Raw genomic sequence first — 140,980 nt, 5'->3', positions numbered from 1 at the left:
CTCTCTTTTAGCATTTTCCATTAGGATCAGCGGAGAGGATTTGAGCACTCATGGACACCTCTCTTTGGCAAGGAGCGGCAAAGTCAAATCCGCTGCTTTCCAAACCTGCTCCACAATGAAATGTTCCAACAGCCCCATTGCTTCTGAGCAGGGTTTTGTTTTCTGGGAGCTGCTGGCAGAGGGTATTAGCAGCAGACACGATTCAGAGCCGAGCCCTGTGACTGACAGTTCATTTCACAGCTTGCTGCAGCTCTGTGTGCACCAGGGAGGGGCAGGGCTGCAGGGTGGGTGCCAGCTCCCCACAGCACCCACACAGAGCTGAATTCCTGGGCTGGCACCGGCCCTGAAGGAGCCCCCGGAGCTGCCTGCAGCCCCCTCCTTCCCCAGGGCAGTTCCCACTGAAGGAACACCTGGGGCAGGTGTGCTCCCTGCTCTGGGGAGGAGCAGCAGCCCTGGGCTCAGCTCTGCTGTCCTGGGCTTTGTGTTTGCCACGGGCTGGACATCTGCTGCCCTTGATCCTTCAGCTTCTCTGGAGCCAGGCTGGGACACCTGGGGGGCTCACCTGGACAGGAGCAGCTCCAGGGAGAGCTCAGAGCCCCTGCCAGGGCCTGAAGGGGCTCCAGGAGAGCTGCAGAGGGACTGGGGACAAGGATGGAGGGACAGGAGCCAGGGAATGGCTCCCAGTGCCAGAGGGCAGGGCTGGATGGGAGATTGGGAATTGGGAATTGTTCCCTGGCAGGGTGGGCAGCCCTGGCACAGGTGCCCAGAGCAGCTGGGGCTGCCCCTGGATCCCTGGCAGTGCCCAAGGCCAGGCTGGACCCTGGGGCTGGGAGCCCCTGGGACAGTGGGAGGTGTCCCTGCCATGGCAGGGCTGGGATTTGGGGTCCCATCCCATGGAAGGGATCCCAGGGCCCCCCAGCCTGTGGCTCAGGGCTGTTTCCATCCCCAGCCCTTCCAGCCCGTGGCTCTTTGCCTGCCAGGCTCTGTGGTGACACAGCTGTGCCTCTTGGTTTCTCTGTTTAACACTTTCTGGTTCAACGTTCTCAGCTCTCATTAAGGAAATCTCCCACTCCTTCCTGCCTCGGCTGTGACAGAGCTGTGTGTGAGCAGCTGCTTTGGGCAGGGCTGCAGATGTGCAGTTTAAGAGGGGTGTCACTGCCTCAGCCCAAGTGATGTGAGGATGTGATTTTGCTTCTCTTCTACACCTTTCCTTGCCTGGTTATTTTGGCCAAGGGACCCCCCCTGCTCTGTTTTGGGTTTTTGCCCCCTGCCCTGTTTTGGGTTGTGTCCCCTGCTCTGTTTTGGGTTGTGTCCCCTGCCCTGTTTTGGGTTGTTGCCCCCCTGCCCTGTTTTGCGTTGTGTCCCCTGCTCTGTTTTGGGTTGTGTCCCCTGCTCTGTTTTGGGTTGTGTCCCCTGCCCTGTTTTGGGTTGTGTCCCCTGCTCTGTTTTGGGTTTTTGCCCCCTGCCCTGTTTTGGGTTGTTGTCCCCTGCCCTGTTTTGGGTTGTTGTCCCCTGCCCTGTTTTGGGTTGTTGTCCCCTGCCCTGTTTTGGGTTGTGTCCCCTGCTCTGTTTTGGGTTGTGTCCCCTGCCCTGTTTTGGGTTGTGTCCCCTGCTCTCTTTTGGGTTGTGCCCCCTGCCCTGTTTTGGGTTGTGTCCCCTGCCCTGTTTTGGGTTGTTGCCCCCTGCCCTGTTTTGGGTTGTGTCCCCTGCCCTGTTTTGGGTTGTTGGCTGCCCGTGGTGCTGCTGGGGAGCTGCTGCAGGGTCAGGCTTTGTCCCTGCTCCCTGGACAGCCCCGGGAGGCTCCGTGCCTCACCTGGGCACGGGCAGCCCTCAGCTGGCAGGCTCAGCACGGCTGCACGGGCTCAGTGCTCTCTCCTGCACGTCATTTAATCCAATTTCTCCTCTGGGTGTTTGAGAGGCAGTGACGGGAAGCCAAGAGCTGAAGATTGGAATAACTCAGAGGCATCAGAGTACGGGAGTGCGTGGGGAAGGTGGAGGACTTGCCCAGCTGTATTTTGCTGTCGTTTCTCTAATGATAACACTTAAAGGGGCCCATTATCCATTCTGAAATGCAATTGTGGCGATGTACAATTTCCTGCTCCGCGCTGAGCGAGGGACTTGACCTATTTAAATCTCAGAAGGAGAGAAAGAAAATGATGGAGTGTCGTCGTTCCCTGCACCTGGAACTTGCAGCCTTGCAGAAATTGCTCCTGGCTGGGGCTGCTCCCCCAGGGCTGGCACAGGGACCTGAGCTCCCCTTGTTCCTGCCACGGGAGCTCTGGGAGCCCAACACCTTCCCAAAGCCCTTGGGTTCTGCAGCTCCTCCATCTGCTGCCAGCTGGCTCAGGGGAAAAATCCTGGAGCGTTCCCGAGCTGAGTTTGGGTAGATTGGAGCTACAATGGGCTGGGGCATGGGATATTGGGATATTGATGGGATATTGGGAATTGTTCCCTGGCAGGGTGGGCAGCCCTGGCACAGGTGCCCAGAGCAGCTGGGGCTGCCCCTGCATCCCTGGCAGTGCCCAAGGCCAGGCTGGACCCTGGGGCTGGGAGCACCTGGGACAGTGGGAGGTGTCCCTGCCATGGCAGGGGGGGAATGGGGGGCTTTGGGATCCCTGCCACCCAAAGAATTTGGGATTCTGCAGCTGTGGGACATTCACTGGAGGATGCCCAAAGCAGTAGCTCTGTCCCAGGAGGGGAAGGGTCCTGCTGGATTGTGGGGGGGTTTGGAGGGACCCTCTCTTTTTGCCCACTTTTGGGAGTGTTCACAGAATCACAGCCTGGGCTGGGCTGGGGAGACCTTAAAGCCCTCCTAGATCCAGTGCCCCTTCCATGGGCAGTGACAGCAGAGCATAATCTGCATTTTCTGTTCATTTGGTAATGACTGAAACTGTATGGCAAAAAAAAAAAAAAAAAGTGAGTTTGTGGGGGAAATAAAGGAGGAAAAAGTGATTCTTAATGAAGATAGTATTTCATTATTAATTCTTGAGCTCCTGAGCAGAAAAGTCACATATTGCATAACTCTCTCTGGCTCCAGCTGTAACAGCAGCATGGGAAGGTGGCAAAGCTTTGATTTGTGTGTTCTGTGGCCTGGGTTCAACTTTAGCCTGTGTTCTAAGGGAGGATCATGCAGTGCCTGAGCACTCACCAGGAAACTTGTACGGGGAGTTGGGAAGATGCAAGTGAACATTTGTGTGGTGAGATAATCACATATGGGTGGGGACTCTGCTGCAGGATGACACGAGGGAGAATTTTGAAATCACATGTGTGTTAACAGATGGTCCAACCTGACACCAAATGTGGATTTCTTAGAGCAGAAACCAACAAGAACAATTTAAAAATAATGGGTGTGTGAAATAATGAGGAAAACGACCCCATCCTTTAATCCTTAAATTACCTAACTGGACAGAATTAGCCTCTTTTGGGGTGCTGTGACCCCCGCAGCTGCACAGATGGGGCCAGGCTGCTCCCAAGGGTGTCGGTGCCACTGCTGGGCAGGACAGCAGCCAGGAGGTGCCTGTGTGCCTGAAATGGCTTGAGCAGGGCTGTGTGAAATAACTGAGCTGGGCTGTGCCTGTGGGAGCAGGGAAAGCCCTGTCCCTGGGCTGGAGCACTGTCACTGCTGGGCATTGCTGGGCATTGCTGTCACTGCTGTCACTGCTGGGCATTGATGTCACTGCTGTCACTGCTGTCACTGCTGTCACTGCTGTCACCTCTGCCCACTGCTGTCACCAGCCAGGCTCAGCCTGGGGGAAAGGAAGGGGAGGCTCCCCTTTGGAATCCCAGGCTGTTTGCCTTGAAAAGGACCTCAGAGGCCATGGCAGGGACACCTTCTACAGCCCACAGTGCCACAGGAGCTTCCCCCAGCCCCAGCTCCCACCCCAGTTCAGCTGGGTCCCTCTGAGCCATGCTGGGTGTCACTGCCACAGCTCTGCCATGCCCCAGCTCCCTGGCTGGAACTGGCATCTCTGCCCTGCACCTGGCAGCGTTCCAGTGCCACAATTGGAATTTTAAAGTGGTTTTTTTTTTCCCCCCTATCCTGGAAGTACAAAGATGAGTGCATAACGTTCCTGGAGCACGGTGGCTTCTCCTGCTCTGGAAATGCAGAACAAACCTGCTTTAAACCCAGCAAACACCAGCTGAAGGCTCGCATGGTTACACAGCCTAATTATAAACATTCTGCACATTCCAAAAGCACAGCAGAGTAAATAAATGCATCACCCAGCTGAAGAATGCATCCCTCAGTGTCAGACAGCCAGCACTTTGGAAAGTAATTAAAAGCAAAGTATCCATTGGAGTTCTGCAATTTAGCAGAAGTTTAGATTTTACTTCAGAAACTGAGATGGAGTGGAGGGGAGCCCCCCCATGCAAACAATAGCCATGAATATTCATGTCTCTGGAGCTGGAAAATGAGTGGGTTCTGTGAGAAGAGAACAAAGTGAGGTTTGTTTTTTTTTTTTTTTTCTGGTTATCGTTGAATGGGAAAGGCTTGTGCACTATAGAAATCACCTGTGTTGGGTGATGGTGCTCACAGGGGTCTGAGGATGAGGGGAGAGACCAGGGTCTGACTCCATGTTTCAGAAGGCTGATTTATTATTTTATGATATATATTACATTAAAACTATACTAAAAGAATAGAAGAAAGGATTTCATCAGAAGGCTGGCTAAGAATAGAAAAGCAAGAATGATAACAAAGGTTTGTGTCTGGGACAGAGAGTCCGAGCCAGCTGACTGTGATTGGCCATGAATTAGAAACAACCCCATGAGCCCAGTCCCAGCTGCACCTGTTGCATCCCACAGCAGCAGATAACCATTGGGTACATTTTGTTCCTGAGGCCTCTCAGCTTCTCGGGAGCAAAAATCCTAAGGAAAGGATTTCCCATGAAATGTGTGTGTGACAGTGTTGTTGTGCTGTCACAGTTTATGGCTCGGGGCTGGGCTGCTCTCCCTGAATCTGGGCAGCTCTTGGATCCATCCATTCACTGCTGAAGAGCAGCGTGGCAGCTCCTGCTCTGCTCTCAGCACCGCCCGTCCCTCTTCCCTCTGAGTGGTCCTTGATGCTGCAGGTATTCCTGAAATAGCCCATGCTGTCCCTGGGAGACTGATAGGAGAGGGTAAAATCCATTTATTTACAGCCTCTCCAGCTCTCCTGTCAGTGCAGTGTGCTGCAGCACCAGGGCACCCACCTGGCTCTGCCCATCCCTGAGCTGCTGCTGGGAGTTACAGAGCGCTGCTGGCTCAGCAGAGTGAAACGTGGCACGTCCTGCCCCTCCTGGGGGTGTCACCGCACAGACAGGGGTGCCTCAGGTTTGGCTTTTCTATTTTCCCATTCTGTGCTGCTTTAGTGTGTGGGTCTGGGCTCACACCAGGGCATGCTGAGCTCTGTGCACAGAGCAGGGACACAAAACAATTCCTGCTCCAGCTGGGCACCAAGGACAAATGATCCAAATCTCAGCCCCAGAGCACAAACCCCGTGGGCTGGAGAGAGAAAAACAAGCAGGGTGGGACTGCAGGGGCTAAAGCTGGAATGGGACAATGAACTGCAAGGTGCAAATGGAGCAGAACTGATCCCAGGGACAGAGCCCATGCCCGGCCGTGCATTTTGGGGCCATTTTGGTTCATCTTGGGTGCAGCCCTGGCTGGGCTCTGGTGCTGCCCAAGGTGGATCCATGGAGGAGATGCTTTGAATGAATCCCTGCTTTATTCTGGAGCTCTGCCCAGCCTCTGCTCCAGGGCAGCCTCCCCAAGGCCCTGGCTCTGCCCTGTCCTGTGTGCTCTCTCTGCCAGGGCAGAGCATCCCCAGCCCAGCTGTGCCACAGCTGGGCCCAGCCAGAGCCCCAGCCAGGCTCCCTGTCCGTGCTCTGCCCAGGATAGGGTTTGGCTCTGCCAAAGAGGGTGTTTGGGATGGGAATAGCTTGTACCAGGATCCAGCAGAGCCCTTTTTGATGAAGGGATGGCAGTGGGTCATTGCTGGGTAGGGCATTGCCCTGCCTGGGCTCTGGCTCTGTGGGAAGGCTGAGGTGGCTCCTGGCCCTGCCCTGCTGTGGGGGCTCCTCCTGGCTTTGGAGGCACCACAAACCATGGGAGGGCTGCTGCTGGGGGAAACACATGAGGGGCAAGGCCTCCACCTGCCCCAGCCCTTGGCCAGCTCCCCTGGACCCCCGGGATGGGATGGGGATGGGGATGGGGATGGGGATGGGGATGGGGATGGGATGGGATGGGATGGGATAAGGGGATGGGGATGGGATGGGGATGGGGATGGGGATGGGATGGGATGGGATAAGGGGATGGGATGGGATGGGGATGGGATAAGGGGATGGGATGGGGATGGGATGGGGATGGGATGGGATAAGGGGATGGGATGGGGATGGGATGGGATAAGGGGATGGGAGAAGGGGATGGGCTGTGGCAGGGCTGGAGGTGCTGGTGCCCCTGGGGCTGAAGAGCCACGGGCTGTGTGCTCTGCTGCCCTGAGGGAATTCCATCCCAAGGGATGCCCTGGCACAGCAGACCATGCTGGTCACTGGCACAGGAGGTCAGTGCTGGCTCCCAGGTTCTCCCTGCCCGCTTTCTGTTCCTGCCAGCACTTCCCAGGGGCAGGGTTGGCATGGCAGCAAAACCACCCCAAATCTGCCTTTAACAGCACAGAAATACCAAGCACTGCATACAGGGATGAGCACTTAATTAAAATTACAGCCCAAAGCCACCCACCTCCAGACTCTGAGCTCTGCATGCTTCCATTTGTACCCAACTCCAGAACAGAACGCATTATTTCGTTCAAATGAAGCCTCCTGTCAAAGCAGCTCCTTACCTGCTCTGGGGGAGGCTCACGAGTTCCCCATCCCTGACCTTTCCTATTTCCCTTTGTTGCTAATATACTTCTAACAAGTAGATTTTAATTGTTGCTGTTCAAGGTTTGGATGAGATTTGTAGAGATAAAATTTGAAAGGCTGGGAAATGAGAAGACTTCTCAGAGGAGAAGTATCTCAAAGACGAGATGTAAGCATCAGACTGAGTTATTTATTTTCAAAACCATTTTCTGTCGTTGTCCAGCCCATTGCAGGTGAAGCCTCTCAGTGAATTGGCTCAGAGGGACTGGCAGGAGCTGGCCTGGCTGCTCCTGGTGGCTCCTGCCAGCTCAGGATGTGCCCTGGTTCCAGCACTGAGTGCCTGGGAAGCCAAAGCCCACGGGCAGGTGCTGTCCTGGGTGTGGCTGTTCCCATCCCAGCCTTCCCATGGCACACCCTGCTCCTGGCTCTGGGCTGCTCTGGGATCTCAGCCCTGGGGCTGCAGCATTGTCCTGAGGCCCCCCAGCCCTGAGAGCAGGACACAGTTCCCACATTGAATGTCCCAAATAATGCACAGGTTCCCTGACCTGGCTGTGAAAGTGTAGAAGAAATTGCAGTAATTACCTCAAAGTGCCACCTCCAACCATGCTGTGCCATGGATTTTCTTGAAGTCAATCTATATTTCACTTTACAAATACCTATGAATGTTTTAATTCTCCCCTTCTACAAAAGAGACGTGTGGGCTGACAGAAATTATTCACCATTTGGGACTTCTGTGGTGAGGCAAACTATTTAATTTTCCAAGTGTAGATTCGAGGTCTGACTTTGAGGAGCTGAAGTTTTAAATATTACATTATTTCTTTATTTTAAAAGTGCATGCAGGGACAGTACCACGCTGCTGGTGAAAGCCTTCAGGACTTTGTGTGGGGAAAGTCTGCACTTGGCTCCAGGTTATCTTGGAGAAATTAAAACTTCTGAGCTTTCTGCAGGAATCTGGATATGGAGATATTATATATAAATACATGTCTAAGTACTGAAGTATAGCTGTGTCCATCTGAGCTTCCATATCTAGCTGAACCAAGGGGGGCTCTGCAGGAAAACTCCTCCCAGTTGCCCTGGGCTGCCTTTCTCTGCCTTGCAATTCCATCAATCTAATGGAATATACCTGAGCAGTAATTTGGAATTTTTTTATGACCTTGGGTTTAATTTTTTTAAACCTTGGGTTTAAAAAACCTTTATGTGTTTTATGAGGAATTTTTTTCCCCATGGAAAGGGGGCTCAGGCCTTGGCAGGGGCTGCCCAGAGCTCTGGGCTGGGGACAGGGTGGGGATGGGGCACAGCTGGGACTCCATGGGCTGGGAGGGCTTTTCCAGCCTTCAAGGTTCTGGGATTCTGTGTTACAGTTCCATTTCTTTTTTCCTCCAACCCACGGGAATTCTGTAACTCTTAGACCTGCTGGCTGAATCCTGGTGAAATTATGCTTTTATTTTCGAGGAGTTTTGCATTCTGCATCTCATTTTATTGTGAGCATACATCAGCCATTACTGAGCATGACTCCAGAACTAATTTTTCTTCTATTTTCCCAGTTTTTCCTTGCCTTCACGCCGATTGTGTTTTACAGCGCACCTCTCTTGCTGCCCTTTCGTTATAATTTTAGGGGATTGTCACATATTTCACACTAACTTTTTGCAGGGTTGCTGGGGAAAGGTTAAGTGGGTTCTTGATTACTCCTGTAGTTCTGGGGTTTATGGCCCTGCTGAATTAAGTGCACATGATTTGTGGCATGGCTAGAGCACCAAATGCATACATTGAATTGTTTCTTTACATCTCATTGGAGCTGGCAGTATTCTAGAGGGTAAATATATATGCAAATTACCTATACTGAGAAAACTTCCTACACTTTCCGTTTACAGAAGATGGATTTATTCCTTTGGAAATATATCAGCAAAAAAGACCCAAACCTTTCCAGTTTTTAGAAACCCTTCCAGAGTGCCAGGGGAGAGGGGCAGCTTTACAGCCATGGCAGAAGGTGGTTTAATGTGTGAGTCATTTTTGTGCTGTCCTGAGCCCAAACACTCACACATGCTCTGATCCCTCTTCTCAGTTCATGTATTTATTAATTATTTATGACGTTCATTGTCACTGTGTGACTTTGTTCCTTGTCTTGCCTAATGTGCCTTGGCATGCCAGAGCTGTATTTTTATAAAAACCCCAAGATTCTAATCAGAAGATACTTAGTGTGCTGTGAAAATTCCGTTCCCAAGACAGAGGGAGTAGGGGGATGCTTTTTCTGGGCTCACAGGAGTTACAAAGCAGACTGGGTTGGCTCCTTAAGAATGCAAATGATTGCGTGTGAGCAAGATCCGATGGTACAAAAATAAAATATTCCACATCCTGCTTGGGAAATAATAATCCATATCCAAGCAACACGTAGTAGGTGGCTGAATGAGACCCTGGCCTGAACTTGCTGCAGAGCAGGAGGAGCTGTGGTATTTGGCAGTGATTAAAATCCAAGTGGCAGGGCCAGGGCTCCTTGCTGGGGTGGCTGTGCCCAGCTGCTCTGGCAGCTCCACATTCCAGGCATGTTTCCCTGGGAGCTTCCCAGAGCTGCTGTTTGAGCTGTGCCTCGAGAGGTGCTTGAGCTGTGCCTCACATGAAGCTGCTCCTGGTGTGTTTGATAATCTACCAATTCCTGATGTACAATAGAGGGGTTCTAGTTTAAGGCAAACTTGGATGCTTCTTTAGCTTGGGTAAGTGAAGGAATTGTTCCCTGGCAGGGTGGGCAGCCCTGGCACAGGTGCCCAGAGCAGCTGGGGCTGCCCCTGGATCCCTGGCAGTGCCCAAGGCCAGGCTGGACACTGGGGCTGGGAGCACCTGGGACAGTGGGAGGTGTCCCTGCCATGGCAGGGGTGGCACTGGGGGGGATTTGGGGTCCCTTCTCACCCGAATCAGTCTGAGATTCCCTAACTCTGGTTCCATAACTCTGTGGTTCCATGAATCTGATCCTAAGCCAGCAGAGCCAGACTTTATTCCCATGAGCTTTGAGTCCTAGAGAGTTCAATCCCAGTATTTTTTACCAGCTGGAGAAAGGTGATGACAGCAGAGGTGGTGAGCTCTGGGTGTCCCAGCCTTCATGCCAACACTCCTTGGGGTTTGTTGGTTCCGTTTTATTCCACTCAGCTCCCATAAATCCCACACCTCCAGGGTGGAGAGCTCTCAGAGAACTGTCCCTCCTGTGCCTGAGCCTGCCAGGGGAGTCTGCTGAGCCACTCTGAGCCCTGGGGCTGTCCCAGGGGCACTGTCCGGGGGATGGATGGATGGATGGATGGATGGATGGATGGATGGATGGACGGACGGACGGACGGACGGATGGATGGATGGATGGATGGATGGATGGATGGATGGATGGATGGACGGACGGACGGACGGACGGACGGATGGATGGATGGATGGATGGATGGAGGGATGGATGGAGGGATGGATGGATGGATGGATGGATGGATGGATGGATGGATGGATGGATGGATGGATGGACGGATGATGGATGGATGGATGGATGGATGGATGGATGATGGATGGATGGATGGATGGATGGATGGATGATGGATGGATGGATGATGGATGGATGGATGGATGATGGATGGATGGATGGATGGATGGATGGATGGATGGATGGATGGACGGACGGATGGATGATGGATGGGGTGGGACAGCTCGGAATTCCCAGGGACCTGCCGAGTCTGAGGACTCAGTCCCTCCCCAGTTCAGGAAGGGAAGTGCCAGTTCTGTGCATTGTTTTATAAATAAAGCCCTCACAGGAGTGCAGTGAGCCACTCCTTATGTGCTGTTCCTCACACATGGAGCACGGGGGGTTCATTACCATATCTTTGATGACTTGCCGTTGTTCTCTGTTTACTTTTGCCCAAAAATATGTCCTTGCTCTGCTGTAGCAATTTCCAGGTTCCCTAATTTGTTTTGCTTGAAGTGTATTTCTCACAGTCACACACTCCAGCATAACGCTGGCGTGGAGCTTGTTATTTAGCAACTCATTTAAATGAAAATAGACGTAATTTAAATAGACGGAAATGTCCTTTAATACTATTTTTAAAGACTAATGGAGGAGCTCTGCGGGCTGGCACGATGTGCTCCGGAATACAAAATAAACAGAGTTGTTCAGATGCATTTAGATGATCCTTCCAGCCCTTCATGGGGTTGTTTCAACTGCACAGTGGTAAGATTTATCAAAGGGATTGGGAATCACTTTGATACAAAAGAGATATTTATTTCTCTGCGAGCTGGCGTTTCCAGGAGGTGATGGAAGGCTTTTTCCTCTGGTTGAAGTATTGCTTCAGAAAATGCCAGTGGTGAGAATGCTTTCTGTGGCTGCAGCCTCCGCTCTTTCGTGTACAGTGCCCAAACAATGATGGATTGTTTTAATTGGGGACAGCGCTGGATTTCTCTTTGGGGTGGGTTAGGGGTGGGCACGGCCTCAAGCTGGGCCAGGAGAGGTCTGGGTTGGGTATTTGGAATTATTTCCCTGTGGGAAGGGCTGGGCTGGAGTTCCCATCCCTGGGGGATCTCACAGCCCTGTGGATGTGGCACCTGGGGACAGGGGCAGTGGTGGCCTTGGCCCTGCTGGGAATGGCTGGATTGGGTGGTTGGGAGGCCTTTTCCAGCCTCCCAGTGCCCTGATTCCATGGAGCACAGCAGCGGCCAAGGCACTGCCTGTGCTGGGGGGATGTTCCCCAGGTAACAGCACCTGGCAGCACCGGGGCAGCCTTAGGCTGGGTTAGGGTTCTAGGGGTCAGGATTGGTGTCTCCAAATGAAAACAGAGCTATTGTTTATAATATATATCTTTTATACAATAGTATAAAATATATTGTATAGAATATATATATTTTATACAATATATAATATATATATCTTATACAATTATATATATAAAATATTTTATTATATATAATATCTATCTTGTACAATTATATATATAAAATATTTTATTATATATAATTAAACAATAGCTCTGAAAACAGAGCTATTGTATAATTATATATAATTATATAATATATATCTTATACAATTATATATATAATATTTTATTATATATAATTAAACAATAGCTCTGAAAATAGAGCTATTGTATAGTTATATATAATCAAATATTTTATATATATAATTATATAATTATATGTATTTGTATTTCTTCCTTTTTTAATGTGAGAAATGCTTTTGTTGTTTCTGGATGTAAAGACTCTAACACAGTGCCTGAAGTTTCATGAGTGAGCAGCAGAGTGCTGATGGTGCCTTTATTTTCTTTTCCCTCCCTCTTTTAGCTCTCAGGAGCAAAATGTGGTAAATTGGGGCAAGGTTAAGGTTAAGCGAGGTTTGGGTAAAGTAGAGAAATGGCCTCATGGAGTCCAAGCCTTTTGTTTCCTCCTTTTTGGTGAAACCAGTGTGGCTGGGAGGGAGTTCAGGACCTCTGTGCTGAAAAGACCCTCTGAAAGGGACTTTGAAAAATAATTTTGGAACAATTTTAAGTGAATGTTTGCATTCCAAGGGGAGGTTTCAGTGCAGTGCCAGGGCAGGGACACCTCCCACTGTCCCAGGTGCTCCCAGCCCCAGTGTCCAGCCTGGCCTTGGGCACTGCCAGGGATCCAGGGGCAGCCACACCTCGTGCTCCCCTTTGCCTCTCCATGGGAAGGAAATCTGTCCCACTCTGCAGACATGCAGTTTTTAAACCATGGCAGCTGTATAAATTAATTTTTATGACCTGCAGTATTTAATCTTATTAAATAATGACTTTAGGAGCCTGTTCCCTGGTGTAAGAGGATTAGAGTGCTCACACTTTGTTTGTACTGCAGCATGGAATCAGCTTAACACAAGTTTTATTGAATTTTTTTCCAGCTTGTCTTAGGAGAAGTGGTTAAGCAGAACTCATTGCCAATTAATCTGCTGAGTTAGGGTGACACCGAGTGCTGCAGGTCTTTGTTGGTCCCCGGGGTGCTCAGGGCTCCCCTGGTCCCTGCTGTCCCTCTTGTCACAGTGAGCACCTGCAGAGGGGCAGAAAAGCAAGAGACTCTCAGAATGGTTTGGGGTTGGCAGGGACCCCAAACCCCCCCAGTGCCACCCCTGCCATGGCAGGGACACCTCCCACTGTCCCAGGGGCTCCCAGCCCCAGGGTCCAGCCTGGCCTTGGGCACTGCCAGGGATCCAGGGGCAGCCCCAGCTGCTCTGGGCACCTGTGCCAGGGCTGCCCACCCTGCCAGGGAACAATTCCCAATTCCCAATCTCCCATCCAGCCCTGCCCTGTGGCACTGGGAGCCATTCCCTGGCTCCTGTCCCTCCATCCTTGTCCCCAGTCCCTCTGCAGCTCTCCTGGAGCCCCTTCAGGCCCTGCCAGGGGCTCTGAGTTCTCCCTGGAGCTGCTCCTGTCCAGGTGAGCCCCCCAGGTGTCCCAGGCTGGCTCCAGAGGGGCTCCAGCCCTGCAGCAGCTCCGGGACTTTCTCTGGATCTCTCCAGCAGCTCCAGCTCCTCCTTGAGTCTGGGGATCCTGGGCTGGATGCAGAACCTGCAGAGATGCCCAGGTGGACACAGTCTTGTTAAAGCCTGAGCAGGTGGGAGCCCTGGATCCCCCCTGGATCGCCCCAGGTATGGCTGGAGCCCTGGATCCCCCCTGGATCCCTGCTCTCCAGGTGTGGCTCTGGGCTCTGGATCCCCCATGGATCCTCAGGTGAGGCTGGAGCCCTGGATCCCCATGGATGCCCCAGCCCTTTCCCAGTCCCTTTCCCAGTCCCTTTCCCAGCCCTTTCCCAGTCCCTTTCCCAGCCCTTTCCCAGCCCTTTCCCGGTCCCTTTCCCAGTCCCTTTCCCAGTCCCTTTCCCGGTCCCTTTCCCGGTCCCTGCCCTGCAGGCTCGGTGCTGGCTGCAGCAGGAGCAGGATCCCAGCCCCTGCTCACTCCTGGGTTTCCCTCCCTGCGCTCAGCTGCTCCCCCTGTGAAACACAAACCGCATCCACGAGGCGGCCCCAAGCTGGTAGGAAAAAAAGAGGTTTAAAAAAAAACCCGCAGGAAAATGGCATAAATTAAGAGACATTGAGAGCTTCCATTTCTTTATGCTCGTTGTTAATGTAATTTTTTGCACTTCTTTCTGCCTAAAAAGATTGAAATTTCTACCGGGATAGTATTGGCATAATACAATGAAATCAAACTCTTTCAACAAACTGTTGCTATAGAGAACTTGAAAGCAGAAAATTAATGTGCTTTGAAGTGTTGTAATTGTGGTTAATAGAGGGGTACGTGGAGGATTAAAAATATATATTTTACTTACTTACTTTTTCCTCACGTGAATTCAGTTGTGAGGCTAAAAGCACGACATTTAAAATTCTCTTAATGTCTCCAAATTCAACCGCTCCTCTTTGTATTTCTGGATCACACTCAAGTTTGCTTAATTAGGAATAGAAATAGGGCTGGAAAATGGAAGAGGAAGCAGCGTGAAAAAATTCACTTTCTGCAGGTTGCAGCAGTGCTGTTTGTTCTCCCTGAAGCTCAGGTTTTAGGAAGCCTGGGATATTTTAGAGATTGATAGCATGGAGAGCTTTGCTTGTCAAAGGTATGTTTGAATTGGATATTTAGAAAGATCAGGCTGTGTAAATAAATAAAAATCAAAATGCAGTTCCCTGGGTGGGACATCTCAGCTTGCCCAGGTGTGCTCAGAGCCTGGGCTCTGCTGTTCTTTGTGGAGGTTACAAAATCGCAGGGCTGTCCCAGGAGAGCCCAAACTGGGTGAGCCAGGCTGGGACACCCGGGGGGCTCACCTGGACAGGAGCAGCTCCAGGGAGAGCTCAGAGCCCCTGGCAGGGCCTGCAGGGGCTCCAGGAGAGCTGGAGAGGGACTGGGGACAAGGATGGAGGGACAGGAGCCAGGGAATGGCTGCCAGTGCCAGAGGGCAGGGCTGGATGGGAGACTGGGAATTGGGAATTGTTCCCTGGCAGGGTGGGCAGCCCTGGCACAGGTGCCCAGAGCAGCTGGGGCTGCCCCTGGATCCCTGGCAGTGCCCAAGGCCAGGCTGGACACTGGGGCTGGGAGCCCCTGGGACAGTGGGAGGTGTCCCTGCCATGGCAGGGGTGGAATGGGGGGATTTGGGGTCCCTTCCCACCCAAACCAGGCTGGGCTCTTGTGAGTTCTGATGCAGAATTAGGAAATGGCTGTTACAAGTGGTGCTTGCAGTGTTTTTACTGTGAATCCCCTCCCCTGCCTGTGCATGCTCTGGGTGCCCTGCACTGAGCTCTGGCACCAGGGCTCTGCCTCAGTCACACCTTACCCACAATAATGACTTTTGGGTTTTTTTAAAGGCAGAATGGAACTGTTTGATGTAAGAGGCAATTTCTCCGTGGCGTTTCTGCGGCTGGCACGGAGCACCTGGAGAGGAGCAGCGCTGGCTGTGAGCTCAGGGAGGAGCTCCCCTCCTCCTTCCATCCGTGGGGTGGCAGGTCCATGCTCAGCCCCAGGCCCTGCTGAGCTGGAGCCAGCCCTGCAGCCAAGGCAAGCCCAGCTCCTCTCTCAGGGGCAGCAGGGGCTGAACCCACCTGTGGGGAGCAGAGCAGGCAAGAGGCTCTGCTGGGCCATCTCCAGCCCTGGCACTCACTGAAACGTGCAGGGTCACAGCCTGGAGCAGTTCCAGTCAGACCTGGGAACATCCACGAGGATTTGCTTTGTTCCTTCCCTGCAGGGTGTGAGGCTGACATCCCCTCCAGTGCAGGAGCAGCACTGCCTGGAGAGAGCCCAGCTGGGGGAGAAAGTGTGGGGCATTCCCAGCTCAAAGTGTGGGGTATTCCCAGCTCAAAGTGTGGAATTATTCCAGTTCAAAGTGTGGAATTATTCCAGTCCAAAGTGTGGGGTATTCCCAGCTCAAAATGTGGAATAATTCCCAGCTCAAAATATGGGATAATTCCCAGCTCGAAGTGTGGAATTATTGCCAGCTCTCAAAGTGTGGAATTATTCCCAGCTCAAAGTGTGGAATATTCCCAGCTCAAGACATGAAATTATTCCCAGCTCAAAACATGGAATTCTTCCCGGCTCAAAGTGTGGAATTATTCCAGCTCAAAGTGTGGAATATTCCCAGCTCAAAATGTGGAATGTTCCCAGCTCGAAGTGTGGAATATTCCCAGCTCAAAATGTGGAATAATTCCCGGCTCAAAGTGTAGAATGTTCCTCGCTCAAGACGTGGAATTATTCCCAGCTCAAAACGTGCAATATTCCCAGCTCACAGTGTGGGATTATTCCCAGCTCACAGGGTGGGATTATTCCCAGCTCCAAACATGCGCTGTTCCCAGTGCAGGTGCCCAGGGGAGCAGCAGGCTGGGGCAGCTTTTGGAAGCAGCAGATCCGTGGGGCTGAGCTGAGCCTGGCGCCAGGGCAGGGCTGGGTGAGCCCAGGGACTGCAATGAGCACGGCTGCTGCTGCTCAGCCAGAGCCTGAGTGCATTAAACAGGAAATGGGAGATGGCAGGGAGCAGCCAGCTGCCCATTTTTTTAATGTTTCTCCCATCCTGTTTTGTAGATTTGTCAATTTATTGGCCATTCCATCCAGCCCCTGCTGGAGCACTTGCTGCTGAATCGATGTAAAGATAATTTTAGTTTGCTTGCATGTAAAATTTATTCAAATATTGATAGTTCTCCTCACAATATGGCCCACATAGATTTGTCAGGACAAGGCAGCCTATTTCTGAAAGCGACGGTTAAAATTAACTTCAGGATTTCAGAGCTGGACATGCATTACTTGGAATCATTTTAGCACTTCAGGTTTAGAATCAGTAGCCCTGCTTGTAACTTAAATAACATAGGAAGAATTAAGTCATAAGCACCAAAGTGCCTTGGCTGATGTTTGAGAGCTCTGTGTGTGTGTTCCCAAGGTGGGGGGAAGGAAGGATGATCATCAGAAGGAGGCAGAGTCCTCAGCTGTGTTTGCTGTCCTTGTGGTTTCCTCTCCTGTTGTCTCAGATCTGTTTTTCCCTCCATCCCACTTTTCTGTGGTCCATACCTGTTGCTGGGGGAGGTCCTTTCCCCAGGTTTGGTGTTCAGAGCCGTGGTGGGACAGCAGCACCCACAGAAGGCTGAGCCCACATTCCCACCTCGCTTTTCCTTCCAAACCAGGGAGGCTGAGCTGTCTCAGCGTCACTTGGGTGCTTTGTGAAGGAGAAAGAGTCAGAGCTCTGAGAGCTGCCCATGAGGAGCACCCAGCAGGTGTGAAACTCAGGTCTTACTCTGCCAGTGAGACAGAATTGGATGACCCCATGGGATAGGGTTTGGGTTTGGGATAATGGCTTTGCCAACACTGCAAATACAGCCCTCAGTCCTGCAGACACAACCAGGGTTATGTTTCAGGTAATTCCTAAGACTGACTAGACAGAACCAGGTTTTTTTCATTTCCATTTCCTTTTATATCTGGAACAAATTCAAATGCATGAGAGGGAAAGAGGCACCAATCAGTATTAGATGTCAGATTAGAAGCTTGGAATAGGCCTGGAGGGGAGGCAGGAGCACTTACACAACTCCTTTTCCTAGGAAATCTCCTGGGAAGAAGAGAGATCCTCACACAGCATTGCTCTGAAAGCAGAATTGCCTTTTTTAGATGGCCAATGAAAGCAGATGTGATGGCTAAAACATCCCTCTCCCCCTCTCTCCAATCTCAGTTAATAGCTGAGCACAGCTCATATGGAATGTCCCACCTTGCACAGACACCTCTTTGAACCTTTGAGCAAATGTGTTTTGCAGGGGATTTTTGACCAACACTTAAAATATGTTCTTACATGTTTTTCCCCCCAAGTCTTGGCTCATTAAAGTGAAAATAACAAAAAGAAATGCTTTGACTCCTCATCCCTTCAGGTGCCCTGTCCTGCACTGAGGGCACAGAGCTCCTGAGCTTCCTCAGAGCTGTTCATTTGTTTGGCAAAGATCAAAAGGTCAGGCACTTCCAGCTCGGTGAAGCTTCCAGTGAATTACATCATGCATAAGAATTTGCTATTTCCAAGCTACCCCAGCCCTCCTGTGAGGATATCTTGCTCGCCTGAGCAGAAAACAGGCTGTGTTAGCAGCTTTGGTGAGCGATGTTCTGTGCCAGCACAGGGCCCTGCACACACCCTCGCTGCAGTGCTGCCCTCAGGGGCCACCCACGGGCTTCTATTCCCATTTATTCTGGGAAATATATATATATATGTATGTATAATCCCAGGGAAATGAGCTCCTACCCAGGGTCAGGTGGGCCCAGTAAGGGCCTGTGCACACAAACAGGGTTTGAGTGCTTGCCTAAGTGCCCCAACCCCTCAGGAAAGGCTGGGCAGGCAGAGTCAGAGAATCATGGAAGTGTCAAGCTGGGGTAAGTCCTGTAAATCATCAAATTCAACCTTCAGTGCAGTCCCACCATGCCCACTAGCCTGTATCACCACATGCCAGCTCTGATGTTTTGGACACCTCCAGAGATGGGACCGGCAGCCCCTGCAAGGCCTGGCCACCCCTGCAGGGAGGAAATGTCCCTCATGTCCCACCCAAACCTGCCCTGGGGCACCTGAGGACATCTCTGCCTTCATTCCCTTCTCTCCTCTGCTGATGCCTTCAGTTCCAGCTCTGCTATTCCCGGGTTCTGCCCTGCCCCAGGGTGACCCTGTGTCACACACATCTTTTATGGAAAATCCTTTCCTTAGGATATTTCCTCCTGAGAAGCTGAGAGGCCTCAGGAACAAAATGTACCCAATGGTTATCTGCTGCTGTGGGATGCAACAGGTGCAGCTGGGATTGGGCTCATGGGGTTGTTTCTAATTCATGGCCAATCACAGCCCAGCTGGCTCAGACAGAGAGCCAAGACACAAACCTTTGTTATCTTTCCTTTTCTATTCTTATCCAGCCTTCTGATGAAACCTTTTCTTCTATTCTTTTAGTATAGTTTTAATGTAATATATATCATAAAATAATAAATGCGCCTTGTGAAACATGGAGTCAGATCCTGGTCTTTTCCCTCATCCCCAGACCCCTGTGAGCACCAACACAACCCTGCACCCCACACCCAGTGCCAGCAGCTCTCCCCACAGCTCAGGCACACACAACAATCCCTTTCCAGCCCCAGAACCAAGGGCAGCGCTGCAGCTTCAGCCCCAAGAGTGCCAAGAGCAGGGGATGGAGGAGAGCAGCCTGGGAGGGTGGGACTGCATCCCTGCAGCTGGGATTGGACCCTGGGCTTGTGATTCTGTGTCATATTGCAAAGCCCTCCTGGTTTTTGCAAAATCTATCCTGAATCTAGGAAATAATTCTAAATGAGTCGATTAAAAAAAATGAATTCTGGTCAATTTTAAAAGGAAAGAAAGATGAGACTTACTGTGAAAACATTTCAAGCCATAGCAACAGTATAAAAATTATTTTTGAGGGGGATCTTTTACAACTTTATTCTAGCCCTATTTTCTATTTTTAACCTTTAATCAAAGCTTCTGGCTTGTTGGGAAATACAATAAATCTTTATATCTCCAAAGCTTTTAAAGTGTTCACCGTGCCTGCTGTTCTCTTTCTGACAGGAGATTATCCTTTTGAGTTAGAAATTTTCTATTATTTGTGTCTGGAACGGTTGAAAGCTGAAGTGGGGCCTCAGGTCCCATGAGCAGCAGCCCTAATGAATGTGTGGGATGTGTGGAGGCAGGGACAAAGTCACACGTTTGTCCTACAGCTGCTTTTCTTTTTTTGCTCCAGGCCAGCCGTCCTCACTCAGCCCTGTCACGGGGGCTTGGCCACACCTGGGGCTGTTTTCTGCACCTGGCAGAGGTGCCCTCAGCCAGCTTTGAGCCTGCCCTGGTGTCCCTGGGCATGGGGACAGGCTCTGAGCCTGTCCTTGGCACCATCCCTGGCACACCTGAGCAGGGGGGGCCTCATAGAGCCACAGCCTCGCCAGGGTGGAGGAGACACCGCAGCTCATCATCCCAAACTGCACCCAAATCCCCCCTGCCCGATAAACCCCATCACAAAGCCCCCCCTCTGCTGGTTCTAGAAACTTCCAGGCATGGGGATGCCCTGGGCAGCTGTGCCAGGCCCTGAGCCCTTTTCCTTTCTCAGGGAAGGAATTTCCCCCAATATCCAGCCTGAGCCTCTCCTGGCACAACCTGAGGCCATTTCCTCTTCTCATTTGGCTAGATCTGGGAGAAGGGGCCAACAATGTCATTAACTTCTCCCTAGTTTATTATTGATAAAAATGTTGAAAGTCATTCTGAGTCATTAATTTTAAGGCATTGAGTCCCAGAATTTCCTGCCTGACTTTTGCTGCTTGTTTTATTTCCTATCTGCTCAAAAGTCGCTCCAGGACTTGGGTTCCTTCCTTTTTTCCTCTTCCCACTTTGAAATTAATCCCTTGTGTGTTTCAGCCTGTTGGATGCTCACAGGAGCACCAGGAAGGAGCACAAGCCCAGGTGGAGCTGCTGGAGCCAAGCCCTGGGATGGGGATTGGCATTTGGCAATGTGTGTGCTGCTCTGGGAAACTTCATCCAGGTAATCCCTTGTGTTGTTGCTTTTTTTCCTGAGAAACATTCCTTTTGGGATGGCTGGTTTTTATTTCTCTGGAGAGCCAGATGTGAATAATGCATTTATCGGGGCATTTCAAGGCATTTATTAGAGTATTTCAGTGCATTTTGGGATATTTTCAATGTATTTTTTAGGGTGTTTCAAGGCCAGGGCTGGGGCACTCCCTTGCTATCTCCAGATGATGGGAATCAGACCCAGCTATGAAAATCTAGGGAGGCTGCTGCAGCTAAAACAGGAGATTATAAGATTATAATCCTTGGGTGGCCAGAGCCATGGGGGCAGTGGGAGGACAGAAGGCCCTGGAGCTGCCCTCTTGAGCCACATTTATTAAATTTATTAAATTTATTAAATCACCTCCATAGCCTGGAAATTCCCATGGATGCTCCATGTTCCCTGATTTTGTTAATGCTGCCTTTAAATTTAGCTTTAAATTCTTGTAACTGTCAAGTTTGCTTACAGGTTTTGAGCGCATGTGAATTAATTTCAGGCAATTGCCTGAAAAGTAGGAAAACACAGTATTTGTGCAAGGCTTCTACAATATTTTGTTCTGAACTTAGATGTCTTACTGTTTCATACAAACCATCAACACTTGGCGTGAGTAATTCTCCTAAAAATAGCTCCTACCTGAGAGGAGAGTGACTCACCTTTTATGTGAGTCAGCCCTGGACTCCAGAGCCCCCAGGACTCCTTCCTGGCAGGGCTGGGACTGCATCACATTCCTGGGACAGGGGAACACAATCCCAGCCTGAGGTGGGCTGGAAGGGACCATGGAAAGGAGCTCTGGAAGTGTCCAAGGCCAAGCTGGACACTGGGGAAGGGCCCTGCCCATGGCACCGGGTGATCTCCAAGGCCCCTTCCAGCCCAAACTGTCGCAGACATCTTTTATGGAAAATCCTTTCCTTAGGACTTCTCCTCCTGAGAAGCTGAGAGGCCTCAGGAACAAAATGTACCCAATGGTTATCTGCTGCTGTGGGATGCAACAGGTGCATCTGGGATTGGGCTCATGTGCTTGTTTCTAATTCATGGCCAATCACAGCCCAGCTGGCTCGTGTTTTGTGGAGATAGCCTAAAACTCCACAATTTGTGGAAGTTGTAAAGCCAGTGTGTTTATTACAGCACCGGACGCATGTGGAGATTCTGATCTCCACACAACTTCCACGGAGTTGAGGAGGTTTTGGTTATCTCCACAAAACACTCAGACTCTCTGTCCCAGTCACAAACCTTTGTGATCATTCTTTCTTTCTCTATTCTTAGCCAGCTTTCTGATGAAATTCTTTCTTCTATTCTTTTAGTATAGTTTTAATGTAATTTATATCATAAAATAATAAATCAGCCTTGTGAAACATGGAGTCAGATCCTCGTCTCTTCCCTCATCCTGAGACCCCTGTGAACACAGTCACACAAACCAGGCTGGATTTTGGATTTTATCAAGTGCAGATGTCCAGACCCACAGCTCCCTTGGACAGCTCTGACACTGCCTCTCCTTCCATGGTGCTGCCCATCCCTGGAGGTGCCCCTGGGATGCCTGGGGGTGTCACTTGGTGCTCTGGGCTGGAGACAAGGTGGGGATCAGGCATAGCTGGGACTGGGTTATCTCAGAGATCCTTGATCCAGGAATTGTGTGACTGGATTCTTTTTGATCCAGGAATTCTGCGATTCCCTGCTCGTCCCAGCCTTGCTCTCCTGCCCTCACCACTGATGGCCCTTCATATTCCTTCGCTCTGCTTTCAGTCCATGAGGTCCCTTTGTGAATCCCTGAAATGCAGCTCCTGTTTCAGTGAAGCTCTTCCTCACAGTCCCTGCAGTGAGCAGCCCCCCAAACTCTGTTCCCCAGGATGAACCTGCTCTGTCCTTGGTGTTGGGGCAGCTGGGAGGGCTCTGTGCCCTCTGCTCAGGGCTGGGCCCAGCTCTGCTGACCAGGAGGGACCATCAGCACCCCAGAACCAAGTCCCTTTCCGTCAGGAGTGGCTTTGTGACACTGCCTCAAACTGCTGCTTCCCACAGCCCTGAGCTGCTTTTCATGCAGGACCCACGAGGCTCATGGAGATGTCCACGTGTCTGACCCTCTTGAGCTGAAACTCCATGGGAACAGAATTTCCTCACGATTTTCTGCTGTTCCATGCTCTCTGTGCTGATGGCAGATTGCCCTGGCAGAGCCTCCCTGCTGGGCTCAGGGGCCTGCCTGATCTGTGTCACTGCCCTGGTGTCCAGGGTGGGGAATGGACACCTGGGGAAAAGGGATTTGGGTTAACCAAATATCAACAGGGACTGACCCCTGCCCAGCCTGCCTGGAGCTGCTGCCAGGCTGGGCTGGGCTCTGCAGGCTGTGCCCTCCCTGCTGTCCTGCTGTTCCAGGACTGCTGGGCTGTCTCGGTTTGGAAAGCCAGGAGTCTGCTAAGGAAGGCAGGAGCCTCCCCTGAAACGGAGAATGTAAGCCCCCTTCCTACAAATTGCTATGAATTTTAAAATAAGGGGCTCTCAGGCAAAAGATATGGGAGCAGGAAATAACAGTTTTTTAATAGGGAATAAAATAAAAGGATAAAATAATCAATGCAGTAAACTAAACCAACACTGCCAGAGTCAGAACCCAGCCTGACACCCTGTGGGTCAGGGTGTTGGCAGCAGCCCCATTGGAATTGTGGCTCAGCCCTCCTGCAGTGTCAGGGCTGGTTCTGCTGGAGCAGGGATCCTGGAGAAAGGTGCAGTCTCTGCCTCTGCAGATCCAGGGCAAGAGGCAGCTGCTGTTCCTCTGGGCAATCCAGTGCAGAAGCTGTGCTGGTGTCTCCAAACCTCTGGATTATATCCAGGTAGGAATGCTTGGCTCCTCCCTCTGGGCTCACATCTCCCAATGGGATGCTGTAGTTCTTATCAGCCATGCAGGGACATTCCATGGCTGTTATCAGCAATGTCCCCTCCCGAGGGAGGAGTGATTGTGGTCACTCAGAGAGAGAGATAGGGCAAACTGCCCACTTGACAAAAGACAGCTGCCATCCAGATGGTAATGGAACACATCTTGCCTTGCAATCTGGAACGTGTGTCCTGCTCAGCAGTGACTGTCCAGCCTCAGGACAGCCTGGGGCTGCCTCTGCTCCTCTCCTGCTGCTGAGCCCCCAGCTCTGCAGTGGCACCACGGGGATTTTCCAGTTCTGCCCTCAGGCAGGCAGTGCCCAGCTGGGTCAGCACAGACTCCCTGGCTGCAGTTCTGGCTGTGATTGCTGACAGGAGATATTCCTCAGGACCCAAACTCACCACGGACCCACCACCTCCTCATAAACAGAACGGGTTTGTGGAAAAGAGCTGGCTTTCACCTCCTGGCCAAAAATCCCCATTTTTTTCCCCAGCTGCCTCCTGAGGTGTGCCCACACTGGTCCCAGTGATGGGGCTGCACGGCTTGCTCAAGGCTATTTTGTGTTGGGCAGTTCCAGATGGATTTAATGACACCTGAAGGGCTGTTCCTGCCTGGCTGAGCGCTCCAGCCCCACCGAGAATCAGAGAAACCTGACGTGTGACAAGTGGCATTTAAAGGAATTGTGATCCTGGGATTTGTTTGCCACGGATCAGTTTAATTAGGAATGGCACTGTGCTGATTGGGAGCCATGCTCTGAAGGACTTGCTTACTTTGGTTTGGATGTCAGAAATGCACAGAATTCCTCAGGCCCTGCATTTGGAATGAGCTGACCCTGCTGGTGTAACAAGAACTGCTGGGAACACCTGGAGCCCTGGCCTGGGAGGACTGTCCCCACTGAAACCCTTCCCAGGTTCTGTGGAGATGCAGCTGAACTCTCCTCCTGGCTCTCAGGGAAGGATTTCAGCGAGCTCACCCTGTTCAATGTTTAAGGTAGAAGTAGCAGGAGCTGACAGCTCATTAACAATGAACGGCATGGGCTAAGCTGACATTGCCCAACGGGCCATTAAACAAAACTGCTGCCAGCAGCTTGAAACTCTCCTGCCTTAAGTGACTTATCCAAACTAGGAGCTTAGATCTTGGGAATAAAGCAAGAATGCACTCCAAGAGTTGCAGATTTTTCCTGAAATGCAGATTTCCCCAGGGAGCTGCTCCTCAGCACAGCCACAGCAACGCTTCACAAAGCACAGTTCTGTGACAAGCCCCTAAAGTTCATTTTTTTATCCAAACAGCAACACTTTTTTGGGGTGTGGGTGGCTGCCCCTGGATCCCTGGCAGTGCCCAAGGCCAGGCTGGACATTGGGGCTGGGAGCACCTGGGACAGGGGAAGGTGTCCCTGCCATGGCAGGGGTGGCACTGGGTGATCTTTGGGGTGGGAATGGGTGATCTTTGGGGTGGGAATGGGTGATCTTTGAGGTCCCTTCCCACCCAAACCATCTGGGATTCCATGGTCCTAGGAAGGTGCTCCCTGGAGAACAGGAATTCTCCCCTGGCACCAAGTTCAGGGCTCAAGAGCTGCACCCCCAGGTGGGCGAGGAGAAGCTTCCCCTTCTCCCTCAGCTCCTGCTCAGCTGCAGGAGGAGCCAGGGACACTCTGGTGTCTGTCCAAACCCCCCTGCAGGGCATGGCACGTGTCAGCAGGCAGGGAGGGAAACCCTCATTGGAATGAGAGGGTTGGTGACGGAAATAATGAGATTGGAATTAAGAATTCCAGGTTTGAAATCCAGCATAGGACAGGAAGTTTGGCAGAAGCAGCAGGGCCAAAGCTGGGTTTGTGTCCTGCTCCCTGGGATGCGGAGAGGGGCTGGGGGGTTTGTGCTCACATTAACACAGGACGGGGTGGCTGGGGCAATTCCACCCTGTCCCCTGTGCCACAGGGAGGGCAGAGCCTCAGGAAAGGCATAAAGGAGCCCCATCCCTCGGTGGGGCTGAGGTTTGGAACATGTAACTCTGACCCCAGCTTCAAATTCAGCATTACAGCTCAACACTACAACAGCCCTTTAACAAAACAGGCAAACTCCAGTTTTTCCACTCTGAAGTCTGCAGAGCACACTTAGGACAGGCTTGGGGGGATTTGGGAGGGGCTGGAGTTTGCTTTTGGTTTGTGCTGGTGACAAAGCTGCTGAAGTTTTCAATGTCACTTGGAATACTTGAAACACAATTAATCAATGCCTTAATGGCAGCTGCCCCTTTGTGCCTGCCGAGGTAATTGGGTTGAAATTCCCCAGCTGGCTGGTGCAGGTGTCCTCCCAGAGCTGGGAAGGAGGAGGGAGAGGAGCAGCTGTGATTCCCCAGGGTGGGAATGGGGCACTGACTGGGAGATCTGTTCCCAAACAAGGCTGTTGTGCCAGGTGTGTCTGCCCACTTCTATGTAATGGAGTTTGTTCCTATGTCATGGAGGGACAGCACCCAGGGAATGGCTCCCACTGCCTGGGGCAGGGCTGGATGGGAGATTGGGAATTGGGAATTGTTCCCTGGCAGGGTGGGCAGGGGCTGGGATGGGATTCCCAGAGCAGCTGGGGCTGCCCCTGGGTCCCTGTGGGGGTTTCATGGTGCTGTGCAGGGCCAGGAGCCCCAGAGCTACCATGGGAAGAGTGATTTGATGGAAATCTTCCTTGGCTTCCTTGTGTGCCTCCAAAGCCGGAGCTCAGTAATCTAGGTGGCTTTAATTTGATATTTAATTTGTGCTGTTCGATATTGGTAATATCTGTTCATAGGGAGATTTTCCAGGAGCCAGAGCATTTGTTCCACACTCAGCCTAAGCCAGCACTGCAATTTTGTGTGGGGATTAGCTTGAGGCTCGAGCCACACAATATTTTCCAAAGCCCAGCTCTCCAGAGCGTTCACTGCCATTATCCTGATATTGATCATTATTTTTATTATTATTCTTATCCCCAGCCCCAGCACTGACCTGAGCTGGACATCACAGATCCTGGAGCCCAGCTCCTGCTTGGGTCAGCCCTGGGAGGCTGGGATGGACAGGGGGTCTGGGAGAGCCGGGATCAGGGATGGGAGAGCTGGGATCAGGAATGGGAGAGCCGGGATCAGGGATGGGAGAGCCGGGACTGGGAGAGCCGGGATCAGGAATGGGAGAGCCGGGATCAGGAATGGGAGAGCCGGGATCAGGGATGGGAGAGCTGGGATCAGGAATGGGAGAGCCGGGATCAGGGATGGGAGAGCTGGGATCAGGAATGGGAGAGCCGGGATCAGGGATGGGAGAGCCGGGATCAGGGACTGGGAGAGCCGGGATCAGGACCTTGGACAGCCGGGATCAGGACCTTGGAGAGCTTCTCGAGGATAGCGGGATCCCCGCTCCATCCTGGTGAAATCTGAGTGTCCCGGGCAGGTTTAACCCGCTCCATCCCGGTGCAATATTATCAGTATCCAGGGCAGGTTTAACCCGCTCCATCCCAATGCAATGTCAGTGTCCCCAAGCAGGTTTTCCCTGCTCCATCCTCACACACTCAGGGTTGGGCAGGGTCACTGCTCCCCATCCCAAAAACAGTGGCTCAGGCTGTGGAAACCACGCCAAAACTGAATTTCTCTGCCAAATAAATAGTTCTGCTGCACTGAATTGGGTGCTGAAATGTTTCAGCAGAGAAATGTCCTCTACGTAGAGGAATTTGGTTTTCAAGTAGGAAATTTGCTTCTCCTTGCCCTAAATTATAGAAAGGAAATATCAATGCCAAGGGATAAATTCAGGTAATGACACTTTTAAACCCCCAGAACTGAGGCAGTCAATAAGGTGAAGGAGGTCCTGGTTTTAGGTTATTTCCAGCCCAGGTGATCTGACAAAAAGCTGCTCTGCAAGTTATCCAACACCTTTTCTGGGAGGTCTTGCAGAAATTTTGTGCTTGGCTTAGTACTGACATTTAAAGCTGGTCTAGAGCAATTATTCCTGGGTTTCCTCTATAAAGTGAAATCCTTACTGTAGCAGTTCTGAAAAGAGTTTTATGTTATTTAATCCCGTGATGTCTGAGTGCAGTAACAGGGCTCCCTTGGGAGGCTTGGGGCACTAATTTTAGATGAACACCATTTGCTGCCAGTTCCCAATCACAGCGAGGAAAACTCATCACTGTGGTGCCACAAAGTCCTTAAAATGCACCAAGTTTGTGGGAACAAAGCTGGTTCTGGTGTGTCCAATTTCAGTGGTGTCTGTAAGGGGAACAATACCGGTAAAGCTTGGTCAGAGGTTGGTAAATGGTAGAACAGAAATGTGCAGGGCGAGTTTGCTGCTTGTAAAACCTCTAGAGGCCAGGAAAACACTTCTAGTGAGAGGAGAGGGCTGGAATGATGCTGGAATGATGCTGGAATGATGCTGGAATGATGCTCCCATGGGAACTGTGGGAGTTGCTCTCTGGGGCTGAGGCTGGACCAGCTGGCTCAGATCAATGAGTCATAAAAGCTTTAGCTGGGGGTCTGTCCAGCCCCCTCACATCCCAGTGCTCAAAGTTCATCCCGTTTGTTTCTGCAAACAGCAATTAGGATAATTACAGCACAGCCACACATCTCTGCTGCTGGCCGCCGACCATCCACGCTCATGCCATTCCCATTCAAATGAAGGTAATTTGAATTTGGCGTTCTGAGGCAGGTAAATAAAAGGAGCGCTGTGTTAGGTGGCAGCCCCTGCTGTTTCTAATGGCCTTGGCAATTACCGAGATGGATGGGCTGGGCACTCAGGGCTGGGGATGGGGGATGCTGAGGCCTGAGCCTCCTGCTCAGCTTCTGTCCTGCAGCCCCAGGGCACGGGAAACAAACCCAGAGCTCCCTCCTTCCAGGGAGATAAACCCAGAGCTCCCTCCTTCCAGGGGAAATAAACCCAGAGCTCCCTCCTTCCAGAGAGATAAACCCAGAGCTCCCTCCTTCCAGGGACACAAACCCAGAGCTCCCTCCTTCCAGAGAGATAAACCCAGAGCTCCCTCCTTCCAGGGACACAAACCCAGAGCTCCCTCCTTCCAGGGCAGATAAACCCAGAGCTCCCTCCTTCCAGGGACACAAACCCAGAGCTCCCTCCTTCCAGGGGAAACAAACCCAGAGCTCCCTCCTTCCAGGGACACAAACCCAGAGCTCCCTCCTTCCAGGGACACAAACCCAGAGCTCCCTCCTTCCAGGGACACAAACCCAGAGCTCCCTCCTTCCAGGGACACAAACCCAGAGCTCCCTCCTTCCAGGGACACAAACCCAGAGCTCCCTCCTTCCAGGGCAGATAAACCCAGAGCTCCCTCCTTCCAGGGAAACAAACCCAGAGCTCCCTCCTTCCAGGGCAGATAAACCCAGAGCTCCCTCCTTCCAGCCGGGCTCGGCTGCCCCTGCCCATGGGCTGCCCTGCCGGACAGGTTGTCACTGTCACCCGGCCTGCTCCATGTCCCATTCCTTGGACCCGGGGTGGTCCCATGACCACCCTGACCTGGCACAGGTGCCCAGAGCAGCTGGGGCTGCCCCTGGATCCCTGGCAGTGCCCAAGGCCAGGCTGGACACTGGGGCTGGGAGCACCTGGGACAGTGGGAGGTGTCCCTGCCAGGGCAGAGGTGGAATGGGGGGGATTTAAGTCCATTTTCCACCCAAACCTTTCCATGCTTCCCTGATTCTTTGTCCCCAGGCTTGCCCAGGCAGTGCATTCCAGCTCCATTCTGAACACCTGACCAGGTTTAGCAGGGCCAGGCCCCAGATCCAGGCTGCTGCCCTTTCCCAGAGCCAGGACACAGCTCAGGACCAGCATCTCCAGTCCCTTCCTGCCCTAAGTTCAACCAACCAGGCCATGTGGGGTAAGCCCCATCCCTCATCCCCGTGCTCTGCTGTTCCCTTAGTGCAGCTCCAGCCCAGTCTGGGTTTGGCCTCAGCAAATCTTGGCTGGGGGTGGTTAAACCCTGCCTAACTCTGAGAACTCAATTGGAGAGCAAAGAACTCTCACTTAGAGAGAGTTGGGTAAAAGTAAAATATTGTAGAGTGTGGGGATCTCACCTGTGCAGTTTGTGAGGCTGGGGAATCCATTTAAAGGATGAATTATTTAATATTAATGCCCCCCTCACCCTCTGAGCAGGAGAAGTGGGTAATGTATAGCCCAGGCACAGGCTCTGCCTTCCCCTGCAGCAGGATTGCCAGCGTTTATTTATTGCCAATATCATCAGCAACGTCCTGAGCCTGCTGAGGCTGCTGCTCACAAACCACTGGAATGTTTCTAGATGAAATACAAGATGGATAAAAAGGATCTTTATGCTGTCAGTTTGATGAATAATTACAGGATGGGAGAGACTGAAGAGCTGAGCTTGGTGCAGTTTCACCAGCAGAGTTAGGGCTGACAGAGAAATGGGGTTTTTTACTAGATTAACAAAGGCTGTGTTTACAATCTAAAAATTGACTGGATGGCCCCAGTCCTTTACAGGGGTATTAATGCACGTTTAATTCAAATATATGGCATTGATCTGGGTTGTGCTGAATGTAATGGAGCTTCCAGCATGATGGGCCTCTCCAAAAGCCTCAGCCTGTGAGTACTGGCTGGCTCCACACCTTCTGAGTCTGTTTTTCTGCAATTAATGACAATCCATGAACTTCCCTTGGCGCTGTCATTGGAAATCAGTGCCTGTGATGAAGCTGTGCCACACCAGCAGAGTCCCTTTGGGGCCACACCTCCAGCCCTGTGCTGTGTCTGTGTGTGTTCCTGTGGGAGACTGAACACTAATTTCCCAATTTGCATTCCTGGAGATCCTATCTATAAAATTAATCCTGGGAATGAGCTTGGAGCCCCTCAGTTCTGTAGGGAAGGGAGTAAAACCCCTTTGATTTATGCCTGGAGCCTGGGAGAGCACACAAGGGGATGGGATGAGGGGGGAACATCCTTGAGCTGAAGGAGGGTTCAGAGGCTGTACCAGGAAAATCCCTCCCTGTGAGGGTGCCCTGGCACAGAATGTCCAAGGCCAGGCTGGGCAGGGCTTGGAGCAGCCTGGGCCAGCGCAAGCCCCAGTTCGTGTTCCTGAGTGCTCTGACCCCTCAGCTCTTCGCTGAGCTCAGGACTTTGCTCTTGAGGACAAAACCTGCCATCATCAGATGAAGAATGTGGGCAGAATGCCCCCAGGGTGGGTGGGCTCCGTGTGATGTGCTGAGCACCTCCCGATTTCTGAACAACATCCAGTCTGGAATTTAGCCCAGAAAGTGCATCTGCCCCAGCAATTTACACCTCATTGGCTAAGCCTGAGGAGGGAGGAGATGAAGGTGATTAATTAAGGAAAAATAAATTAGTCTCACTTTGTGCGGACTGAGGCTGATTTGCCTTTGCACTGAAAAGCTGTCGGGGCTGGTTTGGCCTTGGATTCTGAACCACCAACAGGTGAGAGTGTGTGATGGACTGCCAGGGAGCAGCTCAGGGGAGCTGAGCAGCCTTTGGCTGGGGAGGGGAAAGTGCAATGCTGCTCAGAAGGGCTCTTCCCCCGTGCTGCCATTTGTCTTTCCATAAGGTTTTGTTCTCACTTCATTCTGTGCTAAGGTTGATGCTAAATTTGCTATTTTTGAGACGTAAGAGTCTAAAGGAAAGTTAATCGCCCCTGAGAGTGGATAAAACTTTCCTGAAAGTATATTTATTTGGGGGAAAAAAATCTTCTAATGGTGTTCAGGCTCTGGGTGGGATCCTTTCTTCATGCTGGTGTAAATCAGAAGCAGAACACGTCTGGTATTCCCTGGGGAGCTCCTGACGGGGGATGTTCCTCAGGGCTGTGCATGAACCCCCTCAGGCCATGCCAAAGAGGGTCCCTGTGCTGCCCAGGGCTCTGCTGCCCCTGCACTCCCATCCCAGGCCCCTGTGTGGGCTCTGACTCTGTTTGTGTGCCTGAGCAGCTCCCAGGGTAGCTCCTGATCCCCGGTGCCTGACTGCCCTCATCACCAGCCCCGACTCCTCAGAGCTGAGGGTGCTCTGTTCTTCAGAGAGCACTCGCAGGCTTCTCCTCTTCTTTTAGATTTTAATGGGGCTGGGTTCTGTTGGTGGTTGGTTATTCTGAGCCCCTCATCACAGGGAAAAGCTCCTTTGGAGAATGCATCCAGGCTCTCCTTTGTGGGACACCAAAGGTTTGAGTTCATTTTAATACGTCAGAGTCAGGGAAAAAAAGTAATGAAGATTAAAAGGCTTATGACCATCTCCTTTGGACTTTGCTCTCCCTTCAGCAGCAGCATCTTTGTTGGCTCCAGAAGCAGGAAAATATCCTCTGAGATAATGAGACTGGCAACTTAAATCTAAATAAGCTTTTGCTTGGAGCAGGGCAGTGCAAATGTTGGCAGCTTCATTCCCTGACCCTCAAATTCACCAGAGAAGACCTCAAGGTCACCCTGGGGTGAGAATGAGTAAGGGATGGAGGAGAGGAGGAAAACTGAAGCTGATCAAGCCTTTTGAAGTCAGTTTTGCTCCAGCTACACTGAAACTTGTTTAAAACTCAGTCAATTAAAGTAAGAGGCAGCACACTCTCGTGCTAGGGAGAGCCACAAATGAGCAGCACAAAAAGAGAAATGTTTCCTTCTCTGAAGCCACTTAGATGAGCCAGATCAATAACACATCTGTGCCAGGGGAAAACAGCCATCAGGCACTCAGAACTCCTGGGTTTGAACACATCTCCGGGCAGATGGGCACACACAGAAGTGCTGCTGCCAGGAGCTGTTGCAGTCCCGTCCCGTGGCCCCTGGAGCTGACAGTCCGGCCAGCCGCTCCTGGAGTGACCGCTGGAGAGCACGAATCCGGCCACTGCCGGGTCCTCTGCCAGAACCCCTGGGCAGGGGCTCCGTCTGCGGTGGGGTGGCGCAGGCGAGAGCAGGACTGCAAAGCACTGAGGGGAAGGAAAGAAAGAAGGGACACACGTATGGATGCCAAGGCACTTTATGGACTCAGGCAAGGCCAGTAACGGTGTCAGGGAAAAACCATTGGGGAGGCACTGATAAAGGGGAAGGGTGTAATGGAAGGAGCCACGAGGGAGCAATGAACGAAGCCCAGGGGAGGAGCGAGGGACACAGCTGAACCAATAGGAATGGCCCAGGGGAGGGAAAAGGCTCAGGGGACAAATCATATGTTAGGTAAGGGAAGATTGACATAGAAAGTTCTCGAAATGAAAGGGGGTTGGTTACAATGATGGACAGGTAACTGGCGGGAGGAACCAACCATTTTGAGGGAGAACATGGGGGGAACTGAGGGTCAAACCAAATCTTAACTTATAAAGAATAACCAACTTTACAATAAAACCCGGATAAACGACACAATGCTACAAGCTGTCCCTGACGGGGCAGAGTAAATGACCCCGGCTGCTGCCACAGCAAGGGAGGGGTGGGTGGGACATAGGCACAGGGACAGAGCCTGGAGGTGACATGGAGTGAAGGAGCTCGGGAACTGTGTGCTAGGCCATGGTGACAGCTCAGGAACCGTGTGCCAGGCCATGGTGACACAGAGTGAAGGAGCTCAGGAACTGTGTGCTAGGCCATGGTGACAGCTCAGAACTGTGTGCCAGGCCAGCTGTCACCATGGCCTGGCCCAGGGTTCGTGAGCTCTGTGACACCATGGCCTGGTGTAGGAGTGTTGGGGGGTAGCATGGTTGGGACAGACGGAGAGCAGAGATCTCTGCAGCCAGGTCGGGAACTTGTGGTTTATTGCAAAGGGCCTGGGTGCAGGGCCCTGCCGGGAGCTGCCAGGCACAGCTCAGAGCAGGCCTGAGAGAAGAGAGGGGTACAGAGGATGGGAGGGAAAGAGGCCATGGTGACACCATGCCAGGCCATGGTGACACAGAGCTCAGGAACCCTGGGCCAGGCCATGGATTTCACATCCAGCCTCACCTTGGGTGTGACACTGGGAAACTCCATCTCTCACCACAGCCAGCACTGCCATGGAGGGAACAGCAGCTCTGAAACTGCATCTCCAGCTGTCCTTCACCCTGGGCATGGCAGGGTGGAGGGGTCCCTTCCCCTTTAGGTGGAGGGGTCGTCATTGCTCTGACATTCCTGGGCCTGGGGGGTACTGAGGAGGGCATCTGGGGGCACTGGGATGGTGCCAGCAGCCCCAGTCTGGGGGCACTGGGATGGTGCCAGCAGCCCCAGTCTGGGGGCACTGGGATGGTGCCAGCAGCTGCCATTTGGGGGCACTGGGAGGGTGCAGCAGCCCCAGTCTGGGGGCACTGGGAGGGTGCCAGCAGCCCCAGCAGCAGCTCCATGATTCCCAAGCACAGCCATTTCCAGGCACAGCTTGGCCAGGTGCCTGCTGTTCCTTCCACACTTGCCAGCCAGCTGATGGGGATGTGGAGCTCGGAGCTGGCTCCTCTGGGGCTGCAGCAGCCCGTGCTCACAGCTCCCAGGGTTTTTCTGCTCCAGAACCCACGCTGGGAATGCTCAGGAGCCAGCAGGGGAGGACCACAGGCTGCAGGAGGGATGGCAAAGCACTCAGGGAAGCTGAGCTGGTGTTTTCTCCTCTGCTCTCCAGTTGTCCCCAGGATAACAAGAGCTGCTGTTTGCAAAACAAACAAGGGCTGGTTCAGGTGTGAGTTCCCTGTCCTGGGCTGTGCAGCTGCACTCGCAGTCAGGCTGCAGAGGAGCAGCTCCAGGGAGAGCTCAGAGCCCCTGGCAGGGCCTGAAGGGGCTCCAGGAGAGCTGCAGAGGGACTGGGGACAAGGATGGAGGGACAGGAAGGTTTCCCTGCCCATGGCAGGCAGTAGGTGACCTTAAAGGATCCTTACAGGATCTCTTCCAGCCCAAGCCATCCTCTGGCTCTGTTCCTTCTGCTCTGCAGCCCAGCCTGAGGAGATGCAGAATTTCTTCCATCTGACTTCTGCTAAATGAAATTTGATGGCAATACTGCATCAATAAGCTCGCAGGGTTTGTGCTGAAGACGCTTGGCAGAGCTGAATGATTCCTTGGGGGGATTGTTCGGCACTTTGCAGCCTCCTCCATGAATCTCTCTTGGGGCTTAGAAGGGAGGACAGCAAAGGGGAGGGTGGGATTCACCTATCAGCGACTTTATCAGTTACTTCCAAAGCCATACACAGAAAATGTTTTATGGGGGCTCTGTTATCTGCTACTCCATCTCCTTATTACAAGAAATTTCTTAGCAGGATGTTTTAATATCACTTTTTCTTTGCTTATCAGAAAGTCTAACGCTGAGCAAACAGGCCCCAGCTGCTTGGTGGGCTTTATCTGAGCTCAGAAATGCAGTGTAATAACAGATCTTTAATAATGCAGCACGGGGCTGTGCCTGCCTGATTGATGAACTCCATGGCTCCAGCAAGCCCCAGCTAACAGGGATTTACTGCTCCCCCTGCACCCAGCAGCGATGGGGAGGGGATGGGCTCTTTAAAGAGTCGCCATTTGTTTCAGCAGGGCTTGGGATAAATCTGTCCTGCCCTGACAGAGGCCTGAGCCTTGCCTGGGGGCCAGGCAGACCCGGAGACAAGGAATGAGCCACAGGGGTGGGAGGGGGAGATGCAGGTGGGGATGGGCAGGACAGGGCTGGCAGAGCAGCTCTGGGGTGTCTGCTCAGAGCTCAGCATCACACACATCTTTTATGGAAAATCCTTTCCTTAGGAGTTTTCCTCCTGAGAAGCTGAGAGGCCTCAGGAACAAAATGTACCCAATGGTTATCTGCTGCTGTGGGATGCAACAGGTGCAGCTGGGATTGGGCTCATGGGGTTGTTTCTAATTCATGGCCAATCACACTCAGCTGGCTCGGACTCTCTGTCCCAGACACAAACCTTTGTGATCATTCTTTCTTCTTCTATTCTTAGCTTAGCCAGCCTTCTGATGAAATCCTTTCTTCTATTCTTTTAGTATAGTTTTAATGTAATATATATCATGAAATAATGAATCAGCCTTGTGAAACATGGAGTCAGATCCTGGTCTCTTCCCTCATCCTCAGACCCCTGTGAACACCATCACAGCTCAGTGCCAGGAACTTCTCGTGTCCACCCTAAACCTTCTCCCTTTTTCATCCTAACACCTGACAGCTTGGTTCAGCAGAGGGACACAAGTGCCAGCACCCCTGGCTGAGGCAGGAGAGGCCATTTGGGTCCTCTGTGCCTTGTTGGCCTGGGCTGGACCACCCTTTGTGGCCCTTCCAGAGCCTGATCCCAGCTCAGAGTGCTGCCCCAGGCTGCCAGCCCAGCACTGACCCTCTCTGGGCAGAGCCTGGGCAGGGCAGGCTCTGGGAGTACAGAGCTTCCACCTCTGAGAACACCAGGACGGGGTTGGGAAGAGGCTTTGGAGCAGCTCTGGGCTGGGTCTGGGGGGATCTGAGTGGGACCCATCCCACTCCAGCCTTGTTCCCCATGGTTCCAGCTCCTCAGCATGGTTTTACAGACCCTGAGTGCTCTGAGTGTGTGCAGCCAGCTGGGCTTGCCATGGATAATCCATCATCCCTGTGACACTGCTCCTCACAGCCTGATAGCAGCTCCAGATGGCACTGGGGGAGCTCCTGCCCGTGGAGTGGCAAAAAATCTGAATATTGTCTTAGAACGTGCCACATCCAGTCCTTTCAAGAGAAGGGTCAGGGAGGTGAAGGGGTTAAATGTGATGCCAGTCTGGGACATCCCAAGATCTTGGGCCTTTTCCATGTGAAGAGGAAGGAAAGCTGCAATTGGAGATTCAGGACAAACAAGGATTTGGGGGTTTTCCTGTAAGGAGCTTTTAAAACACCTTGGATTATGTTGAAGCATTTGTACCAAGTGATGAGTGGGGAGGTTTGTCAACATCTTCAGTCTCAGCTGCCTTCAGAAACCCAAATGTCACAGCCAAGAAAAACACAGTGAGAATTGTCTGAAAACTTTGAACTTTTCGGGGGAAAGAAAGCAATGACAACATTATCTACAAATTCCCTCAGAAGAGCTGTTCCCAGTGCTCCCAGGGAAGGAGCAGAAAGGAGTTAACTGCTGAGGGGGTGAGCAGAGCTGTTGAACAGACTGGGATGAGAATTCTTCATCCTCCTCTTTCCATTCTTCAGCTGAACAAATGGCAGAAGCTGCACGTTGCTGCTCCCAGCCCATTATTGTGCTCGTTGTCAGGGCAGCTGCTGCTCGGTTACAGAGCAGGGAGAGGGCTGCGCTGCCTCGAAAGGGCATCCTTTCACTCCTCCTGCTCCTGCTGCCACTTGGAAGGCAGATAAGGAAAATGAGGTTCTATTTTTCCCCGTGAATACCTGTTTATCCTCGTTGTCATGTCTCTGCTCTGAACTCTGGAATGCGGTGGGAGGATTTCTCTCGCTCCTCCCGGGGCTGTTGCACAACTAAATCACAGCAGAAGGCAGAGGGTTCTGGCACAGCCTCCTCCTCCTGGGTGTCTCTGCGGGGAAAAATAGCATCCTGCAACTGGGGAGCTGGGAAAGGACCTCAGGGATCATCACACACGGGCAGGGTCCTGGGGAGGAGGGGTCAGCCTTGAATTCCTGCAGTCAGGGATGGGTTGGGTGGGAAGGACCCCAAATCCCCCCCAGTGCCACCCCTGCCATGGCAGGGACACCTCCCACTGTCCCAGGTGCTCCCAGCCCCAGTGCCCAGCCTGGCCTTGGGCACTGCCAGGGATCCAGGGGCAGCCCCAGCTGCTCTGGGAATCCCATCCCAGCCCTTCCCCACCCTGCCAGGGAACAATTCCCAACTCCCAGAATCCCATCTCAGTCCGATCTCTGGTCACTGCTCTTGCAGACACCTTGCTGGTGGCTCTGCCAGCCTTTCCTCAGGCACGTGCCTGCTCCTCTCCCTTCCCCAGCCCCAAACATCCCCCTGCTCCTTGAAAGGCATTTTTATGCCCTTGGTTCCAGCAGGAGGGCTCATTCCCCCTGCTAGGTTGGCTTTTCTCTCAAATACATGGTTGAGAGCTTTAATCTGCTGCAAGCAGGTGCCACTGCAGGTGAGCTCTGCTAAGAGCATATGTGTAATTATGCTGCTGAAGTCAGAAAAAGCTGTTATTTTAAAAAACTTCCTTTAATAGTCTGGGTAAGCGTTGGCAGCCAAACATTCTCAGCTGCAGATGTATTCAGCTTATTATTCCAAAACAAATTTTAGACTTGCAAAAATATTGAATTGAAGGAGCTTAAGTACAAAGGAAAAATGAGAGAGGTTTCATTCAGGGAGCTGTGGTCGGCTCCCAGCATCCCTCAATTCCCAGGAGCTGAAGTGAGCAGAGAAGCCTCAGCCCTAGGGGGAAATCTGGGATCAGAGGCTCTGGGTAAGTGGCTCTGAGAGATCAAAGAATGAAGGGGTGTGTGCTTGAAATCAAAGAACGCAGGGTTTCCATGTCCCACAGGCACAGGGTGGGGACTCCCTGGACAGGCTGTGCCAGTGCCTGGCCACCCTTCCAGGGCAGGAATTCCCCCATGTCCAGTGGCAGCCCCCGTGGCACAGCTCCAGCCTGTTCATGCTGTGCCCTGGGAGCAGAGCTGGCTGCACCCTCGGGTCAGGAGCTGCTCTGCCCGGGCACCACGGCTGCAGGGCTCAGGAGCTGCTGGGGCTGGGGCTCAGGACACCCCTCCATCCAAAACAACCACAATTGCCTGTGGCTTTCTGGGAAATAACGGCTCACACCTGACTCTCCCAGTGAAATGTGTGTCCGTGCTTCCCAGGCAGCCTTTGGAAGGGACAGAAACTTTTGGAAAGAGCAGGAAGGAGCCTTTGGAAGGGGCAGAAGCCTTTGGAAGGGGCAGGAAGGGGCCTTTGGAAGGGGCAGAAGCCTTTGGAAGGAGCAGAAGACTTTGGAAGGAGCCTTTGGAAGGAGCAGCAGCCCATGGTGTGAGTGCTCCAGCAGGATCCCGTCCTGGCTGCAGGGAAGGGAAGGGAAGGGAAGGGAAGGGAAGGGAAGGGAAGGGAAGGGAAGGGAAGGGAAGGGAAGGGAAGGGAAGGGAAGGGAAGGGAAGGGAAGGCTCTGCTGTGCACCACTGCAGGCTCAGAGACTTGAGGGCAATTTGATTTATGGGTAAATAATCCTCATCCCCCAGCTCCTGAGCATTCATCTCACAGCGAGGGCTTTGCCTCCACATTCCTGACCCTGTACAGTGAAGGCCAGGTCGGGTGCACTGCAGAGTGCAGCCACAGGCTGCAGCTGTGTGGGGCTGCTCTCTGCAGACACGGCTGCACGGCCAGAGCCCTCCCCAGGCACATTCCTGGGAGCTGAGCTGGCTGTGAGTTCAGGCCACAACAACCAGGTGGGAATCCCAGGCGATGCTCCAAGTGCCCGCTGTCCCACGGAATGTGAGCCCTCTAATGATGCAAGGCTAAATCCCTCCCGAGGGCTCCCTGAGCTTCAGAGCTGCTCTCAAGTGTTGAATCATCGCACCAGACAGCTCTGCTGGAGCACAGAAGGTGACTGTGCCTCTCTGGGTGTCAGGGACCTTGCTGCTCCCGGGCCACATGGATTGAATGTCTCCTGGGGTGCTGGGAAAGGACTTGGCAGTGGGGCTGAGAGGGGCTGGGAAGGTCCCTGGAGCTCAATGGGCACAGGAGGCAGTGCCAGCCCTTAGAGAGGGCTGGGGTCTCCTCCCGGGGACATTGCAGGGTCCCAGGAGCTCCCCGGGCACAGGAGGCAGTGCCAGCCCTTAGAGAGGGCTGGGGTCTCCTCCCAGGGACATTCCAGGGTCTCTGGAGCTCAATGGGCATGGGTGGCAGTGCCAGCCCTTAGAGAGGGCTGGGGTCTCCTCCCGGGGACATTGCAGGGTCCCAGGAGCTCCCCGGGCACAGGAGGCAGTGCCAGCCCTGAGCAGAGGCCAGAGAGGGCTGGGGTCTCATCCCAGGGACATTCCAGGGACACAGGGACACGCTGCTGTGCCCTGGGGTGGCCCTGCTGGAGCAGTGTCCCCCTGGGGTCCCTGCAGCCAGGCTGGGGTCCTGGTAAAGGAGCACTGCCAGCCTGCTCGGTGGGAATTCCCTGCAGGGTCACTGAAGTGCCCCTGAGTGAGCAAACGTCTCCATTGCCCTACTCTGCCCTCAGGGTTGCTCCTGGGTCAGGTCCTGCTGGGAAATGCCCTCATTTCCATTCCAAACCCCTCACTCAGGAGTGCCAACGCTTCTGGAGATCACGGAGTGAAAGTGGGCTCTGAACCTGCATTGAACTTCTGCTGAAACCTCTGAGTGCCCACTGAGGAGCAGTTCCATTGATTCCCAGCCCAAATCAGCAGGGCTGGGACAATCCCACCCTGGGATCCAGCCCCCACCAGCCACGGGAAGGTTTCACCTCCCGCAGACCCGGGGCTCGCTGCTCCCACACCCTCTCAGCCACCATCAGAGATTTACTGGGCATTAACCTGTCCCAAAAAGTCTTTGAACCAGAAATGTACTCGTTTACCTTTGTGGTGTGGTGTGACATTTGCTTGATCCTGGTGAAACAGGGAGGACTTCCAGAGCTGAATCGAGCCAGGGGTAAATTATGCACATGCAGCATCTGGAAATCTTTACATTGCTCTCCTGAATCGGAGGCACTGGGAAAGCTGGAGCCCTCAGCTAATCCCCTTCTAATAACGTGTCACCCTGGGCAGTTAGAGCTGGGCTTTGGCACCTTTCATACAATAACGTGTCACCCTGGGCAGCTAGAGCTCAGCTTTGGCACATTTCAGCACCTGGAGAGCGCTGCTGGACGGGAGGCTCTGTGCTCCAGAGGGAAAGCTCCTGGTGGAGATCGCAGGGCAGGGACACTGCAGGGCAGGAATATTGCAGAGCAGTGAATATTGCAGGGCAGGAATATTGCAGAGCAGTGAATATTGCAGAGCAGTGAATATTGCAGAGCAGTGAATATTGCGGGCTTTCATCCCAGAGCCAGCCTGGGAAAGGATTCCTGGAAGTGCAGCCTCACCTTCAGAGGGGGGAAAACCAATCCCTGTGAGGGGAAACAGCAGGAGCTCGGGGAGAGGCAGCAGGAGCTCGGGAAGGGCAGGAGGAGCTCAGGGAGCATCAGGAGGATGCCCCGGGCGGGGATGAGGGGCAGCCCCAGGGACAGAGGATCTGCCCCTCTGAGTTGGGGTCGCTCCCAGCCAGCTCCATGCAGCGCCCAGGGCAGTGCTCTGGCTGGCGCTGGCGCTGTCACCATCAGGGACTGCAGGCAGCGGCACCTCGGTGTCAAAGGGCATTTCTGGCTTTGGTGCTCCCTTTCTCTGCATTTCTCTCGCCCTTTCTACAGACGGGGGGGATCAGGGGCCGCACCCCTCGGGTGCAGAACGGACCCGGAGCTCGCTCGGGGCTGTGCCTCGCTGCTCCCCCGGGCCGGGCCGGGCCGGGCTGGGCTGGGCCGGGCTGGGCTGGGCCGGGCTGGGCCGGGCTGGGCTGGGCCGGGCCGGGCCGGGCCGGGCCGGGCTGTGCGGGGGTGGTTCCAGGGCCACGCTGTGCTCCGGGATCGGGGACACAGCCCCGTGTTCGTCACCGCACCCTGCTGCTCTCGGGCACACCCCGGGCTGGCTCCAGCCTGGCATGGGGGGCACAGGGGCGGCTTGGTGGGGTCACGATTCTTTGTGGAACCACAGAATCCCAAATGGTTTGGGTGGGAGGGATCCCAAATCCCCCCCAGTGCCAGCCCTGCCATGGCAGGGACACCTCCCACTGTCCCAGGTGCTCCCAGCCCCAGTGCCCAGCCTGGCCTTGGGCACTGCCAGGGATGCAGGGGCAGCCCCAGCTGCTCTGGGCACCTGTGCCAGGGCTGCCCACCCTGCCAGGGAACAATTCCCAATGCCCAGATCATGCTCCTGCAGTGCCTCAGGGGGAAAGGGCTCCGTGTGACCCCCGGTGTCCCCTCAGTGCCAGCAGTGGCTGGGAGCAGGCAGGGCTGGGCTGGGAGCAGCTGGAGCCTTTCAGCCCCAGCAATAATTCCTTTAAAGTCCAGCTCTCCCTCCAAGCCAGGAGAGCCGGAACCAGATGGAAGCTGACGAGGTAAACATGGAAATAAAAAGCTCAGAAATGGCTTTAATGTTTACTTTGAAGCAAAGTTATTTTAATGAATTCCAATTAACGTTAAAAAAAAAAAATCACTTTTGCTGGATGGTCCCTATGGTTAACAAGAGATGCAGATGTTTTCTGCACTAATTGTTCTAATCTAAGTGTTTCCCTACTTTGCATTCTGAGTGCACCAGCTCTCATTGCCCCATGGTATTTAAACAGGAGAAAGTGATTCCACGATGCTTTATTTCCCCAAAAAGCAGAAAAAACATCCTGCTATACTTTGCATTTCAACGTTATCTGTCAAATTTGATGACTTTCTAATAAAATAAAAAAAAAGGAGCTGGTATTTCAAAGATCTTTTGTAACACAGTAACCAAAATATTCCAATTTAGAATTCTGTTTACTGTCAAAATATTTATTTCACCAAACTCTTGTCCTGTACCCCAAAAACTCCTCACTGGAATCTCCTGTTCAGTGAGGTCATCAAAGAGATTTGATGCAAAGAAAAAGTGAACTGGAGGCCTGGGTCCTAAGTTGTTGAAAAGCCATTGTAGATGATAAAGAATTGGGTTGGCAGGGGTCTCACAGCCCATCCATGGCAGGGACACCTCCCACTGCCCCAGGCTGCTCCAAACCCTGTCCAGCCTGGCCTTGGGCACTGCCAGGGATCCAGCTTTCCTGGGGATTCCATCCCAGCCCCTCCCAGGGAACAATTCCTGCCCAAATCCCACCCAAACTGCTCCCTGTCCGTCTGAATCCCTGCCAGGGTTCCAGGGGCAGCCGCAGCTGTGCCAGGGCCTGCCTACCCTCACAGGGAACAGTTCCTAATTCCCAAAATGCCCCCTAAATCTGCTCTCTGTTTGACGTGGCACTGCAGTTTACTCCAAAGGCAGGGAATGTGCAGGGGGTGGATGTGTGTTCCTGCTCTCCCCACCCAGAAACACCCTCAGTGCATGAATGGCTGCCAAAACTCAGGAAAAGCCAAACCCAGCTTAGACCTTGCCTTCTGCTGAGCCAAACTCCTCCCAGAGCTCCAAAGGCCGGGCTGGATGGGGCTGGAGCAGCCTGGGCTGGTGCCAGGGGCTGGGTGGGGCTGGAGGTGCCTTGGCAGGCAGGCAGGCTGGGATTCCAAGGGTTCTTCCCTGGGATTCCAGGAGTTCCTGCGATTCCACGAATTCCATGTGATTCCATGGTTCTTCCCTGGGATTCCACGAATTCCATGTGATTCCATGGTTCTTCCCTGCGATTCCACGAATTCCATGTGATTCCATGGTTCTTCCCTGGGATTCCATGAATTCCATGTGATTCCATGGTTCTTCCCTGCGATTCCACGAATTCCATGTGATTCCATGGTTCTTCCCTGCGATTCCATGAATTCCATGTGATTCCATGGTTCTTCCCTGCAATTCCACGAATTCCATATGATTCCACAGGTTCTTCCCTGCGATTCCATGAATTCCATGTGATTCCAAGGGTTCTTCCCTGGGATTCCATGAATTCCGTGTGATTCCAAGGGTTCTTCCCTGGGATTCCATGAATTCCATGTGATTCCACAGGTTCTTCCCTGCGATTCCATGAATTCCATGTGATTCCAAGGGTTCTTCCCTGGGATTCCATGTGGATTCCCTGTGATTCTACAGGTTCTTCCCTGCGATTCCAGGAGTTCCTGTGATTCCACGAATTCCATGTGATTCCACAGGTTCTTCCCTGCGATTCCACGAATTCCCTGTGATTCTACAGGTTCTTCCCTGGGATTCCAGGAGTTCCTGTGATTCCACATTCCATGTGATTCCATGGGTTCTTCCCTGTGATTCCATGTGGATTCCCTGTGATTCCAGGGGTTCCCTGTGATTCCATGCGGATTCCCTGTGATTCCACGGGTTCTTCCCTGTGATTCCAGGAGCTGCAGGCAGGCTGCCAAGCCCGGAGCTGCAGCCACCAGGAGAACTCTCTGAGCTGCGGCTCATTAGCAGCGAGCAGCTGCTGGCTCATTGACAATTAACGGCGGCGATAATGAACACACCCGCTGCGGGGGGGACTGGAGCTGCTGGGACACCGGGCAGGACCCGAGGGTCACATCCAGGGGGAACTGGAGCTGCTGGCATTCCAGGCAGGACCCGGGGGTCACACCCAGGGCAGGACTTGGTGTCACATCCAGGGCAGGACCCGGGGGTCACACCCAGGGCAGGACCCGAGTGTCACATCCAGCTGGAGCTGCTGGCACTCCGGGCAGGACCCGGGGGTCACATCCAGGGCAGGACACGGGGGTCACACCCAGGGGGGACTGGAGCTGCTGGCATTCCAGGCAGGACTCGGGGGTCACATCCAGGGCAGGACCCAGGTGTCACATCCAGGGCAGGACTCAGGTGTCACATCCAGGGCAGGACCTGGGGGTCACCTCCAGGCCAGGACCCAGGTGTCACATCCAAGGCAGCATCCGGGTGTCACATCCAGGGGGGCTGCTGGGGACACTGGGTGGGACCCAGGTGTCACATCCAGGGCAGGACCCGGCTGTCACACCCAGCTGGGGCACACCCAGCCAGGCTGGGGCTCTGCAGGAGGCAGTGAGGGCAGAGGCAGGGGAATGTCCCTCCATGCTCTGACCCCTGTGCAGCTGGGAACTCACGCAGCAGAGAAAACATTGCTGGCATGGTTTCAAGTATGGAACCTCCAAGATAGAGATTTTTATATATATTTATATATATGATGCTGTTCATGCGTGAGGCAACCTGACTCTGCTGCTGCTGCATCAAAATTTTGCCCTGGAGAATATTTGAAAAAAAAAAACCCAAACCCAAACCCTCCTGAAATGAAACTCACTTCATTTGTTTTCCACTTCTGAAAATATAAGAGAAGAGTTTACAAATCCTTAACCATTTTGCTGCCTTTTAAGAATTCAGAAGGAAAGAGCAGAGCTGCAGCGAGGGTGTTCATTGTATTCCAAACCCAGAAAACATAAAAGCCAAGCAAAGCATTTGCTGGAGGAAATGTGTTTTTATACAAATTACCATGTCTGTACAAATTACAGCTTCCATCCAAATTACAGTTTTAATTCAAATAACAAATATTTAGCAGAGATTAACAGTGGTGGTGCTGCTGAAGGAAGGGAGGGCAGAAAATGAGAGCAGCAGCCCAGGGTGAATAGGAAAATGTGTGTACCCAGGGGTGGGATGGGGAAGGAAGGAGATGGAGCAGTGGCACAGGAGCCTGGGAGGGCTGTGCAGGCCTGGGGGGCTCCAGGGTTAATTCTGGGCCCAGGTTTAAATGTCTCAGCCCTGCAGAAGGATTCTGGTGAGATCAGGCCCCAAGAGGGAACCCCCCACTGCTGGGAGCCTCCGAGGGGCTCTGAGTTCAGGCTCAGAGATGTGGGGGCAGCTGCACTCACAAGCAGCAGCAAACAGCCGAGAAACCTTTAAATTCAAACTGCAAAGGGACCAAATGCAGCACACACAGCCCAGCCTGGTGCCACGCTGTGCCCTGCAGCACACGGTGACCAGTGCCACCATGGCAGCGTGCCACCAGTGCCACCGGTGTCACCAGAGTCACCATGAACCAGTGTCACCAGTGCCACCATGGCAGCGTGCCACCGGTGTCACCAGAGTCACCAGAGTCACCATGAAACCAGTGTCACCAGTGCCACCATGGCAGCGTGCCACTGGTGTCACCAGAGTCACCAGAGTCACCATGTAACCAGTGTCACCAGTGTCACCATGTAACCAGTGTCACCAGTGCCACCAGTGCCACCATGTCAGTGTGCCACCGGTGTCACCAGTGCCACCATGTAACCAGTGTAACCAGTGTCACCATGTCACCATGAAACCAGTGTCAGCAGTGCCACCAGTGCCACCATGTCAGTGTGCCACCGGTGTCACCAGTGCCACCATGTAACCAGGGTCAGCAGTGTCACCAGAGTCACCATGTAACCATTGTCAGCAGTGTCAGTGTGTCACCAGTGTAACCAGTGTCACCATGTAACCAGTGTAACCAGTGTCACCATGTCACCAGTGTCACCAGCATCACCGTGTCACTGTGTCACCAGAGTCACCATGTAACCAGTGTCACCAGTGTCACTGTGTCACCAGTGTCACCAGTGTCACCAGTGTCACCATGTAACCAGTGTCACCAGTGTCACCAGCACCACCGTGTCATTGTGTCACCAGTGTCACCAGTGCCACCAGCGCCACCGTGTCATTGTGTCACCAGTGTCACTGTGTGGTTTTGGCCACTCTTGGCTGCTGCTTGTGCTTTTCCTTGTGGGTGCAAGGCTCCCATGAGCTCATTAGCATCAGCCCCAGCCACATCTTCTATGCAAATGCTGGATCAGTTTATGAACTGCTCCTTGTTTTCAGTTTCAGGTGGGATAGTTATAAATACCCAGACAAAAATAGGCTCATTACAAAAGCTCTGGGCTCATTAGGAGATTCAAAGGTGAGTTGATTTCTCCTGTATTAACATATATTAACTTGTCTGGTTTCCAGAGTCCCCAGGGAATGATGTTATGGCTGGGCTGAGACTGGGGGTCACAAGTGATGGTGCCGGTGGAAAAAACCCAATTTTTTCTACATTGTTAATATGATAAGAAATTAGAGGCTAATTTGAGCATGCGATGGGTTTTTATTTTTGTTTTCTGTAGCTCTGTGCCTTTCCCTGACTCTCCAAACCTCTCTGGTTTTAGGAGAGGGGTGAGGTGAGGAGGGTCCTTTCTCAAGTTGGGTGTTGAACTTAATGGGGAAAAAAAGTCCTGAATGAGAATGAACTTTGCAGTGCTCCAGGTGAAGCACTGACCCCAATGCACCTGGTTTTCTATTAAAGAATGAAGATGTGCTGAAATTCCTTTTCTGCTGCGTGCTTGGGGAGGAGCAGGGCTGCAGGAGAACAGAGGGAAGGGCAGGATGAGCCAGGGGGGCTCCTGGCCTCACTTCTGGCCAGTACAAATGATGTTGTTTGTTGGGATGGTTGGGATTTTATTGGCACAAGGCTGGAGCTGCCCATGGCAGCCTGGACCTGGCAGAGTGGGGAGAAGCAGAAAAAGTCAAAACTCTGAAAAATTATCCCGAGTCTGTGCTCAAGGGTGCAGGAGATGAGCCCTGGATCGCTGGCAGTGCCCAAGGCCAGGCTGGACACTGGGGCTGGAGCACCTGGGACAGTGGGAGGTGTCCCTGCCATGGCAGGGCTGGCACTGGGGGGGATTTGGGGTCCCTGCAGCCCACAGCAGCGTGTGCAGGAAGGCAGCAGCAGCTCGGACCCTGCTTTATCCTTTACCTCTGCCCAGCCCTGCCCCAGGGAGCTCTCAGCACCACTGCCCCAGGTGTGTCCTGTGAGGGAATGATTTCCTTGGATTAAATCCTTGCTTTATCCTTTACCTCTGCCCCAGGGAGCTCTCAGCCACCCCATGGACAGCCAAGGCTCACCAGGAGTGTCCTGGTGCTGCTGGGCTGACCAAAGTCAGTGCCAGGCTTGGGCAAACAGCCCTGAGTGCCAAAGGAGCAGCAGTCTGGCATGTGTGAGGCAGTGACAGAGGTGTCCTGGTGAGGCTCCCAGACCCAGTTCCAGGAGCACAAATGGTATTTTTGGTCCTGTTTTAGCAGTTCCTGTGTCTCTCAGTGAGGGCATGGCTGCAGTGCGTGTTTGCACATGCCAGCTCCATGCCTGCTCCCCCTGCCCTCACACCCTGGTGTGTAGCCATGGTATTTCATGAAAAATCCTTTCCTTAGGATTTTTCCTCCTGAGAAGCTGAGAGGCCTCAGGAACAAAATGCAAACAATGATTATCTGCTGCTGTGGAATGCAACAGGTGCATCTGGGATTGGGCTCATGTGCTTGTTTCTAATTCATGGCCAATCACATCAACAAGCTTTTGTTATCATTCTTTCCTTTTCTATTCTTAGCCAGCCTTCTGATGAAATCCTATCTTCTATTCTTTTAGTATAGTTTTAATATAATATATACCATAAAATAATAAATCAGCCTTGTGACACATGGAGTCAGATCCTGGTCTCTTCCCTCATCCTGGGACCCCTGTGAACACCATCACACTGGTGGCTCCCAGTGATGGGGACAGGCTGTGGGGCTGGGGTTTCTTTATTTTCCCTGTGATTGCTGTGATCTGCTGCAATGTGAGGGGGTGGCCATCCTGCCTGGCATCTGCATTGGCTATATTTAGCAGCAGCACATAAATAACAGGTAGTGATGCATTAGTGCTGAGAGGGACTCCTCAGAACTCCTTCTTTAGGTGAGGGCAGCAGCCCCTGGGCTTGGGCAGGTGCTGGGATGGAGCCAGGCTGGGGTGGGCCCTGGACACAGGGACAGGTGGTGGCTCCTGTCCCTTTGTCACCCACGGCACACAGAGCTCTGTGTGTGTGTTAATCCCTTGGCTGTGCTGTGCTCCCTCCTCCCTGGGATCCCTGCTGGCTCTGCTGGGTGTCTGGCTGTGGGTTCAACCAGCAGAGAGGGATGACTTGTTAGTAGAGGTGAAAGGCCAGCCGAGCTGGGTGATAGCTGCTTGCCTGTGAAACGAATCTAAGTTCACTCTTAATTCTTCTCCAAGGAAAACCCCAACTGCAGGGAGCTGCAGCCCTGGGCATCCCAGCTGGGACCGTCCTGCTGCTTGTCCTGTGCCTTGCCCAGGATTTCTGTCCTGGAGACTGAGCAGAGGCGGGGGCTGCGCTGCCAGGGACCCTCTGGAAGCCAATTCCTGGCAGTAAATAACCAGAGGAAGGGAGGGAGCTCTGGGGAGCCTGGCAGGCTGTGCACCAACACTGGGAACCCATCTCTGGTCTCAGGAGTTTGGTTGTTGATTGCTGCCCCAGATGTGCAGGGTGTCTCTGCTCCGGCCCGCGCGGCTGCAGAACGAGTCTGGACTCTTCACTTTTCACTCTTGAGGTTGTTTATTAATTCTCATCTATACAATTTTCTCCTGCCCAGCCAAGATCTGCTCAGCAGGGCAGCCACAGGCACTGTGACCACCCCCAGGCTGGTGCTGTCCTTTTATACTGCAAACTACATAAAACATATTGACACTGAATTCCAATACCTATCACCTGTGTTAGACAGTGCACTTCTACTCTAAATATAACATATTGACACTGAATTCCAATACCTATCACCTGTGTTAGACAGTGCACTTCTACTCTAAATATAACATATTGACACTTAATTCCAATACCTATCACCTGTGTTAGACAGTGCACCTCTACTCTACATATAACATATTTACACTTAATTCCAATACCTATCACCCATGTTAGACAGTGCACTTGTACTCTAAACCAATCCCAAAGTGCCAACATCACTGCAGAAAATGGAGAAGAAGAAGAAGAAGAAGAAGAAGAAGAAGAAGAAGAAGAAGAAGAAGAAGAAGAAGAAGAAGAAGAAGAAGAAGAAGAAGAAAGGCTGGACATGCCCAAGTTCCTCCATCTTGTCCCCAAGACCCCCATTCCAAAAATCCCAAAATTGACCTTTTCACCCAGTGATCATTTTATTATTACACTATTTAAACTTCATGTCCTCATACAAAGCTGGTAACTCGCTCCAGGGCTCACAATCAAATCCCCAGGTGCTCTGGGCTGTGTGCCAGGGTCTCTGAGCCCCTGGTGGGGTCCCAGCAGCTCTGGACACCCAGAGGGATGCGCTGAGTGCCCCAGGAGCTGGCTCCAGTGGGGCTGTGCTATCAGCACTGATAAACTCCCTGCTCAGTGAGTGAACATCCCCCAGCCCAGGCACAGAGCAGGGCTCTGGTACCCCAGGAGCTGGCTCCAGTGGGGCTGTGCTATCAGCACTGATAAACTCCCTGCTCAGTGATGCACATCTCCTGCCCCTGCCTGGCCTGGGGAAGCAAAGGTGTGATTCCTTCCCCCAGACACCCCCTGAGCTCACTGCTGCTGATCCTGATTGCAATCAGCCCTGGCCACAGCTCCGAGGTGAGGGCTCTGTGCTCCTGCAAACAGAGATGGGAGCACACATTTCTGCCAGCTGCCCAATGAATATTAATCTGCTCAGAATAAACTGGCTCATAAATAATTCCAGCTTCACAAAGTGAGGGAGTTTAAGATACTGCAAAGTTAAATGAACCATTAGTGATGTGTCTCTTTGAACTTCCACCAGTCATTGGATGTTGTTTCAGAGTTTTCCATCATGTACTTTTATTCATTTATGAACATGTGACAAAGAGCCCTTAGCTTTTGTTCCTTATCTGTCTTCTTATTGTTTCTGTTAAGAGGTGAGATGGATTTATTTGGATTACAGTGGTTGGGGCCCATTTCTAAGAATGAAAAGGCTGCAATGCTACCTTTTCAGTAGCATTGAGGAATGGCAAAGGAGGTGGCAAAGCAGCTCCATGAAACGAGGGCTGAGGATGTCAGAGCTGAGAGCTTTGAATCTGAAATTCCCTGCCTTGGCCAGGACAACACCTGCAGCCATCCTGAGTCCCCCATATGATAAACCAAGGATGCCATTCCCTATTTTGTGGGAGAAATCCTTTCTTGATGAGAATTCCTGGGCGGACCTGCCCTTTCTGCACGAGTGTGGGAGAACTCGGGAGGAAGCTCTGTTGGCGTGATTTTGTTAATACCAAAAAATTGGCCAAGTTTAATCCAATTCAGCTTACATAAGTAAAAAATGAAATAAAAGCTAGAATGGTTTGTGTTAGAAGGGACCCTCAGGACCATCTCATCCACCCCTGCCATGGCAGGGTCTCCTCCCTCTGTCCCAGGCTGCTCCAAGCCCCAATGTCCAACCTTGGGCACCTCCAGGGATCCAGCCCTGCCCTGGGCAGCCCTTTCCATGAGGAACCTTTCCCTATTCTCCCCATGCTCCCATTGTTCTCTTATTTTGAAGTAGAACACATTGTTTAGGTGAGCGTCGGGTGGGTGAGATGAAGATTTGCCTTTGAAATCACAGAAATAGTCAAACCACATGAGCTTAATTATCAATCACTGAAACTGCAGAGAAAAATTTGTGGAACTGCCTCCTCCAAAATAAAAGGTCTAATAAACTGTGGAAGAAGCAATTTTAAGGGAAATGTTTATCGTAGTGAGATGATTTATTCCCTGGGAACCACTCTCAGCTTGACTTTTCTGAATCTCTCAGTACTGAACAATAAATTGCCACTTTGAGCCATGAAAAATTTGGAAGTAGACAAAGTCACAGTGACAGTGGCCAACTTTATTCTGCCATTTGGAGCTAATTAAAAGCTCCCCTGTTTGTGGGTGTATGTTGGAATGCTGTTGGCATGTCTGGTTGTAGGAATGCCTCCAGGGCTGCTGGGATCTCCCCTCTGCCGTGTGGGGAAGGAAAGGCTCTGGGTTCTGTTTGCAGCTCTGCCCCTGGCGCTGGGAGAGTGAGCAGGAGCAGGGAGGTGCTGTGCCAGAGCCTGGCTCTGCTCTCTCACACCTGCAGGGCTGATGCTGTGGAGGGTTCACCCAACCAGCAGCTGAAAGCCTGTCCCGATGGGGAGGCAGCTGCACGGTGGCCATCAATCCATTCCCTCTGGGAAACCAGGTGAGACACAGAGCGCTGGGCTCCCAAACTGAGAGTGGTTAAGGAATGCAGTTATTTATAAAAACATGCAAGCTGTACTGAGGGAGATAAGCCTTGCTTATGAATAACATTAGCCTAAAGTGCTCAGCTGAGCTCTCAGCCCTTCCCTGCCACTGCTCTCTCTGCAGATTGGAGGGGGGATAAGGGCCATCTGTGAGCCATGGGGAAGGGCTGCTGTAAGCTATTCCCCCATTCCAGCTCGGCTTTTCTCTTCCCACGTGGTGTTGCTTTGGACCTGGCCTCTTCCATCACTCCTGGTGAGGTGCCCAGCTCTTGGTGCCACCTGCCCAGGAGCCTGGGGGTGCTACACCTGGGGGTGCCACACCTCGGGGTGCCACGTGTCCAGGGGTGACCCCTGGGGAACCTGGGCAGGAGCAGCAGGGTCAGGGACAGTCCCTGTGTCCAGAGGATTGGAACTTTATCCCCATTATTCCTCCCTGGCACAGGTGCCCAGAGCAGCTGGGGCTGCCCCTGCATCCCTGGCAGTGCCCAAGGCCAGGCTGGACACTGGGGCTGGGAGCCCCTGGGACAGTGGGAGGTGTCCCTGCCGTGGCAGGGCTGGCACTGGGGGGATTTGGGGTCCCTTCCCACCCAAACCATTCCAAGACTGAGCTTGGATGGTGCTGGTGCTGGGCCTGGAGAAAGAACAGGTCACAGTTCCACAGACTCTGCCCAAACCCAGCCCCTGGAGCCCAGCCCTGGCACGTGCCCTGCCCTGGGCTGTCTGTCCATCCTCCCTGCCAGCCATGGCAATGTGGGGCAGCAGCAGCAAAGATGGAGCTGGTTTCTGGAGGTGATTTTTCAGCTTTATTCTCTCACAGAAAATTAATTAGGCCATTATCAGGGCTCAGCAGCAGCAGGTTGCCATGTGGCTCTCGGGTGTGTGGGTGGAGTCCTGGAGGTTTTCTGAGTCTTTTAATTACCAGCCATGAGTGTGGCAGAGCTGGAGGAGCCGTGTGCCCGTGGAGGGAAGCATTAACTCTGTCTGCACGGGGGGCTCTGGGAATGTCTCAGTGCCCACAGCCAAACCTGCTCCAAACAGGCCTGGGGAGAAATGAACCCAGAAAGAACAATTCCAGGCCTTTGAATCATCGGGGCAGAGGCAGTGGGGATGTGTACATTCTGTTTTAATTTTAACAATCCTATCAAATCTGCCTTCCACACAGGGGGTTCGCGGGGCCTTTAGCATTGCCAATATTTCTTCTCCACTAAAAGCAAACTTTTATGTGTTCCCTCCTGGAAAACAAACCCAAACCCTTCCTGTTTTCACTTGGCTCATCTGATTTCTTGTAGAGATTTCTAAAGTTTATTGCTTAAAAACAGACACCCCTCAGCCACACACAAGGTGGGTGTCATTCCTCAGCTGTCCCTGGCAAAGGAAAACCTTTTAATTCCTGTTTCCATGGGAGGATGCTGCACCCACCACCCAGGGCAGACTGGGAGACTCCTCAGCAGTTGGGAGTGAGGTCTGGGACAGGGTGAGAAATGAAGGGTCTGGTCCATAACCTAAATATTTTTATTTATATATTTATATATTTATATATTTATATATTTATAGATATTTATATATTTATAGATATTTATATATAAATATATAAATATATTTATATATGTTTATATTTATATATTAGTATTTTCTATAATTTTATATATTTATATTTATAGGGTCATATATTATTTATTTATTTATTCATATATATCTCTGTACGTACAATATATACACATTTCTACGTAATATATAACTATTTAATACATACATTTATATATTTATATACTTGATTATCTCTATATTTCTATATAAAATAAGCCCCCCCAAACCCAAGCAGATTTCATAGGTGGCTTCCTGGGGCACAGATCCATTGGGTGGGCAAATGCAGCATCTCCTGGACCTTGGGACAACAAAGAATCCTGCATGTAAAGGCTTGGGGCTTCTCTTTCTCTAATAACCTGGCTGTCTGAGCAGTGAGATGTTGCTGCTGCCCAGGAGCCCCACGCTGTCATTTCAGACTGCCCAAAGCTGATTGTGCACAGCACAGGGGAGGGAGAGGGGACATGGGCACTGTCAGCCTGAGGTGCTCAGCCCCTTCCCATGGGGTGAAAAAGGGCGATAATGGGAGCCCCAGTGCACAGAAAAGCATGGATTTGGGATTTGGGACCTTTCCTTATCGGGAGAAAATTCCAGCACATAATTCTGCCCTGAGGTGGAGAAACACCAAAGCATTGAGTGTTTGGGCGGTAGCTTTGAACAACAACAACAACAACAACAACAACAACAACAGCAACAACGTTTCTGAGGGATTGTGGATTCCCCTGGAGTGTCCCAGGCCAGGCTGGACAGGGCTGGGAGCACCTGGGACAGGGGAAGGTGTCCCTGCCATGGCAGGGGTGGCACTGGGGGGGATTTGGGGTCCCTCCCAGCCCAGACCAGGCTGGGGTTCCATGGCTGTCCCCTGTGTGCTCCCTGTGCTGCTGTGCAGCCTCTGGCAACTCTGGAATGCCACAAGGGCCGTTGAAGCTGGAGAATTTGAGCAGCCTTTGCTGCCCTGCAAACCCCAGCAAGTCTTTTTGTTCCATGGCAATCTCTAGATCATCCCCGTGCAATTGTGGAGAGATATTGATGCATATAATTTTCATTCTGAGGACAGGCATTAGTTAACAAAAGAACTGAAAAAACCCATCTAATAGCCTGTAATAACTCATAATGTCAAGCCCTAAATTGTGTTTCTGTGGCATTGAGATTGGCATTGAGATTACACAAAGGTTTTCCTCCACCAGAGGCTCTGGGAGACCTTGAATATTCCATTTGTTGATGAAGACAAATCCTCGCCGTGCTCAGCTGGGGTAGGTTAATGTCTGAGCGTGTTTCCTCTGCAATATGATGATAAATTAAAGGGCTGGTGCTGCCCACACGTGTGCAGCTGATCAGGGCCAGGATCTGGGCTCACACAGGCCCCATCCAGCTGGAAATGTGTTCTGTGTTCAAGGGCTGCTGCCATCCCCTCTGCTGCCGCTCTTCTCTGAGTCCAGCTGGTCCTGGAGCTGCTCCAGAGCTGCCTTTGCCCAGGGCTGGGCTCCATCCATCCCTGCCTTCAAACCCAGAGCTGCCTTTGCCAGGAGCTGGGCTCCATCCATCCCTGCCTTCAAACCCAGAGCTGCCTTTGCTGGGCTCCATCCATCCCTGCCTTCAAACTCAGAGCTGCCTTTGCCAGGAGCTGGGCTCCATCCATCCCTGCCTTCAAACCCAGAGCTGCCTTTGCCCAGGGCTGGGCTCCATCCATCCCTGCCTTCAAACCCAGAGCTGCCTTTGCCCAGGGCTGGGCTCCATCCATCCCTGCCTTCAAACCCAGAGCTGCCTTTGCTGGGCTCCATCCTCTGGGTCCCTCAAACTCAGCTGCTCTGTGACCTGGGACTCACCTCTGCTGGGTACAGCTCAGCTGATATGGGAAATTCCTCTGGAGCTCTCTGCTTCTGTCCAGCCTGGGTTCCTCATGTAAGGAATGTTCATCTGTCACATGGTTTAAAACATGTTTTCCTTTTAATTGAGTTTCCTCATTCTCTTTGTGTCGCCCTGATTTTTTAAGTTTTTCCAAGCCTTCTGATGTTGACATTCTTGTAATGAACTTTCTCACACACTTTCTGTAAATAACTCATTGTTTTGCATTCTTTTATGGAGGAGGAGAAATTAGATGGGCTGTTGGTTTGTGCAGTGTCATTGGAGAGGTGGCACTGTCACCCTGCAATCCACTGTCACTTTTGGAAATCTAGAAATGCTGGGGTCAGAAAATAAACTTCCCTTTTTTCTTCTACACCTTGCGAGCAGCAGAGTGTGTGCTTGTGTTCTTTGGTGTCCTATAGTGTCCTTTGTTTCATTATTTTCCTTCCATCACCTCTTCTCACCTGTTTTATCCATCACTCTGCCTCTCCCCTGTTTTATTTACTCTTCTTGGTTTCTTCCCCCTCTTGCTGACAGGACAGGACACAGGTGATTTGCTCTAATGAAAGAGGGTGGGACAAGATTGGATTTTAGGAGGAAATCTGTCCCTGGCAGGGTGGGCAGCCCTGGCACAGGTGCCCAGAGCAGCTGGGGCTGCCCCTGGATCCCTGGCAGTGCCCAAGGCCAGGCTGGACCCTGGGGCTGGAGCACCTGGGACAGTGGGAGGTGTCCCTGCCATGGCAGGGCTGGCACTGGGGGGGATTTGAGGTCCCTTCCACCCCAAACCATTCTGGAATCTTCCATCAGCCCCCTCTCTCTGCCTTTTCCTGTCATGGCTCTCTCTGCATCTCCTTCTGACACCCTTTCCCAGCTCTCCTCTCTGGATGCACAGCTGGAGCAGCTGGGAGTGCCAGGGCAGAGGGCAGCCCTGGGAATGAGGATTCCTCCCCTCCCTGTTCTCCATCCCAGCAAAAATCCAGTTTCAGCGTGGGACCCAGCTGTGCCCTCCAGAGCTGTCAGTGCCAGGCAGGGTTTGGGCTCAGAGCTGAGCCCTGGTGGCAGTGGGGTCACATCCCTGCCCTCGGGCTCCTGGGGCAGGAAGGGTGGCCCTGCAGCTGCTCCTCTGCACCAGTCAGGTGTTCATGGAATAATTCCCCCAATGGCACCTCCTGCTTCTGTAGTGCCATCAAAAGGAGGGAGAGAGGGAGAAGAAAGTGATTCAGAATGGGTTTGACTCAAGAGAATGCTGCTCCTGCCTCAAACACAGCCTGGCCATCTATGGAAGAATTATGATCTATTTAGTTTAATATTTCAGCCTTCTTCACTTCCAGCAAGTGCAGCAGTAATGAGTCACTGACCCTGGAAAAATATCACTGATTTGATTAATTAGCACTTAAAAAGGACTCCTCAGAAAGGCAACTTTCAAAGGTTGGCAATAATGCTGGTATTTTATTTGTCCTTTCATTAGCTGGAGCACTAAGACATTCTGACAGGAGCTTTATGTGATTACTTTCCAGTTGGTTCAGTGCAACCTCTGAAATATTCCTACACAGAGATCAGAAGGAAAATTCAAAGGGAAAAAAGGTTGAATTTCTCTTTAAACTCAACTTTTCAAAACGAGGAAATGGGATTATTCAGGGTGGGGAATGAGCACTTTTCTGCTCTGCTGCCCCACCAGAGCTGGGGGTTTGGAGTGTTATGGACTGGTTTGGGTGGGGAGGGACATTGAAGATCCCCCAGAGCCACCCCTGCCATGGCAGGGACACCTCCCACTGTCCCAGGTGCTCCCAGCCCCAGTGTCCAGCCTGGCCTGGGCCCAGTTTCCTTTGGGAACTGGGGGCTGGCGCTGGTGAGAGGCTCCAGACAAATTCCTGGGTGGGACAAGAGCTGAGGTGCTGCAGGGGTGGCAGGGGTGGGGCTGGTGGCTGTGCTGGGGAGCTGGGCACCCTTGGGACTCGGCTCAGGTGGGACCATCCGTGAGGGGAGGATGAAGCAGGGGAGGATGAAGCAGCATGGCCAGGCCAGAAGCAGCCCTGGGGAGGACTCTCCTGGCCAGTTCCAAGCACTGGCACCAACGATCAATGAATCAATGATTCAAGATGCCCACAGCCCTGGATTAATCAACAGCTCTGGATTTCACAGAGTCCACGGCTGCACCTGCTGAATTCTGATTGCCAGGCTGGGCTGCTCAGAGGGCAAGGGGAGAGGGGAGAGGGGAGAGGGGAGAACAGCTCTGCCTCTGGTTCCATCCAGGGCTGCCTGGGCTCTGCAGTCATTGGGGCTTTTGTCACAGACACATTTTATGGAAAATCCTTTCCTTGGGATTTATTCTCCTGAGAAGCTGAGAGGCCTCAGGAACAAAATGTACCCAATGGTTATCTGCTGCTGTGGGATGCAACAGGTGCAGCTGGGATTGGGCTCATGGGGTTGTTTCTAATTCATGGCCAATCACACTCAGCTGTCCGGACTGTCTCAGTCAGTCACAAACCTTTATCATCATCCTTTTCTATCCTTAGCTTAGCCAGCCTTCTGATGAAATCCTTTCTTCTATTCTTTTAGTATAGTTTTATATATATATATATATATATATATAATATATATAAAACTATATATTATATATTATTATATAATAATAATATTATTTTATATATAATAATAATATTATATAACAATATATATTAATGGATATAATATATGTATTATATATGATAAAATAATTTAAAATATTAAAATAATATAATATAATATAATATAATATAATATAATATAATATAATATAATATAATATAATATAATATAATATATCAGCCTTCTGGTGCATGGAGTCAACATTCTCGTCTCTTCCCTCGTCCTGAGACCCCTGTGATCAGCAGCACCACAGGGTTTAATCTGGACAGGGGTTGCAGCTCCCACGGCTGATGGCAGTCATTGCCTGCTCATGAATTCACTGCAATGGCTCCCTGGTGATTAGCCAGGCACTCCAGTGGCAGTGGGGCACAGGGGCTGGGGGTCACACACGTCCTGCAGAGCCCCACCTTGGGCTGCTGTGAGCAGGAGCAGCCCTGGCATTTGCTGTGCTGAACTTCAGCCGAGCCCCCCGAGCCTCTGGGGCCTCCTGTGATCCGTGCTGTTTGTGTGTGATTGGATTAAAGCTGCTCTCATAACTGCACGCAGCCCTGCCTGGATTAGGGAGAGAAATTATTGCTGCAGGAAGGAAATAATGAGCGTGATCCCACGGCTCGTGCCTCTGCTGCAGCCTCCTCACACAGACACGGGCTGGGCAGGGGGCTGGGGGGCTTGGGGGGCTCCCTCAGAGGGGCTGAGGCTGGGGGGATCCCTCAGAGGGGCTGGGGGGCTTGGGGGGCTCCCTCAGAGGGGCTGGGGGGATCCCTCAGAGGGGCTGGAGTTGGGGGGGATCCCTCAGAGGGGCTGGGGCTGAGGGGATCCCTCACAGGGGCTGGAGTTGGGGGGATCCCTCAGAGGGGCTAGGGCTGGGGGGCTCCCTCAGAGGGGCTGGAGTTGGGGGACCCTGGGGGGCTCCCTCAAAGGGGCTGGAGTTGGGGGGCTCCCTCAGAGGGGCTGGGGGGGCTGCACTCAGAGCTCCTGGGAGCTGAAGAGCTCCTGGATGCTGAAGCTGGGCAGGTCCCACAGGGTCCCAGCTGCAGCACAATGAGGTGTCGGGGTGCTTGGTGGGGCTCTCGGAGCCCTGTGAGTTGGTCACTTGTCCTTGGGGCACGGGGCCTCAGCCTGGCTGGGCAGCTGGGCCCTCACCCAGCGTGGCTCTGGGTCTGGGACAGCCCTGCTTGGAGCTCCTGGGACACCCAGGACACATCTTCCACCCTGTGTGCTGTGAGAGTGGAGTTCAGCTGCCAGGAGCAGCTCCAGGGAGAGCTCAGAGCCCCTGCCAGGGCCTGAGGGGGCTCCAGGAGAGCTGCAGAGGGACTGGGGACAAGGATGGAGGGACAGGAGCCAGGGAATGGCTGCCAGTGCCAGAGGGCAGGGCTGGATGGGAGATTGGGCATTGGGAATTGTTCCCTGGCAGGGTGGGCAGCCCTGGCACAGGTGCCCAGAGCAGCTGGGGCTGCCCCTGGATCCCTGGCAGTGCCCAAGGCCAGGCTGGGCACTGGGGCTGGGAGCACCTGGGACAGTGGGAGGTGTCCCTGCCATGGCAGGGCTGGCACTGGGGGGTTTGGGGTCCCTGGTTCTGAAGGTCTGGAGGATCAGAGTGAACTCTGTGAAGCCAGGGCTGGTCTGGGATGCTCCATCCCAGCTCCATCAGGATCAGCTGCCCCAGGGACACACAGGAGCAGCCCTGGGGCTCAGGGAACTGCTGGGAGATCAATCCCCATCCCATGGGACAGGAAAAGTCCCCCATGTCCCCTGTGCTGGCCCAGCACGGCACATCTGCTGCTGCAGCAGCTGTGGGAAGTTGTTTTTTTAAAGCTTTTATTGGTATTCAACAAACAATAATAATGTAATCAGAGCCATCAAATCCTCAAGCACTGTCAAATTATTTCTGGGAGATGAAGGCAATGAAATGTTCTGTGCTCCTGGCAGTTTGTGCTGCAGAACCTGAGCAAACTGGGGAGCTTGGGAATGCATGAATGGCGCTGGTTTGGGGAGGAGCCGCCTGAAATGCCCCATTTCCCTGCCACAGGGGCACTGGGGGGGCTCTCCTGTCCTTTGATGTGTTGGGGCTGTCCCTGCTGTGTCTGACCAGCACTGCCAGCCCTGGCACACAGCCCTGCAGGGCAGCAGCACCTCCTGCCCCTGCCTGGGGCAGGCTGAGCCTCGCCACACCTGGGCAGGTACAGGAACGGCCCCTCAGGGTGACACTGAGGGATATGGGTGACACTGAGGGGCCTGGGTGAAACTGAGGGGCCTGGGTGACACTGAGGGGCCTGGGGGACAGGAACTGCCCTCAGGGTGACACTGAGGGATGTGGGTGACACTGAGGGACCTGGGTGAAACTGAGGGGCCTGGGTGACACTGAGGGGCCTGGGGGACAGGAACTGCCCTCAGGGTGACACTGAGGGGCCTGGGTGACACTGAGGGGCCTGGGTGACAGGAACTACCCTCAGGGTGACACTGAGAGACCTGGGTGACACTGAGGGGCCTGGGTGACACTGAGAGACCTGGGTGACACTGAGACACCTGGGTGACAGGAACTGCCCTCAGGGTGACACTGAGAGACCTGGGTGACACTGAGGGGCCTGGGGAACACTGAGAGACCTGGGTGACAGGAACTGCCCTCAGGGTGACACTGAGGGATGTGGGTGACACTGAGGGACCTGGGTGACAGGAACTGCCCTAAGGGTGACACTGAGGGGCCTGGGTGACACTGAGGGACCTGGGTGACACTGAGACACCTGGGTGACAGGAACTGCCCTCAGGGTGACACCTCAGGGATTTGGGGAACCAAACCCCTCTGTGGTTAAATGTTTGGGTATTTTTTACATTGAGTTTTCTCTGAAAAAAAAAAAAAAAAAACCAACATGAAAAACCTTAAAGACGCCAAGAAACAGCCCAAGCCCAAAAGAGCCCACAAAGGCTGAGGTACCTCAGGGACCTTCCCCTCACTTTCTGCAGGGACACAGGAAGAGACCCAGAAGTTCATTACCAAGGAGAATTCCCATGGCAGATGGAATTGTCATTGCCAGCAGGACCTTCTGGATTGATTCCCTTCTCCCTTTAGGACTTTGCTTGTCGATTGAGCTCTGCCTGCATTCAAACGCTTCCTTTTTCTTCCCATTTTCATCTGCTCAAAAATATCCTGAAAAGAAACGGAGTTGGTTTTTTTCCTCTCCAGTAGAACGGCACTACCAGCAGCTGCTCAGGGTATTTTTAAATGAAACAGAGCAGAGGAATTTCCTAATGGGAAGGGAGGATTTCAGTGGTTATTAGTCCTCCTTACAGCCCAAGCCCAGAGCAGCAGATCCCCATCCCCAGCTGTTCCCTTTGCAGAGGGGAGGAACAATTCTGTCAGCCAGGCATGGGGCTGGATTGGGCTTTGGTTTTTTGTTGTAAGGCTTCTGTCTCAAATTTGCAGTGTTCAAGTCTAGGGAATGCAACGCTTGAGGTCAATCAGGAGTCCTTGCTGAGCAGTGATTGTGACTCTTTCAGGGGCTTTGAGGGCATTTCCTCAAAAAAAAAATTAAAAAAAGAAAAAAGCAGGTTTGTTTTTTTTGAAAAATCACAGAATCAGAGAATGGTTTGGGTTGGAATGGACCTTAAACATCATCACATTCCAGCCCCTTAAAATCCTCCCCAGTGCCAGCCCTGCCATGGCAGGGACACCTCCCACTGTCCCAGGTGCTCCCAGCCCCAGTGTCCAGCCTGGCCTTGGGCCCTGCCAGGGATCCAGGGGCAGCCCCAGCTGCTCTGGGCACCTGTGCCAGGCTGCCCACCCTGCCAGGGAACAATTCCCAATTCCCAATCTCCCATCCAGCCCTGCCCTCTGGCACTGGGAGCCATTCCCTGGCTCCTGTCCCTCCATCCTTGTCCCCAGTCCCTCTGCAGCTCTCCTGGAGCCCCTTTAGGGGCCCTGAGCTCTCCCTGGAGCTGCTCCTGTCCAGGTGAGCCCCCCAGGTGTCCCAGCCCATCTCAGCTTTGGCTGTGCAGCCATTCTGTGCCTTTAGTGCTGGGGAAGTGCAATGGGAAGGGCTCCAGATGGAATAATTGCTTCTTGGTAGCTCGTTCTGCATCCTGGCGCTGCCATTGGCACCCTGGGCTCCTGCAGGAAGTGTGCTGGGGGATCTGGGGCTCTGTCTCCAGCCCTGAACCCGCAGTAATGCTGATGTTACTTAAGAGCAATAATCTGGGAAGGGAAATAATTAGGAAACAAAAGTGTATTAAAGTTACTGCAAAGAGGATAAAGCCGATAAAACTGTAATTGCTCGGCTGATAAAGTGAAGTTTAAAACTTGCAATCAGCTTTGACATAATTGCGTTAATGCGGGGAGGTAAAACCACCTAATTAAGGAGCCAAAGCCATGTGTTCTTCCTTGGGATAACGAATGAAATGCAGGGGTGGGGACAGTTTCCCCCTGTGAGACACCAGGGCCCAGAATCCTCCCCCTGCACTCATGAATTGCACTCCTGAGGATAGGTCTGGCATCCTGGGGCAGCTCTGGAGAGCTCTGGAGGGGCTGGAGGGTGGCCAGGGCAGGGAATGGAGCTGGGCAGGGGCTGCAGAATCCCTGAGGGAGCCGGGCAGGGGCTGGAGAATCCCTGAGGGAGCTGGGCAGGGCCTGGAGAATCCCTGAGGGAGCTGGGAAGGGGCTGCAGAATCCCTGAGGAGCCGGGCAGGGGCTGCAGAATCCCTGAGGAGCTGGGCAGGGGCTGCAGAATCCCTGAGGGAGCCGGGCAGGGGCTGCAGAGTCCCTGAGGGAGCTGGGCAGGGGCTCAGCCTGGAGCAAAGGAGGCTCAGGGGCCCTTGTGGCTCTGCACAGCTCCTGCCAGGAGGGCACAGCCGGGGGGGTCGGGCTCTGCTCCAGGGCACAGGGACAGGAGCAGAGGGAACGGCCTCAGGCTGGGCCAGGGCAGCTCAGGGTGGGCACAGCAGGAATTTCCCCATGGAAAGGGGGCTCAGGAAGTGCCCAGGGAGGGTTGCAGTGCCCATCCCTGCAGGTGGCACCTGGGGGTGGCACTCAGAGCTGGGGACAAGGTAGGGACTGGTCACCTGGTGACCCTGGAGGGCTTTTCCAGCCCCAGTGGTTCCAGAATTGTGATAACTTGAGCATCCCTCAAGGACCTGCAGTCCCTGTCCATGCTGGGAACAGCAGGATGTCTGGAGCTCCTCACACAAGTGTTCTGCTGAAACTCATGAAAGAGTTAATTTCCAGATGAGTTATTTGGAGTGGACTCATTGATCTGGCTCCACCGAGAAGCTGCAACGCTCAGAATTTCTTCCTTAGCTCCCTGAGGTTCCTGGAATGCTTATGAGATGAGTGGTGGTGCAAGGACCAGCTCTCCAGGCTGGCAGGGACGGCTGAGGAATGGAAATGAGGGAAGCACCCCTGGAACCAGCCGGGGCTGAGGCAGCTGCAGAGCTTCTCCTGCAGCCCTTGGTGCCACGCCTGTGTCTTGGAGGGCTCAAAGGTGCAGCCTGAGAACGCTGTGTGCCTGCAGTGTCTCCTTGGAGACCCACAGAGCCCTCCAGCCAGCCCGCAGCCTCTGGGGAGGGCAGGGAAGGAGGGAATCTGTCTGTCCTGCTGTGGTCAGCAGCGCCTGCCAGGACACACTGCCATGGACAGGAGAAGGGCTGGCCCTGGGGCCCTTCTGGAGCAGCCCCAGGGCAGCAGATCCACGGAATGAGGGAGCCCCAGCCTGGTTTGGGCTGGGAGGGACCCCAAACCCCCCCAGTGCCAGCCCTGCCATGGCAGGGACACCTCCCACTGTCCCAGGTGCTCCCAGCCCCAGTGTCCAACCTGGCCTTGGGCACTGCCAGGGATGCAGGGGCAGCCCCAGCTGCTCTGGGCACCTGTGCCAGCAGTGCCAGGGTTTGAGGGAGGCCCCCACCTCCCTGGCATCTCCCCCCTGGTGTATTTTGTGAATTTGGAGCTCCATTGAGGCTGGGTTGAGCCATCCTCCCCCTTTTCCTGGATGTAGAGAGGAGCTGAGTTGCTGCATCTGCTGACTGCTCAGCCCCCAGCTGAGCATGGAAACTTCTTTGGAGGCTTTTGAATGGATGCTGGATCCAAGAGAGCCGTGTGTGCTCTCAGGAGAGCTCTGGCACAAAGGGGGGCAGAGGCAGATATCTTTATCCTGCTTTTCTTTTATCTTTCTGCTGCTGTGCAGTGGCACAGGGGCTGCCTCCCCAGAAGGGTTAAATCCCTGCACTGGAGATGGATTCCAAGGAGCTGGTACAAAGCAAACCCGCCCCATTGACTGTGCTCTTTATTCTCCAATTCACAAAGAGAATGTTTCCAGCCTCTCCTCTCATGCACACACAAAAGATGCCTTTTTCTTTTTTTTTTTTTTTTTTTTTTTGTATTTCTCTTGGTTTGAATGTTTTCTGTTTCTTCTCACAGCTACCCAAAGTGATCCTTCTGTGTGCAAACCCTGCCAAGCCTTACCCTGCACCTGGGCTGGTGTTAAAGATGAAAAGTGATTCAACTTCTGCATCCAACAGGATTAGAGGAAACTGAGGATCTGAGGGAAGGGACTCAGGTGTTTCCCAAAGAGGCTGTGGCTGCCCCTGGATCCCTGAAATGTCCAAGGCCAGGCTGGACACTGGGCTGGGAGCACCTGGGACAGGGCAAGGTGTTTCTGGTGGGATTTGGGGTCCCCCCACCCCAAACCAGTCTGGGATTCTGTATTTGGCTGTGCCTTCCTGCCCTGCTTTCAGCTGCCCAGGAGCTGAAGGGCAGTGAGCCCTCGTTTGTTTTTCCTTCCTAAATTACCAGAGTTTGAAGTTTTGGTGCCAATAATTCCAACTTTGGATAAAACCAGCTTGTGAATATTGTATAAATACCAGAAAACAAATGGATTGAGTGCAGTCGAAGGGAAACTGCTGCTCTGCAGAGGGGATTTTGCAGGAGGAATGCTGCTGAATCCTCTTCCGCCCAGGCTGCAGAGGTCACCTCCTGCTGGAGAGCTGGGGGAGCCTCCCGAGGAGCCCGGGCAATCCCCACCATCCCTGAGAGTGAGAAAGGCTCCTGGGGAGGCTCGAGTACTGCCCACACAGGTGCTCCTGCCGGGGTTTTCATTGCTCTGGAGCTACGCCTCATTTGCCTCCTCTTTATTTGATACCTCTTAATGGGGCTGTAACAAGGCTCATGGAAATCAATGGAATTCAGCAAAAATCCCATCAGAGAGCGGGGATTTCACACCCAGGAGCCGGAACAAGGGGTCATTTTCTGTCAGTCTTCGATTTGATGTGTTTGCCCGGGGCTCTGCTCAGTGGGAGCTGGACGTGCGCTCGGAGCAGCAGTGGGAGCTGCTGCAGCACCCAACACAGGCACCCTCAGCAGCCCCGAAATGCCACGGGAGCCCCGAAATGCCATGGGAACTCCGAAATGCCACGGGTGCCCCGAGATCCCATGGGAGCCCTGAAATCCCGTGGGAACCCTGAAATGCCATGGGTGCCCCGAAATCCCATGGGAATCCTGAAATCCCATGGGAACCCTGAAATGCCATGGGTGCCCCGAAATCCCATGGGAACTCTGAAATGCCATGGGTGCCCCGAAATCCCATGGGAATCCTGAAATCCCATGGGAACTCTGAAATGCCATGGGTGCCCCGAAATTCCCCAGGAGCCTCAAAATTCCCTGGGAACCCCGAAATCCCATGGGAATCCTGAAATGCCATGGGAATCCCAAAATCCCCCCGGAGCCCCGAAATGCCATGGGAACCCCGAGATCCCATGGGAATCCTGAAATACCCTGGGAATCCCGAAATGCCCTGGGAATCCCAAAATCCCATGGGAACCCCAAAATCCCACAGGAGCCTCGAAATGCCACGGGAACCCCAAAATTCCCTGGGAACCCCGAGATCTCATGGGAATCCTGAAATGCCCTGGGTGCCCTGAAATGCCCTGGGAACCCCAAAATCCCACAGGAGCCCCGAAATCCCCTGGGTGCCCTGAAATCCCCTGGGTGCCCCAAAATCCCATGGGAGCCCTGCAATCCCATGGGTAGCTGCTGCAGTTTGGGATATGGGGGTTGATCCCCAAACCCAAAAGAGGGAATCGATCCAAGACTCCGAGGAGCTGTGCAGGAGGGCAGGAGCAGCCGCAGTGCTGGGATGGAAGCCGTGGGCGCAGGGAGTTCCCGTTGTTCCCCGAGCGGTGCCGGCGGGCTGGGCTCGCTGCCCTGGCTGTCCCGCACAGCTGGAGCAGCGTGGATCGCTTTGCTCCCTCCGGGGTCTCGCTCCTCAGCGCTGCCGGGAGCCAAGGGGCGGGCAGGGATCGGGGTTAGGCCGGGACTGGGCTGGAGCTGCCCGCGATGATGCCCTCGGTGCCCCGCAGGGTCACTCGGGTGGCCGGGGTTGTGCCAGCGCTGCCCGGCACGATCAGGGCTCCGCACACGGCTGGGATAATGGGATAATGGGATGATGGGATAAGGGGATGGGATGGATCAGGGGGAATCAGGGTGTGTTCACCCTTCCTCTGTCCCGCAGCATCAGCCGAGGACATTCCCAGCCCCTGATGCTGCCCTGGGACTCAGAGTGCACAAACAGGCAGGGATTGATTCACCGGGAATGGGCAGGGATTGATTCACCGGGAATGGGCAGGGATTTGTTCACTGGGAATGGGCAGGGATTTGTTCACTGGGAATGGGCAGGGATTGATTCACCGGGAATGGACGAGGATCTACACACCGGGAATTGACAAGGATTTATTGCCTGGGAATGGGCAGGGATTTATTGCCTGGGAATGGGCAGGGATCTGTTCACTGGGACTTGGCTGAGCGCGGATTGTGCCAGGATTCCGGGCGCTGTTGGCACCTCCAGAGGCTGAAACAGGCGCCGCAGGTGCAGCTGCACTCAGGGCTCCCCGGGATGCCTCAGGCTGTGCTGCGGGACCCGGGCTGTCCGTGGCCAGCGCTCCAAATGAAAGGGATTCCCGGCGATGCTGCTGATCCACAGCGCCCCTTCCTTGAGTCATTGGTGCATCGGCACCAGAGGGTTTGGTCATCACCCGACGCTGTCTCACCAGACAGCCCCGGCAGGAGGAGAAGTGGTGAAGAATGCCCTCAGGGAGAGAAATCCATAATGTAGATATTAACAAAAGGCATGTCTCTTTGGAGTGCTCAGACTCATTTTTCAGACTTAAAAATGAAGATGATGGGTCTAAACCTTTTATTTCAGCACTAAATTGGCTTTTTGGCTGCCTGCAGTGCTCTTGGCAGTATTCAGGGGCCAAGGTGTGCACTGAGGTGACACTGATCAGCTGTCTCAGGTGCCTTTCCCCCACTGCATCCAAGCGCAGCTCCTCGAGCACCACTGCATTTCACAGGGAACAGCCCTTTTTCTGTTTGTTGGTTTTTTGCTGTTGATTTTGTCATTGTGTTTCTGTTCCTCTGCTCAGTCCCAATTACCGGGATGTGGTTTTGAGTTTTACAAACAGCCACACACTGAAACATTTAGCAGTGATCCTCTGTTCATCTGATTTCTGTCGTTTTGTGCATTACTCCAATCTCCATCTCCCAGTGTCTCTCAGGGTAATTAGAACCAATGCATTTCCCTGATCTCCTGTTCAGCCACAGATGATCATCATCTGATTCCAAAACTTCCAGGATATTACCTTTATTAAGGTTATTTGCTGCCATGGGAATCAAACTCCTCTGCAATGATCTTAAACCGTGAAGCTGAAACATTTGTGTGTTGTGTGAATTCAGGCTTGGCCCATTTTGCCGTTATTCATTCTTTTAATTTTTTGCTGGAGCTGCTGGAAGCTGTGATGCCGTCAGCAGAGGCTCGCTCAGCTTCTTCATTTCACAGCAGGGAGGAGACGGCAGGAGAAACAAACCCACAGGTTTGTGAGGGACAAACCCAGGGGTTGTGAGGGACAGACCCAGGGGTTGTGAGGGACAAACACACAGGTTGTGAGGGACAAACACACAGGTTGTGAGGGAAAAACCCAGGGGTTGTGAGGGAAAAACCCAGGGGCTGGAAGGGACAAAACCCACAGGTTGTGAGGGACAAACCCAGGGGTTGTGAGGGAAAAACCCAGGGGCTGGAAGGGACAAAACCCACAGGTTGTGAGGGACAAACCCATGGGTTGTGAGGGACAAACACACAGGTTGTGAGGGAAAAACCCAGGGGCTGGAAGGGACAAAACCCACAGGTTATGAGGGACAAACCCATGGGTTATAAGGGACAAACATATAGATTTGTAAGGGACAGACCCAGAGGTTGTGAGGGACAAACACAGAGGTTTGTAAGGGAAAAACCCCTTGGCTGTAAGGGACAAACCCACAGCTTTGTAAGGGACAAACACAGGGGCTGGGTGGGAAAACCCCCAGGTTTATAAGGGACAAACCCACTGGTTTGTAAGGGAACGCTGGTGGCCCCGGGGGGCTCAGCCTGGAATCACCTGGGCTGGGCTGGACAAGGGAGCCGCCCTCGGGCAGCAGCAGCGGCACCAGGCTCCTCTCCGCTTGTCTGCCATGAAATTCATAGGATCCCAGACTGTTCTGGGTTGGAAGGGACATTAAAGCCCATCCAGGGATCCATTCCCACCCCTGCCATGGCAGGGACACCTCCCACTGTCCCAGGGGCTCCCAGCCCCAGTGTCCAGCCTGGCCTTGGGCACTGCCAGGGATGCAGGGACAGCCCCAGTTGCTCTGGGCACCCTGTGCCCCTGCTCCCAGGGAAGAATTTCCTCCCGCTATCCCACCCAAGCCTGTCCTCTGGCAGTTTCATTCCATGCTGTTTTCCCTGCCGCCGGAAGGGTCTCGGCTGAGGGGCAGCCGTGGGACACCTGAACTCGCTGATGCCGCGGCACTCGCACGGCCTGGGGAAGGGGGAGATCGGGGGTCTCGGGAAGGTTTGGGGGTTTCTGGGGATGGCCAGCAGCCTGAGGACCCCCGGAGGTCGGAGGTGTGGGGGCGTCTGGGGGGTTTTAATGGCGAGGGGTCTCCGTGAACCTGGGGGTGCCGGCGCAGCCCAGCCTCCTCTGCCATCCCCCGAGGGCAGGGGCTGCCTCCGCACCTGCGGCCACCGGGGATCACCCGAGAATCCCCCTTGCCCGAGAATCCCCCTTGCTCCGGCACCGAACGCGGCACGGCCGCGCTCCCAGCGGGGGCTGCACCGGGGCGGCGCCCCCTCCCTCCTTCTCTCCTTCCCTCCGTCCGTCCGTCCGTCGGTCCGTCCGTCCCTCCCGCGTCCCTGCCCCTCCCCGGGGCGGCCCCGCTCTCCCCGCCCCGCTCTCCCCGCGCCGGGCGGAGCCTGTCCGCGCTGCCGCGGGCTCGGAGTTGCGCCGGGCGGCGGAGGCGAGCGGAGCGCGGCGCTCGCAGCCCGCTCCATCCCGGGCCATGCAGGATGCTCCCGGCCGCCGCCCCGCGCCCGCCGCCGCTGCTGTGGCCGCCGCCCGCCGAGCCCCCCGCCCCGCCCTGGGCCTGGGTGCTGCCCGCGGCCGCGGGGCTGCTCCGGGTGGGCGCTGCCGCCGCCGGGGCCCCCGCTCCGCCGCCTCCTCCTCCTCCTCCTCCTCCTCCTGGGCCGCCGCTGCTGCTGCCGCCCCCCGCGCTGGTGCGGCCCGGGCCGGGCTGGCGCGGCCCCGCCGAGCCCCCGCTGCTGCCGCTGCTGCCCGCGGCCGCCGAGCCGCTCCTGCACGGCCAGGTAAGGGCGGAGCCGCCGTGCGGGGACACAACTTTCCCGGAGCCGCTGCCCGGCGCCGGCACCGAGACCCCCGCCCGCGGGCTGCGGGGAGGCGGCGGGGGCTGCCCGGGCTCTGCATCCTCCGCTTCCCGAGCTCTGCATCCCCCCTTCCCCGGGCGCTGCATCCCCCTTTCCCCGGGTTCTACAGCTCCCTTCCCGGGGCTCCACACCACCCCCCTTCCCTGGGCTCTGCATCCCCCTCCCTCGGGGCGCTGCATCCCCTCCTTCCCACGCTCTGCATTCCCCTTTCCCCGGGTTCCACATCCCCCATTCCCGATGCTTTGCACCCCCTTCCCCAGCTCTGCATTCCCCCTTCCCCAGCTCTGCCTCCCCCATTCCCTGGGTTCCACATCCCCTTCCCCAGCTCTGCATTCCCCCTTTCCCCAGCCCTGCACCCCTTCCCGACGCTCCGCGCCCCGCGTGTGTCTGTCGGACCGCGGCGCTTCCCGCGGCTCTGGGAGCGTGCGGCGGGCGTTTCTCCGGGGGAGAGGGGCTGCCAGGGGCGCTGCGGGTCCCTCCGGCGGGGCTGGGCTCCCCACTGGCTGCAGGATGCGCTCTCCGCAGCTGCGGCCGCAACGGGAGCGATGCTCCCGGCGCGCTCCGGCAGCCGGGGCAGCACCGCCGCCGAGCGTTCTGTGAATATTTATAAAGACGAAAGTTTTGAGCCGTGTCACTGGAACCAGCGTGTCGCGCCAGTGCTTTCCCTGATGAATATTTCAATTATTAATTGCTGCCGTGAGGCTGCTCGCTGTAGCGGAGCCCTCAGCCGGGTGTTCGCCCCTCTCCGCGGGGGGCTCGGAGCCGTGCGCGCAGTTTTGCCTCGGCTTTATGTTTTTGGGTAGACAGAAGTAAAAATAAACGCGAGCCGCGAGCGCTGTGGCGTCCGCTCGATTCCGTGTGATGATTTCCAGCCTTTTCGAGCTCGAGCGTCTCTTGTGGTTCGGGAGAAAACAGTCGGTGCTGCTCTAATGAAACGGGAACATCAATTATTCCCCAGCGGGAGACCGCTCGACGAACCTGCAGAAGTGGTTTTGCTGTGGGAACCCGTTTGCCGGGCGAATTTAAGTTGAGAAAAAAATACATTCCTGCGTTTCCTTTGGCTCTCCCGCCGCATTTTCAGGCTCCTGCTGGCGCTGTACGGTTCAGTGTGAGCAGGGGAGCCCCGGCTGCCGGTGTGCCCTGCTCCAGGCTGTGCTTTGGGCTTCCCGAACCGCTCCGAGCTCTCACCCTGCCGTGCCCAGCGAAACACAAACCCTGGGCGGGCTGAAGGGACATCCCTGACAGTTTCCGTCGCGTAATTAGGAGATCATGGAAAGCATCGGTTGCTCGGGGTAAAATCCTTTTGTTGACCCTTCCTCTTGTGTTTGTTTGGTTTTTTTGTCCCCTCCGAAGTGGATATTTGGAGCTCATTCGCCGGTTGTGGGATTCTCCCCTTCTTCCAGCGTGGAATTCGTCCCGGTGCTCCCGCCCGTGTACAGCGCCGCGGTGCCGCCGCACGCCGGCAAGGGCTGGATGGAGAAGAGGCTGCCCAGCTGCAAAGTAAGTGCGAGCCTGGCCTGCCCGGGGGCTTTCGGGGCTTTTTTTATGGAGTACATCAAGTACATGAGCTGCAGAGTGCTGTGGGTTCAGGGGTGTGAGAGCTCGGTGTTTGTCAGGAGAGCCCTGCGGAGGAGGAATGTTGGGATGCTGGAAGGGGCAGGTGATGGAGCAGCAGTTGCAGCTTCGCTGCTCCCAAGTTTTAACAGGACTAAAATGTCGCTAATATTTATTCCTTTGGGTAGAACGTCCTCATTTTCCTGCCAGATGTGATTATGGGGGTTTTCCGTCGTCCCTTTCTCCCTGGTTTTCCCACTGTCTGTCCCAAAAGGCTGCCACACTCAGGGGCTGGCAGAGCGGTGTCACCATGGGTGCTGCCACATCCCTGGTGCCAGGGTGGCCCTCGGGGTCCCGTGTCCCCATCCCACCTCTGGTCCCCACATCTGCCCCTCTGCCAGCTGAGTGCTGAACATCTGGCGTTGTGCTGCTGTCCCTCAGCTGGTTCTGTGCCCTGTCCCCGTGTCCCCCTGTCTCTCACTGGTTCTGTGCTCTATCCTTCCTGTCCCTCACTGGTTCTGTGCCCTGTCCCCGTGTCCCCCTGTCCCTCACTGGTTCTGTGCTCTATCCTCCCTGTCCCTCACTGGTTCTGTGCTCTATCCTCCCTGTCCCTGGCTGGTTCTGTGCCCTGTCCCCCTGTCCCCCTGTTCCTCACCCCCGTGTCCCCAGGCTGGGGAGGTGGCTGCTGTCCCTGGTGCTGATGGGGTCACTCGGGGTGGCCGTGTCAGGACCAGGAGTGGCCGTGTCAGGACAGCTCTGCCTCCAGGCATCCCTGGCCTCCCATGCAGCTGCAGCAGCTGATCTGTCCTGTCAAAGCCAGTTAATTTTTTAGTGGTCACTTCACTTCAGCCTCAGCACTGAGGGACCCTGGCTTGGGCATTTTGTCCCCAGCTGAGGCTCTGCCTGCTGAAATACCAAGTTAAAGATGTTTTGTTCTCACTTGCATTTCTGAGTTTGGGATCTCAGACTGTAACATTTTCCTTTCTTTCTGTTGGACAGATCTACCTGAACAATGCCTTTGCCCTGGATTCGGCCTGGGTGCAGCCTGAGGAGTCCAGGCTGTTCCAGGGGGCTGAGAAGCCTCTGCTGCTGAGCAATCAAGTGGCCATGGCTGTAGCCAGGCCAGCTGCTGCCTCCAGGCCACTGCCCACGCTCGTCCTGGCCCCTCAGCTGATCCCAGGTCAGGAAATGAACGCATCAATAATTGAGTATTGCCTGTTTCTCGGTGGTTTTCCCTTAGTGCATCCCCCAGGGAGGCAGGGCTGCTTTCTAAAGCAGAGCTTCACTTCCACTCAGCTGCAATCCCTTCCCTGAGCAGAGCCCTGATGGCCAAGTGCAGCTCAGCCTCTGGATGACTCTGAGAGGAAGAAAGGGCCCGGTGTAATTACAGCAGATTGTGCCATGCTGTTCTGGAGCTGCTTGGTGACCCCTGCCCGGAAGAGACCAGCACTCCCCACCTGCTGAGTTTATTTTTCAAACAGAAATCACTGTCAGCCTCAGTGATTCTGTGGTTCCGTGTAGGATTCTGCTGGCTGCTCGTTTGCAGAGTTTGGTGGGCTCTGCACAGAGAGCCAGCAGGAGAGAGGAGCAGTGGATCCATCATCTCATTAAGGCTCAGTCATTTGTGAAATCAATTCCATTAATCTGCATAACTGAACAGAAGAACTAAAAGTTATAAATATTTACTGTGTAAATATTCTGTGATGCTTTAGGTAACCTAGATTTACACCTGGTAAAGAGCATTTATCCTTGCACAAGAGCAGACCATGCATTCCAGGGCTGCATCTCTGTTTTGTGGCTGCAGGAGTAAATTAAAATAGCAGTTCTATACAGAAGGCTGAGGAGAAAAGTGCCACTGATGTTTCAGCCTCTAAATACACTCCTGAACTGGGAATTGGAATTACTGCCTTGCTGCCAGTTGTTCCTGCCTTCCTCAGCGCAAAGGTGCTGTCCCTGGTGCTGAGAGCAGAGCTCCCTTTCTGCAGGCTCTCCCCAAAAGCAGTTTGCATTTCAGAGCTGTGCAGCACCCAGGACGTGGTGTTTGCCATCAGTGCTGAGGTTCAGAGTGTGCTGGAGGAGATCCTGGCTCCTGGGCTCGTTACCAGCCTCATTAATTAGCAGGGAGTGCCCTGGCACGTGTTGGCCCCTTCACCTGGGTCTGTGTTTTGGTGTTTGAGCAGAGCTGGGGCTCAGCCTCCTCTCCTCTGCCAGCACTGCCCAGGGCTCAGCTGGAGGAGTCAGTGCTGTGGGGAAACCCTGGTATGAATTCATTTCTGTTTATTAGAGGATTTATTGGTATTTTTTACACACAAATGCAGCTACACACCCAGGGTGCCTGGGGAATCACAGGATGGGTGTGCTGCTGAGGGGGGGTCTGGGCAGGGGAGCCACAGCCCCTCCTGTTCCTGCACCTTTTAGAGACTTCAATGTTTTAAAATAGTTCAGTATTTTAAACGTGCCCAAGCGTATTTGATCACATGCAGAGTGGCAGATATGAGGCAGGAGCATTCCTGCCAGCAGCTGAGGGGCAGTGCCAGGCAGAGCAGGGACACTGCCAGCCTGGTGCCACCTCATGTGCACATGCCCATGGCTGTCTGCTCAGGAGCCCTGCTCTGGCCCCTGCTCCTCCTGCAGCAGCTGGCTCCGTGCTGGCTGCCAGCTGAGCTCCCTCGGGCGGGGAGAGGGACAGGGAGGAGCTCAAATCCCCCAACCATCTCTGTAAATAATGAGATCACAGAATCCTGGAGTGGTTTGGGTTGGGAGGGACCCCAAATCCCCCCCTGTGCCAGCCCTGCCATGGCAGGGACACCTCCCACTGTCCCAGGTGCTCCCAGCCCCAGTGTCCAGCCTGGTCTTGGGCACTGCCAGGGATCCAGGGCAGCCCCAGCTGCCAGGGCCAGTCAGGAATTCCTTCCCGTCCTTGTTGAGCTGATGGTGCCAGTCCACCCCATCCCAGGCTGTTTGGGGCTCCAGAGCTCGTCAGGGACCTGTGGCCATTCCTGCAGGGTGGCCCCATCCCTGTCCTGCAGGCAGAGCAGGAGCTGCTTCCCCATGGCAGCACTGGAAGTGCTCCCTGTGCAGTGTCTGCCCTCAGTGGGAGCAGTGGTGAGGATCCTGGGGCAGGTTCTCAGTTAGGTGGGACAAGGGCAGTTAATCAGGTTTCTGTGCAGCATTCACTCCAGAGCCGCTGTGGCAGCAGCAGCTCTGCCTTCCCCAGCCATCAGCAATGATATAATTGTTTTCTCAATGGAGCTGCAGCCTTCCTGAGCTCCAGGAGTGAGCACGGAGCCTGGCAAGGCTAATGTGTTTAATTGAACAGCTGCAGCCCAAGCCACTCCAAGGTGCTATTTGCTGTGAGGAGCAGCAGTTATTGTTCTCTGCTGAAGTGCACACCATGAATTACGTGCTCTGTGTTGTGTGTTTCTGAGGAGCAGGGTGCCCTGTGCCCCTGGCAATGATGCCTGGCTCATGGCTTTGCAGTGGGATATCCCTGTGTCTGTTCCCTGTGCAGTGGGATATCCCTGTGTCTGCTCCCTGTGCAGGGATATCCCTGTGTCTGTTCCCTTTGCAGTGGGATATCCCTGTGTCTGTTCCATTGCAGGGATATCCCTGTGTCTGTTCCCTGTGCAGGGATATCCCTGTGTCTGTTCCCATTGCAGTAGGATATCCCTGTGTCTGTTCCATTGCAGGGATATCCCTGTGTCTGTTCCATTGCAGGGATATCCCTGTGTCTGTTCCATTGCAGTGGGATATCCCTGTGTCTGTTCCCTGTGCAGGGATATCCCTGTGTCTGTTCCCATTGCAGTGGGATATCCCTGTGTCTGTTCCCTGTGCAGGGATATCCCTGTGTCTGTTCCCTTTGCAGTGGGATATCCCTGTGTCTGTTCCATTGCTGGGATATCCCTGTGTCTGTTCCCTTTGCAGTGGGATATCCCTGTGTCTGTTCCCTGTGCAGGGATATCCCTGTGTCTGTTCCCTTTGCAGTGGGATATCCCTGTGTCTGTTCCCTTTGCAGTGGGATATCCCTGTGTCTGTTCCCATTGCAGGGATATCCCTGTGTCTGTTCCTTTGCAGTGGGATATCCCTGTGTCTGTTCCCTTTGCAGTGGGACATCCCTGTGTCTGTTCCCATTGCAGGGATATCCCTGTGTCTGTTCCATTGCAGTGGGATATCCCTGTGTCTGTTCCCTCTGCAGGGATATCCCTGTGTCTGTTCCCATTGCAGTGGGATATCCCTGTGTCTGTTCCATTGCAGTGGGATATCCCTGTGTCTGTTCCCTGTGCAGTGGGATATCCCTGTGTCTGTTCCATTGCAGGGATATCCCTGTGCCTGTTCCCTTTTCAGTGGGATATCCCTGTGCCTGTTCCTCCTCTGGGGAGGAAGGCACCATTTCATGTTTCTGCAGAGACAGCCCTGGTGTTTCTGGGAGGGAAGGATTCGCGTTTCTGTCTCCTGCGCTGTGTGGGTGAGGCCAGAGCTGCTGGCCAGGTGCCCTGTGCCACTGTGCCCGTGCCAGCTGGGTGTCCTGCATATCCCTGTGGGCTCAGAGGCTGCTGGATGGGGTGAGAGAGCTCTGGCAGGGCCCCGTGGTGGGGTTCCAACACTCCAGGGTGGAACCCAGGGTCCTGTGGCACAGGACATTCACCGGTGTCACTGGCAGCTGTGCTGGGGTGGTTTGGCACTCCTGGACCATGCCACCAGTGCTCCCTGCCCGAGGGGATGTTCTGATGCCGTATCTGGGGAGGTTTTATGGAACTGTGGAAAGGTTGGGGCTGGGATGGACCTTAAAGCTCATTGGGTTCCACGTGTCTCCTGCATGGAGATGAGGATGTCGGGTGGGGCATCCCAAGGAAATTACATTTTGATCCCTCTCATTCATGTCTTTTTGTCCTGATGGCAGTACCCTTTACAGAATCGAAACAGTGTCAGCACTGACGTGCAGATACACATCCAAACACGGGCCCCGCTTGCTAGGTAATTCCATTGACAGATTATGAATGAAATAGGGCTGCTCGCTGTTGAATTTGGGTTCTGTTTTCTCATGAAATACACCACCCAGGACCTCTGACCTCCTGTATCTCCTAAGCACAGCTCTGTGTTTGAAGCACATCCCCATTTATAAGCACTCGGGTTTTGGCTTCCCAAATTGGATTATCTGGTATTTAAGTGCGTGTGCTGGGGCTCCCTGTTTGGGGACAGAGAATAGCACAGCAGGACCCCATTCATGTCCCTGAAAAGCCATCAAACCTCTCTTTGTTTGTGGAGTATTCAAGCACTGCCAGCCAAGTGCTTTATTAGGTCTGGGAATGCTTGGCTTTAACCACAGCTTTCACGAAGTTTTTGTTTTGCTCATTAAGCTTATGGGTTTTTGGTGCTTTTCCCGTTATCTCCTCAAATCAAGAGAAACTTAGAGCGAAGTTTGTTTTCCCACTTCAATGACAGCAATAACCCCAGGAGCGATGTGTTTATGGGCAAGGCCGCTGTTCTGCCCTTTCCATAACATCATCCCTCCTGACCCCGGGAGCTCCGTGTGAATGAATGCAGCTCTCGGTGCCTGCAGGGCAGGGCTGTCTGGGAACAGCCAGGGATTTCTATTTACTGCACACGAGCAGCAAAGTGAGCAGGGCTGCTCCTGGCAGTCACTGAGTGCCTTACAGTGCCAGCGGCTGATTACCCCCTTGGAAAGCTGAGATATCAGGAAAGCAGGGAGATCAGGAAAGCAGGGAGATCAGGAAAGCAGGGACATCCCTGCCTTTGTTTGTTTCCATTGCAGGGCTATTGGTGTGTTTGTTTGTGTTTGCAGGGCTATTGGTGTGTTTGTTTCCCTTTACAGGAATGTCCCTGTTCCCTTTGCAGGGACATCCCTGCGTTTGTTTGTTCCCTTTGCAGGGATATCCCTGTGTCTGTTCCCTGTGCAGGGATATCCCTGTGTCTGTTCCCATTGCAGGGATATCCCTGTGTCTGTTCCCATTGCAGGGATATCCCTGTGTCTGTTCCCTGTGCAGGGATATCCCTGTGTCTGTTCCCTGTGCAGTGGGATATCCCTGTGTCTGTTCCCTGTGCAGTGGGATATCCCTGTGTCTGTTCCATTGCAGTGGGATATCCCTGTGTCTGTTCCCTGTGCAGTGGGATATCCCTGTGTCTGTTCCCTCTGCTGGGATATCCCTGTGTTTGTTCTCTTTGCAAGGATATCAGGGTGTTCAGAGTTTTTTAGGAGCTCTAAACACAGGCACAGGTCAGGTTGAGAAGGAGACTTGTTCCACACGAGGTGAAAATTTTGCACAAATCCAAATTTATCCACGGCAGTGTCCACACCGGTCCTGTCTCAGTCACTTTTTCACATCACCTCCCTGCTGCAGAATCCATCCACCTCACCCGTGTCCCTGCGCCTGCCTGGGCCCTTTTGGGGTCTCTGGTGTCTGTGGGGAGGTGCCCCCTCTCAGCTCAGGTTCAGCTCAGGCTGCAGAAGCCCAGCTTAGTGCCAGGAGGAGGTGCCAGGACATTGCCCAGCAGGCTGTAATGCACAGAAGCTTTCAGCACGCTGAGCAGCACCTGTCTGACACACCTGGGAACATCTGTCTGCTCTCAGAGGGTGACAGTGGCACCATTGGGCTCCATCTGCACCTGAGGTCAAAGGAAGGGACACTGAATTCTGCCCGAAGCCCCGGAGTTAAAAATGCAGAGAATCCGACCTAAAAGTAGTGAAAATTCTGCTTAGAGACATCAGCTAGGCTGGGGGTGCTGTGAGGGGCTGGGCTGGATGCAGGCACAGCAGGGGGAGGATGGTGATGGGAACAGGATGGTGTTGAGGATGGCTTTGGGAACAGGAACACTGCATGTGCCCAGGAAGGGTTGGAGTGCCCATCCCTGGAGGTGTCCAGGGAATTCCTGGAGGTGGCACTCAGAGATCTGGGCTGGGGACAATGGGGCACAGCTGGGACTCTGATCCTGGGGGGCTTTTCCAGCCCCAGTGGCTCTGGGATTCAGAGGAGAAGTTGGCACCTCACTGCCAGGGTGTGCCATGACCTGGGGAAAACACCATGGCTGGAAAAAGTCCTGCATGTTCCCCTCATTGCAATATCAGTGATGGCGATATCAGTGATGGCGATATCAGTGATGGCGATATCAGTGATGATGATATCAGTGATGATATCAGTGATGGTGATATCAGTGATGGTGATATCAGTGATGATATCAGTGATGGCAATATCAGTGATGGTGATATCAGTGATGGTGATATCAGTGATGGTGATATCAGTGATGGTGATATCAGTGATGATATCAGTGATGATATCAGTGATGATATCAGTGATGGTGATATCAGTGATGATATCAGTGATGGCGATATCAGTGATGATATCAGTGATGATGATATCAGTGATGGTGATATCAGTGATGGCGATATCAGTGATGGTGATATCAGTGATGGTGATATCAGTGATGGTGATATCAGTGATGATGATATCAGTGATGGTGATATCAGTGATGATATCAGTGATGGTGATATCAGCGATGGTCTTTGACTCCTCTTTTCATGGTGTGTGACTTTCAGAATTCCCCCTGTGGGTGCTGGGTGATTGATGGTAGCTCTAAAACCCTTTCAAGGCCTTTTTGGGCAGAACCCACAGCACGGTCTGGTTTTTTTTGTGAGGGGAACCTCTCAGGTGGGTGCCCCCAGGGCGGGGGGAGCCCTGGCCCAGCTGGCAGTGCCTTGGGCAGAGCTGGGCTGTGTTTGGGGATGCTGCCCGTGCTCTCCCCAGCTCTGAGCCCCCAGGGATGGCCCTTCCTCCCTGGAGTTATGCACCAGGAGAGACAGAGTGAGAGCTCCATCAAAGGAGGGGAAACCACCCAAACTTCTCTTTCAGCTGAGCGATGAAACTTTGATGAGGGCATTGATGCAAGTTTAATGAGCAGCCCAGCTCGGCGCAGGCTGTGCCTGCCCAGCTCACATCACTCTCCTGTTCTCCTGCCCTCTTTGGGGAAATCACATCCTCCTCTCCAGAAGAAAAGAATCAAATGAGAAGTAAACAACCTTCCTGCTCATGTGCCCTGCAGGAAGGCACAGCAGAGTCGTGTTTGCAGACAGCATTAGCTTTCACAGGAGGTGCTTTGTGGGTTTCTCCCAGCAGCAGACAGCTGGAATTGGGAATGAGCACGGGCTCTTGGAGGGCAGGTGTTTGACCCCACTGAAGGATTGTTCCACTCCCCAGGTGAATGAACAATGAGCTTCTGTTTAACACTTGGATTGGTTGGACACTGATGGTTTTTTTATTTTTTGTTTGTTTTTTAATTTCTGCCAGTTGGTCTAGCAGAAAAATCTGTTTTCATTTATCCATTGCTAAATGATCAAAACTTAAATATTTGTGGGGTTTGTTTGGCCTGTTACTTAGTGCATCTGCAGGTGCTCCTTGGCATGGAGGAATAATGACTGTGGAAATAATGGGCTTTTTTTGGTGACACTGAAAACACTAAAACTTCTGCTTTGCTAATGCAGGGCGTATTTTGTTGGGGAATAATTGTTTGTAAAGGGCTGGGACAAAGCTGGGGGGGCTCACCTGGACAGGAGCAGCTCCAGGGAGAGCTCAGAGCCCCTGGCAGGGCCTGAAGGGGCTCCAGGAGAGCTGCAGAGGGACTGGGGACAAGGATGGAGGGACAGGAGCCAGGGAATGGCTGCCAGTGCCAGAGGGCAGGGCTGGATGGGAGATTGGGAATTGGGAATTGTTCCCTGGCAGGGTGGGCAGCCCTGGCACAGGTGCCCAGAGCAGCTGGGGCTGCCCCTGGATCCCTGGCAGTGCCCAAGGCCAGGCTGGACACTGGGGCTGGGAGCACCTGGGACAGTGGGAGGTGTCCCTGCCATGGCAGGGCTGGCACTGGGGGGGTTTGGGGTCCCTCCCAGCCCATCCCCGATGCTGTGATCTCAGCCCAGGTCCCTGCTGGGATTCTCCTGCCTGGAGCTGTGCAGGGGCTGCATCCCCCACCCACAACCTCCCTCCCCAGCACCCACTCCCTGCTTTCCTGGGGTGCACATGGAAAGGGACCCTCGGGCTGAGGGAAGGGCTGCAGTGGGATCAGCTGGGGGTTCCTGCAGCCTCAGCTGCCTCCCAGTGCCTGCAGGGTTTCACCCGGGCTGGGCTTTGCTGGATGCCACAGGAAGCTGATGATTGCTTAATTCCTGAATCCCGAGCTCGGTGGAGGGAGGAACAGCTGCTGTTCGTCAGATTTGCTCTGCTCCTCAAGAGTTTTGCACTGCTGTTCTTGTTTATTTAACTTAATTAGCCGAGATTGAGCTCTGAAGGTCTTCCCTGCCACTGTCAGGCTGGGGACAGAATGGTGCAGGGGCTGCAGGGTGTTTGAGCTTTGGTTTGGGACATTCCTGGGGCTGCCCAGGGAGGGTTGGGGTGCCCATCCCTGGAGGTGTCACCTGGAGGTGGCACTCAGAGCTCTGGGCTGGGGACAATGGGGCACAGCTGGGACTCCATGGGCTGGGAGGGCTTTTCCAGCTTCAGGGATTCCATGAAGCGTCATGCTGTGGTTTTGGGATGAAGGAGATGAGATGTGGAGCTTGTCAAACTCAGGGATTTGTGTGCAGGACACAGCAGAGCAGCCAGGCAGGCCAGGGAGCAGTGGGTGCCTAATATAGCAAGGAATAAATTCAGATTTGCCATCAGACAGTTACACTTTGGAAAGTTGAGAATGACTGTGTTCCCTGTGTTCAAATATTTGCCTTTTTTATTAAGTTTTTTCATTTAAATGTAATAACTCTGCACAGTTTGAGTGTGAGTCACTGCTGCCTTGTCCCTGTGGGCGATGTGCTCACATCTGTGGGGTTCCATGGCAGGAAATGCTCCAGCCACCAGCTGAGCATGGAATCACCATCACCAGAGGGGCTCTGGGTCCTTTGGAATCACCATCACCAGAGGGTCTCTGTGTCCTTTGGGATCACCATCACCAAAGGGGCTCTGGGTCCTTGGGGATCACCATCACCAAAGGGGCTCTGGGTCCTTTGGGATCACCATCACCAAAGGGGCTCTGGGTCCCTCAGGAATGGCTCAGGCACAGCTGGGCTTGGGGCACCTCTGGGATCAGCCCAGCCCTGCCCAGGCAGGGCCACCTGCAGCAGGGACACAGGAACGCGGCCAGCAGGGTTTGCAATGGCTCTGCAGACTCAGGAAATTTTTCTGGCTGCTTTGGAGGGCTCGAGCCCCTGCCCAGGGGGCTCAGAGACTTTGGCACAGAGCTCAAAACTCTTGTGCTTTTGATTTAGCTTTTGGAAATAAACAATTACTAACTTTATATGAAGAATTATAAGCTATGAAAGTTTAAGTAGAATGATAGTGAATTTACCACAGGGTGAAAAACAGATTTTTGAGGTTTTTAGCATGGGGGTTTAGGGGGCAAGATGGAGGGAACTGGGCGTGTCCAGCCTTTCTCCTTCTTCTTCTTGGCCTCCATCTTCTGCTGTGATGTTGGCACTTTTGGATTGGTTTAGAGTAGAAGCTCACTGTCTAACATAGGTGATGGGTATTGGGAAGTAATTGTAAATATTGTACACGTAGTTTTTAGTATAAAAAATTAACACCAGCCTGGGGGCAGGCAGAGTGCCTCTGTCTGTCCTGCTGAGTGGACCTTGGCTGGAGAGAAAGAATTTTATAGATAAGGAACAATAAACAACCTTGAGACCAAGAAATGAAGAGCTCTGACTCCTTCTTCGAGCGCCGGACTGGGAAAAGAGACTTTCTGACACATCTCGGGGTCACTGTGAGCAGCAGAGACCCTGAGATCTCACCCCTCTCTCTCTCTCTCTCTCTCCCACAGGTGGGTGCCAGAGCAGCCTTAAAGCCGTGGGTGGCACGCAGAGCCTGGCGCTGGTGGCCCTGGAGCCCGAGGCCCCGCAGGCTGCGCCGGGCCTGCAGCCCTGCCAGCTCCTCACCCTGTCCCCCATCAAAGTGCCCCTGCTGGCCTCGCCCTTCCCAGGTAAGGCTCCTGGGGGCCCGGGGACAGTCTGGGCAGCACAGGGGCTGTGGGGTGGTGCTGGGTGCTGGGCACGGGTGGCACTGCCGGGGTTAAACTGGGGGCTCTGGAGCCGTGTGGAGCTGTGCTCTGGGCTGGCTGTCAGGAGTGGGTTCAGAGCTCCAGGGATGTTTGTCATGGATGTGTCCCTGGGACATTTAGGGCCAGCTGAGTTGGTTCCTGCCTCCTCTGAGGGGGTTCTGTGGGCAAACCTGTGAGCCCCCCAGCCCACCCTCAGGTTATGGTGGTGTGGTCACAGCTGAGCTGGAACGTTCACTTTCTCAGCTGGAACATTCATGTCCTCAGCTGGAACGTTCATGTTCTCAGGCAGAACGTTCATGTTCTCAGCTGGAATGTTCATGTTCTCAGCTGGAACGTTCATGTCCTCAGCTGGAACGTTCACGTTCTCAGCTGAAATGTTCATATCCTCAGCTGGAATGTTCATGTTCTCAGCTGGAATATTCATGTTCTCAGCTGGAACGTTCATGTTCTCAGCTGGAACGTTCATGTTCTCAGCTGGAATGTTCGTGTTCTCAGGCGGAACGTTCATGTTCTCAGCTGGAACGTTCATATCCTCAGCTGGAACGTTCATGTTCTCAACTGGAACATTCGTGTTCTCAGCTGAAATGTTCATATCCTCAGCTGGAACGTTCATGTTCTCAGCTGGAACGTTCATGTTCTCAACTGGAACATTCGTGTTCTCAGCTGAAATGTTCATATCCTCAGCTGGAACGTTCATGTTCTCAGCTGGAACGTTCCCCTTCTCAGCTGGAACGTTCATGTCCTCAGCTGGAATTTTCATGTTCTCAACTGGAACGTTCACGTTCTCAGCTGGAATGTTCATGTTCTCAGCTAGAATGTTCATATCCTCAGCTGGAACGTTCATGTCCTCAGCTGGAACGTTCATGTCCTCAGCTGGAACATTCCCCCTCTGAGCTGGAACGTTCATGTCCTCAGCTGGAACGTCCACATTCTCAGCTGGAAGGGCCCTCACGAGGTGGCTGCACACCGTGGTACAACACTTTATGAAGTCCCCAGCAGATTGTCTGAGTGTTTTCAGTTACAAACGTGCTGGGAGAGCTCAGCCTGGGTCCTTTCCCAGCGCTGAGGTGTGGCTGGTGCCCGCAGAAATGGCTTTTCTCTGGGTGCTGAGAGGAACCTTTCTGAAGGTGGCAGCTGAGGGGGCATCCCTGCCTGGCCAGGCAGGCCTGGGTGGTCGCAGCCTTTGGGCAACGTTTGTGACTGCACCTGGGGTGCCTGGGGCTATTTTTAGAACAGTTGTCTGCCAATTAAGTGAAAAATGTAAATGAGTGAAAAATGTAAATGAGGATGCGTCTTCCATCCTTTTGGTAATTGAGGTGTAGCACAGCAAGGCACAGGGAGACTGAATTCTGCAGAAGGTGCAGCTCTGCTTTGGTGTTGGTGGGGAGCTCTGGTTTGGTGTTTGGTGTTTAATGAGAGCTGCATCCCAGGGATTCTCCTTTCTGCCAGAGCAGGGCTGTGGGACCAGGGCTGGGAGCAGCAAAGGGGGCTCAGGGGGCCCTTGTGGCTCTGCACAGCTCCTGCCAGGAGGGCACAGGGACAGGAGCAGAGGGAACGGCCTCAGGCTGGGCCAGGGCAGCTCAGGGTGGGCACAGCAGGAATTTCCCCATGGGAAGGGGGCTCAGGAAGTGCCCAGGGAGGGTTGCAGTGCCCATCCCTGCAGGTGGCACCTGGGGGTGGCACTCAGAGCTGGGGACAGGGTGGGCATTGGGCACAGGCTGCGTTTGTCAGATCCACATCTCACCTAAAAACTGACCCCTGTGAGTTTGGGGTTAATGAGCTGTGACCCCGGGGTTAATGAGCTGTGACCCTGGGGTTAATGAGCTGTGACCCTGGGGTTAATGACCTTCCCACACTGCCCTTGTCTAAAGTTTATGAAAGGCCACGGGCACACAGCAGCAATGAACTTAAATACCCCAAAATGACATGAGTTCCAGCTTCAATCTCCATGTTTATTGGTGCCTGGAAGGCTGAACACTGTGTGTTTGGTTAGCCCAATAAATCGATTATCCCCTGTTAATTGATTCTATTAGAGGGCAGTGTCCTGTTCCTGCCTTGTGTGGTCCTGTGTCTCCAATCACAGGCATTTGCTCAATTTGATCAATAGTCTTAGGAGTGAATATTTATCTTTTAGGCTTTGATTGTGGTTAGTTTCGCAGTCTTGCAGTTAACTCCTGGCAGCCTAATTAATACCTTTGGGAATAGCAGGGTGTTCACATGAGGTGGGAGGTGTGGGAAGGGCACAGGGCAGGTGGGGACCCAGGCTCTGCTGCTTTTCCATCCTCACAGAGGAAATTCCTTAGAATCCCCTCAAAGCAAAACTCCAGGAATTTAGGGGAACTGTGAGTGTGCACAATGCAGTGTGGTCATTTTTAAAAATTCCCTCTTAATACAATTTATTTTACATTTTGGGAAGGAAAATCAGAAGCAAAGCTATGAGAGAGCAGAGGATATTTGGGGAATTTAAAGGCAGCCTTTTCCTGCAGGAGGCTGTGAAGGATCCCAGCTGGGTCCCTGGCAATGGGGCTGAGCACGCAGGGCCGGGAGGTGCTGGCTGCTGCAGGTTGCTGTGCCTCGCCTCTGCAGCCAGTGGTGCTCTTGGGGATTGTTTTGTCACTGTGCTGAGCCTAGAAAAACTTGTAATGATGAAATAAACGTGTGGGAGAGAAGCAGCATAAAAGTCCCGGGTTTAATAGCAACATAAAATGCTGTTTTATATGGAATAAAATACTGAAGCTTGAGGAAGCTGTCCATGGAGTGATCTGTGGCTGGAGAGGCTCCAGCTCAGGCTCTGCGCAGTGAGAGGGGCCCTGGCCCCACATTGCTGTGCTCTCTGCTCCCACACCAGTGAGGTGGGCAGAGAAGGTTCCAGCAATGCAATTGCAGCCCCATCTTGGGTTAGTATTGCTTTTATTTCCTTTCTTCATTTTGCAACTACTGGTGGTGCTGCTTGTGCATCTCCCAGGCAAATGTTCCCTTAAATATTTCATGGCAGCCTGGCTGTGAGTGTGGATTTTGTGCCAGGTTTAACAGAAAGACTAAACAGGAGCTTGTGGAGATGCAGCTCCTCGCTGTGCTGCATCTTCCTGGGCCCTGCTGGGGGAGGAAACTGCATTTCCCAGCACTGCCACGCAGGGCTCTGAAATCTGCCTCAAAGAAACCCTAAATGCATTAAATTTGCAAGCACCAGCACTTACCTGCAGTAATTAAAGAATGGGGTGTCTGGTAATCTCTAATACCCCTCTGCAGCTCCTGCATAAAGGAGTGGGTGTTTATTTTCCTCACATGCAGGTTTTTAATGGTAGCAGTGAAGAAGGTAAGAGATGAGCCTGTGCTTATGGACTCTGTAAATTAGCAGAGAGCACAAATATTAAAAAAGGCACCATCTGCCATAGAATCCATTTGCCACCTGTTCCCTGGCTCTCAGCATTATTTAAGGGTTTAAATGTGGTGGTTTAGGCTGCCACGGAGCAGCTGGGAAGTGACTGAGCCTTTTCCTCTCAGCACCTTAATGCTGAGTGCCAAGGGCAGCCTGGTGCCAGCTCTGTGCCCGAGCTCTGTCTGTGTCTGTCAGCCTGTCCGTGTCTGTCAGTCCCTCCTCGGCAGGGACTGACCAAGCCAGGCTCACTCTGTCCGTGTCTGTCACTCTGTCCGTGTCTGTCAGCCTGTCCGTGTCTGTCAGTCCCTCCTCGGCAGGGACTGCTCACTGAGCCTGGCTCAGAGCACGCTCAGAGCTGGCTCCTGGGCTGGAGGGGCCCTGCTGCTCGTCCCAGCAGAGGCACAGAACTGTCCCAGCACGGCCTGGGAAGGGCTCAGGGCTGGGGAAGGCAATGGGGTGAGTCCCACTGAAGCCCTGAGCTCAGCCTAAGGCCCCCAGGGCATCAGCATGGACTGGTTTGGAGGGACCTCAGAGCCCTCCCAGTGCCACCCCAGCCTTGGCAGGGACACCTCCCACTGTCCCAGGTGCTCCCAGCCCCAGTGTCCAGCCTGGCCTTGATGTTCCAGCATTTTCCAGATGTTTCCTGGCCAACCTCCTCCCTCCCAGTTCCTTACTGGGAGGGCTGGGCTGAGCCATGTGTCCAACCTCTGTGCACACTTTTTCCTTCCTTGTGTTAATGAGGTTAATTAGCAGCTGCACTCCAGTGGGTCAGAGCCTGGGAAGCCCCTGCAGCCCTGGCCAGGGGTGGCTCCTGCTGGGTCTGTGCTGGGCTCACTGCCCCCCTTTGGCATCCTCCCTGTGGGAATTCTGAATTCTTAGTTCACCTCAGCCCAGCCTCCCCTGCACAGGAATTCCACAGCATCAGGTGAGCACAAATGAATGATTTTGGGGGAGCAGCCAAAGTTCCAGGCAGGAATGTGGGGCTCACTGTGATGGTGCTCACTGTGATGGTGCTCACAGGGGTCCCAGGATGGGGGAAGAGACCAGGATCTGACTCCATGTTTCACAAGGCTGATTTATTATTTTATGATATATATTACATTAAAACTATACTGAAAGAATAGAAGAAAGGATTTCATCAGAAGGCTGGCTAAGAATAGAAAAGGAAAGAATGAATAACAAAGGTTTGTGTCTGGGACAGAGAGTCCGAGGCAGCTGGGCTGTGATTGGCCATGAATTAGAAACAAGCACATGAGCCCAATCCCAGCTGCACCTGTTGCATCCCACAGCAGCAGATAACCATTGGGTACATTTTGTTCCTGAGGCCTCTCAGCTTCTCAGGAGGAGAAACCCCAAGGAAAGGATTTTTCATGAAATACCATGGCCACAGCTCCCCTCTCGGGGAAGCCTCCCCTGGCCTTGCTGGGTGTGCCCCTTGCCTGGCACTGGCACAGGGGAGTGCTGGGTGGCACAGGCTGTGCTTTATGAGCTGCCTGTAAATGCTGTGCCCAGCTCTAATGCTGGCTAACGAAGCAGGCAAATGAATGTTTATAGTTATTAGAGTGATAACTTCCTGCCTGGGCTGACGCTCAGCACAAAATCACATTTTGGTTCCCTGTCTGCGCTGGCACACCAGAGGAAAGGTGGGCTGGCACAGGGGCACAGATAATGCCCAGAGCCCACTGAAATGGTACCAGTTCCCTCCTCCTGCCCAGTGAGCCCCTGCTGGGAGCTGGAGCTGCCACTCAGGAGCCTGTGATCATGGGGTGATGGCTCTCAGTGTGAAAATTCAGCTTGTTTGGGTTACCCAGGCAAAATGCAGGAGGAGGACGGGCAGGGTGAGGTCAGGCACAGCTCTGTGGAATTGCACATTTTTGCACCATCCAAAGCCAATCACGGGGAGTTTATTGCTGCAAATCCATGGTGGGTTTATGGATCACAGTGCACTCGGTACCAACAGGGGTTCCCAAGGCTTTGGGATGTCTGGGGAGCAGGAGCACGACCTGAGGGTCAGGCTGGACATCAAGAAAAGGCCCCACCTCAGTCCTGCTTAGGCCAGGCTCATGGTTAGGCAGCTGCTCCCATGGTGTGCTCCAGGAGAGGCTCTCAGTGCCTGGGATGTAATAGCAAGGTATTGACAAAAGGAAAAATATCAATACTGCAGTGGCAGTCACAAAAGACAAACAACCCAAATCCTCTCAGTCGTGCCCAGCTTTTGGTAAATGTCACGGAAGTCAGAGTTAATTTACTGTGTCTGTAAGTGCTTGTTAAAGCACTGAGCTGGGCTGTGCTGTGGGAAGTACAGTGCTGGGCACTGTTTCCATCAGGTTTCCCTCCCAGGAGCAGCAGCTCCTCTGCTCAGATCCTTGCCAGGTGGGGTTTTGTCACACACATCTTTTCATGAGAAATCCTTTCCTTAGGATTTTTCTTCCTGAGAAGCTGAGAGGTGAACAAAATGTACCCAATGGTTATCTGCTGCTGTGGAATGCAACAGGTGCATCTGGGATTGGTCTGTGTTGGTTGTTTCTAATTCATGGCAAATCACAGCCCAGCTGGCTTGGACACAGAGTCCAAGTCACAAACCTTTGTTATCGTTCTATTCTATTCTATTCTATTCTATTCTATTCTATTCTATTCTATTCTATTCTATTCTTAGCCAGCCTTCTGATGAAACCTTTTCTTCTATTCTTATAATATAGTTTTAATGTAATATATATCATGAAATAATAAATCAGCCTTGTGAAACATGGAGTCAGATCCTGGTCTCTTCCCCCATCCTGGGACCCCTGTGAACACCACCACAGGTTTTCCCCATCCAGGTGTTTTGGGGAGATAATCAAAACTCCACAACTTTTGTGGAAGTTGTAAAGCTGGTGTGTTTGTTACAGTGCTGGCTGCATGTGGGAATCATTCCCTAAAATGACATGTATACTTCTGGAACTCCAGGTCCCTTTTTATCCCCCTCTCAGATACATATGCACACAATTTCACAATAGGTTCATACATATTCATTTTAATGAATTTCACCTGACGTTTGCTGCTAGTTTTTCTTTATCAGAAAGGATTCCTAGGTCAGGCTGACCTGCTCTCACAGCAGTCTCTGTCTCTCTCTGTGTCCCCCCTTATCTCTGTCCTTCACTGAAGCAGTTTCTCTGAGCCTGGGTTCTGCAGTCAGGCTAAATAGCTCTGTTTTCTAACCACAATTCAATTCAAAAATGTACATTTCACCTAAATCAAAATGGATTTCTGCCCTGGAAAATTTCCACTCTGCTCCACAGGTCCGGCTGGGGCTGGCAGCACTGCTGGGGCTCGGGGGTCACACACTGGCACAGGAGTTTGTCCTTTTCCCTGGTCCCTCTCAGGAGCCTGGGCTGCATGGGGCAGGCTGGGCTCTTTTTCTTTCTCTTGGAGGCTCAAATTAACTGAGATTTGTGTCGTTTAAAAAGCCCTCACTAAACCCGATATATTTCTTGTAAATGGAGAAGAAGTCTTAGAAGGAAAACCCAAACTGAGTGAAAGAAAGGAATGAGCCTTGGAAGGACAGTGGGAGCCCCTGCTTATCCCTCTCCAGAAGAAGATGAATGGATGAGAATTCCTGTGAGAATCCCTGAGAGTTTAAAATCAGGGCTGAGGGAACACCTTGTTGTGGTGGCTGCTGCATCCTGATATTTATTTATGCAGTTAAAGCATTAGGAGCTCTGCAGGGGTGGCCAAGGCTTGGTGGAATGGTGCTGGGATGCAAAACAATCCCCAGGGGATGTTCAGGGCCAGCTTTTGTGCTTTTGGGGTGCCCAGCAGGAATATTGGGGGACCTGGAGAGGGGACCAGGGCAGCAAATCCTGCTGAGGCCCCTGTAAAAGATGGGAGTGGTGTTGCTTTGTGTGCTTTTGTCTTGTTTATTAGGGAGGGGGAAAAAAAAGGGCATTTTTAGACCTTATTTTTTATGTGTTCAATTTTATTATTCAGCTGTTTGGGGACTTGTTTTGATGCTGTAAAATGAAGCCACAGAGTGGATTTCAACTAATATATTCCCAATGTTTGGCCTGAATCGGGGCTGGATGTGGGGTGAACTCAGCACAAAGCTAAACCTGATGGAGGAGGAAGTTCCACTATCCCAGTGGATTAATCTCCAATTTTAGGATTTGCGTCTGCAGGGCCTTGTACCTCCGGGTGCAATTCCCAGCATGGTGTGTTGGGCAAGGGGACAACCCCAGCATTCCCTGGAACAGGAGGGGACCCTGCAATGCTCCAGACACTCTGCCCAGTGGGACTGGGAGCTGAGCAAACCCTGTGCCACAAACCATCCCGTGAATCACTCAAACTGCTGCTGTGCTTCATCTTGGAAACTCAAATTGATATATAAATACCTGATTGGGAGTTCATTATGGGGGAACAGAAATTCCAGGGCACCATGACATGATGTGGGGGGTCTGAGAGCTCAGGGTTTGTATTATTATTATTATTATTATTATTATTATTATTATTATTATTATTATTATTATTGTTGTTGTTGTTGTTGTTGTTGTGGTTGTGGTTGTTGTTGTTGCTCCTCCAATCAAAAAGCCATTCCTGTTCAGCCCCCTGGATGGTGGAAGCCAAATCCTCAGGGATTTTCCTGGTGTTTGCTCCCAGCTTTGCTTTGGAGCTGTGGATGTTTCCTGGTGACTGCCCCGTTCCTCAGTCAGGCCCCACTAAAGTGTACAAAAATGTAACGAGGTAAAACGAATCTTCCTTCTTGGCCAGAATATAAATAAGGGAACTTAATTACATTTCCTGATTTTAAGTGTGCCACAGGAGCTTCCCCAGGGCACTGAATGGAGTTTCATGGATTTTCTTGCCCTTGCAGCTCTGTTGGCACATGCAGGACGTGGGGATGGTGGAAGGGGAAAGGGAGAAGGACCTGGGGACACTGGAGGGTCCCTGCCCTTGGCAGGGGTGCCATGGGATGGGCTTTAAGGTCCTTCCAGCACAAACCAGGCTGGGATTCTGTCACCTCCTGCCAGCCCCTGTTCCACACCGAGCTCCCTCTGTGGTGTCAAGAACCTGGGACCTTCAACCTGACTCAGAAACCACCAAAAAATGGAGCACAAGGGTCACAGTCTTGGTTTCTGCCTGGCCGGGCTCAAATTTCCAAATCTAATTTCTGACTCAAAGCCTCCCAGAAATGAGTGCTTGAAGATTTCACTCCAAAACACAAAGGATTGGTTCAGGCAGAAATAATTACAGTGCTGTGACAGGAGCAAGGGGAGGTTCTGGGGGTCTGATGCTGCATAATTCAGTGTGTTCTCTCACAATTACATCCTGTCCAGAGAGGAGATGGAAATTTGCTGCTGGGGTTTGTGTGAGGCTGGAAAAGAATCAGAAACGTTTGGGAAATGGGACCGGGCAGAGCGGTGAGAAGGGCTGTGGGAGATGAAGGCTGTGGGGTGACCATCACCATCACCATCCTCACCGCCCCCTTTTCTCTGGCTGTGGGAGATGAAGGCTGTGGGGTGACCATCACCATCACCATCCTCACCGCCCCCTTTTCTCGGGCTGTGGGAGGTGAAGGCTGTGGGGTGACCATCACCATCACCATCCTCACCGCCCCCTTTTCTCAGGCTGTGGGAGATGAAGGCTGTGGGGTGACCATCACCATCACCATCCTCACCGCCCCCTTTTCTCTGGCTGTGGGAGATGAAGGCTGTGGGGTGACCATCACCATCACCATCCTCACCGCCCCCGTTTCTCCTGCTGAGGGCAGAGGCTCCTGGGCTGCAGGGTGGTCCCCCCTCCCCTCCCTGGGCTTGCAGAAGCTCTGTCCCAGCCCCAGAGAGCCCCAGTCCCTCCAGCCGGGCTCAGCACAGATCCCTGCTGTGCCTTTGGGCCCCTCCAGCCTTATTTCCCAATTTTCTGATTTCTCAGTCACTGGTGGCTCCATGAATAATTCAGGAGGCGCCTTTGGTCCGGGCTGGCTGCCACCTGCCCTGCTGGGAGGGCAGGGAGGTCACCCGGGTCAGGAGCTGCTGCTTCACAAACTGCCCAAAAATCCAACCAAGCTTTTCCCCCCCCAGTTTGGAGGCTCCATGAAGGTGTGCAATGCAGCAGGAGGGCAGAAGGTGTACAAATAATACCAGCAGGCCTGGGCAGATCTCAGTGCAGTTCTACACCTTGGAACCAGGCTGGAAAGATCTGCAGTCCCTGCTGGCGTGGGCTGTGCCCTGGCTGGGTGTCCTGGGAGGGAGGGAATGCCAAGGGAATGCCACAGCTGTGTCCTGGGCTAACAGGAATTGGGATCCCCTCAGTGAGCTGCCAGAAAAGTTCAGATTGTTGAGGCTTTCTTAATCATTAATAATGGTTTGTGTTGCTCTGCTCCCTGGGGCAGGGATGGGACCCAGGGTGAGGCTGGAGCTGGGCAAGGGGGTTTGGGTGGATTTTAGGGAAAGGTTCATCCCAGAGGGTGCTGGCTCTGCCCAGGGAATGGGCACGGCCCCGAGGCTGCCAGAGCTCCAGGAGAGCTTGGACAGCACTGCCAGGGAGGCCCAGGTGGGATTGGGGGTGTCTGTGCAGGGACAGGGGCTGGACTGATGATCCCTGGGTCCCAGCCCTGGATATTGCATGATCCCACAGGATTTCAAACAAAGCCCAGGAGAGGATCAGAGCTCTGAGGCTGCAGGATGAACAATCCTGGGGTTTTTCCCTCAGTGAGCAGCAGAGCTTTGGGACCGTGGTCACAGGGGTTTTCAGGAGGAAGACGAGACGAGAATGTTGACTCCATGATCAGAAGGCTTGATTTATTATTTTATGATATATGTTACATTAAGACTATACTAAAAAGAAATAGAAAGGAAAAGGTTTCTTCAGAAGCTAGCTAAGATAAGGATTGACAAGAATGAATAACAAAGATCTGTGTCTCAGCCAGAGAGCAAGAGCCAGCTCTGCCATGAGTGGTCAGTGAATCCAAACACCCACAGGAGACCAATCACGGCTCTACCTGTTGCATTCCACAGCAGCAGATACCCATTGCTTACTTTTGGTTGCTGAAACTGCAGCTTCTCACAGGGAAAAATCCTAAGAAAGGATTGTTCATGAAAGATGTCTGTGACAGAGCTTGGCTTGGCTTCACCCGGTGCTCGTGGGGGTGGCAAATCCAGGGCATGGTGGAATTCCATGGGCTCTGCAAGCCCCACAGCCTGGGGCACTCCCCTGGGCAGGACGAGGCTCTCCCTGATCCCAGATGCAGCTCCTGGGTGCCCATGCCTGGCAGCAGCACTCGTTTGCAGAGATGGGGAGTGGAGAACAGCTGGTTTGGGTGCTGGTTTCTGAATTCCCCCAGGGTTTGGGTTTTTCTCTCTGAATGCCCCCAGGATTTGGGTTCTGGTCTCTGAATGCCCCCAGGGTTTGGGTTCTGCTCTCTGAATTCCCCAGGGTTTGGGTTGTGGTCTCTGAATTCCCCAGGGTTTGGGCCCTGGTCTCTGAATTCCCCCAGGGTTTGGGTTGTGCTCTCTGAATTCCCCCAGGGTTTGGGTTCTGGTCTCTGAATGCCCCCAGGGTTTGGGTTCTGCTCTCTGAATTCCCCCAGGGTTTGCTGTCCAGAGGAGCATTCCTGGGGCTGCTGGGCTCTGGGAGTTGCAGAGGCTTGGGAAGGACAGAGCTCACTGAGCTGTGGTTTGGGGAGCCCCAGCTGTGGTGAACATCTCCTCTGCTGGGTTCCCAGGGCATGAATGAATTGTTCAATCAGCGATTGCCTGGTGGTGATCTCGTGTGTGGAGTACCCCAGGGAGGGAGGCAGGGCCTGTGGCCTGACCCCTGCGCCAGCCTGCAGACCCAGGGCTGCCCAGGCTCTCCCCACTCCTGGTGGCACCTCAGGGATATGATGGACTCTGTCCTGCTAAGGAGGATTCTCCTTGCTGGAGACTTTTCACCATCTTCCCTCTTCCTTTCTGTCTTTTCTCTGCAGCCCAGTCCAGGCAGGGAAGGTTTCAGTGGGTTTTGTTTCACAGTGTGTAAAATGTCACTGTCATTGTCACTTGGGAACGGGATCTCTCAGCTGGAGAGAAGAGATTTGTCTCGTTTTGGGGCACAGCTCTGCCAAGATTTCTCTTTAATGAGTAAAGCCAGCTCGATGGCTCAGTCTCAGTGCAGAATTTTGAAATTCAGGGGAATGTTCGCTAGAGAGGTGTTGATGCAAGAGGAGCAGAGATCTGAGGCAGATAAATGGTGATAACTGGTTTGTCCTGGGTCCCTTTGCAGGAGTGCCATTCCCACCTTGCCAGAGCAGCTCAGAGCACCTTGTCACAATTCCACACACTGCCACAAGTGTCCCCAAAGGAGTGGTTTGTGCTTCTCAGTAGAAATTCTGGTGCCTCTTGCTCTCCAGTTCCTCCTGGCACAAAGCAACTCAAGGAGAAGCCACCCCTGGGGCTCTGCTTTCCCTGGGCTCCCAGGGCAGGAGGGACCTCACACTTCAGCTCCATATCAGAGCAGTCAGAAATAAGTGAGAAAAGCTGAGTTTTACTCTGGATCACAGCACGCCCCGAGCTGGAGGGGACCCCAAGGGCCCAGCCCAGCTCCTGGCCTGGCACAGGCACCCAGCAGTGCCCCGTGCCTGAGAGCCTTGCCCAAACACTCCCTGCCTGCTCCTCTTGCAGAGCAGAAGCGGGCAGGGAGAGCCTCCAGCAGGAGCTGGATGTGCAGCCTGAGGCTGAGGAGCTGAGCCCAGCGGGGTCTGGAGCAGGGCTCAGCTCTGCAGTCACCCAGGGACACGAGCTGAGCCTGCCAGGATTTGCATCATTTGCTTTTCTAAGCAAGGCTTGAATGGGGTTTAATAATCCTGCTCTTTTTGTTATTAAATGTGTCGGGTTCAATTCCGTCATGGTGAGCCCTGCTCTTACAGCTCCTGTGATGAGAAATCTCATTAAAAGTTGGGAAATGCTTTCTCTTAGCTTCTGCTGCTCACAGACTTCTTGTTTCAGTCTGAACTTCTTTTTTTCCCAGTTAAAGCCACTGTTGGGATTTGGCACAAAGGGAGAATTCCTGCCTGGGATCACAGGGGCAGCACCAGAGGATGTCAGGGTGGGCAAGGGCTTTCTTGGGATGGGCACAGGGCCGTGAGCAACCATTCCCCCCCAAAAGAGAAGAAATGGGGGTGACAGACCCTGTCTGAAATGATTCCTCTGAGGAATTTCTAAGCTGGGACTCCCCAGGTGTCCCAAGTGCTGCAGCAGGGCTCTGGAGGGTGGTCAGAGCTGTGGCTTCCTGGGATTATCCCTGGCAGGGAGGGCCAGGACACTTCACAGGGCTTTGGGGGGTGTTTCCTGCCCCTGAACCCAGCAGATTTGGGGTGTGGGCTCTGCTGGTGCTGCCACTCTCATGGAATCATGGAATAATTTGTTTTTGAAGGGCCCTTCAGAGGTCATCCTGTCCCCCTCCCTCAGGGAGGACTGTTTCCCTAGCTGGTTTTTACAGGTGGCATTTCAAACACCAGTAGGACAGGACTGTAAGAAATGGCTGAATGTGGCACTCCAGCCTTTGGGGGGGTTGATTTGTTTTGATTTCACTTTGCTTTTGAAGCCTCTGTGCCTTCCCTCGTTTCACTGCTCATTTGGTGGAAATTGCAAAAAACCAGGTTGTTAAAGGAGGAGAAATTGGAGAGGGAAATGTTCCCCAGCACAGCTCACTGCAGAACGTGCTCATTGCCACTTAGGCCTGACTCTGCAGATTTTCAGGAATTCTTGCTGACTTTCTTCCCTTCCCGCTCCAATAAGCAATTTACTCCAGCATTCACCAGTTCTGAAGTGGTTATGGCAATGCATATTGAAATGAAAGCTCCAAATGACCCTGCAGAAACAAAAGTGCAGCTCTGCTCTGCTGGGGAGGGGCTGGAGGCCAGCAGGGCCTGGGATCTAATGGAGATCCAACAATGGAATGGATTGGGATGGCCTAAATCCCACCCAGTGCATGGCAGGGATCCAGCAGGGGTTGGGATCTAATGGTGATCCAGCCATGGAATGGGTTGGGATGCCCTAAATCCCACCCAGGGCATGGCAGGGATCCAGCATGGGTTGGGATCTGCTCAGGATCCAGCCTTGGAGTGGGTTGGGATGCCCTAAATCCCACCCAGGGCATGGCAGGGACACCTCCCTCTGTCCCAGGCTGCTCCAGCCCTGCCCAGCCTGGCCCTGGGCACTGCCAGGCTGGGAGGTGTCCCATGAACAGACCAGTGATGTCTCTCCACATTTGTGTTCTGCTGCACACTGATTTGTCTGGGCATAAATCTCTCTCCAGATGTAGTTCTGTGCCTCACGCTTTTATTTTTCACTTCACCAAAGAGAGAAGACCCTTCATTCAATTTCTGACCTCCTCCCTGGGCAATTTACTCCTCTGATGGAATCCAGTGGTGTGACTTGGCTTCTACACCATCAATTTTAAACTAAAAAAAACCCCAGAGCATTTCTGTGCCAAAATCCTGCTTCTCCCAGTCCCTGTGATGGCCTCGAGTCCCCAGTGCCAGGGCCAGGCTGTGCCATCCCTGCTGCTGCCACCCCTCACCTTCCAGCTCCTGTCATTCTGCTGTGCTGCCCCCCAGCTCAGGGTGGATTCTTTTTGACACTTTTCCACTGCAGCAGGGAAGGAGCTCTCCAGCAGAAATTCCTGGATCCTTTTTGGATACAGGAGCTCTCCAGCAGAAATTCCTGGATCCTTTTTGGATACAGGAGCTCTCCAGCAGAAATTTATGGATCCTTTTTGGATACAGGAGCTCTCCAGCAGAAATTTATGGATCCTTTTTGGATACAGGAGCTCTCCAGCAGGAATTCCTGGATCTTTTTTGGATACAGGAGCTCTCCAGAAGAAATTCCTGCATCCTTTTTGGATACAGGAGCTCTCCAGCAGGAATTCCTGCATCCTTTTTGGATACAGGAGCTCTCCAGCAGGAATTCCTGCATCCTTTTTGGATACAGGAGCTCTCCAGCAGAAATTTCTGTATCCTTTTTGGATGCAGGAGCTCTTCAGCAGGAATTCCTGGATCCTTTTTGGATACAGGAGCTCTCCAGCAGGAATTCCTGGATCTTTTTTGGATACAGGAGCTCTCCAGCAGAAATTCCTGCATCCTTTTTGGATACAGGAGCTCTCCAGCAGAAATTTCTGTATCCTTTTTGGATGCAGGAGCTCTTCAGCAGAAATTTCTGGATCTTTTTTTTTCAGTTTGCAAATGGGAAAACCCAGACAAACATAAAGCACGGCACAGGTGGATGAAGGAGAGCAAAGCAGTTGGGTCACTCTGCCAAAGCCAGCAGTGCTGATTTCCAGGGTTGGCTCTGATTGGGTGGGAGAGCAGAAAATCTGATTTATAAAATTCTCCTCCTTCTTCCTCCCTGCTGATGGAAGTGGCCCCTGAGCACTCCCCAGGCCAGGCTGGGAGCACCTGGGGCCCTGGGAGGTGGCACTGGGTGGGGTTTAGGGGATATGGATGTGGATGGGAATTAGGGGAGGGATAAAGAGGGATTCCTCCCTCCAGCCCACAGCAGCCTGGCACTCTGGGGTTCTGCAGATGCTGTGTTTGCCTGGTGTGTCCCTCCCTCCCAGCCCTGTGTGCCCCTCGCTGGGGCTTTGCTGGTTCTGTTCCCAGCTGTGCCCACCCATGCCCAGTGCCCTGTGACCCCTGGGCTGCTCCTGATAGTGGAGCCCTGGAAAATGTTAAAGATAGAAAATGAAAATGTTGGGCTTTGTGTTTTCTCAGGTCACTGCACCTGTGTAAGCAGCATGATAAATGATAGAATTGTTAGATGTGATGATTATTTAGTAACTAAATATAATTATTGTATAAGCATAAGAAGAATCATGAGAAACCATGTTAGAAATTTAAGGGGGGAACCATGAGAAGCCATGCTTGACTGAAATCTGTGTATACAATAGAACAATATAAGTTTGACAATTAACATGAAAGTTATATAACTATAGAATATAAAACACGTTCACCTCGAATGTATGGTGGGAGTCAGATTTGGGTGGAAACCACCCCGATTCCCAGAGCTCTTGAATAAAAAGCACTGCATATAACGGCTGATGTGATCATGGGTTTTTGAACTCCAACAGTCCCAGTGGCACTGAGGGGTCAGAGCTGTGCCCACCCATGCCCAGTGCCCTGTGACCCCTGGGCTGGTCCCAGCACAAAGGGCAGCAGGGATGGCCATTTCCAGCCCCACTTGGGTGGGTTTGTGCTCCCAAAGCACCGCTGGGGGCTCTCCCCGTCACCCAGGGAGCTCCATCTGCCCCTGGGGCTGAGCTGGGGGTGGCACTGGGGCAGGGCAGCTGTGCCGAGCCCTGCAGCAGCTGTGCCAGCTGTGCCAGCTGTGCTGGGACGCTCCCCCCCAGCCCTGCGCCTGTGCAGGCAGCCAAGGGCAGCTGCTGCTCAGGAGGCACCACACGTCCCCAGTCTGAGCACAGGGAAGGGCATAATCACATTCAGAAAGTGCTGAATGTTTTAATGGACGCGTCTGGGCCGTACAAAGGAGCAGAGGAAGGAAGGGAAATTCCTCAGAGGTGGCTCCTGGGCAGCCTCGTGCTCACCCAGCAGGGGCTGCCCTGGGGAGGAGTGTGCTGTGTCCTTGAGGGGAAGGGGAGCAGGGCTGAGGGCTGCATGGAGCTCAAGGATGCTGCCTGCTTGGGAAAAGTCGATTTTTATTTTTTTTATTACTCCTTAATTTTTCCTTTTTTTTTTTTTCCAAGCAGAGAGTATACTCTTGTCCTTTGCAGGTAGGCAGGACTGCCCCAAATTACCTCATCAGGATGGACTGACTGTGCTTCCAAATGAAGCAAGTCCCTGGGCCCTGATCTCCAGCACCTCCTGGGGCCAGGAGCTTACAGCAGCACCAATAAACACGACTGGGTGCATTTCTGGGCCTGCCTGTCAGACACTGGGGCTGCAATTGCTGATTTCACTGCTCCTTCCCATCAGGAGAAGCGATGGTAATGTGCCAGGGTGTCCCAAACTCCTCCTCCCTGTGCCCGGGGACCGTGGGTTACATCAGGGTGACTGCTCAAGGGCCAGGGCGGCCACAGCAGGGCAGTTCAGGTCAGAAATTAGGGGAGGTTTATTCATGGAAGGGTTGTAAAGCCCCAGAACAGGGAATGGTGGAGTCCCCATCTCTGGAGGGATTTCTGAGAGGATGTGGCACCTGGGGACATGGTTTAGTGGTGACCATGGTGCTGCTGGCTGGGCTTGATGGTCTTGCAGGTGCTTTGCAGCCGTAGTGACCCTGGGATCCCCTGATCCCAGCTGGTGCTGCTGGGGCAGGGAATTGCTCCCCTGTGATGCCCCAGCAGAGCCAGGACTGCGTGAGGTGTGGATTTATCCTGATTTATCCCCACTGCACCCGCAGCCCTCTCTCCTCTGCTCTCCTGTGCCTGGAACATCCCTCCCCACTGCAGGCTGGGCTCCTCTGTGGGGCTGCCCCACCTCGGGCAGGGCTCTGTGCTGGTGCCTCACCCTCATCACAGCAGCAGCTCTGAGCTCTGCCCTGCTTCTTCTCTCATTTAGTTAATAATGCCAGCTTTGGGAGCTGGAGAGGAGGGTTTGAGTCCTTTCTTCCCGAGATAGGATGGTATAGGAGAGGTGTATAGGAAGAGGTGGTTTTTGAGTTTTAGTAAAATGTATGTATTGTATTTAAATATCTGTATAGAAGCTTTGTTTTAAGAAGTTTCAGTTGTTTTTGATAAGCTGCAGCTGCAATGTCTTTAATTGAACTGCAGCTGTAACTGATAAAAATAACTAAAATAAAAGAAAGCAAATTAACCAGTCAAAGAGAGCCTTAAAAGAGCCCTGAACTGAGAGAGAACAGCATGCAGAAGAAGGAGTCTGTGCTGTGAAGATCTGCAGCCATAAGAACACACCAAGGAAGTATGGACTTTAGAAATCTGATAACAGCAGTATGGGACTCTAGAAATAGAACAACAACAGGATGGGGGGTAACTCTAAGAAGGGGTTTAGTCTTCAATCTTTGGCCTACAAGACCAATGTTTTTACGAACTATTGGAGTTAATTCGGGTTTGAGTGGTTTATTGCCAAGCCCAGGTCCCGCGGGGGCCCTGCAGGGGCAGCAGCAGCAGCGAGGGCACTGGGAAATGCTGGCACTGCTGGCTCTGAGGAGCTGAGCTCTGCCTGCAGCACCAGGCAGGGCACGCTGGCTCCTGCAGCTGCCTCCTGGAGCTGCCCACGCAGAGCTGGCAACTGCAGGCACTGCTCACATCCCACGGGCTGGGGCAGGGCCCAGCACTGAGCTCAGCCACCTCACAGCTGCAGCTCAGTGCCACGAGGGGCTGGGGCAGTGTGTGATGGTGTTCACAGGGGTCCCAGGATGGGGGAAGAGACCAGGATCTGACTCCATGTTTCTGAAGTCTTGATTTATTATTTTATGGTATATATTATAGTAAAACTATACTAAAAGAATAGAAGAAGGGATTTCATCAGAAGGCTGGCTAAGAATAGAAAAGGAAAGAATGATAACAAAGGTTTGTGACTGACCGAGACAGTCTGGACCAGCTGGGCTGTGATTGGCCATGAATTAGAAACAAGCACATGAGCCCAATCCCAGCTGCACCTGTTGCATCCCACAGCAGCAGATAACCATTGGGTACATTTTGTTCCTGAGGCCTCTCAGCTTCTCAGGAGGAGAAATCCTAAGGAAAGGATTTTTCAGAAAATGTCATAGCTGCAGAAGTGCCCAGCACTGAATCTCTGACTCCTCACTGCTGCAGCTCAGTGCCAGCATGGCCAGGGAGGGGCTGGGGAATGGAGCAGGCACCAGAGAGACCAGGGGATCTAAATCTGTGTTGGGCATGGAGCAGCCTCCTCTCCTTCCCACCTCCTCCTGTCCCTGCTCACCTTGTCCCTGTCCCTGCTCATCTTTTCTCTGTCTCTCTCACCTCCTCCTGGTTCTGCTCACCTTTTCCCTGTTACCTCCTCCTGGTCCCTGCCCACCTTGTCCCTATCCCTCTCACCTCCTCCTGTCCCTGCTCACCTTGTCCCTGTCACTTTCTCCTTTTCCTGCTCACCTCCTCCTGTCCCTGCTCACCTTGTCCCTGTCACCTTCTCCTGTCCCTGCTCACCTTGTCCCTGTCACCTCCTTCCCCTCTGCCTTGTGTGGCTGTGTTGGAAGATGCTGGAAATGGCTGAAAGGATCCCAGGAAGGTGCAGATGTTCTCCAGAGGCACCGATGGCTCATCAGCCTGCCCTGGCCCTGCCAGCACCCACAACTTCACAGGGAACAGCACTGCCCTCCTCCCTCCCCCTCCTCAGCATTGTTTTAGAGTAGAATTGGCCTGAATTTAATCACAAAGCAGCAGAGTGTGGGCTCACACTCAGGTGTAATTCCAGCCCAGGTTATGTTCAGAGCAGAGGCTGATATTGCACCGTGACATTCAACTCCATCCAGGCTGTGTTTGTATTCTGAAGCCATCCATTGCAAAGACTGCTCTTCATAAGCACAAAGAGCTCCAAAGCATAAATATTTATTCCTTAAAGGTTAAGATTGCCTTAAATCATTCCAGCTTATTTGGTGAGCAGCAGTTATAATTAAAATAAGCAGTTGAACCCCATCTGCATGTATGAAATGCATATATATGTGTATATAAATATATATTTATATGTACTTGGCTCTGGTGCGGATGGAAGCCGTGGGATAATTGCTTCCATCGCATCAGAAGATGCACTGATATTGTTCCTGGATGGGGTAATAAATCAGCATAAAGAAGCAGCTGAAATTATAGAATGGCACGGCACGTTGGAGAGGTGGCAGAAGCCGAGGTGGGGAATGAGCAGAGCTCGTCTCCAGTGCAGGGTGCAATTGCAGGGATAATTATGCAAGTTATGGAAATCATTCCAGTTTTGGCTGTAGAGAACTCACAGAACCCAAGGGCGGTGTGACCGTGTTCACAGGGGTCTGAGGATGGGGGAAGAGACCAGGATCTGACTCCATGTTTCACAAGGCTGATTTATTATTTTATGATATATATTACATTAAAACTATACTAAAAGAATAGAAGAAAGGATTTCATCAGAAGGCTGGCAAGGAATAGAAAAGGAAAGAATGAATAACAGAGGCTGTGTGTGGGACAGAGAGTCTGAGCCAGCTGGGCTGTGATTGGCCATGAATTAGAAACAAGCACATGAGCCCAATCCCAGCTGCACCTGTTGCATCCCACAGCAGCAGATAACCATTGGGTACATTTTGCTCCTGAGGCCTCTCAGCTTCTCAGGAGGAACAATCCTAAGGAAAGGATTTTCCATAAAATGTGTGTGTGACAGGACGGGGCTGGGAGCACCTGGGACAGGGGAAGGTGTCCCTGCCATGGCAGGGGTGGCACTGGGTGGGATTTTAGGTCCCTTCCAGCCCACACCAGGCTGGCATTCCATGCTCTGTGTGGAATATTGTGCTGTGGCTCCTGGAAATGCAGGGCCACGGAGCCACGAGAGCGTTCAGAGTGTGTGAGTGGGTTTTTGTAACGCACTGAAGGTTTCAGAAGTGACCCATCCTATTCCAGGACGTGCAGAAGTCGGGATGGGAGCTGTCTGATAACCCTGCAGGAAATGCTGCAGCTTGGGCTGTGCTGGGAATTGTGGTGTTCCCAGTCTGCCTTCAAGCAGGGATGGGATGTACAGCCATGAATTTACAACGAGTGGCACTGGCAGTGCTGGCTGGGAAATGGGACATGGGCACTGCTGCTGGGACACCTGGCTTTACCCTGGCAGGAGGTGGGCTTGGGTGGCTCTTGTGTGGCTCAGCTCCTGGAGGACTTCCCAGTTCATTGGGAATGAGTGCTCCAGGTTGGAGCACACCTCAGGTGTGGCAGCAGGCAGGAGTTCTGCTGCAGGACTGAGAGCCTGGATTAACTGGCCTGCTTCTAGCAGCAGCCCTGCCTTACTGCTTCCTCATGAATAATGCACATGAGCAAATCACAGCTTCTGCTTTGGGCCTTGTCCCAGCAGACTGTGAAGCCCTGGATAAAGCTGCACTTTTAAAGTATTGGCAAAATAATTTCCCGTGGATAGAGTGGGACACCAAGAAGTTGTGATGAGTAACAGTGGAAACCAGAGGAGTGTTATTTAAAATGAGAACACTGATCTTGCTGTGACCTGCTGGGAGGGCATCGATCTATCCTGGCAAATTCTCACTTTGAGGGCAGCATTTTCATTAATTTTAAATTTCTGGCACTTTTCACTGGCTGAAGATCTGTGGGCATTGTGGCCAGGAATCGAGCTGAGCGCAAACCTTGTTTTAACCCTGCAGTGGGGGCAGGAGATGTGCTCAGCAGATGAATTCCCTGAATCACTGAGGCTGGAAAAGCTCCCTGAGATCCCCCAGTGCAGCCCCGTGCTCAGCGCTGCCACGGCCTCGAGTGCCAAGGGCTGGGCACGAACGCTGAGGGTTTGAAAGGGAATGAATTGTTGTTTACCAGGGCAAATCCCCCCGGAGCTGGGCATCAGCCAGGGAAGGTTCTGGGCTGATCTCAAACTCTGAGATGATCTCTGATGAGCCACGAGGTAGTGGGGACAGACAGAGCCGGCCTGTGGAGATTCTGGGGGAGGATAAACCCCACAGTGTGGGGTGTGTGTAGGTAATCAATCCTTCCCTTGTGCTCTGCTCACAGGTTCTGCCTCCAGGCTGGACACTGCCCTGGGGCCCCTGGTGCCAGCACAGGTCACCCGTGTCACCGCCCTGGCCGCGCCCGCCGTCACCCTGATGGCCACCAACCTGCTGGAGCAGGCACGAGCAGGTGGGTGCTGTCCCCAGGGCTGGCAGGGCATGGATCCATGCTCTGTGTCCCTGCAGCCAGGCTGAGCCCTGTCCTGCAGGGCTGGGACCCCCAGATCCGCTGGGCTGTAGGAGCATGGGGGGTAGGACAGGGGGGATGGATGGAGAGCAGAGATCTCTGCAGCCAGGTTGGGAATTTGGGGTTCATTGCAAAGGGCCTGGGGGCAGGGGCCTTTTGGGATTTGGGGTTCATTGCAAAGGGCCTGGGTGCAGGGGCCTTTTGGGATTTGGGGTTCATTGCAAAGGGCCTGGGTGCAGGGGCCTTTTGGGATTTGGGGTTCATTGCAAAGGGCCTGGGTGCAGGGGCCTTTTGGGATTTGGGGTTCATTGCAAAGGGCCTGGGTGCAGGGCCCTGCTGGGAGCTCCCAGGCACAGCTGGAGCAGGACTGAGAGAAGAGAGGGGGAGAGAGGATGGGAGGGAAAGAAAGTAAGAGGGGAAGAGAGTAAGAGAGTAAGATTCCCATTACAATACCATAAATCTTCTGTGCTGAATATTCTGATTCTCACTAACCAATCTAATACAATATACAAATCCTATAGCATTTACAAACAGCCCATAAGAATCATTACATTCCCATACTGTGGTACATTTTAAACTCTAAAAACTCCTCTTTGGGCCCTTCTGCCAAGCTGTAGGGTCTGCTCTGCCCCTTGGGCCTGTCTGCAGGCAGAGGGTGTTGTCCATCAAAGGGGGATCACCTTCAGCTGGCCATGCCATTGTTTTCCAGTTGTTCAGTAACTGAGGGATCTCAAAGCTTGCTTTCATTTCAATCTCACTTACAGTTTCCATATTCTCAACATCTTTTGCCAGGCAATCATATTGATAAGGCTTTCCTGTTCCATCTTCCCCAACACTGGGTTGCTGCTTCCCCTGCCTGACCTGGGGCCACTCAGCCAGGGACGGGTACCACTGTCACCTTGGGGGCACCACAGGGCCCTGGGGGCACCTTCTCAGCACTGTTCTGGGGAAACAAAGGTGTTTATCAGGAATTCCTAGGGATCAGCTCAGGCATAACCCACCTGACCCTCCACCCCAGGGAAGCTGTGGCTGCCCCAGCCCTGCAAGGCTCCAGGGCCAGCTTGGGCAGGACTTGGAGCAGCCTGGCACAGTGGAAGGGTGGGACTGGATGGGCTTCAAGGTGCCTCCCAACCCATGCCTCCCAACATGGAATGAGTGTGTCCCTGAACTCCACACCAGCACTGAATTTGTCTGGGTTCTCATTTGACCCTGAACTCCACACCAGCACTGAATTTGTCTGGGTTCTCCTCCTGTTCCCACTCCAAATGCCCTGAACAATGACAGGGAGGGTGGGCAGTGTTTGCTGCAGGAAGGAGAAAAGCTCAGCTCAAGGAGATTTGTTCTGAGAGGGGAAAGGAGCACTTGGAGGGCACAGCAGGAGTGCTCAGAGCAGCAAAGAAACAGAGTTAAGGGGAAAGCAGCGTGGGCAGGCAGGAGCTGTGTCCCTGGATTGGGGCAGGACCTGGCTGGTGGGACCAGGACTGGGATCCCAGTGCCTGGACTGGGGTGTGATTGGGACTGGGATCCCAGTGCCTGGACTGGGGTGTGATCGGGACTGGGATCCCAGTGCCTGTATTGGGGTGGGACCAGGACTGGGATCCCAGTGCCTGTATTGGGGTGGGACCAAGACTGGGATCCCAGTGTCTGGACTGGGGTGGGACCAGAACTGGGATCCCAGTGCCTGGACTGGGGTGGGATCGGGACTGGGATCCCAGTGCCTGGATTGGGGTGGGATCGGGACTGGGATCCCAGTGCCTGGACTGGGGTAGGATCGGGACTGGGATCCCAGTGCCTGGACTGGGGTAGGATCGGGACTGGGATCCCAGTGCCTGGACTGGGGCAGGACCTGGCTGGTGGGACCAGAACTGGGATCCCACACTTGGACTGAGTAAGAGCCAGCAGAAGAGGAGCTGGGGATCAGTCAGGGGAGGTTTTGGGCTGATCTCAAAGAGCGGAGCCTTGAGGCTGTGGGGACAGACAGAGCTGGCCTGTGCAGATTCTGGGGGAAGATAAACCCCACAGTGTGGGATGTGTGTGTGCTTAATAAATCAGTTCTTGGGAGCACTTAAGAGTCAAACTGTTAATGTTTTTTGAGATTAATGGGGGTTTGGCCTCTTACAAAACAAATTTTGACTATGCCTTGTCCACAGCTCCTCATGGCATTGAATCCATCTTCCCTCTTCCCCTCCCTCTCTAATTCTGTTGTTTGTGATCACACCCAACATCCTCTGTGCTGTACCCAAGGCAGTTTTGCTGCTTCACCTTTCCTTGCATGCTGTGAATTATTCATGTCCCTGTGCTGGTGGAGCCTGGGAGAAGGAGCCTCTTTCATCAGGAGCCTTTATCTCCATCTCCCCTCATCCTCCAGCAGCAGCAGCAGAACTCCCCAGTGCTGGCTGTGCTGCTGACTTTGGGGTGAAACAGGAGTTGGAAATGTTTCATGCTGGCTTCCCTGTCATGCTGCAGCTCAGTTTGAGCGCTTAGGGTGGGGGACAGAGAGGGTAATTAATGAGCAAAGAGTGGAGGTGTGCCCGGTGAACACCTGGTGCTGGTGGGCACGGTGGGGAGGGCTCCAGGGATGGGGGAGGCACTGATGGGGCTCCTCCCTGGCACAGTCAGCCCCGCTCCAGGAGGGATCCCTGAGCCTGGGGACGGAGGAACAACCTCTTTGTTTGATTTTCCTCTTTCCCTTGCACTGCGTGCAAACACTCAGCCTTCAACTGCAGGTGTAAAACTGAATGGCTCCTGCTGTGCACAGGCCTTCAGGGCTTCCCTTTGTTAGTTTATTTTCTTGGTTGTTTGCTTTTTCTTTTTTTCTTTTTTATTTTGTTTTTATTCCCATCTTCTTTTCTGCGTGCTGGCTGCCCAGAGTGCTGTGGCAGTGTGTTCCACATGGGAATGCCCGAGGAGCTGCCAGCTGAGAGCTCACCAGGGCTGCAGCAAGCAGGGGAGCCCCCAGGGCCCTGGATGGGCTGGGAGGGAGAACTCACGGGAGGGAAAGGAGAGGGAGAACTCACGGGAGGGAAAGGAGTGGGAGAACTCACGGGAGGGAAAGGAGAGGGAGATGTGCCAGGAGGGAAAGGAGAGGGAGAATTCACGGGAGGGAAAGGAGAGGGAGAACTCATGGGAGGGAAAGGACAGGGAGAACTCACGGGAGGGAAAGGACAGGGAGAACTCACGGGAGGGAAAGGAGAGGGAGAATTCATGGGAGGGAAAGGAGAGGGAGAATTCACAGGAGGAAAAGGAGAGGGAGAATTCATGGGAGGGAAAGGACAGGGAGAATTCACAGGAGGAAAAGGACAGGGAGATGTGCCAGGAGGGAGCAGAGGCTGCCTGGGTGCTGCAGCAGTGTCCCCTCAGGGGCAGGGGAGGCTCAGGAGCAGAGGCCTCTGTGCCCACAGCACCTCCCTGCTCTGACCCTCATCCTCACGGATCAGTGAGGAAGGCACCTGCTCTGGGTTGGACTTTGCACAAACCAGAGCTCCCAGAGCTCTGTGCTTTGGGCTCTGCTGCTGTTTCAGTTTCCATCTGCAGTTGACATCTGTGTATTCCTGCCTGGCAGGGTGGGCAGCCCTGGCACAGGTGCCCAGAGCAGCTGGGGCTGCCCCTGGATCCCTGGCAGTGCCCAAGGCCAGGCTGGACACTGGGGCTGGGAGCACCTGGGACAGTGGGAGGTGTCCCTGCCATGGCTGGGGTGGCACTGGGGGGATTTGGGGTCCCTTCCAACCCAAACCATCCCATGATTTTTATCAGAGCTTCCAAAGGTGGGGAATTTTTCCTGTCTTTCGAGCCCACGTGGCTGTGGGATGAAATTCACCCTGTATTTCATATGGATAAAATTCACCCTGTATTTCATATGGATAAAATTCACCCTGTATTTCACAGGGGTGAAAGTCACCCTGTACTTCAGAGGGGTGAAATGCATGGCTGCTTCCCAAATCAATGGTGAGTGTAAAAGCAGCACCATCACCCCTGGCCATTGCTTGTGCCCTCTCAGTGCCCCTGGGGCTGCCCTGGCAGTGCCCCTGTGCCACCCTCTGTGCCAGGCCTTGCTCAGGGCTGTCCTTGCCCTCCCAGCAGCCAGGCAGGGGGAGGCACTGGCACTGGGTGTCCCCTCCTGTGCCCAGAGCAGCCGAGTGCCTGGGAAGGCTTTGATTCCCAATTACCAGATGTCCAGGGAGGGAAGATGAATTCCCAGCCCCTTTTGATATGTATCAGCAGCTGCCTGCTCCTGCCTCCTTTAATGTGGAAATTAATAGCTCTTGTTTGTAAATCTTCTTTTTTGCTCCCATAAAGCCATCTTCTGAGCAAAATGCCATGGGTTTAATGGTGGATTATTCTGAGATATTCCGGGGGAAGCAGACTCAAATGGGGGCCTGTTCTGTACCCGGAGGAGTTTTGAAATAATTGGAGGAGCATTTTGAGGGCAATCTGCCCCATGGAACCCACAGTGGTTTGGGCTGGAATTCCATCCCATTATCCCATCCTCCCCTTATCCCGTCCCCTTATCCCGTCCCCTTATCCCGTCCCCTTATCCCGTCCCCTTATCCCGTCCCCTTATCCCGTCCCCTTATCCCGTCCCCTTATCCCGTCCCCTTATCCCGTCCCCTTATCCCGTCCCATCATCCCGTCCCATCATCCCGTCCCCTTATCCCATCATCCCGTCCCCTTATCCCATCATCCCATCCCCTTATCCCATCATCCCCTTATCCCATCATCCCCTTATCCCATCATCCCCTTATCCCATCCCATCCCCTTATCCCATCCCATCCCCTTATCCCCTTGCCCCTGTGTCCCCCTGCAATGGGGTGTCTGGAGAGGAGGTGCCCCCTGGGCACGGGGGCTGTGACTGAAGGGGGAGGAGTGGCAGGAGGAGGCTCAGAGCCACGGGCAGCGCTCTGGGGTTTGTTCAGCAGTTTGGGCTGGGTGTGATTTTGTTTTTTGGTTCCACATGTGCTCCTCTCCCTCCCAGAGCGTGGCAAGGAGCCGAGCAGAGCCGCCTGCACCCCGGCACTGATCCTGCACGCGGACAGGAAGAGTGTCCCCACGGGCAGGGACAGTGACAAGGTGTGTCCCCCTCCAGAGCCCCCGGGAGCCCTGAGCTGCACAAACCCGGCTCAGGCCTGGCCTGGGCTGGGCACTCGGGATCCTTCCCTGCTGTGGAATTTCAAGAGCCGTGGATTTAACTTACCCTGGAGCTGTGCAGGAGCTCTGGCACTGCCAGGGCATCAGGGCTGCTTTGATCCCCATGGATTTCCAGAGCACTTTAGGCTGGAAGGGACCCCAAACCCCCCCATTCCACCCCAGCCATGGCAGGGACACCTCCCACTGTCCCAGGTGCTCCCAGCCCCAGGGTCCAGCCTGGCCTTGGGCACTGCCAGGGATGCAGGGGCAGCCCCAGCTGCTCTGGGCACCTGTGCCAGGGCTGCCCACCCTGCCAGGGAACAATTCCCAATCTCCCATCCAGCCCTGCCCTCTGGCACTGGGAGCCATTCCCTGTGTCCTGTCCCTCCATCCTTGTCCCCAGTCCCTCTGCAGCTCTCCTGGAGCCCCTTCAGGTGTCCCAGCCTGGCTCCAGCCCTGGCATCATTTGGTGCCTCCTCTGGACTCCCTCCAGCAGCTCCAGACATGTTTTTGCCGTGTGCTGGGGACAGAGGAGCAGCTGGGGACAGTCCTGCAATGTCCCTGAGCAGTTCCAGAGGAGCTGCTGGAATGAGCAGGGCTGGCACACGCTGCTCCCAGGCTGGTTCCTGTCCTGGTGGGTGCCACCCTCAGGGTTGCCCGTCACCCACTGTGCCACGGGAGCTGCTGGCATGGACAGAACTGCTTGGCTGCTTTTCCACGTGTGCTGCTCTACATGGGGAGGCGTTTTTGTAACCCCCACTGATCTGGGCTGCTCCAGAGGCAGCTGGCTGTCCATAAAGCCTGTCCATAAAGCCTCTCCTGCAGTTCTGGCCACAGGGGGGATTTGTACCCCGGAGTAGCTCTGTGCAGCTGCTCTGTGTGCTCACTGACCCCTGTGTGTCCCCAGGATCACTCCTTCAAGCTGCTGAGCGAGGCTGACAGCGCTCCCAGCGGGAACAAGCCCGTGGCATCGGCCCCAGTGCCAGGATCGCCGTGGTGAGGAGCTGCCAGGGCCCTTCCTGGGCTGCCACAGGGGCACAGCACTGCCAGGGCTCCAGCAGCATGGCTGGGGGCTCCTGGCAGAGCTTTTCCATCCCCATGGCCTGAGGAGGGTGAGGGAGGGAGCAGCAGCCAAAGCCTGGGGTCTGCAGGGCAGCTGTGCCCCGGCTGGGCTGGCACTGGGCTGGGGCACAGGGAAAAGGAAAAGCAGCACTGCAAAGAGGTGGTGCTGCTTTCCAGGGCCAGCTCCTGCCTGTCCCAGCTCCTTGCTGTACAGGGTCTGTCTGTCTGTCTGTGTGTCCGACACAGGCTGTGCCTCATGCCCCGAGCACTGACAGCAGGAGCTGGGTCAAGCTCTTGTGGGATTTTTAAACAGACAAACCTCTCTGCACTTTGTGGCCTGAGTGGTTGATAGAAGGATTTCTATCTCCTTTACCCCTAGAATAATCAGTTTAGACCTGGTTTAGTTTCTTTAGTTTATACCCGGGGGCTGACACCCATGGGACCTTTGCTCCCAGCCCATCCAGCCTGGCCTTGGGCACATCCAGGGATCCATGTGACCCTGCCAGCCCAGCCTGTCTCTGCCTGGATTCCTGGATCTCCCCTTCCTTCTGCAAGAGCTGGGATGGCACAGGGATTGGCATGGGCATGGCACAGGGATGTCATTGGGATGCCATGGGGATGGCACAGGGAGGTGTCCCTGCAATGTCCCTGCAGTGTGCCCAGGGTGTGCCTGGGCTGTCCCAGGTCTGTCCCCAGGTCTGTCCCCGGGTGTCCCCAGGTCTGTCCCCAGGTCTGTCCCCGGGTGTCCCAGGTCTGTCCCCAGGTCTGTCCCCGGGTGTCTCAGGGCTGTCCCAGGTCTGTCCTCAGTTGTCCCCGGGTGTCCCAGGTCTGTCCCCAGGTGTGCCATGTCTGTCCCCGGGTGTCCCAGGTCTGTCCCCAGGTCTGTCCCCGGGTGTCCCAGGTCTGTCCCCGGGTGTCTCAGGGCTGTCCCAGGTCTGTCCTCAGTTGTCCCCGGGTGTCCCAGGTCTGTCCCCAGGTGTCTCAGGTCTGTCCCAGGTCTGTCCCCACGTGTCTCAGGTCTGTCTCAGGTCTGTCCCAGGTCTGTCCCCGGTGTCTCAGGTCTGTCCCAGGTCTGTCCCAGGTCTGTCCCTGGTGTCTCAGGTCTGTCCCAGGTCTGTCCCCGGTGTCTCAGGTCTGTCCCAGGTCTGTCCCCAGGTGTCTCAGGTCTGTCCCCGGTGTCTCAGGTCTGTCCCAGGTCTGTCCCAGGTGTGTCCCCGTGTGTCCCAGGGCTGCAGTGCCCTGCTGTGGGCGCATTGCTGTCTCTGGGCAGGCTCTGAGGCTGCTGTGTCTCCTGGAGCAGGTGTGTGGTGTGGACTGGAGATGACCGGGTGTTCTTCTTCAACCCCAGCATGCAGCTGTCGGTGTGGGAGCGGCCGCTGGACCTGCGGCACCGCGGGGACATCAAGCGCCTGCTCGAGGACCCCCCGCACAAGCGCAAGCTGGAGGCGGCACCAAGTAACCAACAGCCCAACCTGGCCTTGTTCCCCTCTCCCTGAGCCCCTGGAGCCCCTGGAGCTGGGCTGGGTGTGCTGGTGGAGCTGTGAGACCCTGAGTTAGAGAGGGTGGCCTGGGGGCATTCCCGATGGAGGGAAATCCACGTTGGTCACAAATTCCTTGTTTTCCCTGCAATGCTGGGCTGGGCACTGAGCCTCCCCCCTGCTGCAGAGGAGCAGGAGGCCTCCTGCAGGAGCTGGATCTCTGCTGGCTGCAGTCCCTCTCATCTCAGGAGGCACAGTGTGCTTCACTGCCCGAGCTCAGGGTGTGCATCAGCAGAGCATCACTGCCTGCCCCCAGAGCCGGGGATGGGATCACCCTGCAGGGCATCACTGCCTGCTCCCAGAGCTGGGGATGGGATCACCCTGCAGGGCATCACTGCCTGCTCCCAGAGCTGGGGATGGGATCACCCTGCAGGGCATCACTGCCTGCTCCCAGAGCTGGGGATGGGATCACCCTGCAGGGCATCACTGCCTGCTCCCAGAGCTGGGGATGGGATCACCCTGCAGGGCATCACTCCATGGCTGGGGATCACCCAGCCAAGCTGTGCAGCAGGAAATCCCAGCAGGGAGCTTTGGGATAAAGGAAATCCCAGCAGGGAGCTTTGGGATAAAGGAAATCCCAGCAGGGAGCTTTGGGGGAAAGGAAATCCCAGCAGGGAGGTTTGGGATAAAGGAAATCCCAGCAGGGAGCTTTGGGGGAAAGGAAATCCCAGCAGGGAGGTTTGGGGGAAGGAAATCCCAGCAGGGAGGTTTGGGGGAAAGGAAATCCCAGCAGGGAGCTTTGGGGGGAAGGAAATCCCAGCAGGGAGCTTTGGGATAAAGGAAATCCCAGCAGGGAGCTTTGGGATAAAGGAAATCCCAGCAGGGAGCTTTGGGGGAAAGGAAATCCCAGCAGGGAGCTTTGGGGGAAGGAAATCCCAGCAGGGAGCTTTGGGGGAAAGGCTCCCCCGCTCCTGGGAGCTGCTGTGTCCATGTTAGCGCTCCTGAGGCTCCACCCTGGCTGTCCCTTGCTGGGGACATCAGCCATGGCAGCTCTTGGAGCTGCTCCTGACCTTGGCTGGCTGCTCGGGGTTCTTGAATATTCTGGTTTTGGTGGTGAAGGAACAGCCACATCCTCCAGCTGCTGCTTGCTCCTTGCTGGGGAGGGGGAAAACTCGAGGGGCACAGAAGTGAGGGTTTTGTGGTTGTTTGCAGGTGCTGTGTTTTGTAACTGAATTGGGGTGGTGGCACTGCCAGGCTGCTGTGGGACCTACCCTGTCCCCCCAGGCACCAGGGATGGGCACTGGCTTTGGTCTGGGGGTACAGCTGCCAGTGAACCCCTGCAAACCCCAAGTAACTGCTATAAACCCCAAAGAACCCCTGCAAAACCCTAATTAACCACTGCAAACCCCAAATAACTGCTATAAACCCCAGTGAACCCCTGCAAACCCCAAAGAACTGCTATAAACCCCAATGAACCCCTGCAAACCCCAAATAACCAGTGCAAACTCCCAAATAACCTCTGCAAACCCCAAATAACTGCTATAAACCCCAAACAAACGCTGCAAACCCCAAAGAACCCCTGCAAGCCCCCAGATAACTGCTATAAACCCCAAATAACCTCTGCAAACCCCAAATAACCACTGCAAACACCAAATAACTGCTATGAACCCCTGCGAACCCCAAAGAATCCCTGCAAACCCCAAATAACCACTGCAAACCCCAATGAACTTCTGCAAACCCCCAGATAACTGCTATAAACCCCTAATTAGCTGCTGCAAACCCCACAGAACCCCTGCAAACCCCACAGAACCCCTGCAAACCCCCAAAGAACCTCTGCAAAGCCCAAATAACCTCTGCAAAGCCCAAAGAACCTCTGCAAAGCCCAAATAACCTCTGCAAACCCCAAAGAACTGCTATAAACCCCAAACAAACGCTGCAAACCCCACAGAAACAGCAGCCCGTCCCTGCAGGGAGATAAGAGTGGCCATTTTCAGCTCCTCTGTCAGCAGCAAAGCAGCTCCAAGGAGGGCTCTCTGTCAGTGTCCTCCTGTTGACACAGCCTGTAATTCCATTTTTCCCTCTGAATTTCCACAGCAGGTGCTTGTGGGTACATTTCTGTATAATTTTTGTGTATGGCTTGAAGAGCTTTAGCTGTGGATGAAATTCCTCCAAAGCCTATCTGCTGAAATTCATCCTTCAGGAGAAACACGGAGCTTTTAATTGCAGGATCTGCTGCGAGCTCAGTGAATTCCTGCCAAGGGATGGCCAGAGACAAAGCTGAGGGTCATTGTTCATGGTCTGCATCATTGTTCCTGCTCTGTAATTAATTAACAGCAGAGTCTGAACTCAGGGCTGATAGGTGCCACTTCAAAAATCTATTTTTTGCTGCGCTCCATGCTTTCCGTTTATTATCTCTACCACAAAGATTTGATTCATGCTCCTGGTTTTCCATTGTTGTTAAATATCTTAATCCTCCCTGCTGTAATTGGGCCCTGTGGTTGCTCAGGGTTGGAGCAGTTCATAATTAGTATAGATTAGCTCTGAGGTGAGGGGGATTATTTGTTACCTCTTCTCTTAGCTTGTAATCTCCAGTAAATAAATAACACAAACGAGCTGAGTGTTCCCAACAATGCTTCCCACATTTATTTAGCTGAGTGGCTGCTGCTGAGATTTAATTAGAATTTTCAAATCAAACATCTTAAAAAATAAAAAAAAAAACCGATGTCAAGCAAAGTTATCCACGGGATGCTTGGGGCTGTCTCTGCTGAGGGATCAAGTGCTTTTAAATTCGGGCAGAAATGAGAAATTGCTCATTTCTCAATTCCTCCTCCTGCACCAAGGGTTTGCTCCAGGAGGTCGATGTGGCTCCTCCCTGGTGGCTCCCACGGGCCTGGGGCGCAGGGCAGCTCCTCCAGAGCAACGGATCTGCTCTGATCTCTTCCCCAGCTGCTCAGGGTCTGCCTGGCTGCTGGGGCTGAGCAGGACTTCCCAGCTAATTCACGGAAAATGGACATTATGGAGTCACCAGATCGTGGCATGGTTGGGTGGGGAAGGACCTCAAAGCCAATCCCATTGCAGCCTGGCCTTGGGCACAGTTGGCAGAACTCCTGAAACCAGTGCTGATGTCATTTCTGAATTGCCCCGGTGTTTGGGGCCCTTTGGCACTCAGACAAGAGGCTGAAGCCCATCCCTGCATCCAGCACACGAATATTTGCCAGCCCCTGTGCTGGGACCCTCCAGTGCAGGCCCTGCAGGGATCTGGCTCCTGGCACTGTCCCTGGGGGCTTTGGGGAGAGCTGCAGCTGGCACAGGAGAAGAGAAAAGGGGTCAGAATTCAGGATTTGTTTTCAGAATTCAGGATTTGTTCCCATTGCCTGTGAGTGAAAATCCAAGCTTTGAGGAGCTTGGCCTGACCAAGGGCTGACCTGGCCTTGGAGCTGCTCTGCAGCCTCAGGAGTGTGGGGCTGGCTGGATCTCCCCAGCCCTGCCAGGTGCTGCTGGAATTCCTGGCAAAGCATTCTGAGACCCCAGGAGGAGAAATGGGACAGAATTACCTCCAGGGGATCCCTCAGGCTGTCAGCACAGAAATGGCTTTGCAGGAATGTCTTCGGTTGCATTTTGAAGGGAAGGGAGGAGGGAGGATCAGGTGAAACAATAATAAGATTTAAAGCAATCATGCCATGAATGAAAAATGAGGAATTTTGCTGACTGGAAACGGTCGCTTTATTGCTGTTCCTTCCATTTGGATGAAGGCAATTCTGAGGATTTTATAAAATACTTGTTATTTCTAAAACCCTCTGTGGGGGTGAAAACCAGGAAATACCTGAGCAGCAGAGACAGGGAAGAGAAGTCAATCTCAGGAATTTGTATCCCCATTTATCTCGTTCAAATCTGATAATGACTTATTTCTTTTCAGCAGACAAGTGTGTTAGCTCTTGTGCAGGGGATGAAAATGATGATCTGAGCATCAAAACCAAGAGAAATAAGTGAGTTCTAAAGTTTCCTTGTGTCTGTCTAACAGTGGGAAGGGCTGGTCCAAAGGAGGGCGAGTTAAAGCAGTTTTGGTCCTGTGTGGGTGAATGATGGAGCATTCTCCAGGTGTGCAGCCCTCGCCAGGGCCAGGACTCTCTGCAGCCTCTGTTTCCCATGCACATCACCTGGGTTTGCCTGGGGGACTCTTCCTTTGTCAAAGGGTTGCAGACAAGGCTGTGGGTCATTCCAAAGGCACTGGATCAAGGTTTCCCTCCCTCAGGTGCAGCAGATTTTCCCTGCTCAGCCCCAGGAGCTGCTGGTTCTGACCTCCATTCCCAGGTGTGCCTCGCACTCTGCTGAAGGCACGACTGGAAATGCAGCTCTGGGCTGTGCAGAGTGCCCAGCTCCGTGCCAGGCATCCTGAGAGGGCAGCACAGCCTTTGTGCTGTGAGGCCTTGGGAAACCTGACCTAGTTCAGCTGGACAGAGGCACAGAGTAAAGCAGGGATTCATTCAAAGCATCCCCTCCATGGATGCACCTTGGGCAGCACCAGAGCCCAGCCAGGGCTGCACCCAAGATGAACCAAAATGGCCCCAAAATGCACGGCCGGGCACGGGCTCTGTCCCTGGGATCAGTTCTGCTCCATTTGCACCTTGCAGTTCATTGTCCCATTGCAGCTTTAGCCCCTGCAGTCCCACCCTGCTTGTTTTTCTCTCTCCAGCCCACGGGGTTTGTGCTCTTGGGCTGAGATTTGGATCATTTGTCCTTGGTGCCCAGCTGGAGCAGGAATTGTTTTGTCTCCCTGCTCTGTGCACAGAGCTCAGCATCCCCTGATGTGAGCCCAGACCCACACACTAAAGCAGCACAGAATGGGAAAATAGAAAAGCCAAACCTGAGGCATCAGTAGATTATTACAGCTGTGCTGAAGTGGATCCTTTATGGTGATTTTTGCCATGAAAAATGCCCCCTTTAAGGTGCCCCCTCCTTGGCAGGGCTGTATGAAGCTGTCACGTTGCTGTAGTTTGACTTTGGGTGGCAGATCCCTCTGGTGGCTCCAAGTGTCCCTCCTGCCCCAGCAGGAGCTGCTCCATCCCCTGCAGCCCCTCCAGCCCAGGTTTGGTGCCCAGCTCTGGGCGTGGGAGGTTCTGGGATGCTCCAGGGAGGATCAAGGATCCAAAGGATGGAAATGCCTGTGCAGGGGAGTGTGGCTGAGCCTGTGTGTGTGCCCTGTGCAGAACAGAGCAGTGCCTGACCTTGTGTGTGTGCCCTGTGCAGAACAGAGCAGTGCCTGACCCTGTGTTTGTGTGCCCTGTGCAGAACAGAGCAGTGCCTGACCCTGTGTGTGTGTCCTGTCCAGAACAGAGCAGTGCCTGACCCTGTGTGTGTTTTCCTGTCCAGAACAGAGCAGTGCTGACCCTGTGTGTGTTTTCCTGTGCAGAACAGAGCAGTGCCAGGCTGCGGGCCCAGCTGGCGCTGAGGAGGAGCAGGCAGGGGAGGAAGGCTCAGCCCCACGGATCTCACCGCCCCTGGAGGAGAGGATCACCCACTTCAGGGACATGCTGCTGGAGAGGGGGGTAAGGAATGGCCCTCCCTGCATACAGCACAGCCCTGGAGCCATGGCCTGGCCCAGCAGCCACGGCAGGAGCCACGCTGGGGTCCTGTCCCCGAGCCCTGTGACACTGTCCGTGTCCCCAGTGCCACCCCTGGGAACTGGGACCCTTTCCAGACAAACCCCAGGGTGTCCAGAGCCTGCAGCTCTCCCAGCAGGGGCTCAGGGGGACGTGGGGCTGTGGGCACTGCCCTGTCCTGGCCAGCTCTGGGTGCCCATCACCACAGACCCCAGGGACTCCAGCACTGGGGAGCCAATTGCACTGACTGCCCATCCAAAATCCTGGGATCATCAGTGGTTTGGGGTGGAAAGGACCCCAAATCCCCCCCATTCCACCCCTGCCATGGCAGGGACACCTCCCACTGTCCCCCAGTGTCCAGCCTGGCCTTGGGCACTGCCAGGGATGCAGGGACAGCCCCAGCTGCTCTGGGCACCTGTGCCAGGGCTGCCCACCCTGCCAGGGAACAATTCCCAATTCCCAATCTCCCATCTAACCCCATCCTCCAGCAGCATAAAGCCATTAATGCTTATCCAGATCCTTGGGAAGGATGTTGTGGAGATGATTCCAGCTGTGCTGAGCTGCAGGAACAGGGAATGCTCTGGGTTTGGGCTCAGGGGGACAGGGAGGGGTAAAATGAGCAGTGGGTGCAGATCCTGTGCCTCCCCACGCTGCCACGTGCATCCCATAAGGGGAATGTCACTCCTGTAGGAGATGCAGCCCAAGGTGGCTCTTGTCAGGCACTAAAGCCTATAAAATTTATCCCAGCAATCAGCAGGCTTTAAAGGGGGATAATTAGAGCTTCAGCAGCTCAGCAATGAATTATCCCCACGCCAGAGCTGCTTTATTAATCCAGCTTGTTATTTATGCTGCAGAAATGCAGAAGGGCCATGAAGGAGCCCTGGGTGAGCACGTTGCTGGCAGATTGGAACTCGGGGGGCAATAAGTCAGTACTTGGAAGGATTAGGGGTGTTCTAGAACAGGATTCTCAGGTGTTTCTATGTAAGATTTTCTCCCAAAAGAAAGAAATTTGGGAAATCCACAGTTTGGATTCGCTGATGTTTAAAGATGGGGAGGGAAGAGGTTACTTTGCTTTTACCCTGAACATTTTCCAACTGTCCAGCTCAGCAGCAGCTGCTTGGCGTGGCTGAAGCACAGGGAGACCATTAATGCCATTTAAATCTGATTATTTAATGACCACCCCCTGCCCTTTCCTCCTGAAGGAGCTGCTGGATGGAATCACAAAGAGCTCGAAGCAGATGGAGTTTGCCAGTGGATTTCTGCAGCTTCCCACAGAAATTACGTCAAGAGAAGAATATTTATTGTAACATTTTAAAAATAGAGGGGGTTTGGGGGAGCTCCAAGACACAGCCACTCTTTATTCTGAAGTCTGGGGTGAGTTTTCCTCTGGCAGAATGTAATCTGGATATTCTTCTGGAAGTTTCAAAGTTTCCACAAAATTCTAAGAGGGAGAGGAAAATTTAAGGTTCCTCCTGGCTCCCTCTCCCACCCAGCATCAAAATATCCAGGTTCTAAGCCAGAATTTCCAGCAAGGTCTTCTCCCTGCTGGGCTGCTCTCAAGGCTTCTGAAAGGATTCCAGGGGCTGTTTTTGCTCAAGGTTCTCCCTTCTTAGTCCCGGGGAGAGAGGGGGATTTGTGTGTGAGGTGTACCTGGGATGAAATCAGAATTACCAGGTTATTGTAGGTGATGTTTGCCAAATGTGCAGTGTAATAATTGCTGAGCACAGAATCATCAGCTGGAATGATTATGTGATGAACTAGTCTGAGCTTAATTAGCCTGAACTCAGAGGGGGATTTGTGCAGGGGGCAAAGCTGATGTGCAGGAGAGTGTGAAAGGCACCAGGAAAAGAGAATTCCTGGTGCTGGAAACCCCAGAGCTCAGGACAGGGGCACAGGGAGGGGAGCTCGGGCTGTGGGAAGGGGATGCTGGGGGGACCTGGCCTCAGATCCCAACGGCAGCCTGGGCTTTGGGGATCCCAAAGGTCTCAGGTCCCAAAGGCAGCTCGAGCTTTGGGGATCCCAAAGATCTCAGATCCCAAAGGCAGCCTGGGCTTTGGGGATCCCAAAGGTCTCAGGTCCCAAAGGCAGCTCGAGCTTTGGGGATCCCAAAGGCAGCCTGTGCTCTGGCAATCCCAAAGGTCTCGGATCCCAAAAATCCAAGCCTGGGCTTTGGGGATCCCAAAGGTCTCGGATCCCAAAAATCCAAGCCTGGGCTTTGGGGATCCCAAAGGTCTCGGATCCCAAAGGCAGCTCGAGCTTTGGGGATCCCAAAGGTCTCAGATCCCCAAGGCAGCCTGGGCTCTGGGGATCCCAAAGGTTTTGGATCCCAAAGGCAGCTCGAGCTTTGGATTTTCCAATTGCCCCAGATCCCAAAGGCAGCCTGGGCTTTGGGTACCCCAAAGGTCTTGGATCCCAAAGGCAGCCTGAGCTTTGGATTTTCCTTGGTCCCCAAGCCAGCCTGAGCTTTGGATTTTCCACTCTCAAGCCACTCTGAGAGGAAAACGAGTCCACTTAAAGCCACTTTACTTCATCAGAGCTTTCCTGCTGGAGTGTTAATTACTGTTTAATTATACTTCACATCCTTTTTGCTTGGTTTTTTTTTTTAGTGAATTCATTCTTTTGTAATTAGTTGGAGTGGTTAGAATATTTTATTTCCTTCAGATTTTTCTGTCGGCAGTGAATTAGCAGGGATGTTGTAGAAGCTTCTGAGCTGGTGGGAGCTGTCCCTGCCCAGGCAGGGGATGGATCTGGGCGGTCTCTGAGGTCCCTTCCAGCCCAAAGTGCCCTGTGATCCCACGGCTCAGGAGGATCCTGCAGGATGGCACATTCCCATCCCTGTGCTGCTCTCAGGGCGTTCACTGCCAGCCCTCCCTGTGTGCCTCAGCTGGGTCCCAGCTCCAGCTCTGGGGTTGGAATTGTCCCTCTGGTGGGCATTGGTGCCTGTGGTGCCCAAAGTGCAGCAGAAAATGGCATTTCCTGCCTGCTGCAGGCTCCTGGAGCATGGCTGGGGAGGGAGCATCTCCAGAGGAGCAAACCCATCCTGGCCCTGAGGGGCTGTGACCGTGTGCACAGGGTCTGAGGAGGAGGGGAGAGACCAGGATCTGACTCCGTGTTTCACAAGGCTGATTTATTGTTTTATGATATATATTACATTAAAACTATACTAAAAGAATAGAAGAAAGGATTTCATCAGAAAGCTGGCTAAGAATAGAGAAAGAAAGAATGATTACAAAGGTTTGTGTCTGGGACAGAGAGTCCGAGTGTTTTGTGGAGATAGCCAAAAACTCCTCAACTCTGTGGAAGTTGTGTGGAGATCAGAATCTCCATATGCGTCCGGTACTGTAATAAACACACTGGCTTTACAACTTCCACAAATTGTGGAGTTTTTGGCTATCTCCACAAAACACGAGCCAGCTGGGCTGTGATTGGCCATGAATTAGAAACAACCCCATGAGCCCAATCCCAGCTGCACCTGTTGCATCCCACAGCAGCAGATAACCATTGGGTACATTTTGTTCCTGAGGCCTCTCAGCTTCTCAGGAGGAGAAATCCTCAGGAAAGGATTTTCCATGAAAGATGTCTGTGACAAGGGCCACCAGAGCTCTGCCCGGGGTTAGAATCAGCCACGCCAAGGGTGCTGCCCAGCTCAGGAGCGTTCACTCACCCCTTGCCTCACAAAATCCTGCTCTGTGTGCCCAGGTGTCGGCGTTCTCCACGTGGGAGAAGGAGCTGCACAAGATCGTGTTTGACCCGCGCTACCTCCTGCTCAACCCCGAGGAGAGGAAGCAGGTGAGTGCCCCGAGCCCCAGGTGAGTGCCCCAGGTGAGTGCCCCGTGCCCCAGGTGAGTGCCCTGAGCCCCAGGTGAGTGCCCTGAGCTCCAGGTGAGTGCCCTGTCCCCAGGTGAGTGCTCTGTCCCCAGGTGAGTGCCCTGAGCCCCAGGTGAGTGCCCCAGGTGAGTGCCCCGTGCCCCAGGTGAGTGCCCCATGCCCCAGGTGAGTGCCCCGTGCCCCAGGTGAGTGCCCCAGCCCCAGATGAGTGCCCCGTGCCCCAGGTGAGTGTCCTGTCCCCCAGGTGAGTGCCCCAGGTGAGTGCCCTGAGCCCCAGGTGAGTGCCCTGTCCCCCAGGTGAGTGCCCCGTGCCCCAGGTGAGTGCCCCGAACCCCAGGTGAGTGCCCCGTGCCCCAGGTGAGTGCCCCATGCCCCAGGTGAGTGCCCCAGGTGAGTGGCCCATGCCCCAGGTGAGTGCCCCAGGTGAGTGCCCCAGCCCCAGGTGAGTGCCCTGTCCCCCAGGTGAGTGGCCCATGCCCCAGCTGAGTGCCCCGAGCCCCAGGTGAGTGCCCTGTGCCCCAGGTGAGTGCCCTGTGCCCCAGCCTGACCAGGAGCCTGCAGCAGCTCCCCTGGGAGGGGAGAAGAATTCTGTAAAATCAGAATTTCCCTGGGGACACTCCCAGGTTTGGCTCTGCCCATTGAGGGGATGCTCACCAGGCACAGGGTGGGGTTTGGGGTCTGGGAGTTGGACTCTGTGGGGTTTGGGGTCTGAGAGCTGGAATCCATGGGGTTTGGGGTCTGGGAGCTGGAATCCATGGGGTTTGGGGTCTGGGAGTTGGACTCTGTGGGGTTTTGGGAGGTCTGGGAGTTGTGAGTCCCTTCCCAATCAGGATATTCTGTGGTTCTCAGGGCTCTCTCCTTGGACAAGCAGGGGCTCCAAGGTTTGATCACAGCGACCCATGGGGTGCAGGAACAGCTCCTGAGCCAGGGAAACCTGGGAATGGGGAACCTGGGAATGGGGAACCTGGGAATGGGGACATGGGAATGGGGACATGGGAATGGGGACATGGGAATAAGGAACCTGGGAATGGGGATCTGGGAATGGGGACATGGGAATGGGGACATGGGAATAAGGAACCTGGGAATGGGGATCTGGGAATGGGGACATGGGAATGGGGAACCTGAGAATGGGGAACCTGGGAATGGGGACATGAGAATGGGGAACCTGGGAATGGGGAACCTGGGAATGGGGACCTGGGAATTGGAGAACCTGGGAATGGGGATATGGGAATTGGGGACCTGGGAATGGGGACATGGGAATGGGGACCTGGAATGGGGAACCTGGGAATGGGAGCCTGGGAATGGGGACCTGGGAATGGGGAACCTGGCTGGGATCTCAGGGAAATGGCCCCAGAGGAATGGTTCTGCCCTGGATTCTTGGGATAGTGCAGGGACACTGCTGGATTTCCAGTGTTTAGGACCTTTCCCAGGGTCTGGCAGGGACTGGTGCTGACCCCACTGGACAGAGCACTGGGGGCTCCCTGCCAGGGTTGGGTTTTTCTGGGGAGCTCAAAAGGGATGTGGGGTTTTGCTGCCCTGGTAATTTGGGCATTAATTATCACTAAGGGTTGGTTCCAAGGTCTGCAGATGAGTCTATGGAATTCAGGAGAGATGCAGGGGTTTGCAGAGAAGGTGAACACTGCTGTTCTGTGGGTATTTCTCTCCCTTAAAAGTCTTTTGTCATCCTGCAGAAGGAATAATTTTTAATATTGAATGGTCCATTTTTTAAATAAACAGGATGAAAAATGAACTTATTCCATATTGTCCCATGGTTCTCCAGAGAGCTTCCTGTAGGTATTTACCACAGGAATGGGCACATACATCTTCATTTGCTCCCTTTCCAATATCTCCTTTCCTAAGGAAAAAAAAAAAAGTGAAACAAAATAATAAGGAAACACAGGAATGAAAATGTATGAGGAGCTGCCAGGATGGAAAGGGCTACTCAAGAGCCTGAGCAGGGAGTTTGGGATTCGTTTCAGGGAATGGGCAAGGACAACACCTGGGCACGATGAATCAGTCAAGAGACGTTCCTTGGAGCCATGGAATCATTTTATCAGCTATGGCTGGGCTTTGAGTCCGTCCTGCCCAAACCAGTCTGGGGCTCTGGGATCAGTACCAGTGCTGCTACCCTTTAATTAATGCCCAATTACTGCCAGGACAGAGGGCCGAGTCCTTGGAGGTGATGGGATGGAAACTCCTGGACACGAGGGGAGGAGGATGAGGACTGGGCTTGCCACAGCCCCCCAGGGGCTTTGCCCATGACTCCTTGTCCTGGCTCCCTTCCCTGGCCAGATTTTCGAGCAGTTTGTCAAGACCCGGGTCAGGGAGGAGTACAAAGAGAAGAAGAACAAGCTGCTGTTGGCCAAGGAAGAATTCAAGAAGCTTCTGGAAGAATCCAAGTTATCCCCAAGGTGGGTGTTGCCTTTGGAAGGGTTGGGAAGCTCGGCTTTGTCATTTAGGCTGAGCTTTGCAGCGCAGAATTCTTCCTAGCAAGAGGAAGATGCCAGTTCCAATGCTGGGGTGGCATCTCTTCCCTGGTGTTCTCCAGAATTTTGTGGTATTCCTGGGAGAGGAAATGTTCCATCTGTGTCTCCCACTCTCCCTGTCCCTGTCCCTTCCCCTCTCCCTCTCTCCCTCAGAATGTGCACCACTTTGCACAGCACATTTATTTTATATTCCTGTATATGCAGTGATTATAGAACACACATTACTTATGGAAAATCAGTACCACAGTGTTCAGTCTCATCCATATTACACATGCAGGTGTAATTACTCAGAAATTGCATTTAGTCTTGGGCTTTGGTGGAAGAGAAATATAATTTCTCAAAGTTCCCGTTAATGCCATGCCATTAAATTCATGGAATGTGTCCCTGCCCATGGAAGGAAGTTGGAACAAGATGATCTCTGAGATTCCTCCCAACCCAAAGCCTTCTGTGACTCCACAATTCTGTGATTAAATTAAAATACAGCGTGCAAGGCACAATTTATGTTTTACTTTGTTTTTCTAGTGGTGGATCCAGACTCACACAGTGGCAGTGCTTAGGGCAGTGCTCTCTCATTTGTAAATTACATGAAAATAAAGGGGTTTATATTGTAAATATTGTTAAATTGCTGGAACAAAGAAATGACTGTTTTCTCTGATAAAACATGCAGATAATTATTCACCATGACCTGCGTGGGCACACGGCTCCAGACAGCACGTGGGGCTGGAATAATTGTAATTACAAGAAACATTTTGCAACACAATTAGGGATATTCTGGGCTGGTGTCCCACCCAAACTCTGCTTCCAGCACTGATATTCCCAGTGCCCAGGGGAAAAGCTGTGCTGGCCCAGAGGCCAGGAGCATTTCACCCCTGAAGGGTTTTGGGAGCTGACTGTGACAGCAAAGCACTGAGGAAGCTCCTTTCCCTGCCTTGATTTAGGCACACAATGAGAGGAATAAATCCCAAATATTTCCAATAAAAAGCAAAGAGTCACCTTGGGGAAAGGAGCCGGGCATGCAGCCTGAAAGGCAATGAAGGTAGAAAACCCTGCTAGGAGGGAGCTCGCCTTGGAAATACAAAACATGCTGGAGCTGAAATAAAACCTCCTTGTCACTGCTCTGTGAGCGTGGCTTTAATGGCTCAGCAGCCTCCTGCCAGCCACCAACCCCTCTGAAATCCCATTCTAATCCTTGCTGGCTGCCCCAGTGCCCAGAGCCCTTGTGCGGGGTCACCTTCCTCCATCCCAGGAGGAGGAGGAGGAGGATTCTCCATTCTTCCAGGAGGAAGAGGAGGATTCTCCATTCTTCCAGGAGGAAGAGGAGGATTCTCCATCCCGTTCCTGTCACCCACTCCCATGCCCTGGTTCTTGGTGTGGGTGCAGGGCAGGAGCCTGGGGCTGAGGGTGTGTGACCGTGTTCATAGGGGTTCTTGGATGAGGGAAGAGACCAGGATCTGACTCCATGTTTCACAAGGCTGATTTATTATTTTATGATATATATTGCATTAAAACTATACTAAAAGAATAGAAGAAAGGATTTCATCAGAAGGCTGGCTAAGAATAGAATAGGAAAGAATGATAACAAAGGTTTGTGTCTCGGACTCTCTGTCCAAACCAGCTGGGCTGTGATTGGCCATGAATTAGAAACAAGCACATGAGCCCAATCCCAGCTGCACCTGTTGCATCCCACAGCAGCAGATAACCATTGGGTACATTTTGTTCCTGAGGCCTCTCAGCTTCTCAGGAGGAAAAATCCTAAGGAAAGGATTTTCCATGAAAGATGTCTGTGACAGGTGGCGGGCACAGCCCCAGCTCCCCAGTCCCCTTTTCCATACCCTGGTTGTTGGTGTGGGTGCAGGGCAGGAGCCTGGGGGTGGCAGGCACTGCCCCAGCTGCCCAGGTCCCCTTTTCCACAGGGACAACCTCGCACCTTTCCAAAGGACTTTGCCTTTTCCACAGGACAACCTTCAAGGAGTTCGCCGAGAAGCATGGCCGGGACCAGCGCTTCCGCCTCGTCCCGAAGAAGAAGGACCAGGAGCATTTCTTCAATCAGTTCATCCTCATCCTCAAAAAGAGGGACAAGGAAAACAGGATAAGGCTGCGGAAAATGAGATAAGAGCGAGTGGAGCTGGCAATAAAGACACGTGCCTGCGGGAAGGGGTTCCAAGGAAGGAGGAGACGCTCGGGGTCCCAGGGCAGCGCCAGGAGAGGGGGGTCCCAGGGAAAGCTGCCTCTGGACGGAGTTTGGGGAGCGCCCGCTGCAGTGGGGAAGGCTGTTCTGCAGGAATGGGAAGGATATTCTGTTCTCAAAGAATTAATGTTTCATATTGAAGCTCTCTTTTGTACAACATCCAGAGTTCGATGCATTTCTAATTGCCATGATATGTCGATCCCTTAATTGTTTTAATTATGCAAATTACTTGTAATATACACAAGTTATGACTCCGATGCAGATTTATAATTAAGCAGAAGCAGATGCCATCCAGAGCAATCTCAAGGCATTTCCATCACTTAGGGGAATTATCTCAAGCAATCTTTTGGCACCTCTGCATTTCCACCAAGCGTGTGGGGTCTGGTGGTCTGCAGGACCCGCTCCCACTGCTCATCCGTCCCTGTCCAGTCCTCTGAGTAGTAGTAATCAGCTATTCATTGTAAATCTTGGTGAAGAGTGTGGAAATCTTGGCACATGTTCCATAGGAGAACTCTCCGGCCCAGAACTTGCCGTGGGCAGGGTTCCCCTCAGCCTTCCAACCCCAGTTCTGTGGTGAAGCCATCCCAGTTGGATTTGGGTTCTGTTCCTGTGTGTGAAGAGTCTGCATGAGATTTTTCTCATCATATTTGTATAAATAAATATTTAACTTTTGTAATTAAGAAGCATTTCAAGCCTGATTTCAGGGGTGGAACTTGTTGAAGAGTTTTGGGTTTTTTGCCAGAATTCAAGTGGAAAATGCTGTCAGGGACAGGGTGGGGGTTGTTGGGGTGTCTGTGCAGGGCCAGGGGCTGGACTGGATCCTTGTGGGTCCCTTCCAGCTCAGGAGACTCTGGGATTCCAGGAAATAATGGGGAAAATGACACAGGGCTGATGATTTTTACTGGAGAGATGGAAAACCAGAGGGGGCTCCTGCCAGCCAAGATTTGTGTGCAAAATCAGTGAGATCCATTGGAAACCTGAGGATATTGGGAACAAAAGAGTCACTCTGGCTGCACAGGTAGGATGTGGCTGGGGGGACATCAGCAGATCTCTGTGCTGCTCCCAAGATGCTCTGATTGTGATTTCTTTTTTCCCCAGGACACCTAAATTTTAAGTTATTGCTCCTTAAATCCATAGACCTCTGTTTGCTTGCAGTGAGTGAGATACTTTCTCCAACTCCCAGTAGTTTTTGTTCAGGTGTGTGCTGGATATTTTTATATCCAAGGCCATAAAGGAACTTTCTGCTGCCTTGGAAAAATGAGCTTGGAATGCTTCAGAGTGGCAGGACAAGGGGGAATGGCTTCCCAAGGCAGGGTCAGTGGGACACCGGGACACTGGGAAGGGATGCCTGGCTGTGGGGTGGGCAGGGACAAGGGAAAGGGCTGTCCCAGGCCCTGCCACCCGCCCCAGGCCAGCCCAGGTGCTGCTTTCATTGCTCCCTGCTGCTGCTCCGTGGTTTCACATCCCTGAGGGATCTCCTGGAACTGCTCCTGCTCAGGTGAGTGCCCTGGGGCTTCTGGAGGGCTGCATTCTGTTCAGTGTTCAAGCTGGAAAAACACGTCAAGGAGTGGGATGGATTTGATTATTTTTAATGGTTTTTAATGGTTTTTAGTGGTTTTTAGTGGTTTTCAGTCCAACCAAGAGCACTGAGAGGCATCCCTGGAAGGTCCCCAGACAGCCAGGCCAGGCCAGGCCATGGGGAGCAGCTTCATTTGGAGTTGGTTGGATCACAGGGAGGAGAATGAACCCAGGGTATCTCCAGATGGAGCTCAGGGTTTGCCTCCCCAGGGACAAGGCGCTGAGAATTAGGAAATTGTCATTAAAAGCTAGATTAGGGTGGAGTGGGCTGCCAAGGGCTTGAGCTTGCTCATTTTGGCTCCACGTGCCAATAAAATGCTGATAATGGCTTTGCTGGGGTACTGTGAGGAGCAGTTTGTGTGCTGGCACCCTTGGCTGGCTTGGTGTGAACCCAAGATAAACAGGAGCAAAAATCAAAGGTGATAATGTTGTGTGGCTTTTCTTCATTTAGGTGAAATCCTGAGGGAACAAACTGTGCACAATGTGGGCGATGGGAAGATGTGCAAAGGATGATTTTGGGAGGTTTTGGTCAGTTTGGGAGGGTTTTTTTCTCTGTTTTTCAGCCTCCCAACAAGGCTACAGATTTTTTAGTGGTTGAGCAAGAGTTAAAACCATTTTGGTTCTCTTTTTGAAGGACTTTGTGATTGCTTGTTTGTTTTGTTTGTTTGTTTTTTTGTTTTTTTTTTAATATCAGTTTTTCATATTTTGATTTCTTTGCTTGGGTTTACTTTGGTAAATATTGCTTTCATCCACCCCCCTGGGAGCAGGCTTCCCTGTTGCTGTGATCGTTGCTGGGAGAGCTAATCCCGAGCAGAAATGAAGAGAAGTCAGAGAAATGAGAACAAATGATGGCAGAGCTCCCAGGAGCCTCCCAGTTTTCTCCCCTGGATGCACAGAGAGATGCTCTGGGTGTGCTTCTGTGAGCAATCCCAGCTGCTTTATGCTCAAGGGCCAGGGCAGTGTCCACACCTTGTGCCTCCCTGGCCCTGCTGCTGCCCCTGGCTCTTCCCAGTGCATTGTCTGTTCTCAGAGCAGTCCTGGCTCCAGGCACTCCCCACGGGTTCCTGAGGTCCTTGTGTTTAAAGTCTCCGCACTGGGAAGGGAAATGGGACAAAACTGGGAATGCAGAAATGATGTTTTTCCTTGAAAGGGAAAACTCTGTCCCCTTTGCAGGGAAAAATGTCATTTCTGCATTCCCAGCACTCCCAGTTTCCCTTCCCAAAGAGGGAGCTGGAGCAGGCTGGGAGCTTTTAGGAGTTTGTGAGAAGTTCCTGCCAGCCCTGACTGGATGCTTCATATTTGTCAAAATGGCTCCAAACTGAACTTTTTTCCCCCTTCACCCGTGAGGGAAGGAAGAGCCTACAACTGCTTTTTGATTGTTGTATTTCCTCATCCAGCTGCTCAGCAGGGCTTGGCTTTGGGAGAGAAGCAAGGATTTATTTTTGTTCTTTTTTGAAATAATGAACAGTCAGAGAGCTGATCCTGTGCTCTCACCCTCACTGCAGACCACAGCCCCATCCCTTTCCTCCTCCTTTAATATTAGTGAATAATTTGCCAATATTTAACTCTGGGGATAATTTTCAAGGTCAATCATTGAATGGTCTGGCTTGGAAGGGACCTTAAAGATCATCTCCTTCCCCCCAGTGCCTTGTGCAGCTCATTTTGGAGTCAGCCGCTGATAAAATGAAGGGTTTGATTTCAAAAAAGGCAAAGAAATCTTTGCCAATTCACTGAACATTCTCTGAGCACTCCTCTTCTTTTTCAGCTTGTTATTTATTTAGAGAGAAAAACTCCCAGTCTTTGTAAATTCTCCTGCTTGCTCGAGCTGCACCTTTCAGGCAGCTTTTCAAGGACATGGGGTCTCCAGCTCTGCTGGGACATTGCTGAGCTGGAAGGACTCACTGGAACCTCTCCAAGTGAACTTTTCCACGCTCACCCGCTGGAATCAATGCGGCCATCGCTGGGTTTGAAGCAGTGACACCAGGTGGGGATCAACCTTCAGAATTCCCAGAGCAGCTGTGGCTGTTCCTGGGTCCCTGGCAGTGCCCAGGGCCAGGCTGGAGCACCTGGGACAGGGGAAGGTGTCCCTGCCATGGCAGGGGGGCACCGGGTGGGATTTGGGGACCCTCCAACCCAAACCAGTCAGTTCTTAGACCAGGCTTTACCCCATGAAACAAAATATCTTTTATATATATATATATATTTCTCCTTTTTCTCCTTTGAAGAGAAAAGCCTTTCCCTGGAATCACAGCAAAGCTGTGCTTCTGCTTGGAACAGGCACTGCCTGCAAAGCAAGAATTCATTTAACTTTAAAGAGCATTTTTAATAAAGACCTTCTCCATCTGAGGGGGCTGTGAGTGTAGGCACGGTAGGCTGAGCCTTTCAAGGCCCGTGTTTTGTTTGTATTAAAAATAATTTTCCCCTCAGATGTGATGTTTTTCCTCCTAAAAGAATAAAATATTGATTTAATAATTCAGACACAGTCAGCTGGAGGTTGATGTGTCTGGATCTTCCGCACAGATCTCCTTACAAATTGCAGCTGCGTGTTTTTATGGCTTTATTGTGAAACAAACGCTGCTCCTACGTCCCCCAGAGCATCTCAATGTGCCTGAGGTGCTCCCAGGGCAGGGAAAATCCTCTTCCTGCACAGCTCATTGCCAAGGAGGGGCACAGGCAGGGCCAAGCCTGCCCAGGGCTGGGGGACTCAGCTCTGGGGGCCCTGGGGAGCGCCCAGCTCTGCCCCCACTGCTGGGAATAAACGGGATTTATTGCTGGAATTAAGGGGGTTTATTGCTGGAATTAAGGGAAATTTATTTCTGGGAATAAAGGGGATCTCTGGGAATAAAGGAGATTGCTGGACATAAAGGGGATTGCTGGGAAGAAAAGGGATTGTTGGGAATAAAGGGGATTTCTGGACATAAAGGGGATTGCTGGACATGAAGGGGATTGCTGGACATGAAGGGAATCTCTGGGAATAAAGGGGATTGCTGGGAATAAAGGGATTTATTGCTGGGAATAAAGGGGATTTATTGCTGGGAATAAACGGGATTTCTGGGAATAAAGGGGGTTTCTGGGAATAAAGGGGATTGCTGGACATAAAGGGGATTTCTGGGAAGAAAAGGGATTGTTGGGAATAAAGGGGATTTCTGGACATAAAGGGGGTTTCTGGGAATAAAGGGAATTTCTGGACATAAAGGGGATTTCTGGACATAAATGGGGTCTCTGGACATAAATGGGGTTTCTGGACATAAAGGCGATTTCTGGACATGAAGGGGATTTCTGGAAATAAAGGGATTTTTGGACATAAAGGGGGTTTCTGGATATGAAGGGGATTGCTGGACATAAATGGAGTCTCTGTACATAAAGGCGGTTTCTGGATATGAAGGAGATTTTTGGAAATAAAGGGATTTTTGGAAATAAAGGGGGTTTCTGGACATGAAGGAGAGTTCTGGAAATAAAGGGGTTTCTGCACATAAAGGGGGTTTCTGTACATAAAGTGGATTTCTGGACACGAAGGGGATTTCTGGAAATAAAGGGGATTTCTGGACATAAAGGGAGTTTCTGTACATAAAGGGGATTTCTGGACATGAAGGGGATTTCTGGAAATAAAGGGATTTTTGGACATAAAGGGGGTTTCTGTACATAAAGGGGATTTCTGGACATGAAGGGGATTTCTGGACATGAAGGGGGTTTCTGGAAATAAAGGGATTTTTGGACATAGAGGGGGTTTCTGTACATAAAGGGGATTGCTGGGAATAAAGGAGATTGCTGGACATAAGAGGTTTCTAGGAATAAAGGGGGTTTCTGGACATAAAGAAGGTTTCTGGACAGAAAGGGGGTTTCTGGACATGAAGGGGAGTTCTGGAAATAAAGGGATTTTTGGACATAAATGGGGTTTCTGCACATAAAGGGTGTTTCTGCACATAAAGGGGGTCTGTGCACATAGAGGGGGTTTGTGGGCACTGCAGTCCCTGGGCGGGTGTGGGCTCACTCAGGGCTGAGTGGCTGTGGCTGAGGGGCCAGGAGAGGTCTCAGCACTGCAGCATTGATGGTCTCTCCTCTCTGGCACTGACAGGAGAGGAGCCCAGGTGAGGCACTGATGGGTTTTGGCTTCTCACTAATTAAAAATGAGTAAATCTTTCAAGTCACTGCCTCTGCTTTCTGTTGCTGAGGTCTCAGCAGTGAGCAGAGGGTGCTCCATGTCAGCCTCTGAAATTGCTGCACCAAAACCTCCATTGCCCAGGGATGCCCTGGGGAAAGCAGAACAGTGAACTGCTTAAAAATTAAAGTCTTTCCTTTGGGCAGTTTCTGAAAAAAAAACACAAACCCATTTTGACTTTCAATTTAAAAAACAAAACAAAGGAAACTACAAATTCCAATGCAGAAATGGAGAGCAGGACTATCCTAGGCTCCTCCCTGGGATCCAGGGGGAGCCACAGCTTCTCTGGGCACCACTTATAAATGAAATACAGAATTTGCTGTATTATATTTTATAATTTCATATTGTTTATATATTATTTTAACATTATTATGTTATATAACTATTGATTAATTGATAATTAATAACACTCAATATAATAATTATCATAATATATAATAATCAATATATTGATCGATTGCATATAATTTTGTATTATTTATATTTTATTTTAACATTAATCTACTAAGTTATATAACTATTGATTAATTCATAATTAATAATAGTTAATATAATAATATATAATAATTAATATATTGCTAGATTGTATATAATTTTGTATTATTTATATTTTATCATAATACGATTTTATATAATTTTATATTGTGTTATGTTATCTTACTGTAAATAAGCAAATGGGAAATAGGTTTAATGCCCCTCCCCATTTCTGAGTTAAGCAAAGTGCCTGTCTGAAGGGTCAGTGAAAGCCAATAATAAACCAGATGATCTTGGAGCAGTAAAGGGGCATCAGCAGGGTCTGTGCTCCCACAGCTCAGCAGATTGTTTAATTGATCCCACAATTGATTGGTCTCAGCTAATGACAATTGTGCCTTCCTTGCCCTCCTGTCCTGGTGGACAGTGTGCTGGTGATGCCTTGTGCAGGCTGCCCTGGAGCAGAGGCTGGGCAGAGTCACAGAATAAAGCAGGGATTCATTCAAAGCATCTCCTCCATGGATCCACCTTGGGCAGCACCAGAGCCCAGCCAGGGCTGCACCCAAGATGAACCAAAATGGCCCCAAAATGCACGGCCGGGCACGGGCTCTGTCCCTGGGATCAGTTCTGCTCCATTTGCACCTTGCAGTTCATTGTCCCATTCCAGCTTTAGCCCCTGCAGTCCCACCCTGCTTGTTTTTCTCTCTCCAGCCCACGGGGTTTGTGCTCTTGGGCTGAGATTTGGGTCATTTGTCCTTGGTGCCCAGCTGGAGCAGGAATTGTTTTGTCTCCCTGCTCTGTGCACAGAGCTCAGCATCCCCTGGTGTGAGCCCAGGCCCACACACTAAAGCAGCACAGAATGGGAAAATAGAAAAGCCAAACCCGAGGCACCAAGGGAGCTGGGCAGAGCCATCCCTGGGGGTTGAACAGCCCTGCTGTGGTGGCACCTGGGGACATTGGTCAGTGTGGCCTGGGCAGTGCTGCCAGCAGCTGCACTCAGCCACCTTCAGGTCCTTTCCAAACTGAATAATTCTGTGTTCCTGGGGCTGTCCTGTGGGGCACAGCGGTGTGCTGTGACCAAACCCCAGATGAGAGAGCAGCTCCAGGTGCTGGGCCTGGCTGGTACCTGGGCACTGCCTGGAATTCCCCAGCCCTGCATTCCAGACTCAGCATCCAGGGAATTGTGCTGCAATGCCTGGAATTCCCCAGCATCCCAGGAATTGTGCTGAGCCAGGTGACACCTGGAGCTGCCTGGAATTCCCCAGCCCTGCATTCCAGCCTCACATCCCTGGAGCTGTGCTGGGAGGGCCCAGGGAGGGGAGCCCTGGAGCAGCAGGGTGGGCTTGGGTTGGGCTGTGGGACCCCAAACCCAGCCTGGCTCTGGGCTGAGGCTCCTGGGGGACAATGTGCTCAAGGTGGGTGTAAACCATGAAGGAATGAGGAGCAAAGTTGATTCTGCAGGCCAGCAGCTTGAGCAGAGCAGCAGGAGAACGCTGCAGTTCTGAGCAGGGTCCGGGGGAGCTCTGGGCCTCAGCAGGGTTTATTTTCACAGGTGCTGAGTCAGGAGCCATCAAAGCCCCTCCACCCTCGTTTGTGTCTCCAGTAGCCCCAGTTCTGCTCTTCATTCACTCTTTCCATGCTGCTCCTGCACGTTGATTCACAGCTCTACCTGCCTCTCCTTGCAATCAGTAGCATTAATTAGTTAATGAATGCCCACAGTGCAGAGTTACAGGCATTTATTCAGGAAATGGATGGTGGCTGTGATCAGGAGATTGATCCAGGCCCCCTGTGCAGGGAGCTGCTCCTGCCCCCTGATTGCAGCAATCTGTGCCCAGAGTGGGTAATCAGGAGTGGCACCAGGAGACAAATGAGCAGGGCTGGGGATGGCAGGCAGGCACGGGGCTGATTAACATAAATATCCCATCCTGCCGGGCAGGCCCCAGAGTGGGGCTGCACAATGGAATCGTTCATTGCATGGCTGCAGTGGGGAGAAAAACGACATCATGAGCAAAATGGAATAAACAGCAGAATGTAATTTAATGATGGCTGGCTCATTCTGATCCCTGCACGGGCAGTCTGGGGCATGGGCACTGCTCTGGATTTCACATTCTTTTGGCTGAGAGGGAATCATTTTCCAAGAAGTGGATAAAGGAGTGTGCAGGATCCTGCCAGGTGTCCTGGGGATGTTCCCCCTTCCTGAACTCAGCAGGGATTTCCCAAGGAAAGAGTTGATGCCTCGGGTTTGGCTTTTCTATTTTCCCATTCTGTGCTGCTTTAGTGTGTGGGTCTGGGCTCACATCAGGGGATGCTGAGCTCTGTGCACAGAGCAGGGAGACAAAACAATTCCTGCTCCAGCTGGGCACCAAGGACAAATGACCCAAATCTCAGCCCAGGAGCACAAACCCCGTGGGCTGGAGAGAGAAAAACAAGCAGGGTGGGACTGCAGGGGCTAAAGCTGGAATGGGACAATGAACTGCAAGGTGCAAATGGAGCAGAACTGATCCCAGGGACAGAGCCCGTGCCCGGCCGTGCATTTTGGGGCCATTTTGGTTCATCTTGGGTGCAGCCCTGGCTGGGCTCTGGTGCTGCCCAAGGTGGATCCATGGAGGGGATGCTTTGAATAAATCCCTGCTTTATTCTGGAGCTCTGCCCAGCCTCTGCTCTAGGGCAGCCTGCACAAGGCATCCATTTATTTGGGGCTTTTTTGTTTTTGTTTGTTTGTTTTAATTTTTTTTGTTTGGATTTTTTTTTTTTTTGATAGTTTTGTTTCTTTTTTTTTTGCGGTTTTTGTTTTTTTAGGTTTTTTAAATTTTATTTTATTTTTTGGTTGATTGCTTTGGTTTGGGTTTTTGGGTTTTTTTTTTGGTTTTTTTTGTGGTTTTGTCTGTTTGTTTTTTGGTTTTGGGGTTTTTTGTGGGTTTTTTTTTGTTGTTGTTTTTTTGGTTTTTTTTTTTGTTGTTGTTGTTGTTGTTTATTTTTTCTTTAAACCAGGGTGCTCAGGCCTTGGCAGGTGCTGCCCAGGGAGGTTTGGAGTGCCCATCCCTGGGGGTGTCCCAGGAATGAGCTGCACTTTCCTGGCCCCTTGGTGGTGGGGAAGGTGTGGCAGGTGCTGCTGACACCTCTCAGGTAAAATCTGCTCAAAGCATCAACTTTTGGTTACCCTTCCCACCCTGTGATGCTGCTGGGACTGCCCTGAACATGGAGCTCCTAAACCTGCTGGGTTACAGCAGCCCAGCCAAACCTTCCTGGCAAACCTCCAGTGTCCTGACGTGTACATTACTGTGATGATCTCCTCTGATCAGCCACTCAGCTGTGCTGAGGAAAAGCCTCTTAGCTGGGATTACTCCTTCCAAAGCCAATGAGTCAATCATGGAATTAGAGCGTGCCTCGAAATCCGTGGGTGTGTGCCCAGCCCAGCCCAGCAGGCTGGGACCTCCCCAGAGCTGCAGCAGGGGCTGCTTTCGTGGCATTTATTTGCTCCACCTTGTGCAGCCCCCATGCCCAGAGGGCAGCCCAGGGAGGGAGAGGCTGCAGCAGGAGGCTCCATCCCTGTGGCTCCCAGCAGGATCTGCCTGCTCCTTTCCCAGGGGTATCCCCCTGCAGGATGCTGCTGCACTCCATGGAAGGCTGTGTCCTCAGAGAAACAAAGGAAGTCAGAAGGAAAATTAGTTCTGGGTTAGAAATTGGTGTTTTGTACCCAGCAAGAGATATCAAGTACCAGGTTTGATGCCTCTTGCTCTTCTTTTTGTAATTCCATCAGTCCCTGCAGGATCCCCTCTGATTTATTTCCTCTTGGATAGAGCTAGCCTGTTTTCTGATTTTTCATCTCCTGACTGATCATGGCAACGTTCTGCCTGCCCAGCTCTGCTGAGGCAGTGGGGAGCTCTCAGTGCATTCTCCAAGTGAGGCCACTCTCTTATAAAAACCCAGATTTAGGCTGGGACAAAGGCTCTGCACCAGCTGGGATGCAGCCCTTGGTGCCTGCACCCAGCAGCGCCACACAGGGAGCCTGGGAATGATTCCAGGTCCTCCCTACAGGAATCTCCCAGGATCTGTGCCCGTGTGTCCTTGGCAGGCTGGGCTCCTGCAGCTCCATCCTCCCAGCTGGCCTGGCTGCTCTGTGCCCTCTGGATGCTCTGCCTCTGCTTCTCCTGGCCTCTGCCTGCTCCAGGGAATCCAGCCCGTCCCTCACCGGGGAATTCAGACAGCACAAGGCACAAATTTCAACCACAGCAAATCCTGGCTGTTCCTGCCTTGCCCTGGCTCTGTGAGAAGGGTGGGCTGAAAAGCCCTGGAGCTTCTGCTGAAATCCTGGGGAATCTCCTGGGATCTCTCAGGGTCAGGGCAGAGGGATCCAGCACTGCTCCTGCTGCCCTGCAATCCCCACGGCTCTGGGGCTGCTGTGCCACCCCCAGCTCTGCCTCTGGCTCCCATCTGCTCCTTCTCCCTGGCAATTTGGGATTTTCACCCTGCTGGGAGCAGCTGAGCCCAGGAGATCCCTGGCTGTGCCCAGGAGAGCCCTGGCTGTGCCCAGGACAGCCCTGGCTGTGCCCAGGACAGCCCTGGCTGTGCCCAGGAGAGCCCTGGCTGTGCCCAGGACAGCCCTGGCTGTGCCAGGACAGCCCTGACTGTGCCCAGGAGAGCCCTGGCTGTGCCCAGGACAGCCCTGGCTGCCACCTCTGTTATTTTGGACAGTTTAGATTGGGAGGTGCAGGGGCAGGGACTGATCCCAGCAATTCCCCTGCCCAGGAGGCAGAACTGCAGTGGGCAGTGCCAGCCCTGAGCAGAGCCCAGAGAGGGCTGGGGTCTCCTCCCAGGGACATTCCAGGGTCTCTGGAGCTCCCCGGGCACAGGAGGCAGTGCCAGCCCTGAGCAGAGCCCAGACAGGGCTGGGGTCTCCTTCCAGGGACATTCCAGGGTCCCTGGAGCTCAATGGGCACAGGAGGCAGTGCCAGCCCCTAGAGAGGGCTGGGGTCTCATCCCAGGGACATTCCAGGGACACAGGGACACGCTGCTGTGCCCTGGGGTGGCCCTGCTGGAGCAGTGTCCCCCTGGGGTCCCTGCAGCCTGACTCAGGCTGGGCTCCTGCCTCCATCAGGAGCAGCCTGGTGGTTTTGCCTCCAAAGAGGAGCCCCCAGCATCCCGCCCTGGCTGGTGCCTGAGCCCGGCCCTCACTGGGGGCAGCTCCAGTCCCACCCCACAGCCCCCAGCCCACTCTCGGGGCAGTTCTGGTGCCCAGGGTGGAGCTGTCCCAGCACTGTGTAATTTACAGTACAGGGGGAGCAGAAAGCTCAGGCACTGAGCTCTGTGCTCTGCCAGGTTCCCAAACTCATAAACACCAGGATTCAATAATGTCTTAATTCAGGAAAACTAATTTCCCAAGCCATTAAATGGTGTTTAGCAAATTAGCTCAAATTTATTTCTCCAAACCTGGAATTAAAGTTGCAGTACATCTCGATTGTGCTCTGCTGTCCCTTCCCTCTGTAACCAAATTCCAGCTGTGCTGCTCCCTCCAGCCCAGGGCTGGAGTCCAGCAGTGTCCCCCATGCTCCTCACCAGGGACTGAGGAGGCTGGAGAGCCCTGGAGTGACTCCCAGCTCAGCCTGGAGCAGAATCCCACATTTCAGAGCTGCTGCCTGTGTCAGTGCTTGTCACAGACACATTTTATGGAAAATCCTTTCCTGAGGATCTTTCCTCCTGAGAAGCTGAGAGGCCTCAGGAACAAAATGTACCCAATGGTTATCTGCTGCTGTGGGATGCAACAGGTGCAGCTGGGATTGGGCTCATGGGGTTGTTTCTAATTCATGGCCAATAACAGCCCAGCTGGCTCGGACTCTCTGTCTGAGACACAAACCTTTGTGATCATTCCTTCCTGTTCTATTCTTAGCTTAGCCAGCCTTCTGATGAAATCCTTTCTTCTATTCTTTTAGTACAGTTTTAGTGTAATATATATCATAAAATAATAAATCAGCCTTGTGAAACATGGAGTCAGATCCTGGTCTCTTCCCTCAGCCCCCTGTGAGCACCACCACAAGTGCTCAGATTTCTGAGCAGGGTTTGTGATCTCTGCCTTTCCCCTCTGATGTGAGCTCAAACAGGAGCTGTGTGTGCTGCAGTGGAGGAGGGTTGTGGATGGTCAGAGCTGATCCAGCACACCCTGGCCAGGATCTCAGCTCTTTCTGGGAAACACTGAGCCTCACCAAAAGAACAGGAGTACTGATTTGAACTTCAAATTTTCCAGGATTAATCTGCGTTGTTTGTAAATTTTCTGGGCTCCTCCATGCAGCAGGCAGAAGGGATAAATGCTGCATTTTCCTTTTCCATCCCTCCTGCTTCCAGGGCCCCTTTTGTGCCTGCCCAGGCTGAGTTTGAGCTCAGGGTAAATGCTGAGCTGAGCTAAGGTTTGAGCTGAGTGTAAATCCCCACATTGGTGTCTTCATTTTCCTCTCATGGTTGTTTTATCTGTTTTATCTCCACTGTGGGAGCTGGGCAGGCTCAGGCCAGGACCTCAGGGCCAGGGAAGGGTTTGTTCCTCAGAGCTGGAACAAATCTGTTCCTCCTTGCCACCAGCCCAGGGCTCTGAGGTCCCTCCCAGCCCTTGGGTGGATCCATGGTCCTTTCTGCTTACACTGATTTCCATTAGGCTGTCACTGGGCCGCGTTAATGACTCCAAATAAAAACTCAATACAAATTCTCAGTGCCCCCAAAGCTCAGGAAATAAATCCATCACATTGAGCAGATGGAAATGCAGGCAGCTCAGCGAAGGGCTCTGTAGCAGCATGAGATATATTGGCTTATTCCAATTTCCTCCTTGTTATCAGAGGCTGTTCTGACTGGAAAACTCCTGACCCTTTGAGCAGAAACTCCTTTCCCAGCAGTCAGAAACGTCCCAGGGTTGTGTTATCAGCCCCTCCTGGGATGGCGAGGAGCTGTCCCAGGGTGATGTTCTGATGCTGTATCCCCATTCCTGTGCTCTGTCCATGCTGGATATCATGTTCTGTGCCTCCCAGACTGGCTCTGCAGAGCGAAGGTTTTGGTTTGGTTTTGCTCTCAGCCGCTCCCTCATGGCTGGAGGGACACACAGACAGGGCAGTGCCTGGTGCTGCTTTTGCTTTTTGCTTGGCTTTTCCCTTTGCTCTTGCTCCTGCTTTGCCCTTGTTTCTGCTCATTAGTTAGTTTAGCTAAGCAGCCCAAATTTTCCCTGGACTGTTTCTCCTTTCCCTTTTTTGGACCTACTCAAACCTGCTCCGGACTGGGACCTGGGGAACACCGAGAGTTTGCACCTTGTGGCTGCAGCAGCTGCCCCAGCACAGGAGGGACTGAGAACAGAGCAACCACCCCCAAGAGAGACTTTCTGGATTTGTCATCATTTCAGAGCGGTGACAGAGTGGTGTCAGCTGGTATTGTTCATTCTGTGTGCTGGGGGTGCTGTGCCTGGTACATAAACAGGTTCTTTCCACTTCTCTCCAAGGAATCCTTCCTGACCCAGTTGGGCAGAGGGGCTGTGTGGGTTTGCTTTCTGGAGGGGCCCCCTTTGGAGTTTTTCTCCCCAATTTGCCCTAAACCAGGACAGGTGGTGGCAGTGCCCTCTCCCAGGCGGCACAGGCAGACAGGCTCTGATCCATGCTGGGGCACAGGGGAAGGGCAGGCAGGAGCATTCCAGAATTCCTCTCCAGAGCCCTCCCCTCCAGTGCCTGCCGCAGGAGAATCTCCAGCACCACGTCCTGCCTGCCTGCTGCATCCATTTTCTGGCACACTCTTGAGAGGGATGGCAGGTTTGTCTTTCCAAACCAGCTGTGGGTCTGCTGGTAGGTAAAACCAGCACTGAGAGATGAAGGGAACAATGGGAAGGGTTCCACTCATTGATGAATGGAAAAAGATATTTGCTTTTGACAAATGAACTTTAGGTTTGCTGATAAATGAAATTAGACATTGAAAGATGAAAGAAACAATGGGGAAGAAAAAACCCTAAATTCCATAAGAATTAAAAATTGAAAGGGAGGGTTATACATTAGAGGGGAATCTTTGGGATCAGGTGTGTTGGGGCATCTGAACCTCTCAAGTACCTCAGAAATGGGGGAAAACCCCTAAATTCCATAAGAATTAAAAATGAAAAGGCAGGGTTACACATTAGAGGGAGATCTTTGGTATCAGGTGTGTTGGGGAGTCTGAACCCCTCAAGTACCTCAGAAATGGGGAAACAGAGAAGGAAAATGTGGCTGGGAAATTGGGATAAAAAGGAGGCTGCATCCTCCAAAAATTAGAGAGACCCCAGGGGAATGCCCCATGGCCTCTGCCTTTATTGGAATACAGCCAGAAAGGGACTCCTCTGTCTCCTTTATGGACACAAACCTCTGGTGTTTGTGCATTAATTTTCCTGACACTCTGCAGGAAAAATCGGGCTGGGATTTGTCTCTGAGTGTTTTCCCAGTCAGACGAGGCCCAGGATGAGAAAGCCAACAGGTGCCATTTGTTCTCCATTGTGAAGGACAGCAGGTGAAATGGCCCAGCAGTGCCAGGAGCGCTTCCTCCTGTGCCTGAGGCTATCTCTGAGCTCCAGGGGTGGTTTGGGGCTTAGGGTGTGGGGTTTGGGGTGTGGCACCAGGGAAAGGTGCCTGCAGGGCTCTGGGCTCCCACAGGGGCCCTGTGCCTTCCCTGAAGTGCTGCCATGGGAGGGTTTGTCCTCCAGACTCTGCAATGATTGTGCTGTAATCAGGGAGCACATGGAGAACATTTGATGTCTGCTTTTATCTCACGTGGTTGTTGTATCTGGTGATCTCTCCAGGCTCCAAACCTGCTCTTATTTCATGTGCTGTCAGCCCTAAACATTGACAGCCAAACTGCTCCAGAAAAGGTGATTTGGAGAGGTTCACACCGAGCAGGATCACCCAGCTCTCCTCCAAGGCACTGCAAACACTGACCCCGGTGCCAGGAGCCAGAGTCACAGAATCCTGGAATCCCTGAGGTGGGAAAAGCCCTCTCAGCCCTGGAGTCCACCCTGTGCCCCATTCCCACCCTGTCCCCAGCTCTGAGTGCCACCCCCAGGTGCCACCTGCAGGGATGGGCACTGCAACCCTCCCTGGGCACTTCCTGAGCCCCCTTTCCATGGGGAAATTCCTGCTGCCTCAAAGCCTTCCTGGAGCTTTCCCTTATTCCTGGCTGTGGCTTCCACTCTTCCCAAAACTCCCCCAGGTTTCTGGTTATGAGCACCCTGTGCTGGACGTGGTGCTGCTGCCCCATCCCAGCTGCCCCATCACCTTTTGGAGCTTTTTTCCTCCCCACTTCCTCCCAAAATGTCCCAGACTTGTTCCCTTGCTGGCATGGAATCACCATCCCCATTATTCCAGAGCTGCCAGTGCAGGTTATTATCCCCCAGCCAGGGATAATAACTGCAAAAATAAAGATAAAAATAAATATTAAAAAATAAATATTAAATCTTTCTGAATTAGCTGAGTCCAACGTTCCCAGCAACATCAAACAGGCTCTCTAAAAAGAGAAGATTGTTTCACTTTAGTCCAAGGAGATGAGAGGGAATGGGAAGGAAATGGAAAATTATCAATCAGCAGCATTTCTTTCAGAGCCTGGGAGTGAAATATTCCATGATCACGTTGCCATCAGGGAGGGGAGTCACGGCTTGAACCCGGCCAGAACCAGGCCCAGGTGGAGCTGCACTTTGATCAAGGGCTTCTTTTGAAGATCCACTGCTTGATTTGAGAATATCAGATGGAATAAATAACACGAGCAGGAGCTGAAAGAGAAACGTCGGAGGAGGCAGAGGCTGGGATTGGGAGCAGCGGGGCTGGTTTGGAGCAGCAGCTGGAGAGGGACAATGGAACAGGTGACAGGAGCCACCAACCCTCTTCATCTGTCACCAGGAGGCTGCTGTGCATTGACCTGCTCCTGATGCCACTAATTACACACTAATTACCCATTAACTGTGAGCATTAACCTGCTCCTGATGCCACTAATTACAGCCCTCACATTAAGGTGAGCATTAACCTGCTCCTGCCCACCACCAGCTGCACCCCATGGAACATTTCATGGAACAGAACCTCACCAGGGTGGCCTCATGTCCTGGAGCAGGATGGAGCTTGGAGAAGGCAACTGGAGGGGAATCTGGGAATATTTTCTGGAATCTGGGAATATTTTCTTTAGAACAAGCCCCTGAAATTCCCTGTGTAGGTTCTCCTGGACAAGGGGACCTGCAGGAGCAGAAGGACAGCCAGGAATGTGGATTTTTGTGGTCATACACTCCTCCCCTCCCCTCTTTAAGTAGATTAAAAGGCCTAATTGGTTTCCCTGGAAGAGAAAAGAACTCAAGCTGCTTACAGAGCAAACAACAATAATTTGCTTTTCCCCTTTTATTCAGGAGAGCTCAATCCCAGCGTTAGGAGAGCACTTTCAATCCCTGTTTATTCTCCTCATAAACAAGCCCTGTGCTGCTGCTTTGTCAGGCTGCAAAGCTCAACCCCTGCTAAACTGGGCCTTAATAACTGAATGGATTGGAGGGGAGGCTGGGCAGGGGATCGGCTTCAGTCCCACTGAGGAACCCACGGGGCTGGGACACAGGCTGGGAATGGGCCCAGCTCTGCCCAGCCCTCTGAGCTTGGCGAGGAGGGAGCAGGAGAGGCCTTTGGGAGGGCAGAACAGCAGAATGCCAGACTGGACTGGGCTGCTTCTGCTCCTGCTCCTGCTTCTGCTCCAACTCCTCATTCTGCTCCCAGTTCTGCTCCAGGTTCTGCTCCCAGCTCCAGGTTCTGCTCCTGGTTCTGATTCTGCTC

The 140,980-nt window shown here is 53.0% G+C and overlaps 1 protein-coding gene across 1 annotated transcript; it reads left to right on the top strand.

Moving 5' to 3' along the window:
- The first annotated feature begins 67,980 nt into the window (after positions 1-67,980).
- On the top strand, positions 67,981-124,674 carry TCERG1L (transcription elongation regulator 1 like). The gene is made up of 13 exons (XM_036385699.2): positions 67,981-68,351; positions 69,783-69,929; positions 70,983-71,163; positions 80,799-80,957; positions 102,043-102,168; positions 107,198-107,292; positions 108,257-108,345; positions 109,712-109,866; positions 113,806-113,875; positions 115,300-115,435; positions 119,189-119,278; positions 121,610-121,728; positions 123,760-124,674. The coding sequence occupies exons 1-13, from the start codon at positions 68,055-68,057 to the stop codon at positions 123,914-123,916; spliced, it is 1,821 nt and encodes a 606-aa protein (XP_036241592.1). The 5' UTR covers positions 67,981-68,054; the 3' UTR covers positions 123,917-124,674.
- Positions 124,675-140,980: the final 16,306 nt, after the last annotated feature.

This window comes from Molothrus ater, chromosome 8 (genome assembly GCF_012460135.2).
Source record: "Molothrus ater isolate BHLD 08-10-18 breed brown headed cowbird chromosome 8, BPBGC_Mater_1.1, whole genome shotgun sequence".
Taxonomy (NCBI): Eukaryota; Metazoa; Chordata; class Aves; order Passeriformes; family Icteridae; genus Molothrus; species Molothrus ater.
Note: the sequence above shows the minus strand (reverse complement) of the source record. Positions and strands in the feature narration are given on the sequence as shown.

Bases quoted from the DNA above. Each gene is read 5' to 3' on its own strand.
- TCERG1L (XM_036385699.2), top strand. From the start codon at position 68,055: ATGCTCCCGGCCGCCGCCCCGCGCCCGCCGCCGCTGCTGTGGCCGCCG. The intron at 69,930-70,982 runs GTAAGTGCGAGC...TCTGTTGGACAG, and splicing joins AGAGGCTGCCCAGCTGCAAA to ATCTACCTGAACAATGCCTT. The intron at 71,164-80,798 runs GTCAGGAAATGA...TCTCTCCCACAG, and splicing joins GGCCCCTCAGCTGATCCCAG to GTGGGTGCCAGAGCAGCCTT.